We start from the raw sequence: 125,810 nt of genomic DNA, 5'->3' as shown, positions 1-125,810 counted from the left end.
AGCTGTCAATCAGAGAAAATTATCCTGGGCTTGGTCAGGAATAGGCAATCTTGTCTGTCCCTTCCAGTTATCTCACACTACTAGACTCATAAACTACTAGGACTGATGGGAGTAATAGTATACCAGGCTCAAAAGCCTGGACCACAAAGACTGACAATAATATGATACATCCACCCCTGCTTTCACCTGTCTTATGCACTACAAAGGTGTTTCATGTGTGCTTATTTATAATTTACTCATCAAATCCCCTAAGCCTTGGCGGCTGATTGACAATCGTAATAATACCATTAATGAATCCCTGACAAATTTCTAGGAAGCCTGGGATTCCTCAGAAAGTATTGTTATCCTCTGCTCTCCCTGGGGTCAGAGATTAGGCTCTTCACTGAGCTACTACTTCCATTAATAACTGGAGGATCAGAAGTTGTTATTAACCCAATGTCGAAATATATTTCTCCCACTGTAGTAAACCTCCATCAATGTTGAGAAAGTCCCCAACAATTAAGAAGGACAGATGAATTAAGAAAGCTAAGAAACTGTACCATTAAATTTACTTGCATACAGTTTAATGTTTGTTAAAAGTAACAGGTCATATACAGCTATCACAAGCAATTTCATTCAATATTGATCTCCCCCAAAAGAGAGAGAGAGAGAGAGAGAGAGAATATGCAATAAAAGTAGGCACATATTGTTTTTGAGAAATGGTGATCATCCATTTCATAAGCAATACAATGGTAAAAATCAATTGGCAAAATTATCTCAAACTTTATACTGATTGAAAAGTTAAAAATGACAAAACATGTGAAAGTCAGCCTTTGGAAAGATTGCACTACGAAAATGGATGGGATTTTTTTTTTTTTTACTTTTTACCAATGTTAAGAATTTACATTGCACAAGGTTTCCACTTCCTACGTCACCCCCCCTTTTTTTTTCAGCAATCAATTATGAAGTGTTTGCAATAAAAACAGATCATCTAAGGGCTTTTCCACTGGAATGAGCCCAAAGGAACAATATTTGAATAGGCTGCTTAGTCAAGCTATACACTTCTGTTATTTTTCATTTTTAAAATAGATTTTTTTTTTCTCTTCACAGTTCCCATCATGATCAGTTCTGCAAAGCAGCTCGTATTTCATGATCAATGGCCCTGACCTTCCTGTATCATTAAGAAGTGCCAGCAAATAAGCTTCCTCTATAGGACCAGACAAGACCTGGGTTAAAAGGGGGGGAAAGTAATTTCAACATCGATATTTTACTCTAAGTCTAAAAATTGTTACAAAAACATTTGATTCATTTTTTTTTGCTTGAATACATCCAAGATATTCCTCTGCCCAAGTTAACAAAAAATTAAAAAGGGAGCATTGAAATGGCTTTTAAAGAAAAATTACAAAATTCTGTATTTAAGAATAGGCAACTGTACCTTTTTGCTATGTACTTTGGCCCTCATATTCAAAAGAAGTTAAGGCCTGATAATGTGACACCCCCCCTCCAACACTCAATAAAACTTATATACATTAAAAAAAATTAAAAGTTTTATACATGATAACATTTCTTAGTGTAGACACCGAATATAAAATCAAGCTGATGAGGCTAGCAGATATCGTCCATTCATTTCAGCTGGATTTGAGCAGGAAACATACCAAAGCTACAGTTAAATATGCAGACAGATTTAAAAATATGGAACCCTGAAGTCAACACAATTTTACTTCAGGTTGGATTTACTTTTAGATCCACTGAAACAGAGAAACATGTCACTTATGGTTTACACACACTAATTTTTAGGTATTTTTTTTTTCCAAATTTAAGATTGTAGCCTGACAAAAACAATTTTGAGCTATGAAGGAAAAAAAAGATCGTTTATGCCATTTGCCAAGTTCAGTATTAACAATTCCAAATTAAGACAGCATCAATAAAAAAAAATCACAATAATTGTAAAGATGCAGCAGAGCAAGATTTAACAAGTAGTTTTATTTTCTTGTTGTAAATTAAGGACTACTACTTGGTCCCCAAGACAACCATCTCTCTTTATATATCACAGCAACACTATTTAGCTACCGACTCCTTTTACACACACATTTACACACCCCGCCGCCCTTTTCTTCCCACACATTTTATCTCTTTTGGAGTACATATTCGTGACTGCGAGTCAAGTTCAGTTATAAAATCACTGTTTAAATTCTGGGAAGTAATGAAGTATGAAACTATATCATAAGACCACCTTAAGTGTTCGCCTCTAAAAAGGCCAGCACATGGCAAAAGCCCATGGCTCCTGACCATAGCACAAATTTTGAAGTTCAATGTCTACTTAATTAAATTATTGAAACAGTGCAGCTTCTGAATTCATGCATTTATAGACTGAACCAGGCTTCTTCAGTGCATCTTGAGTTGCTGATTCAAATTACACTAGATACACATTATTGTATTCAAATCCAAGCATCTCTTTATAGGCTGTTCTTAAATTCTTTGCTGGGACAATTCAGTTGGGTACCTCACTTAAGTTGGGTACCTCTGCTATACATTCCCATCAAAGTAAAAGACTTGACTTTACAAGAGGAAGCCAAGCTAGTGTCTCCTTGATAATGGTTGGTGTACAGTTTTTATTACCCTGCTTAGCATGGAAATTGGAGGCTGATGATAATTGAAATCATACTGCAAAACATTCCAAAGGCACCACATTAAGAGATCTGTTCCCTGGCATCTGCGCATTTTATAAGAAGGCTCACACACTGCTTTGTCATTGTTTGCTTAACCATGGTTTGTTGAATAAGCCACAATTGGCTGGGCATACATATCATAACCCATGTCTGCTGAATCACAGTCTGTTAATAAGCTACAACTAGCATAGCTTTACAGTGTAACAGCTGGGGGGGAGGGGTCACACAACATGCTAAGCCAAGCAGAAGCTGTTATGCCATAGCATGATATATGAACAAAACCCTAAGTCTCATTAATAATCATATATTAATGGATGTTTTTCTTAATCATATGCATATCAAATCACAGTGAAGGATTTGCCTGTGTTCTGAAATTTTCACTTAGTGCATCTGCATTACCCATGAACTAAAGCGTTGCATCTGTACCAAGCAAAAATCAATTTCAGCCTCTTTTCTGTTTTTAAGATGAAAACTCTGATTGCTGCCTTATCTTAACTGCGGGTTTGTTGGAAAGGAACAATATCTCAAGATTTCTATTTCTTCCACACCATTAGCACAACTGATAACAAAACTAGGACCAATATAACTAGTACAGTAAGTCACATAGACTGATCTCAAGAATTACTAAAAGATCCTCTACAGTGGGTAAATATAAACAGGATTCTTGTCAACAATAAAAATAAGGGGGGAAAAGTAACATCTTAGTTTGTTATAGCAGTTGTGGAAGCCAAGAGGGGCAGAGAGGACACCAAAACAAATTCTTAAACACAAGAATCTGGTTTATCATCTCATTTCAATAGGATTTATACATTTGGAATCTTAATTTATATGCCAAGAATAATCAAATTGTGCAAATCGTGGTTAAGTGTTATGTCTTCACTAAACAAGAATTGCTGAAACATGATACAGTATTTAAACACCATTCTATAATTTTAATCAGTTTAAATTAAGCCTCCTTTAATTCTTTAGTGTAATTTTATCCAATAAAAAAAAACCAAGATTTTTCACAGTAGAGAGGGGGAAGATTTTCTCTAGCAGTTTTTCAATAAGAAAATTTAATTTGTGGCAGCTGACTCATTTCTGACCTAACCAATTAAGTTCTACACATATCAAAACAAAACCAAAGTTACTTCATCTTTTAAAACTTTTAGAAATCTTAATTCGGTATATATAAAAGCAGTATAAAAAAGTGATTATGCAACACAGGCAAAATCCAGATCACTCTTACTAGAAGAGTGATCTGCTAGAGATCTGTATGAAAGCTATATGAAAACAGCAGCCACTGAAATCCCAGAGCAGGGCAGGACGTGATTCCAAGAACTGGATACACCAGTCTGGGCTATCCTATCAGCCATGGAACCATTGTTTTTAGATTCAGGCACAGAATCCATATCCTGTTGTGGCTGCAAAAAACTGCTTCCACACACCCAACATGGGTCAGAAAACCTGCAGAGTTGCAATCTGGGTCAAGCATAGTATCATTCTCACAGATCAGTTGTGCTGTGGTGGGAGGGGGGGAAATACCCCTAACTCATGAATCCTTCCTAAGGTCACCTGCTTAGATCCACGGTCGGAAGTTGTGCATTCGTACTATAAATTCTGATTGCCTTCCAAGGAACAATAAAACACCACTCACCTCACCATTTTACAAAGTGCTTCCGAAACTTGTCACATGTAACAAATATTGGGAGAAAACCCACCCAACGTATTTTCAGACCCTGCCTTTCTCTTCATTGAATTAAACTGAACATTGTTATATTTGGTATTATCATTTTCAGGACAAAGTCCGAATTGGTCAAAGCAGAGTACCATTTTTTATTTTTATTTTTTGTCTTTTTCCACTCAAGTGCACCACTGGCTGTTGAAAACTTAGGGTAAGTGCCAGATGGCTGAAGTGCTGTTTGACAGGGGGACACTTTTGTTGACACAACAGAATACAAGCAAAGACGGTGTCCAAAAGTTGCCTTTTGATCTCATAAATGAGCACATGTACTGTAAAAGGAATAAATTATCAGCATACAAAGGTCAAACTCCATGAAGCCCTAATGATACACGATGTAAAACATACTGTTCTTGTACCTGCACATCATTCCAGTAGACTATTTAATCATAATTTGCTTCAGTACATTAAAGATAGCCTTCCCCGACCTGGAAACCTCCAGATGTGCCCTTCCTAATCTGCAGACAGAATGGCAAACACATCTGGAGGACGTCTGGTTTGGGAAGGATGCAGTATGAGGTGTAGACTGCTTCTAAATGCAAGTTCGATTCCTGTGCAAATTGCAATGTGGCTAGTCTTCTCAGTGCCAAAGTTAACTGTAACTTGATTATAATTGGAAGCATTTGACTATGATTTTTTTTTCCTTTTTCGGCATGCTTATTGCTGTAAAAAAAAAAAAAAAGCCAACCTTATAAATCATTGTGCAAGTATTTTAATAAGATTTGCACACATTTCAAAAAATTCTATCGTGTGGCTCCCTGATCTTGGGGTTAATTCGGTTGTAGAAGAGTCAAGTGAAGAGGTCACTGAAGAGGTAAGAGATGCATCAGATGGTTTTGCTTGAACATCAGGGTCCGAGTCCTTCTGACCAGATCTATAATTAGTCACAGAGCCTGACCTCTGGGGAGTGGTAGTCCCTGATTTTCCTTCAATAATTTCATCTAGGGCAAGCAAAGAGAAAAATTTAAAGGCTGGAACAATTGGAGAAATTAGTAAGGAAGACAAAACGTTAAAAGTCACCGTTCTATGTATCCAGAATGAACATTTTACCATAATTATTGTTTCTAGTTGGTTGCAGAGTGACCCAGGTGTTTTGACTGAATTTGGCTTTTTTATCCACGTAGAGCAGGGGTGTCAAACTGGACTTCTTTGATCAGCATTGTAGTTCTCCTCCGTAGGGTGGGGGTGGGGGGGCAGATGGGACGGAAACCTCCTGCAGCACCCTGCTGGCCAAAACGGGGCGCGTGAAAGCTACCCTGTTTTCAGCCTGAACAGCCTCCTGCAGCACACTGCCCGCCAAAATGGGGCACAGGGGGGCCACGCACGTTCCCCCCGCACCCTGTTTTGGCTGCCAGAGGCACCACGGGCCGGTCCTTTGCTATTTCCAGGCCAGCCCCGCGGACCAGATTTAAGCATCCTTGAGTTTGACACCCCTAAGTGCTTCCCCAGGTTCTGGGATAGGCAGATGTTGTTGTCTGATGGTGTTAAATATATCATCCAAGGATGGGTGTAATTCCAAGTAAAGGTGCCTTTTGCAACTGACTTATGGGGATTTTGCCAATGACAATGGTGTTCAAGTGGTACTCCAGATCTTTTGAGAATGTGCCTATTGCTATTAATTATTATTAAAATTTATTAGAAAAACTCTCCCCAATTCAATAAAACCTTGACTTTTTTCCACAAGTGGCCAATCAATAATTATAAGCCAGGTTGCATTGGTGTTTGCCTTTCCATTGATTCTGAATATCTATCATCAAGAAGTATACATGGTACCGGTAATTAAAACTGGGGAAAAAAAGCCTTTGAGACTCCACAAAAAAAGTTTATTATTTATATGTATCAGGGATGAAATATTTTCCCATTTGATGCCTTATAGCAATTTCTGACGGTCATATCTGCGCTGACCACTAAAGCATATATTGTTATTCGTTTGCAGATACTGGGTGAATGGGAGAAGCAATTGGAGATGCCAGCTACTTTCTAGTTTAGTTTAGTTTAGTTTAGTTTAGTTTAGTTTAGTTTAGTTTAGTTTAGTTTAGTTTAGTTTAGTTTAGTTTAGTTTAGTTTAGTTTAGCTTAGCTTAGCTTAGCTTAGCTTAGCTTAGTTTTATTGCCATTGCACCTTGTACAACAAAATTAAATGCCATCTTCATTTTTATGGATTCCTTTCTATTCTTACGGATTTTAACTTTTGCAATTAATTTTAAATCTGCAATGGCATGATCCAGACTAGCACCACAGAAAGCAAACAGTTAATCTTTCTTTCCCCTCTTATAAATGCCGATATACTCTACATCAGATGCTGCCTGCAAATAACCAGTTTTACATACCATCAATGCTACGGAAGTCCAATAGGTAAGTCCTGCTATCCACCTGGTATAACTGCAGGCTCATTTTGGAATATGTGCCTGTTACTGGATTCTTTCTCCGAACACGCAAGTAGTATGGATTTACAACCTAGGAAAACGAAGTAGAAACTTAACAGAAAACATCGAAAGAATTATTACATTGATTGTCATTATTTGAAAACCATCACTTGCAGGGAGACAATTTAAGCAATCTCACCTTCCATTCATAATCCAACTGCTTGATTGCCCGACACACTTCCGCCATTATATCATTTGGCCGACTCTGACTCCGAATTCCTAAATGCCATTTAGCTCTTCTGACCCCCTGATGTTTGGACTTTTGGGGATTTAGCTCATCGAGGGTATGGCGTGACCTTGGTACTTCAGCAACTAAAAACGGCACTCTTTCAGGGTGAGGTCGGGAAAAATGGTCATCAAGAAAGGAATCTGGTGGGCTTGTAGCCAAGTAGAAGTCTTTCGCTTCATTCATTATTCTTCTATTATCTATAATGAGGTGATAGGCAACCGCTAAAGGATCCTGATGATTGCGATTATATAAGCAGCTGAGCACTTCCTCCTCTGTACATTCAAACTTATCGCAGACTTCTTTTAAGGCTTCATCATCAATCATAGTTGAACTGTAAGAAGGATCTTCAGGAAAGAGGTACTTGGGGAGGTCTTGTTTAAACCATTCATGTTCCCTAGATGCAAAGCAAGAACCATTTTAAAAGCTAGCCGGTTCAACCATTTTGCCATGTTTTACTGACAGAACGTGCAAAATACACAGAAAAAAATATGCTAAAATAGGGGAAAAAAACATTTCCACTTTCAATCCACATATGGATTTCGCTGAACTTGAAATTAGAAGTCCGGTTAGATGCTGTGACTGTAGTAATAATCACCAGATTCAAACATAATCTTTTAAGCAATATTCTTCTCTTCCCTTTTATAAATCTGAAGATCTTAGCTTCAGATTTCTCACTGATACAAAATAAGTCACCTTTATAATTAAAACAGGCAGCTGGAATAGGTTACAGTACTGCACTTAGAAAGAAATTTTAAGTTTTTCTCTACAGTGGGACTATTCCATATGAATATTATTTGTAAAAATATTCAAATCATAATTAAACACAATATAAAAGTTAAGTTTTATATTGTGTTAAAACTCAGCAAAGGAGTTTAAATTTGGGGCCTGGAACTGAGTTTCCTGACTTGCTAGTAGGCTGGAAAAGGCCTTCCAGTAGTGTGGTGTCATCACTGTAAAAAAAAAACAGGATGAGAAATCTTCACTCATTTTTTTGAAATGGGAGGGAGAGTTAAAATTTGGAACAGGACTGCTTTGTCTTACAGAAATCTCAAGTGCCTATTCCCACTTAAACTGCTCCTCCAGAAGCTTCCAAACGGAATGAAAATTAGGTTGCCAAATTTTCAAACATTTGTGGGGGCCTTGAAACAAATGAAACAAAGAAGTTTCATTACCAAACTAAGTAACATCATCAGTGCGCCAAAGACTCTGCAGTTCAACCCTGCGCTCTCTTCTGTAAGTTTCAAATATTTTTACCACACCATTTTGGCCATGTGATTCTATGTTCTTCTAAGGAGCTACAAGTGTGATAACATGTGGTTTGAGCAATGACTACTCCTGAATTTGGGGAAATCCATATCTATCTATCATCTATCTATCCATCCATCCATCCATCCATCCATCCATCCATCCACCCACCCACCCATCCAATTCATTCATTCATTCATTCATTCATTCATTCATTCATTCATTCAGTCAGTCAGTCAGTCAGTCAGTCAGTCAGTCAGTCAGTCAGTCAGTCAGTCATATGCCGCCCATATTCCCTATAAGGTGACTCTTCAGATCTTGGCTTAATTTTCTATATCATAATTTAAATGAAGGCCAATTTGGTTCAATTCATATGCAAAGACATTTTTTTTTTAATTTGATTTATATGCCGCCCTTCTCCGGAGACTCAGGGCGGCTTACAATGTGCTCAGCAATAGCCTTCATCCTTTTATATATTTATACAAAGTCAGCTTATTGCCCCCACAACTGGGTCCTCAATTTACCTACCTTAGAAAGGATGGAAGGCTCAGTCAACCTTGAGCCTTGGCGAGATTCGAACCTGCAGTAATTGCAGGTAGCTGGTCTTAATAACCAGCTTAATAACAGGGTGCTTTAGACCACTGAACTACCAAGGCTCATGCACTTAATTAAAATAAAGAAATAGATGTTTTCTATTCATATGCAGGGCTAATCGTCAGGTAACCTAAAACAAACATGGCATCAGAGTGTATTGGACTCAAGTTTTGATCCAACTCCCTTTTGATTAAACTCGGCCTAATCACAAAATGGCTTACTATGATACAACAACCAAGCCAATGTGAAGCCAACAATTGAATAAAACTTTTAGAAGATAATTGCCTCCCTGATGGAACCAGATGCTGTAAGATACCTTATATCTTTCACTGTTGCTCTCTTCATAGGATCCACCTGTAGCATGTGTTTCAAGAGACTAATTACTGCTGAATTTAAGTACTGAGGCGTATAAAAGATACCATCACATATCTTCTTAAAAAGTGTTGGCACATGATCATCATCAAAGGGAAGAGTTCCACATAATAAAGCATAGAGAATAACACCACTGCTCCAGATATCTACTTCTGGCCCTGCGTATAACCTGTAAAATGGAGATCATAATATTTTTTTCCAAGTAAAAAACACAACATGAGCAACTGTTACACTGGATTATTAGCCTTTTAGCAATGTTTGTGAACTGCTACATAAGCACTAATATTCATGCAATTAACTCCTGATTTGTTATATAAAATAGAACAAAACTGGTAAAGTGACCTAAGTTCTATAGTCAGAAAGATGAAGGCCTTGATCTGGTTTGGGCAAATGTAATGGGCTGATATAAATCCAATACTGTCTCCTGATTGCCACACAGCTTCTCCCCTTCTCTGAGCAACCTCCTTTCTATCTAATTATGCTTAATCTAGGATTAGTCAGCATGTCTAAAGCAACAGAACCCAGCCCTCAAGTTTCAGAGAGTAGTTAAATGCAAGCTTTGATTACTTTAGCCCTCATTAGCATTATGTAGTGACTAATTTAAGGTAAGAGGAATAGGAAATTTAAGGTAAAGGTAAGATGGAATCATCTCTCTCACATGGAGATGATGCCATGTAAAACTCCTTGTTCACTCCTGACTTTATTAGTGGCGGTTAAAGTATAGATCATATTACACTAAGGAACTGTTGTGAGGTTAAAAACAAAATATGCTCATGAGCTCCTTGAATGAAGAGCAATTTATATTCAGCAATATAACATACAATCACAGAACTGCATTGTGTATAGCCGTGATGGCAAATCTATGGCACGCGTGCCACAGGTGGCATGCGGAGCCATATCGGTGGGCACGTGAGCTCCAGCTGATTTTTGGGCTTCTGGGCCCACTGGAAGTAAGGAAACAGGCTGTTTCCAGCCTCCGGAGGGCCTGGGGGGGGGAGGCCCATTTTTCGCTCTCCCCAGGCTCCTAGAAAGGCTCTGGAGCCTGGGGAGAGCAAAAAACGGGCCTTCCGGTCCCACCAGAAGTTGTCAAACAGGCCATTTCTAGCCTCCGGAGGGTCTCCGGGGGTGGGGAAGGCCATTTTCGCCCTCCCCAGGCTCCTAGAAGTCTCTGGCACCTGGGGAGGGTGAAAAATGGGCCCACCGTGCCATCACATGCCAAAAGCGGGGAGAATGCGGGATGTGTGTCGTGAGCGCATGCGGGGGGCGGGGCACATAGAATTATGAGTGTGGACATGCACGTGCGCAACCCCCCCCCGCTCCCCCCACTTTTGGCACGTGATGGCAAAAAGGTTAGCCATCACTGGTGTATAGAGTAATCTGGGCGCCCTGAAAGCATTTTCAAAGTACCAATAGTCTTTTATCAAATTACACCTAAAAATTAAAATGCCAGAAAGAAAACCTAGAAAATGTGTTTCTGACAATATACATCATGCTATAATTATTCTGAGCCAAAAAGAAAACTAGTCTTGGGATCCTGTCAGACCGCAGGTATTTTTGCTACTTCAATCAAAAGACAGGAGTGTTTTGTCTTCTAGGGTCAGGTATTTGTATGTACAAACATTTAAAATTAATATTGGCAAAAACGTATTAGACAAGTTAGAAATTTGTTTGCCAACACAGAAGTACTCTCTTCTGCCTCCTAAGACCCTTTCAAAGATATTGGCGCATTGTGATTTTCCATGACAGAAAGACAATATATATATAATTATATTAATCTTATTAAAACTTATTAACTGCATTCCAACTTTATTATTAAAATTTAAGTATAATTAAATGAAAAGAGCGTCTAAAGCAGATTCCGGCCCACCATTCAAAAGTTGCCCAAAATCCTGGGCATCGGTGACTCAACACAATATGCACATGTCACAGCAACCTTTGACTTCTAGGCTCTTTCCCCTCATTGCCTCCTCGCTGCTTGAATGATGAGTTTGGAAGCTTTTAATTTGCATTTTTTATAGTTTGCCATATTGTCCAGAGTAAAAAAATCATAGTTAAGAATTATAGTTAATAAATGTCTAAACCCAAATTCAAAAAGTATAATCTGGCTTGTTTGAAGCACAAAGTCAAGCTAAAATTAAAACTCCAGAAGTCCTTCCAGTATGCAGCAGGAGAATAAAAATGAGGTACATATGAATTTGTTTTGATAAGTCATGGTTTGATGTGACGTGTGATCACAATCATTGTTTTGTGCACAGACACAGTTAAGATAAAATCAAAAGAAGCCATCAAAGCCAGGAATTTCAAATTTCCAAACCTGGAAGTTTCTCAATCTACCTTGCAGCTTTAACACTGAAGAGCAGGGCTTTGATTTTGAGAATACATATATACATTTATCCAAGAAGAGAAACTACCTTCCTGAAATTACTTCTGGAGCAGCGTAGTTAGGAGAACCACAGCTCGTTCTTAAAAATTCTCCATCTGACATCATATTTGAGAGACCTGAAAATGCACAAGAGTTCAAATGAAGACCCACAAAAAAAGATTAAGAAATATTTAACCTTCTCTCAGGGAGAATGCATCATATCCTATTTAATGACAGCAACACAGGCAGGAATAAAATCAGAATCATATATGTAATATTTTTTTTAAAAAAATGGTTCTCTAAATAAAAATGAACACTGAAAAACCTCTATAAAAACGCGACAAGAAAAAGAATTATGAAAGAGACAAAATGCCCAAAAAGGATCAAGTTCTATTCTAAGTAGCAAATGCCAGGTGAGGAAAAACTGAAGAAAGAAAATTGCATTACTTTTTTTAAAAAATCATATTTGTTTTATCAACTTTACTGACAGCTCAAAAATTTCCTTCAAATCAAGTATGACTCCTGGGGAATTTGTGATTACACTGGTGTAATTTTTTTTGGCAACAATAAGGAAATGGTTCAATTATAACCTTCTAGAATGTTTGTTCAGTTTACAGACCTGTAATTTCCTGGAAGTATGACATCTAAGTATAAACCGCTTCTTAGATTTTCAAGATCAATAAAGATTTGCTAGATGCCGCTATCTAACAGTATTTAAATAAGATAAACTAACAAAGGGTTTAAACCTTACAACATGGAATCGTGCTTAGTGGAACTTTCATAACAGTGGTGAAATCCAAATTTTTTACTACGGTAAAAAAGGGGAAGGATACTGCAAAATCCTCATTACCTCCCCACTCCTGGGGGAAGGATATTGCAAAATCTTTATTCCCACACCACTCTGAGGCCAGCCAGAGGTGGAATTTGCTGGTGCTCCGAACTACTCAAAATTTCCACTACCGTTTCTCCAAACTGCTCAAAATTTCTGCTACCGGTTCTCCAGAACCTGTCAGAACCTGCTGGATTTCACCCGTTTCATAATTCAAGAGTTAAGTATAGCCATCTAGAGTCATGCAGTTGAGATAAGTGTGTGTGTGAGGCAGAGAGAGAGAGAGAGAGAGAAGAGAGAGGGAGAGAGAGACAGAGAAGAGAGAGAGACACACAGAGAGAGACACAGAGAGGAGAGAGAGAGGGAGGGAGAGAGAGAGAAAGTGGAGAAAGAATCCTTGCTCAACCTGATGCTTTTCAAATCTGTTGAGCTTGAAAGTTTACAAAAAAAGATTAGGGTTAGGGTTACTGAATGGTTTACCGGTGGATTTTCTATTGAATACATAGTAATATCAACTCAGAAACAGAAAGTTATATTTTATAACTTTATAAACATATATTTTAATCCAATTAAAAATCAAGAATTCAAAGAATATAGAATTTAGTAACAGTTCTGCTTTTCACATCTAATATTTATTTTAATTAGAACATTTATATAGTTGCATTGTTGAATGCATGTTTTTTAATCCAAAAATCATTTTGTATTTAATTTTAAATAAACCTGGACCCAGTGAAGCTGACCCATTAACAGTAAGAAATATATTAGCTTCCTGCAGTCGGGTCTTTTCATCCACAATCAATCCATTTTACCATCTATCAGCGTCCCTTAGTCCTTCATTCTTTCCCTTGGGGAGTTCAGCTTGTAGGTTTCTTTCTACAAAGGTTCATGGCCACACATTTTCCACATAAAGCATGGAGAAAACTTTTCCCATAAGGCGCATGGAAGTGAGACAAAAGCTGTCTCTGCTCAGGAAGACATAATAGAGCAATGGAGCCAGGGCAATGGAGTATTAGCAACTATAGTGACCAATCAAGGATTCGATATTGTCTGCTCCAGGCCAACAAGTTACAATCCTGGTGGCTGTTTTGAGGGGGCAGCTGTGGTTTGATCTCTAGGCTAAATACTTGATAAATGACTCCTATTTATTGTGGGAAGTAAAAAGAAAATAATGAATATTTTGTGAAAATTTATTGAGATTTGGGTTTGGTTAAATGAAAGAGAGACTATGTTGTTCACTGTGAACAGTCAACTTGCAAGTCAGTTTATCAAGTGTGACAGAAGAAAAAAAAAACAAGGAATTTTTCTGCAAGTCCTTGCTTTTTATTCTGAAGAGTATGAGTGAGAGACAAAGAGGCAGAGGAAGAATAAAACTGATTAAATGTGTTCAATTAAAATCATGCAACACAGAAGGATATAAAAAGTTCTCTAAGATCTTTCCTTGCTAAATGATCATAGCAATAGCAACTTAAGACTTATATACCACTTCACAGTGGTTTACAGCCCTCTCTAAGAGTCAGCATATTGCCCCCAACAATCTGGGTCCTCATTTTACTGACCTCAGAAGGATAGAAGGCTGAGTCAACCTTGAGTCTGGTAAGATTTGATCTGCCAAACTGCAGGCAGCCGGCAGGCAGCAGAAGTAGCCTGCAGTATTGCATTCTAACCACTGCGTCACCGCGGCTCTTATAGCAAATTTTTCTATTTTAAAGGCAGTTCCTTACCCAGATATTTATTTATTTATTTATTTTGCTTTAATTTATATGCCGCCCTTCTCCGGAGATTCAGGGCGGCTTACAATGCGTTAAGCAATAGCCTTCATACTTTTGTATATTTATACAAAGTCAGCTTATTGCCACCACAAACTGGGTCCTCATTTCACCTACCTTTGAAAGGATGGAAGGCTGAGTCAACCTTGAGCTTGGTGAGATTTGAACTTGCAGTAATTGCAAGCAGCAGATGTTAATCTGTTAATATCAGTGCTTTAGTCCACTGTACTACAGGCTCGTATGGTCTGTGGTTTCTGTGGGTGTCAGAGCCTGGTTCTATTTTCTTTATTTCTGGTTAAAAATTATTTTTCCCTGTTGTAGCTCCACTGCTTTTGAAATCACTTTAAATCAATCTGGCTAATCAGATCCTTTAGGTCTTTAGGTCTCTGCTTGGAAAACTTCTGTCCATTAAAATTTGAAAATACCAGGAAAAATCGTAAGCAACATAGCTGGAATAAATGTGCAAGGGCACGTTTCTCATCTTATCACTCCTAAATTCAAATTCATTGGGTCTTCACTTTGGCTAGGTTGAACTCTAATGTAGCTTTCCAGGTTGCTTAATTTTGTGCCACCTGTCCTATCTACAACTGAAGATTAGTACAAATGTTGCTTTTATCAATATTAGTTTTAATACATGCTATGTAATTTTATTCTATTTATATCATTTTAGTTTTATTAATAATTATAGGTTAATGGGTTTTTTTATTATAGTGTTCTCTGACCTAAAGGCTGTAAATAAAGGTGGTAGGTTTTGGGGTTTTGTTTGGCTTTGATCAGAAGCAGTATGCTCTGATCCAGTCATTCTTAACATTGTTAAGACTGAGTCATTCTTAACACTGTTCTGCTGGCCTCCCAAAATCTCATTAAGATTTGGGTACTGATCGCATAGGGAAAGAATGCTCCCCCATTAAGTAAGGATGAGTATCATTGACTCAACGGGGGGGGGGGGGGGAAAATCTCTATAATGTGTGAGTTAACAGACTTAAGAAGAGATCATTCACCAGCTCATAAAATAACTCTAAATCCATCTGTCTTTCTCTGCTTGCTTGTGGCATGAGGATGTGCATGCTCCTTTCTGATCTGAACATATGCCCCAGGTGCTATCCTGTCACTAAGTCTCTTTTGGCCTCCTGAATTAGTAGTCAGAAAATAGGGGACAGGAAATAGTGCTACATTCTGCATCATCATCATCATTAAAAAAAAATCAAATGTGTAGCATGTAACTCTACCAAACCAAAGTAAAATATTATTATTAAAACCAACTAAGAGAGATAGGTATAGCTATCACATATGCGATACAAAATCCAAAAATCCATTAGATGGCAACGAAGAAAAGTAGACAAATCTAACTCCTTGGTGCTACCTATCATCATCCATGTAGCATTAACAATAGCATTTAGACTTGCATACCCCTCTCTATGTGGTTTACAGAGTCTACATATTGCCCTCAACAATCTGGGCCCTCATTTTACCGACCTTGGAAGGACGGAAGGCTGAGTCAACCTTGAGCCGGTCAGAATTGAATTCCTGGCAGTGACCAGTGAGTTAGCCTGCAGTGCTGCATTCTAACCATTACACCACCACAGCTCTGTATCTGCAGGTTAGATATAATAACCTGATTTACAGAAAAAAAATGCAGTGCTGATGAGTCCTTAGTATTACTGCTAGGAAAAAAGTTATGAAAAAACACAAGCATCAGTTTCCTTTGCTACCCTATACAAATATATAGAATACACTGGAGCGTCCAATGACGATTACTAGAATATGTTGGGTGTTTATTTCAAATGCAACTTGACATGGCTTAGGCCCAGGGTATCTACGGAACCATCTTCAACCCATTGCATCAGCCCATCCCAGTCAGGCAAGTAAAGTATGCTGTAGACCCTTTAAAGAATTATTAAAGAATTCTGACCTTCTCTGCTATTGCTCTTGCCCTGTGGAATATTCTCCCCCTGGAAGTGAAGCAGGCTCCTACTCTCCTTCCAAAAAGGAATTAAAACTCTGTACCAGTGGTGGGTTGCTCCCGATTCGGTCCGGTTCTATAGAACCGGTAGTAAAACTGGCGGGAGGCTCCGCCCACCCGCCACGACATCATCATGGGTGATCTGCGCATGTGCACAGCTCCCATTGCGAACCAATAGTAAAGGAAAGTGGAACCCACCCTTGCTCTGAACACTGCCTAGAATCCCTGTCTGAGGGAGATGGGCAGTTCAAAGATGCAAAAGATGATGATAGATAGATAGATAGATAGATAGATAGATAGATAGATAGATAGATAGATAATTTTGTAGATATTAGAGCAATTTGTCACAGTAGTACAAATAAAGTAAGCATCTGTTCAAGGTAAAATCCTGAACTTAAAAGCAAGAGTAGCAGCTACTTTAAACCACACAGTTCCTAATTCGGCAAAAAAATGTTGAATACTAGAAATAAAAGATTTCTCTGTGGAGTTAAGGACTTCAACACAGGTATTTAAATCTTAACAGCCGACAAGCAAGCAAATTATAAAGATAGGCTTTAAACGGAACCTACCAAAATCAGCAATCTTGGCATTCATGTGTGCATCAAGTAGTACATTTTCAGGCTTCAAATCTCTATGGACCACCATGTGCCTATGACAATAATCCACACCAGAAAGGATTTGCTGGAACAGGCGTCTACTCTCCTTTTCATCAAGCTAATCATTGGAGGGGGAGAAGGGATGAAACAAAAAGTACATTTTTAGGGAAAAAAAAACACATACACCACAAACAGTCTCAGCATGAATGTCAAAGGAGAATGTTTTACAGCATAACCAGAATGCCCAATGGGACTTTTAAAAGAAAGTGTATGTGGAAGAAAAGGGTAAGAAAAAAAGAATAAGTAAAATTGGGCAAAAGAAGGAAAGCAGCTTCTGAGTTTAGCAGTTTTCACAAGGTGAGTAAAAATAGTCAAGATGACAGCCACAGCTATGACTGAACACTGCTCCCTCCTGAAGCTCTGCTCGTATGACACATGTAAAAAATGGGCAGGGTTTCTACCACATACCGTATTTTTCAGACTATAAGACGCACCTGACTATAAGACGCACCTAAATTTAGAAGAGGAAAACAAAAAAAAAAAGTTTTTGGCCTCTGCGCGCCCCATTTTTGACCCTTTTTCTGGCCCTTTTCCAGTCTTTTTTCGGCCCTTTTCAGAAAAAATGGACCAAAAAAAGCCTCAAAAACGGGCTGAAGAAAGCCTTGAAAATGGGCCAAAAAGCCTCAAAATGGGCCAAAAAAAGCCTTGAATAGGGCTGAAAAAGACTCGAATAGGGCTGAAAAAAGCTCAGAAAACGGGGTATGTGGAGGCCAAAGAACGGCCAGCGGGTGGTCAGGGCTTCAGCAATATTCGGTCTATATGACACACAGTCATATACTTTAACTCCTTTTGGGAGACAAAAAAGTGCATCTTATAGTCCGAAAAATACGATAGTTGTGACCAGTTTTGATTTTTTTTAATTTTTTTTTACTCATACATAGAGTAAACGATCATCTGTGTTAAAAACTGATACTCCAACAACAACGTATGCAGGACTGGATGGTCCAGGACTGGATGGTGGTGGGATTAATAAATCACAATCAAGAAAACATGGCGACACTCACTTTGTAGAGAAATGGATATGTAAACTGGTTTAAAAATCAACATTAAAAACTTAATTGAGTAAGAGTCTCTAAGGAAGCTATTCATGTTACAGTAATATGGGTACATATTATTTTCTTATTAAAAATTAATGCAATCTTACAATAATAGAAACATTAATCAATCTATTATTAACAGTGAAGACATTCAGTCACTCTTTTTCCATTCTGGAATCTCGCCATGTGAGAATTTGGCCCACTTCCACCCCCAAATCCCAAAAAGTTTTTTTTTTCCTAATTTTGTCTAACCATAGCTAATAATCCTTTAACAACTGTGTTACTAACTTAACAACTGCAGTGATTCACTTAACAACTGCGGCAAGAAATGTCGTAAAATAGGGCAAAAATTGACTTAAATGTCTTAGTTAGCAGCATAAATTTGGGACTCAATTGTGATTGTAAATCGAGGGCTACCTGTATTTTACTGGAAAGCTGGGAGATCTTTCTAAAATCTTGAGAGTACAAGTTGGACTGCAATCTAAACTTAATGCTTCACGATTCAGTTTCTTACTAGGATATAACTTTCCACCCATTTCTACATTATTCTTAATTTGAAGAAAAGCAAAAAGCTGCAGCCTAACCAAATGACTAATCAGCACTAGGAATAAAACATCCACTTTTATATCCGCTTCTAAGGGAATTTAAGGAAATTGAACAACAAATGCCAAGAAATATGTTTACATAAGTTACTGCTGAGATGTAAATGGTTAATGATCAGAACTACTGATTGGAACACTTTCCAGAGACATTAAGATCTAGACCTGGAAGATCCACTGATGTGTGTGTGTGTCCATCTCCATGTGTCTTTAGGTAGTCCTCAGGTTATGTTGCCAATTGGGACAGAAAGTGTCATGCTAAGTTATGCACAATGAGTAGTCCAATCACATACATCACCCCGCTTTATTTATTTTCATTTTATTTATTATTTATTTTATTTATTAAACTTGTTTGCCGCCCAACTTGCTGCTAGTGACCACATCACTTAGCAATGGCAATCCTAGCATTCCCCGTTATTGTCGTTAAGCAAGGACCGGGCAGGTCATTAAGCAAAGATGTCAGCTAATGTGGGACTATGTGGGAAGAGCGCTGAAGCTGCATCTCGGACAAGTGGGCTAGCAGGGAAGAGCTATGAGGGAGTGGGGCGCTACAGAGTATGCATTGGTAGACAGATGCTGTTGGCAGGAGACTACAGGGTGCGGTCAGGTGCTACATAGCATGGGTGAGCAGGTGCCATGGGCAAGCACTATGGAGTGCAGACAGGTGCTACAGAATGCAGGTGGTACGGTGGGCAGGCACTATGGAGTACAAGGATCCCCATGTTAACCCAATGGCTTCTCTGGAGAAAAAGGAATAGAAGCCAGACAACCTGTTACCTCCTGCTGGCTTCCCACTGGCTTTCTTGTGGGAAGCTGGTAGGAAAGGTCAAAATTGCAAGACCACAGGATACTGCAAATCGTAATAATTGTGAGCCACTTGCCAAGAACCCAAATCGCAATCAAATGACTATAAGGATGTGGCAATGGTCACAACATCGAGGACCAGTCGTAAGTCTCCCCCCTTGTTCAGTGCCATTGTAACTCTGAACAGTCACAAAATGAGTGACTGTACCTCAAGGATTAGCTGTATATACATGTGTGTATGTGTGCTTTCCTTTAAATTGTCAACTTTTGATACAAATTTGGAGAAAGTAAACCCAAGTATGCAAAGCTGGTGGGGCTGTGCCATGCATGCCAGTAGGAGCTGGTTTCAGAAGGATAATTTTAAGAAATGACCGTCTTAAACCATAAACATTTTAAAGTTTCAGTTCAGCTTTTGTGGGTGTCCAGATTCAAAATAATAGAAAACAGTACTTGCTAATTTATGGCAAATTCAGAAGAATGTGGCAGTTTATTGGCTAAGTGCTCTGCAAACAAGGAAGCATTTAACTTGTTCACTCCTACAAACTCTGCAATTGGGATTTTGTTCATATTATATATATAGAAAAAACCAACACCCACATGAACAGGTGATATATCATGAGCACAATTTTTTACAAAGACTCTGGGGGCTTAATTGTACTTACTCTGTGTAAGAGAACAATGCAAGGCTTCAAAATGAAAAGCTGATTTCCTTGGAGAAATTGAACTTCCTTACCTTTCCATTTTTGCAGATATAATCAAACAGTTCTCCTCCTGAAACGTATTCCATCACCATAAAAATGTCAGACGGTGTGCTGATAACTTGGTATCTGAGAGAAGCATTTAATTAAATTGCTAATATATATTCAGTATATGAAATTAAACAAGTCTTGAAAAACTACGCACAGATGAGTAGACCAATCACATACATGCTCAGCTAGAAGCAAGACGTGAGTTATAACAGGATTATTCCCTTTGTATCAGCACTACCAAAAGCATCGTGCAAAAGAAAAAGTGTGGTTTTTTTTAATTCCTTCAAAATAGCTCCTATTAATTAACGGTCATACCACATATAGTAACATTTTTACAGCAATTGCCATAGCAGCCTAAGCATTACCAGGACTTAAAGCAATTCAGTAAAAACATCTTAGAAATTCCCATTAGACTCAAACATTCCTCTCCCCATTATTACATTTTAACATAAAGCTGATAACAATAAGACAATTAATTTATGCTGCTTGACATGGAATTTGATCAGTTGACCATATTTAAAAACCCAATTTCACAAGAAAGGGAGAATCTTTACAAGCCCATTTAAGGTCACTGTATAACTGTACTTATTAGGATAACCAGCAAACTGTAACGTGTGGAAGACCATGAGTTCAAGTCCCGCCTTAGCCAAGCTGGGTAACTTTGAGTTAGTCACTCTCTTTCAGTGCAACCCACCTCACAGAGTTGTTATTGTGGAGAAAATTGGAGGAGGATGGTTTGTTGGTCATCACCTTGAGTTATTTGTAAAAAATAATGAAATCGGGATACAAATAAATAAAAAAATACATACAAATAGCTATTAGGTGACCCATCCCAAAATCTGATTCTCTTCTTCCTTGCTTTCTCCATTGATAGTAGATATATGTCTGCTGTCCACTACTAGCTACCCTTCAATTGTTCAACTGCTATTCTAAGGACCAAATAGGTGAGAAAAACAAGATGACTAGGAGAAGCTTCTGCAATAACTCAACCGCTGCATTGCTAAAGACCTTTGTTCTCTAACCACAAAGGATAACCTTTCCTTTACTCAGATAACAATCACTGCATTTTCTCATCAGGCAAAAAACACAGAGCAGCACTGGCTTGAGGCTCCTCAGGCAATTATTGCGTACCATTAAGTCTCTACTGAAAGCAGGGGCAGTTTGTCATCCCACTTTTTGGCAAAAGGAACCCTATCTTTTACTAGGTAAAAATATTTCATGCCTTCCTTGTTGCCACCAAATATATCACTTCTCAGGCACTGAGGAGTCACTATTCATTTTCATTACTGGGTTAGCTACCAATAATCCTTTATTGGACACTGAAGTCATCAGTTTCCCAACTCTAACCAAATTATAAATGGTGGTTGACCATTAGTGATTTATACCACAGTAAGCAAACAGGACTGTACCTGAAAAACAGGCTACATTTGTTTTATCCATTGAACAAGAACACTCAGTTTCTCGAGAAACACCCCAAATAAGAGAGCTTATTCTGAAAGAAACTTACAGTTTAATTATGTGCGGATGCCGAAAAAGTTTCAGGTTCTGAATCTCTCTACGGATTTTCCCCACAACGTCAAGACTCCGAATTTTCTGTCTATTCAAGATCTTCACTGCAACTTTGTGCCCCGTCAGTTCATGTTTGCCAACTGCAAGAAAGATAAACAAATATTAACAAATGCACACTGCATAAAGACATTGTTTGCTGAGCCAGGGGTCAGTGAATAAGAGGGGGGGAAAAAAGATTGGCTGAATTCATACAATACACAAGAGCAGAAACTATTATTTATAGACCCTCCGTGGTTAGATTGGGACAATAAGCTCAAAGAATTTACATTATGATTTTGTAAGAATGTTTTATGGCACAGCTCAAAGTCTTTCCCAGATAGTATTTTGTCAAGAAAAATCCAGAGAACTTTATTTGGCAGAGTAAGTGAGCAGATTTAGGAGTCTGAAAGAATATTGTGATCAAGGGTGTGCAAAATATACCATTTTAGAGTATTTCACATCCACAAACCAAATCCTGTTCTGGAAATCTGCAGGATCATTTTTTTTAATGATCAGACCAGCATAGTTTTGTTTTTGTTTTTTTTGGGGGGGGGAGGATGAAAAATTCTGCCCCCAGAACTGTGTATGTTGCACATTCTGAACTTGTAAGCGGTCTTTAAAAATGGCTACTAGAAGAGAGACATTAGTTCTTTCTAAGCTGAATGTGTAAATGAATTAAAAAAGATGACCTTGATAGAGATACACCATGTCCGTTACCAAAGCGACAAGGGAAAAATACTGTATGGCTTAAGTGCAAAACAAGAAGAAAATATGCGCGAGTGAATTGGGCAGACACCTCCCTAATTCACATTTCACTGGGAGGAGGAGGACACAAGGAACAGAATGGACCAGAGTTAAACTTGCAAGCATGGTGTCCAATCAATCCCACCAAAGGACTCAAATTACTTTTATTAACATTAGCTTGCAAGTCTGATGTGTTTTATTCAGGGGTGAGCTTCAAAAATGTTAGCAAGAGGTTCTCTGGCCGGTTGCTGGGTGGATGTGGCCATGGTGGGCCATGGTGGGCGTGGCCTAGTCAGCCTCCTGCACCACGGCAAGGGGGGGGGATCATTTTTGCCTTCCCCAGGCTCCAGGTTTTTGTGAAGCCTCCGGGAGGGCGAATATGGCCTCCCCAGGCTCCGGAGGCCAGAAATGAGCCTGTTTCTGGCCTTTCCGAACTTCCGATAGGCCCGTTTTTCACCCTCCCCGAGCCTCCGTACGCACCTTGCACTTACCTGCATCCAAAACAGGCCGTGTGGGGACTCCTGGGAGGGATGGGGCGGGGTGGGCAGGACCAGCCAGGAGTGGGATTTGGGGGTTCTCCGAACTGCACAGAATCTTAGCTAGAGGTTCTCCCGAACCCTTGCGAACCCCCAGCAGCCCACCCCTGGTTTTATTCCTTGCCTCAATTCTCAAACTCGATTTTTGTCTCAAGGTAGTGATGCGTTAAGAGACCTGTCATCTGTCCCTTGTCGGGAATAGATCACTCCTGATACCCCTAAGAGTTCTCTGTGGAAATTTTGGGCCTGTCTATTGAGGGAAGGTTCTTGAAAAGATGTGTAGTTTGCAGCTTTTGAAGAAAATAAATTATCAAGGCACTTCCAAGTCAGATTTCAGGCTGGGTTACACCATTGAGATGGCATTGCTTGTGCCTGTAGATAAACTATGGCAGATTTGGAATGGGGTTGGTGTACTAGCCCTCTTTGATCAAAATATCCAACTGAACTGAAAAGTAGATTTTCATGGCTCATGGTATCCCTCTGGAGGGCTGGGAATAAGAGCCACATTTCTACAATGGTTTCCTCTGTAAGGCTGATGGGGGGGGGGGGTTCCCATGGCTTTTATTTTGCAGGAAGCCTCAGGGTTCCCAAATAGTCCCCAAATAACAATTTAACATCTATATGAAACTGCTACGTGAGGTAATTTATTACAAAGTACTAAGTACCTTCACTATGCTGATAATACTCAAATGTGTGTCTCTGTTCTGAACTACCCAAGTGATGGGCCAAAGATTTTGTATTGTAGTTGTGAGTGTCTGAACGGGAATAACAACCCTAATAGGACTTGACAGACTGTGATTTAGGGTTCTCCAGATCTAGAACTCTTTCACTAAACATGGATGAAGTAACACTCACCCAGACAGAGTTGGTGCATAATTTGGAAATCGTTCTAGGTTCACAGCTCCTACTTGAGAAATAGATGGGAGCCACAGGCAGAAAGGCTTTTGCACAAATTCTTCTTATGTACTTAATAATGGACTACCAGGCGCTACTTGTGGTAAGTCATACCTTGGTCATTTCTCCATTGGATTCCTGTGTCCTGTTCTGCACAGGACAGCCCTTAAAAAGCACTGGAAGATGTAGATGTTCAAGAATTCATAGACTGTACACCTTGGTACTTCCATGTAATGCCACTCGTACATAGCTTCATTGGCTCCCAGTAGGTTTCTGGGTTCAATTCAGAATACTATTTGTCACCTTTAAAGCTGGTGGCTTATGGGACTGCATGTTGGCATGCTTATGAGCCACGGTGGCACAGTGATTAAAGTGTGGTACTTCCATCCTCCCGAGGTGGGTAAAATGAGGACCCAAATTGTTGGGAGGCAATAGGCCGACTCTGTAAACCACTTAGAGAGGGCTGTAAAGCACTGTAATATGATATATAAGACTGTGTGCTATTGCTGTGCTCCAAGTCCCTTCTGTGAAACAGTATTATCAATAGGATCCAGGAAGTATGTCTGTCCCTTCCCTGTGGAAGGCTCCTCACCTCCCACTTTTGAGATTCTGATGATCCCAATTCCGTTGGCCTGTTTTGTGTTCGGAGACTGTTTTGCAAGTAATGAAATTATTTTAACAAAAAAAAAAAAAAAAACTACCTTCTGGCAATGTTAGTCCACTGAAATACTTTACTAGGAGAGGAGAGAGAGCAGAATTGGATTCATTAATTGAAGGTTCTGTCCTCAAAATCCAAAGTAATCAGATTATCCTCATTTTCTCCATCAATTGTGTTAGGAAGCAGAATAGGAAAAAAAAAAATGTAGCAGATAAACCTTCCTTTAATCATTATTCACCTCACTGTGTCCAACCAACTATCTTTGGAGTTCTGAGTTATTTTTTTGGGAGGGGTGGGTGGGAGAGGGAGCATCTCACCTATCTGATTAGCTTAAGGACTCTATTTTCTTTTATGGAAAAGATGAGTTAATTTTTTTCTATTTCTCCCTGCCCTTTCTCTTTATAGCCGTGATATAGCATGCGTGCCCGAAATGGCACACAGAGCCATGTTGCCTGGCACGCGTGGCATCGCCCGTTCCTCTTCCGGGTTTCTGGCGCACATGCGCACATAATGATCAGCTGGCCTTTGTGCGTCGGGCAGTGCCAGAAACCGGGAGAGCTGGTCTTCCGTTTTCCAGAGTGAGCATGTGTGCCGGCCAGCTGATTGACGCGTACGCATGCGCGGCAGTAACTGGAAGACTTGCTGGCATGCGCACCGGAAACTGGAAGTACCTTATCTGGCACACACAAAGTGCTCCCTTTTCAGCACTAGTTGCTGCAAGTTGCATGCTCCCTTTTTGGCACTCGGTGCCGCTCCCTTTTCGGCACTCAGTGCCAAAAAGGTTTGCCATCACTGCTTTAAAGTCTATTCCACAGGTGTCAAACTCGATCGCGTCATGTGACGTACCGAGAAAAAAGTAACCTATGAACATTTTTCACACTTTTTTTTTTGCTTTAATTTATATGCCGCCCTTCTCCAGAGACTCAAGGCGGCTTACAATGCGTTAAGCAATAGCCTTCATACTTTTGTATATTTATACAAAGTCAGCTTATCGCCCCCACAATCTGGGTCCTCATTTCACCTACCTTTGAAAGGATGGAAGGCTGGGTCAACCTTGAGCCTGGTGAGGATTGAACTTGCAGTAATTGCAAGCAGCAGATGTTAATAACAGTGCTTTAATCCACTGTACTACAGGCCATGTACACTGATGGCCATTGCAGCATTCCCATGGTCACATGATCAACATTTGGATATGTGGCAATTGGCATGCCTTTATGATGGTTGGGGTATCCTGGGGTCATCTGATCATCTTCTGACAAGCAAAGTCAATGGGGAAGCCAGATTCACTTTACAAGCATGTTGCAGTGATTCAGTTAACAAGTGTGCCAAGAAGTGTTTGTACAATGGGGCAAAACCCACTTAACAACTGTCTTGCTTGGCAAGGGAAATTTTGGTCTCAATTTGTGATCGTAAGTCGAAGACTACTTGTGTATATTTATAGTATCTATGCATGCAATAAATATTTCAAACTTGATTCGTGTACACTTTGTTAACAATATACTATCAATGAATCTACCAATGGGAAGCTGAAACAAGCAATATAGAAGTTAAGAATCTCACATGCCCACATGACTTGTGATATTCAGATTGCATACAGATATTCGGAATTACAATTTTTACGAACATGGAAAGAGGAATCAAAACTTCACTGAATACACCTTTGAACTGCTCAGTTCTCCAGAACTCTAAACTTGCAGTTCCTTGACCTTTAAAAACAAAAAAGAATCCAGTCTCCTATAAGTACAGTAATGCACAAATAGATGTCACTGCCCATGAGCAGTATGTCTCAGGAACTCCTCAAGAATAAAAATGGGGTTGTCTATGAAAAATGGGAGATCTGCCAAAACAATGGAAAACTTGCTGAAACAAAGAAAATAGCAAGCCTGCATAGTTTAGTCTAAGGCTATATATTTCAACCTGGAGACAGATATACCTGTTAGGACAAGAATACCTCAAAGAGAAATCCTGCAAAAAAATCAAACGAAAGCTCAATTTTTACAGTCTTAAAGATAAAGGTAAAGGTTCCTCTGGCACATATGTGCTAGTCATTCCTGACTCTAAGGGGGGGTGCTTATCTCCATTTCAAAGCCGAAGAGCCAGTGCTGTCCGAAGACATCTCCGTGGTCATGTAGCCGGCATGACTAAACATCAAAGGCGCACGGAATGCTGTTACCTTCCCACCAAAGGTGGTCCCTATTTTTCTACTTGCATTTTTTACATGTTTTGAACTGCTAGTTTGGCAGAAGCTGGGACAAGTAATGGGAGCTCACCTCATTATGTGGCACTAGGGATTCGAACCGCCGAACTGCCGACAAGCAGTTCAACGGTTCGAATCGACAAGCTCAGCGTCTTAGCCACTGAGCTACCGCATCCCCGTTTTACAGTCTTACCTTATTCTTATTATTGACCAGACCAAGTCGTATGTACTTAGTTTTTATATCTGATGTCAGAGATGTGATAGAGGTTAAAGCTAAAGACCATTTTAAGTTTTCCTTAAAAGGAAGGCTCTTTTCCCAAATAATTTTCTGTTAACAGCGAAAGGTTACCCTAAAATTTCAGAAAATACAATAAGTTCTTCTGCCTTAATTAAAACAAATATAATATCATTTTCCGCCTCCAAGGCTTGCAGGGCATATGATCAGGACACGACCATATCACTAGACAAGATAGAGCTGAAATTTCCATCTGTTTTTCTTCCCCTTTTAAGGCAACAGATACATCAGGTTTAATATGCCTATTTTCTTTGTGGGTGGTGCATTCTTTTTATTTTTTATTTGGAGAAAAATAACAGATTGCCCAATTTCCACATTTTTCAACCAAACTTTCAAACAGCATGATCAGGTAGGATTCTAGGGCCTGCAAAGACAGAGTTGAGAACTGCGTGTTCTGCAACCAATGGTGCAAATTATTTCCATTTTAAAATAATACCAAAGGACTGTATACAGCAAGTAGCATAATGGGGCATGATACACATCAATAATGAATAGATAGGTATTGGTGACATTAGTGATTAAAGCTGCAACTTAAATACAAGGAACTTCACAATGGGTGTACGGTAATGGATTTGAAGTGAATATTTTTCTTTCCCAATAAAGAAAGAAAAAAACAAAAATTACCTTTCTCTACTCAGGTTGCTTTTGGTCATTTGCAATGAAATCCTCCTCTTTTTGCCATTGGCAATTGCTTCACAGTTTTTCAAAGACAAAGTCATTAAGCTTTATTGCACCATTTTTCAAAGATTACAAAAAAACAAACAAAACCCAATCAAGTCTATCAGCAGGCTTTAATAACAACAGTTTTTTAAAAAAACTTTTTCTCTTCTCTTCTCTTCATTTAACAGCAGCAGTGATTTGCTTAACAACCATGGCAAAAAAGGTCATAAAATCATGCATGACTCACTTAATAACTGCAATGCTTAGCAATGGAAATTCTAATCCCAGCTGTGGTTGTACATCAAGGACTCCCTATGCAAGTGTTGGCTAACCTTTTCCGGACCAAGTGCCCAAAGCACCCGAACTCCCAAAATGCAATGCGCACACAGCCCCCCACATGCACCCCATTCCCCGCACATGTACTTTCGCCGCGAACTGAAGACGTGGCTCTTCCGTCAAATAACTTGATCTGCTAGGGGTTGCACAAACTGTAATAATTTTAAATATGGTTTTTAAGGGGTTTTTAACTTATTTTGTGATTTTGTGATTTGTATTATTGATTGTTGTTGTAAGCCGCCGAGTCCTTCAGAAGAATGGTGGAATATAAATCGCAAATAAATAAATAAATAAATGTACGCGTGCCTCCCACACGTGCCCCACCCCCTGCGCGTGACCTTCTGCATGCGCCCCGCCCCCCGCGCATGCACAGCAGACTCAAAGACCAGCCAGCAAGAGGCGCACATGCATGCGCAGCAGAGCTGAATTGGGGCAACGGTTCACGTGCCATCAGAGAGGTTGCTGCGTGCCACCTCTGGCACGTGTGCCATAGATTCGCCATCACGGCTCTATGCTGTTCTTGAAGGATCATCTTGCCCCAATGAATGAGATTAGAAAATGCTACTGTCAAGTTTCCGAAAGATGCCCTAATTAATTCATGAGCCATGATCCAAACTTCAAAGGAAATATAGTCATTTATTAGGAGCAACATCCCGGCAATACTCGGATGCAGTTAGGACTGATCCTACGTAGATTTACGTTCCCCTATGACCCTGTCTCTCCCCTCCTCTCTGGCCATGTCATAAATCACATTCTCCAATTACCCACTTTGGCTGGCTGCGAAACCTAACACCCTCCTTCTGATTGAGGTCAGAAAGAATGTATGGAATTCACTTCAGTTCTCCCTCCCTCCTGCTCATGGCAACTTGAAAGCTTTGCAAGTTGACAGCTACTTGTCCATAGTTAATGTATCATTCTTTTTCACTTAATAATGTTCATCAATACCCCCTGATAACATATCCCCTGATAATAAGCTCAATCGGACTTTTGAGCACATGGCAATAAGGCCAAGCGCTTATTTCAGGGTTCAAAAAAATATAACACAGGCTCTTATTTTCAGGCAAACACGGTATTTACTGTACTAATAATTCTCCCTCTAGAGCCACCTGAGTAGCATATGTACACTTTAAATAATAATAAATAATCCAACTACATTCTTAAGTTTAGGTAGGTTGCCTTGATCTCAAGTTCATCCAAAGGCCATTAGGAATACAATGATAATTTTAAAAAAGGAGCTATCTTTCCGTTCACCAAAAGTTTCCTCTCTGCTGGGTATATCTCTTATCACAGCTGACCAATTGTTTATAAGCATGAATTAGTCCCGTGTTTACAAATGAGCAAACATTACAAGTACAAATGAAGTGGTTCTGAACAAGGTAAATCTCCATTAAGATGTGCTGAGCCCAAATAGATTTTAGATTTTGTAGACAGAATGACCACTGCCTGTCTTCGGCACATATTAATTAATTTTAAATAAGGAAGGAATGTTATATTATCGCACTGGATTCCCATTATCCTTAACTTGTCACGCCCCATAAAACACAACAACGAAGCTGAGAATATGTTTAGCCTGGCATATGTCCTGCATTACAAAGGAATGTTTCAACAAAAGTTTAAAAGCTTGGCAGAAGAGACAAAAGAGAAAACAGCAATGCTAGAGAACAAATACTGTTTTTTACAACGAAGTCTAGGTGGAATCCAAGTTAAGATACACAAAACACGAATTCCAGTCAAGAGTCTTGCTAAAAATAGATCTTGCACTCTTATGAACAGAAAATATAGAGTCAACCTATTTAAAAAATGACACCAAAGGAGCTCTAGCAATCAATCAAATTAGATATTAAAATTAGATATTTTATGAAGAATCTGTGAACTTCCAGAGTTTGCTGAATTTTCCACGTCTTGCATCTTTGGCCATGTTGGTTAGTCAGGGGTGGATTCTACTTACCTTTACTACCGGTTTGCATCGGGAGCGCGTGCATGCGCGCAGATCACCTATGATGATGTCCGGGTCGATGGGCGGAGCCTCCCACTGGTTTTACTACCGGTTCTTGCGAATCAGTCCGAACCCAGGGCAACCCACCATTGGTTAGAGTTCCCGGAAGCTGCTGTCCAGCAAAATTTAGAGAGCATCAAGCCACATTCTTTCAATTAAAATTATTATTGTCTTTCTAAAGGTGTTTAGTCTATTTAATGTAATTCCTTAAGCAGAAATCTGCAAAATGTGCCATAAGAGCTCCCTGTATGTGGAAGAGAGGCTGCTTAGCAAAATTGCAGGCCCCTGTGCTGCCTTTTTGACTTCCCATTTGAGCCTTCTCTCCAGGGTCAGCATGGCAGAGGTGCCAATACAAAGCTGCAACCTTGACACAAGTGTATGGGAAGAGACATGCAATTTGGAGCTCTGCAGCCACTAGCAGACAGAGTACAGTAGCCAAGTGAAAGAAGTTGTTTTTCCTTCAGAAGTGGGTGGTCCAAAAGAGAGGAAAAATAATGGGAGAAAAAAAGGTTCAAGAGATCGACATGCTGTCCATCAACACAAAAAGAAGAAATCTCAGAAACGGGATTTAAGATAGAGCAAGCTTAAGAAAGAAACGATGCATGCTTGTAATAGTATAGAGCAGGGGTGTCCAACTCAAGACCCGGGGACTGGATCCGGCCTGTAGGGTGCTTAGATCTGGCCCCCGGGGCTGCCCTGGAAACAGTGAAGGACTGGCTCGCAGTGTCTCTGCCAGCGAAAACAGAGCTTGGGAGGACTGCGTGTGGCCCTCCCGAGCTCCATTTTCGCTGGCAGAGGGTTGCAGGAGGGCATTGCAGCCAAAACAGAGCCTGTTTTCGCTGGCAGCCCCTTTTTTGCTGGCAGAGCGCTCTGGTCACCACAGAAGCCCCTGACACGAGTGATGTCAAGATGGCCACACCCACCCTGGCCATGCCCACCCGGCCCTCCAAGATCAAACACAACCCTGATGCAGCCCTCAATGAAATTGAGTTTGACACTCCTGGTATACAGGATAATATATAGATCATTATAATAGAGCAATAAAATAATAGTAATTGAATAGTAATAGTATGCTATAATAATCATAGTATATAGCAATATAGAGGTAGCAATGTAAAAGAATATAGGAAGCATTCACATATCATGTTTATGTTCCTTTTTACAAAATAAAGCATCTTCCCAACCCCTTATAGGGAGATATTAAAAAAAAAAATCTGTCCGAGGTCCAGTGCTTTTGTCTCTCTCGAGTCTCGATCAATCTAAAAAAGGACCTGTGACACTATAAATCTAGCAGCATAATTGCCACAGACTAGACAGTATAAAAAGTAATTATCAACTCTCTCAATCTTACTATATATAGTGCAACACAACATTTTCCAAAGCAATTGCATGACACAAACAATGCACTGCCCTGCTTTTTCCTTATATAAATTTCCTTGCCACTTAGAACACAAAATAAAATTTTTAGCGACAAATAAAGGCAATAAAAATAATTAATTTTTCCATCCCAGTAATTTCTAAGCTTATTTCATCATTTCAAATCTTTTAAGACAGGAAAAAAAAGACCTCTAAGGGACTGTAGGCTCCGGTTTCCATGTATAACTATAATGGGACTTAGATGCATGGAAATACACATTAAATCAGTGTTTTTCAAATTTGGTTTTATGATGTGTGGACTTTTAACTTCCTTAGCATGGTTGGGGAATTCTGGGAATTGAAGTCCACACATCCTAAATTTGCCAAGCTTAAAAAGCACTGTACTCTACTATGCTACATGTGAACATCTCAGAATACATTGGACACATAATCCACTCCCCAGCAAATTACTGCTACACCAGATATACGACAGAAGTAGATGTCCTTCCATCTAGGAGTCAAGCAATCCAATTTACAGGTATGAAGAATCTTGAAATTTTTTCAAGATTATAGCACATACACTCCCATATGAACTTGTCAATAAGTTCATGAAAGAAAAGATTTATTTCAATAGGCATAAGAGCTGTGAATTCCCTTGTGTATTGATTATTTTTGTCAGAAGTGAAATTGGGGAAGGGGATGGGATGTTCACCATAGCTGGATTATGCAAGGATAAAGATGGGACAAGTGAATTCCCTTCAGGTCCTGGATTATCCAGAGGCTTCAAATTAACCGTTTTTGATTGAGGTAATTCACCTGGAAATAAGAGGGGAAATTTCATTTTTAAGCACAAAGATTACATTTCTGTTTTCAGAAATGCTGAACCACAAGCTGAGATGAGAGCAAGATTCCATTTGCTTATAAACAGAAATAAAGTCAGTTCAACACAATATTGAGGCATGGCGTTATATTAGTCAAAAACTATCAGGTACATGCTTGCCCTATGTTTCTTAAGATCTAGGACAGTAATCATGCGGCAATGAGTACCAAAAAGGGAGCATTGTGCATGTGCTGGATAAGGTACTTCCGGTTTCCGGCACGCATGTGTGCATGCACATGCGCTGATCAGCTGGTAGGCGCACATGCTCACACTGGAAAACTGAAGACCAGCTCTTCCGGTTTCCGGTACTGCCGCACGCACAAAGGCTAGCTGATCGCCGCGTGCGCATCAGAAACCTGGAAGAGGAACAGGCAACGCCGCACGTGCCAGGCGACTTGGCTCCACGTGCCACTTTGGGCATGTGTGCCATAGGTTCGCCATCACAGATCTAGGACCATTTCCAAAGCATTTAAGTATTTATGGAGCTATCTTTAACAAAATCAGGGCTCAACGTGAAATATAAAGGCAACTGAAACTATTTTCATGACAAGCACTGTGGGTAGGAGCTTATATTACAATATATTTCAGTCAATGGCAATTCAGTTGTAATTCCCTGAAAAAGATGTGCACGTATGTGTGTGTGTGTGTGTGTGTGTGTATATATATATATATATATATAGAGAGAGAGAGAGAGAGAGAGAGAGAGAGGGGGGGGGGAGGGAGGGAGGGAGGGAGAGAGAGAGAGAGGGGGGAAGGATATAATCAAATGTCTTTTGTCCAAATCCCTATACTATCATTCAAACTTCAAAGCTGCTAAATCCAAAAATCAAAGTATTCCAGCATGCTGTTAAAAGAGACAAAGTATAAATGTTTTATACTGATTTAAAGGCATTGCACACAGTGACTCCTACATATGAAGCTAAGGAGAACTTGTCCTGACTTAGTTATCAGTTTTCCCCTTTATGCCAATTCGGCTTTGTTATCATTAGTCATAGATGCTGGAAAAGCATTAGAAGCTGGCACTTTGATCCTGCATCTAGTGATTCATCCAATTCAAAAATCCTGTCTACAACAGCAGTTAAGAATAATAACATATGCCTACAGTATTTCAGAACACTGCCCAGACAGCAACTGGTGGAACAGAGTCAATTTCTCAACTGAGATTTTGGTTAATCTGGTAGCATATTCTACTTAAAAAAAAAAATATTAGACAGCTATGTTGCAGATGCTGTTCTTATCTTGCTTTTGAGCAGGTCTTCCAATTAACTGTCTTATTAATAGTACCACAAAGCAATCCGATCAAGCAAATCTCATACGCGTATACTGGGAACACAAATGGATACCTCTGTTTTAGTTCTGGGAGACTTTCAAGTAAAGGAGCACAGAAGAATCAAGCTATAAGGCTTGACCTTGTTGGCTAAGCTAACTAAAGTGTACTATAGCAACTAGCAACCTGACATGCATATAAATCATGTTGAATAAGAAAGAAAAGGAGAAAATGGAGATGAACTCAGATGCTGTACCCATCTTTAGTCTGGTAAACTTAAAAATTACTTTAGAAGGTACGCCAGAATACAATCCTTACTTTTCACTACTGGCTGTCATAAACGCTCTAGCATTTATGTATTATGTATTAGCATTACAATTTATTAGAGAACCCTTCAGTCTTAGCATTTGGACCCAAATTAAGCAAAGGCAAGAACTGGCCAATTATTTTGTCTGGTGCGTTCTAATGAGCAGGTGAGTATCTGATGAATTAGAAAACCAGCCGATCCTCAGTCAAAACCCAATTAAAGAATATGGCCATATGCATGAATTAAGCTGATTAAAGATTGAATATATAATTACCTTTTGAGAAATTCAATGCAATTTAGCAATAGCAAAGAATTTCTGTAGGATTGTGTAAAAATTGGTATTGAACTGAAAGCCCAAGAGTAATTTCAAAAGATCTGTCTTATCACTTTATCTCTTTTTGAAAGAATGACAGCATTTTAATAGGCTGTTATACTGTTTCTGCAAAATCAGACTCTTTTCAAAAAGATTTTTCCCATTAATCTTACCTCTGATAGTGCCTAGATAATCTGCTGTGAAAGAGCAAATATTGTTAAATATTAGCCATCAAATAATTATGGCAATTTTGCAGACAAAGTTTAAAGGAGTATACAATTTAACCAGTTGCATTTAATAATGCTTTCTCATACTATCCCTGAGGACAGGAATTTTCCAGAATTATTGATGTTCCAGTAATTCCAAGATTGCTCCTATAATGTAAACAGCCTTGAGGATCTAATGGTACGGTACTTCGCTTTACATTACAGCCGGACTCCCTGGGGTCAGGCACAAAATGTGTATTATTTTTGTTATGGCTCACCTATACTGCAGCTGAGCAATTCCAGACAGAGCTTATACTTTTAAAGCAACATATTCTCCAATGATGTTTTGGACAAGCACTATACCACACATCACACTTACAACACACAGTGAATTAATTCAACCCAGAGAAAAATACAGCCATTTGAAAATCAAAAGCCGAGTTTCCAAAATATGAAAGGAAGAACATAAATGCTTACAGAATGAAAAGAGAATGAAATTATTACAGTATTCTCCTTCAAAATGTTCCTCTGTCCTTGATTCACAGGTGGAAACATTGCAATTAGACACCTTTGTATGCATACGCTAACATAGGAAGATCTAAGTCATTGATGACTGCTTGGAATCTACCTTGATGCAACAAGTGAGGAATATGCTCCCAAAGAAGACATAACAACCAATTTCAGAATTTAGAAGACGAGTAAATTCTTATTTAGTTCATCACATTTCAAGGATAACATTAAACACCTGCTATTCTTTCAATGAGTCCCAACTATATTGTGAAGTTGGATTATTTACTGTATTATCAATACACATAATTGTAGAAAGGCAAGATTTTTTTGTAAATAAAACATGCCTCATCAAGCATACGAAACCAACGTTCCTTGCTGATCCACAGAAATGCCTTTGGATTTGATTACAAGATTTAAAATCTTTGCATCTTTCAGTGAAGACCTATGACTAACACTTGAGCAAAGTTCCTTTAAGTTTCTGTATCAAGCAATCTGTCCTTTTAGCATGCTTTCAACAGTGATTTCAGATTTATTATTTTGGAAGAAATACCGTCTCTTCCTTCAGCACTTAATGCCATTTACAAATAAAAACCTTGACGAGAATGAAGTAGAAATGGCACGCACACATCTTAATTTCCAGGGAAACCATTCATTTTTTTTTTTTGAAGCGAATTTGAACAACTCCTTGAAAGTGTTCCAAAGAGACGCAACTGATTTCTATCTCAGACACCTTTATTGTTGTTTCTACCTCCTCATTTTGACTCATTATTTACAACAGAGATCTCAGTAGACCGAGTTATGGGGTAGACGAGAGAACAGCAAGAGGATGCAGCACTGAACTGGCTGAAACTAGATGGGGCAATAATACGGAACTCAGCCCAGCAGGAAGAACAAAATTGGGAGGAGGGTATAACTGGGAGAGTCTAAAAGCGGACTTGGATCCCGACAGCTACTTTTGCTCCCTCTTTCCTCCTCTAGCCCCGTCCCAAGACGGCCATCTCCCCCCACCCACCCACCCAAGGCTGCAATTGCCTTGCACGACAATCCAGCGCATAAGGGAGCAAACTCTGTGCGGCTCCTTTGCAATAAAAATAAAATATTTTTAAAAAGCAGGCAGGCAGGTCATAGAACATAGAAAACACGTTTGCAATGCAGTCCCAAGGCAGTAAAGAAGCCCTTTGAAAGGTCGTGGTTTCCGGTCAGATTGTAGGGGCTGGGCTTTTTTGGGGGGGGGGAGCAAAGCAAAGCAAAAAACGGGGGGCTGAAGCCGATGAGGCTCCCCTCGGGCTGCTTCTTCGGCAGCCCATCGGGGGCTCACTTAACGGAGCAGAGTTAAAAGTACCCCAGCCAAAAGTATGGGGGTGGGGGAGGAGGAAGGGGTGTTCCTGGGCTGATGGATGTGAAACCCCACCAAGATGATAGACAGACAGACATTGATTAAATAGATAAGATTAAATAGATGGAACTAATCTGGATTGAAGGATGCTCCAGTGCGCTGGAGCCATCAGATCACCCCCTTCCTTTCCACCCTAAGAAAAAGGAGGGGAAGGTTTTTTGCAAAACGGGGGGGAAGGGGGTGCAACCCCATGGATAGCCTTCTTTAATGCTAAACGACTCTTCCCCCAGGAGGGAAAAAAAATGAGGGGGCGGGGGAGCTCCCCTCCTCGGGACCCCTCGCGGGTGAGAAAGGACGCAGCAGCCCTCTGCTTCACCTTCACCACCGTCGCCCCTTGAACGGGGCGGGGGGAAGCCGGCCGGCAGTCCGGTCTCCTCGCCACTCCCGCTTCTTCTGCTGCTGCCGCCGCCGTCGCCGCCGCCCTCCCCGCTTCTCGGCTCTCCCTTTCCAGCCGCTCACCCTTGACTTTGCCGAAGGTGCCCACGCCCAGCGTGTCCCCCAGGATGTAATGCCCGATCTTCACCCGCCCGTGCTCATGTTTCTGTTTATCCGCCGCCGCCATCTTGCGCCGAAAACCGAGCCTGCGCACCAGAGCAGGGCCTGGACTGTGTCCCCCCCCTCTCCCCTCCCCTCCCGCTCGTGTACTGTGAAAGAGGCGGGTGGGCGGGGGAGCTCGAGGAGAAGAGGAAAAGAGACGCGGTCCCTCAAGCGCCCGCCCGACTCGGAATCGCGGAAGCCCACGCCTAGTCCTAATTATGGGATCGTTTTTTTGTTTTTTTTTTAATTTTATTCTGCCTTTGTTGCTGAGCCGGCCGCGTTTGGTTGGCGCTGCCTAGGTTCAGAAAGAAGCGAAAGCGGAGGTGACCGCTTTGAAGAGGGGGAAGCTGTGAGGAAATCCCAGGACTGTAAGGATAAAGTGGAAAATCAAAAAATGGACTTATTGGCCAAGGATCTAGGAAAAAGATTGCAACAGGTTAGGGAGCAAATCAAAGGCTCTTTAACGGTTCTTCCAGTGGAAAAAAACCCAAGCCTTTTATTTGCTCCCTTAACTTGTTGCATCTTTTTCCCCAGATCCATGGTCACAGGTCCATTTTTTGATTTTTCCACTTTATCCTATAGTCCTGGGATTTCCTGACAGCTTCCCTCTCTTCAAGTGTTCACCAAATTCATCTCTGCTTTAGCTTCTGAACCTAGGCCAAATGCGACTGGCTCAACATAAGAGTGGCACACAGTGTACACAGTATGTCATTTAGGAATAAGTCTTAAGGGAAGGGAAAAAATAGAATGCACCCTCCAGCACCAAAATACAGTCAGGAATGTAGTATAAACACTTCTTTGCATGGAACTGAGTAAAGGCAGTTGTGTTTGTCTTAATTGCAGAGCAGCCATTTGATGCCAGCCACACCACAGAGCTGGCATATCCATGATCCCTGTATGTGTTGATACTCATTTCCATCATAACTGAAATATTTGCTTCCCTTATTAAAGTGGGAAAGAGAAAGTATCAGACTAAGAACACTAAAAACAGGAAGCTGCTGCATCTCCTATTAAACCATTACCTTATATAGCTTAGTGCAACTTCTCAGCCTAGGAAACAACTTTCAGAGTCCAGGGATAAACTATCTGTAGCCCCAACCCAAGTTTCAGCTTTTAGAAGCCTTGAAAGTTATTCTGTTGGACTTCAGGAATAAACTAGAAACTGTAGGACGTGATTTTTCTGCCAGTGTTCCAAGGGAATGCAAAGAAAAGTGGGAAGATGTAAAATTTAAATGGGAAGGCTTTAAATCTCAAATGCACAGATCTGCACAGATCTCCTGGCCAGGTCCGCTGCCTTCCTTTGCTCTTTATTATTTTCAAATGCATCTCCAAAAAGATGTTAGATCCTATCTCTTATGATAAGCCAGTGATAGGATTTGCAGCATTCTCTAAAATCTCTATTTGGTACATAGGCAGGCAGCTTGCCCATCTAAGATTAAATGAAGATTTGCTTGAATCACATCAAATTAAAATGAGGACGTGAACTGAACACAGCAAATCAGAGGGCTGAATCTAGTTCTATGTTTCTAAGACTCTAGGAAGATTCTATTATTTTTTTAGTACTTTGGAGATTCTAACAAAATACAATCACCATTATTAATGTTAGGCCGCATGGTTTAACTTGGTCTCCCTCACACAATATTGCAACTTAAATATATTATTTGGGAAAGATAGTTGATATATTCTAGGAATAAAGCCACTGGAGATTAGTTTGGAGCCTAGCCATTTAACATTTTCCTTGGTGGAGATTGTGAACAGAGGCTCAATAGGCTTTGGAAAAGTTAAAAATAGAAGAAGAAAAAAGATCCTCTTTTGGTATGCCTGGGATAAGTAGGGCATTTTCAACACAGAAACCCTTGTTGCAAACTGACCCCAAGTGGTTTGTTTCCTTTTAAGCAGTGGCAAGCATGCCAGTGGTGGGCTTCAATTTTTTTTACTACCGGTTCTGTGGGTGTGGCTTGGTGGGTGTGGCATGGCTTGGTGGGCGTGGCTTGGTGGGCCTGGCAGGGGAAGGTTACCGCAAAATCACCATTTCCTCCGGATCAGCTGGGACTCGGGAAGCAGAAAATAGATGGGGACGGGGCCAGTCAAAATTTTTACTACCAGTTCTCCGAACTACTCAAAGTTTCCGCTACCGGTTCTCCAGAACTGGTCAGAACCTGCTGAAACCCACCTCTGAAGCATGCTAGTCTTCAGATCTGCTAATATTAGAGCAGGTGAGTTTTGCTTTCAAAATGTGTAAGTGTACTGCCCTGAACTGAAAGAATAAAATGAAAAGTTTGCTCTATTCCTCCTAAGAATTAAGGGGACTAGTTGTGTGATGACATTATTAGGAATCTACTGTAAAATCTTCCATAAGAGCAATTCTTTAAATTAATAAGATTTTAGAATAATAGCACCAAGCCATAACCTTTAAGTTATTAAAGTTGTTTGCAATTACAGTAGGACCATTTTTTCAGGCTCCTTCTGATAAGAAACCCCAGTTGCCAAGCTGAAAGAAAGCATGGCTAGTGTGGCAGGCAAGAAAGTAATTTGCATGGCAGGAGATAGAATAGTGGGTTTGTGAGTTGTTTTATTGTATGGGTGTGTTTTAGCATTATAAATGGTAAGCAGTCTAGTGTCATATGAGTAGGATGCAGACAAATGTATGCAAGTGGGAAAGGGAAAGGGAAGAGGAAGAGGAGAGGCGAGGAGAGGAAAGGGTGGAGAAGGGAGGGAAAGTGGGGGAAAGAGGGGAAAGGAAAGTTAGATATTTTAGAAGTTGCATCTTCCTAAAGTGCCATGCAAAAGCTGGCTGAATGTTTGCCTATCTAAGTAGTTCACTAATCTTATTTGATTGCAATGTTTATTATGGCCAAAATATCCAAATGCCATTGATCTTAAGAGAACCCAGTACATCCATAATTGCTCTGAGGAAGCTTTAAATCTCAAAGTAAACGAGAAAAGCATACAAACTTAGTAAGACAATTCTTTTTTTCTGAAAAATTTATTAGGGTTAGAGATGTGAATGGATAAATTGAGATCTCATAATGTGAGAACTGATAATAGCAATTGGTTGCTGCTAATACTGGATATTTGCTAATTGATCATTTAAGTGCCCAGTCTTTGTTCTCTTTCCAAACATGTATTGCAGCTAGTAAGGCTAATGTTGTTTTGGCCATCATTCAAGTTTCTCAGCTCTCAACTTTACTGTAGCTGACCAGCCAGCCAGAAAAAAATTTTAAATGCTGCTCTCTTGCTCTCTTGTGCTAATGGAACATTACACATCTTTCCTGATGGTCTTGTCAGCATAAATGGGAGTTCAGTTCATCTCTGAGAGATCTGAATATGAACTCAAGGCTGACCATGCACACTCTGGGTCCAACATTATTATTTTTAGATGCTGCATGATTAAGGCTACTTTTGAGTCTCTCCATATAATAATGAGTTCATCTGTGAAGATGCTGGTCTGAAGCATTTCCTGCTTTTAAGAACTAGATGAAAGCAAGGCAGTGAATTCATTTTCTTGGTGCCAGCCTCTCTCTGTGGCACTGTATCTCACTCTGTCAGCCTGTTTCTGCATTATATTGTCTGCAGCTCTGATACCATCAAACCTTGGAAGAGGTCCTTCCTGAGAAGAGCTGAGCTTTCCAGACACCTGTGCTATGCTTCCTCCTTCCTTCCAACACCTAGAGATCAGTGATGGGGTTGCACTAGCTCACAGCACTCCAAAAAAGCAAGAGAAGAAGTAAGTGCTTACTATTAAAAGAGATTTGAATATTTATAAACTATATTATTATTATATTATATTAGATGCCAAGTTGGATTTTTTCTAGTCCTTACTCTGTCTGCCCTAAAAAGACATTATGGAGAAATACATTTTTAATTGCAATAAAACCCTTGAGCCCATCTAGCTGAACCTCAGCGGGTTTACTGCCCTCTAAAAGATCTACAGTACCATCTCTGTTCTTTTCATCTTGTTCTCCAAAAAATAAAACGGCTTCAGGTGTCTGGAAGCCTCCCAATTGTTGCCTGTGGGCAAATATCCAGTGGTGGGATTCGAGTAATTTAACAACCAGTTCTCTGCCCTAATGATTTCTTCCAACAACCAGTTCGCCAAACTGCTCAGAAAGTTAACAACCGGTTCTCCCGAAGTGGTGCGAACCGGCTGAATCCCACCACTGATTATATCATATCGAACAGTATTCAAGTCAAGCCTACTTTGAATCTCAAACCTCCCATGTGAATTGAATCAGAACTAATTTGCACAGATCTATTGTCCACATTATTTTTGGGAACCTCTCTATTTAGTGAGTGTCTTTCCCATCACCCAATTGCCATTTTAATAGTATTGAAAGGAAATCAATCTGGGATTTTTCTACTTTACTGCAAAGTGGTATTTTATTGTATGTTTGGCTGGTAAAGTAGAGCAAACAGTGTGCTGCACAGAACAACTGTGTCAGCTTTGGAAGCCATATTAGGCCGGAAGTTTCCATGCTGCCACCTTCTCATGTGTGGGAAAATAGGAGGGGGGATTTAGTAGAGGGGTTGTCTGTAGACATAATAGCATTCTTCCTGTCAGTCAAGATCAGGCCGATCCTGCATCTGGAGGGAGTGGTCGGAGTGATGTCTCGAGATGGGACGGATGGTGATTGGAGCATGTGATCGACTGAGGACTGAGGGGATGGTTTTGGAGGTTCTGCTTTACTGAGGGAAAACTCAGATTCGGGATTTCCCAGATGTGCCAGTTTACCTATTCCAGTAAATAGAACTTTGAAAAATGCTTGCTTCAGAGTTTTACTTGGAGTTGGGGGGTTTTCTGGAACGCTGACAAACTGTCTTAACTATTAAACTATAGGAGCTAATCATATATAGCAGTGATGGCGGACCTATGGCACGCCAGAAGTGGCATGCAGAGCCATCTCTCCAGGCACGCCAGCCATCACCCATTGCTCTTCCGGGTTCCGGCGTGCACATGTGTGCCAGCCAGCTGGTCTTTGCACATGCGAAACTGCCAGAAACCGTAAGAGCAGCTCCCTGGCGCGCATCTGGTCTTTGTGCATGCATGCGCGCCAGAAACTGGAAGACCAGGTGACCGGCACACATGCACACACCGGAAACCAGAAGCTCAGCTTCCCGGCACGTGCATGCACACCAGGGAACTGCTCTTCTGGTTTCTGGCGTTCCCACGCGTGTGCACTGGGGAGCTGCTCTTACGGTTTCTGGTGCTCCTCCCCGCATGTGTGCTCCCATTTTGGCACTTGGTCCCGAAAATGTTTGCCAACACTGATATATAGTCTCTACCATCCTACCGATTTGTCTTTATTAACATTCTCATAGCATCCACAATGCAGCTATATCTAGAATGGGGTCAGCAACCCGCGGCTCTGGAGCTACATGTGGCTCTTTCATCCCTTTGCTACAGCTCCGTCGCTGGTCGGCTCCACAATTGATAGAGCTTTAAGTTAGGACAGGTAGAGGAAAAAGGACTCCGCGCTAGGAGACTCTATGGTGGGGGAACTGGACTTCCGGTCGGCTCCAGAATTGAATGGGGGGCTTCCGGTTAGGACCTTAGTGGCTCTTTTGAGTGTTTAAGGTTGCCAACCCCTGATCTAGAAGCAGGTTACTGATGTTGAACACTATTCAGATAAAGGTGAATTCTGTGGAGTTCCTGTATTATATATAGGGATTTTTTTTCACTTCAGTTCATATTTGAAATCTCATACACCATTTTTTTACTTTAATGTCAAAACACCATCCAGAGCCATTGCACCACATGCATTCCCTGTGAGTATATTTATTTATTGGTTCGATTTATATGTTGCCCTTTTCCGGAGACTCAGGGCGGCTTACGACGTATTAAACAATAGCCTTCATACTTTTGTATATATACCTGCTTAGTAGGGCTTTGCCCCTCTCCCAAGCGGTGTTTTTTATACAAAGTCAGCTTATTGCCCCCACAATCCAGGTCCTCATTTTACCTACCTCAGAAGGATGAAAGGCCAAGTCAACCTTGAGCCTGGTGAGATTTGAACTCGCAGTAATTGCAGGCAGCTGGTAGCTAAGTGCTATTTAACAGCGCTTTAGTCCGCTGCTCCACCAAGGCTCTTATAATTAACCTCTGATACTGCTGAACATGTTAAGTCCCAGTTATAATCTGAATAGGTAAATATATGAACCTTTATTAAGGATTATCTGGTGATGAGAATGGCAAAAGACTGTTTTGTGGCTAGCAGTCTTATTCTGAAACTAGATTACTTTTGGCAAGGAGAGGCCAGAGGAAGAATGTAATCAATAATCATTATAAATTTATATTATGCTCGTGCTGGAATTAAGACATCTATATTGTTTAATATACTGTAATGTTTAGAATCCTTTAGGTCTCCAAAGCAATTTTTTCAGTACTTGTTACATATCATGTTATATGCTATGAATATATTACAAATACACGACACACAATGTATAACATATATTACATGAGTATAGTGGGCCTATAGTACAACCATATCTAGCCTTTTCATGACCCCAGTGGGAAACTCATGTTGCTGGAATGTATTCCTGATAGCACAAGATCTTGGATGTCTGTATGAGTGAATTATTGCTAATACCAGGTGGAGCATTAGTAGGTGCAAGGAATGCAGTGGATTGCATATTTCGATGGAATCGTGGAACAGGGAATAAGAACGTGAAATTCCTGATGTCGTCGGAGCAAAATGTACCCTAAACATGAGCTCAGAATAAACAAGCTGGATATAAAGAGAAGATTGGAATGAACCTAGAAGCAAGATGACTCTTCTTGGAGCAGGGCCAGCCCACTCTAATGCAGCCTGATCACCTGTGTTGAGAGCGTATGAGTGTTGCGTCAGTGTGTAGCCTAGCTGGGCAACAATACTTACAGCAACTTGAATAGCCTTCTTAGGCAGTTTCTTGATAGCCTAGTTGGCATAGCCAATTGTACTAAGCTAACTTTGAAATTAGCCAAGTAACATAACTAATTAAGCTTAATTGCACACTTGCCTTGCTTTTTGTCTGAATAACACAATAAAAGAACTTCCATTTTCCCCAAAATAAGACATCCCCTGATAATAAGCCCAATCAGGCTTTTGAGCTCATGCCAATAAGGCCAAGCGCTTATCTCAGGGTTCAAAAAAATATAAGACAGGGTCTTATTTTCGGGGAAAACACGGTATTGGAAAACTCGAGTGACTTCAACTCAATTTTATGACATACTTATACCAACCACTGTTACCAACTGTCTTAACCTTTGGGATTGTTCAGCGATTTTGAGAACATGGTACAAGTGCAGTTTAAATATTAGTTGGAGATCTTTCCAACTCACAAAAAAGTTGTGAACTTAACTGGCTAAAAGCACAAGTCCTCAACTTATGACCATAATTGAATCCAAAATTTCCATTGCTAAGTGAAGAGTGAGTTTTGCCCCATTTTATGACCTTTCTTGCCACAGTTAAGTGAATCACTACAGTTAATAACATAGTTGTTAAGTGAACCTGACTTCCCCATGACTTTATCAGGTCACAAAAAGTGATCACATGACCCTGGGACACTGCAACCGTCATAAACACATGCCAGATGTCAGGAATCCAAATTATAATCGTTAAATGTGAAAAACAGTCATAAGCCATTTTAACTTTAGTCACTAAATTAATGGTTGTTAAGTCAAGGACTACCTGTATTTATAAGAAAGCGATTTCCTATTCATCTCCCCTTCCCCTCTTAAGATGTTACTGTCCTTTAGTCCCACATACAGAATGCTGCAAAATCTTGCTCTGCATTTCCGCAGGCCAGCTTCCCACTTTGCATACCACATAAGAACAGGGTTTGAGGAATTGGGTGTTTCTCAACCTTGGCAACCTGAAGATGTGTGGACATGCTAGCTGGAGAATTCTGGGAACTGAAGTCCAGACATCTTCAAATTGCCACGACTGAGAAACACTGCTCTATTTTAAGATTATACTTACAGAAATTGTAGTTCAATTGCAGATACCGAAACACAGAAATCACAGCACAATGACCAACAGACCTGAGTCTTCCATTGGGAGCAGGTTGACCAGTTCAAGATTCCAATTGTAGCTCAAATGACCTTATTATGTATATGAATATAGAGACCTAATTATGAACATTCCACTGAATGTTAAAACAAATCTGAATTTTCTATTAGATTTAAGAAATGTGCTTTGTATTATGTGAGGGGAAAAAACTCCATATTTTATAGTCAAATTTCAGATTAATAAGGAACAAAATAAATCACCAAATTTGAATAAACTGCATGAAGATGACATTTTGTAGAGTAGCCATTTATTTTAAATCAACATCTGAGTCCTTAAGATGAGCTGGAAGCCACAACAGCAGCTCTCTTGGGCTTTGGCGCTGTTCCTTCACGGAATCCATTCCTGTATAAGGCAAAGAAGAAACAGGACTTTTTGCATTTAAGCATTTCTTATTTATTTGATTTTTTTTTCTTTTTTTAAAAAAAACAGCTTATCTCAGTTACAAAGCGAAATCACTTAGGAAATCAGATGTTCAGACTTTGGTTTTAAGAACATCACAGATAAGCTGCTAAAATCCATATAAGCATCCTCATTCGCACATCAAAGTAAGCTGAAGTTGTGACTCCCAAGTCATTTAAATGAATATTACATTTAAGCACAAGGTTAGCATGCTTTAAAGTGTCTTAAAGAAATCAATTGTTAACCATGACTTGGGAAAACATTCTAAATCAGGGGTCACCAATCATTCGGACCCCCGGGATTTAAAATTCATAATTTTAAATCCCGGGGACTGCTAATATGATGGTCTAATATGCCTAATGACTGGCTGGGTGGGCATGGCTAGGTGGGCATGTGACTGAGTGGGCATGGCCAACTCGATGTCACTCGCGTCAAGGGGCACCTTGCCAACCTCTACTCACTCCTCCCTCCCCGCCTGGGCTTCTTAGGGCCCCAACAGATAGCAATTGTTGGAGCTAAGCAGCCACCTTGAGAAAGAATTGGCAAAACAGCTGGCTCAGTTCAAAATGGATCTGGCTGAAAAGGAGGCTCAGCAGAACCACCTCACTGAGGATTACGAGCATAGGCTTTCCAAGCAGAGGGAAGACCTGCAGGAGTGCAAGGCCTGCAGGCTGAGATGGTCAGCCAGTTCCAGGCCATGAGGCAGTCCCACTGGAACAAGGCCATCCGGCTCTTCACCATCAACGGCACTTCCCTCCAGCCTTCGCCCAAAGCCCCAAACCAGGAGGCTGAAGCAGACCTCAAGTTGGAATTTCTGCCCAACCTCCGACCCACACAAAAAGACTCTGAAGGGGGACACTCTCTGCAGCAACACAAATGTTCATTGCACGTATCCGACCCAGGCGCCATAGTTTGAGGACCCCTGATTTAGTGCAATATAAAAAATGCAACTAATTTTTCTGCGAACCACCATTTTCTCACGGACCACCAGTGGCCCATGGACCACCAGTTGGTGACCACTGTTCTAAATTTACTCCAAAGGAATTTGCCTTAACCTTATGTGGAAGGGCAATCTAATCAAAATGGAGCCTTATTAGTACTGTCCTGATAGGAGACCGTCAGGAAAGATAAAACAACAGCCTAAAAGAAGGCAATACAAAACTACCTCAAATTTTGCTGCCCCCCAAAATTACATATATGTGTCTGTGAAACCCTCAGAAATCAAGCTCCTCTCAACAGAAACTTGATTTTATTAAGCTTTTGCAAGGAATAATGACAAAATTTAGATGGTACTTATGGTAATTGTGTTTGCTGTTAAAAAAAGCTCTCAGTGTCATTTGTTTATTCATATTTATATGGATACCCACTTCACGGAAAAATGAACCCTGGGTGGCATTTAGCATTTGTAGGAATATGCATGGAACAAATATATTGTGATTCAGAAATCTGGCTGCACTGCTCTGGCCAAACAACTTGATAGTTCTGAATTTCAGCCAAAATAAATTTTGAGGGATCTTACCTGAATCTTCTGTAGACTTTTTTTAGATGCCTCATACGGCCAGTCCCAGTAGTATTGCGCCTTTTGGCCTTAGCACTCCAGTTATCTAAAGCAAAAAAAATGGTGGCACACAATTTATACTCCATTTTGCTCCTCAGTTCGTTATACTGCCCCATTTTAGTCCCACAGAAATCCGAGCCTGGGTGTTTCCATCCCTGTACAAGCTTCTATTTCCCACATTCATGTTAACACTTTTTGGGAAGTCTAAGGAGAAAAATAATGACCATATTTTTATGGATATAATTTTAGACTAGTAATAACTATAGTTGAAAAATTAAACACAGTAAAAAATGAAAACCAATTTGGTCTAGTGGTTAAGTTTTAGATTAGGAGCAGGGAAGTCTTCAGTTCCACTCATTCTTAAATATTAGCAGTATGAAGCATTTTGTCGATACGCTATATTTGGATTAACTTCAATAAATAAAAGCCTGACACAAAAGCATCTTACAGAAATAGCTTCTTGCTAAGAAGCTAGTTGCTATTGCAGTATTGTTTACCGGAGAAGGTGTATTATATAAAATGGGAAGTATGTAACCAACCTTGGCTGGTACACAAATATGTAACTGGTCATGATCCACTAATCATGGATCTGATTAGTACTATGAGGGACAGGCATCAGAAAATCATAGGGAGATAAGCTAGCTTTCTGAAAAAACTAACAGCAGCCCACTTGTCCATCCTTGCCAATACAAATGTACATTTAGTTCCATGCTCTAAATACTAGTTATTCCTCTACTTTGAAAAATGACAATCTTACACTTTCTCTTGCGTTTAGCAGGATATCCACATTTTCCACAGGTGGACTTCTGGAGATGGTAGGCCTTGGATCCACATCGCCGACACAAAGTATGTGTCTTATTGCGGCGCTTGCCAAAAGATGATGTTCCTTTTGTCTGAAACAGACATGGAAATTACTTTACACAAATGATAACACTACCATAACTCTTACCTGTTGGATTATTACATCTGGGTGATTCTTAAAGACACTTTGATGCAGCAACAATAGTTAACACGAGAGAAAATGTTTTGCATCAAGTGGGTCCAGCTCAATAGCTAAAAGAACGGTGCCTACAAAATGTTCACACTTTTGTAAGTTCTGTGGAAGATCTAAGTTTCTAGGTGGCAAAACCAAAGCAATTACTCTATCAAAGTTTATTGAGTTATTTTCTCTCTACATAAAAACCTTTTTGTATGTTTATTTGAAAGGTACAACACAACTCCTTAGAAATCCATGTGTCAACTTTACATCATGGATTAAGGCTTCATCCCTAGGCATTAGGACAGGGAAGTTACAAGAAGTGCCTATTTTACCAGTCTGTTATATGGCCTTGGTTTTCTTTTGTGCTGGATTATTTTTAACTTTTAATTTTTTAAAAAATGTTTTTCTCATAAACTGGCTGTTAGCCACACAGCTATGCATTTTAAAATGGGCAGTCATAAATTTTATAAAATATGTGGTCTTCAAAAGTCTGTAAACAAATTAATGGAGAATTAGTTGTCAATTTGCCACCAATAATTATGGCTATTTATTGTCTTCTATCTCAGGAGCAGAACATTTTGGAATCTCTTTACCTGGCTAAGCTGATAACTACTACTTCCTAAAATACAACTGCAAAAGTAAAGTGAAGATTCCCCACCAACCCAAACAGGTTTTGTGCTTTTGTTAAGTCATATTTTAGCTGTTATGGCTGTGTTGATATAAAAGTAACCCATTATTCAGTTAACTGAATTTAACAGTAGAGAGATAATCTTATATAGGCTGATTTAGAAATCACAACATGCACCTTACCTGACATATAAAAACATGGTTTACTAACAGCAATACATTATTTCAGCCATCATATAAAGTTATAAACAAATTAAATTTGATTTAATCACAAAGGTGAAGCAAACCACGGAAATTAAGTTATTCTGGAATCAAGTATAAATCACTTTTACACTCAAAATATTAAGATACTATATGCTTTTAACTATTACTTAACTCAATGGTATGTCCTAGTAAATTAGTGTATGTGTGTATTAGATGGATGGATGGATTAGATGATGGACAGATGATGGATGGATGGATGGAGTAGATGATGGATAGATAATGGATGGATGGATGGATTAGAGGATGGACAGATGATGGATGAATGGATTAGAGGATGGATGGATAGATAGGAGGATTCCCACTTGATAAAAAGACCTAAACCAAGATGGACCAACCATATCAGCAAGCATTGTGGGCCCAAATCGCAAAGTAAAGCTCAGGACCATATTGCTTGGAAACATGCAAAAGGGGCCTTCATCCTGCTGTGGATTAGACAATGGCTAAACTGATGATAGGATCTAGTAGCAGGCTGTTCCCTATTTAGAATTAGAACACTTTGCCATATCCCATGCTGATCACGTTTTTTTTTTAAATTTGATTTATATGCCGCCCTTCTCCGGAGACTCAGGGCGGCTTACAATGCGTTAGTTTGAAAGTTTGATGGGTAATGTATCCCAAAACATTCAGATCACACATTGGGAGAACTAGCATTTTAAACAGAACTCTGCAGGCTGGAAGAAACTTGCACGTGTGAACAGCCAAGCAGCAGTAGAAATAAAGAAGCCATCTAGGATGAGGAAAAGCTGCAAATCTTTTTACCTGCCCTTCGCTTATTACTCCTTTCCTTTGGAACTAAAGGATTCCTGAATTACCCAACTGCAACGTATCTGGACCCCAGAGCTCAAGCAAACGCCTCTGAATAAGAGATGGGTTTAAAGCCTGCATTAACCCACCCGCTGTACTCCGCCTTTTAAACTCTGCCCTGCTTTTAATGGATTGCAGAACCACGTTTCGTTGTGGGGCATCTAAAGGAAGTTCCAATGTAACTAAGTAGAGAGGAAAAACTTGAACCAACCGCGCAGAAAACCTCGTATATTGTTTCCCTCCTCTTAAAAGTGAGGACTGCCTGGCCCTCCACCCCATCTCAGCGATGCCCCAGAAGCCTCCGAAAAGGCACCAGTCTCATGGCTGGAAAAAAATAGTTAGGCCTGGACTTGGGGCAGAAATCTTCCCTTGTCAACCATTGTTGTGAAACCACGGGAAAAATTAGAATTGTTGAAAAAATACTCTTTTCTCCAGGTCCAATAAACTCTAGGCAATTTTCCCCTCCCGTATCCCGGGACCAAAAGTCTCCAAAAGCGCTGGATGGAAACCGATCTTCCATAAGCACAAGCACCGACTCACCATTTTCTTTCAGCCGCCAGAACGAGAAAGAACTAATCCCGCCCCCACTTCCGCAAAGGTCTTCCACACGCTTCCGGTAAAGAGAGAGACAGAGAGAGAGAGGCCACAACTGAATAAGTCCGCCGAGGCTAAGACGGAACTAAGCGAGGAACGTAAGATGCCAGGCTTTGGGCTGTCTAGGAAATGACGTCCTTCTGCGCAGGGCGGGACTCAGAGGAGTGTCACGTGGTTCGTTTGAACTTCGCTAGCTCTACCCACTTACCTAGTTTCTTGCAGGCAAATGAATTATAAATACTGTTTGGGCTGCTTTGTGCAACTGGCTGAAATGTACACTGCTCAAAAAAATAAAGGGAACACAAGCAGAAGACATCCGAGATCTGAATGAATGAAATAGCCTTATTAAATACTTTGTTCTTTACATACAGTAGTTTATACACTGCTCAAACAACTAAAGGGAACACAAAACTACTGTATGTAACGAACAAAGTATTTAATAAGGCTATTTCATTCATTCAGATCTCGGATGTATTCTTGTGTTCCCTTTATTTTTTTGAGCAGTATAGTTGCATGCTTTGTATTTCGGAGCATCGTACAAATACAGCCACACAGCCTCTTGTGATCAGAAGCAACTCCAGGAATTAATGCAACCCGGGATGATATTGTCTCTCCAAACCATAACGCTAATTTAATTTAATTAACTTAAATTTTAATTTATTTATTAATTAAAATTGATTATCAATTGATTATGTTGCCTGACTCCTAATGGGCGGTTTACAAACCGTTAAAAATATTTGGGGGGAAAACAAGAACAGAGAAAAGGAAAAGGGACTGCCTATTTACAGGTGGAAATTTTAAAATAATAGTTTATTCCCCTAAATTAGCTTCCTGGTATTGAACACTGAGGGGTGGGTGTTCAAATTACTTTCAAGCATAGGTTGTATCGAAGATCATATAAAAATAATTCAGAAAATCTTTAAATGGTTATGAGAAGATGAAATAACTCAAGGAATTACAGTATGGTATTCAATTTCGACAACATGGTACATTGTTCCTGTTTCATATTTTAGTCACTAGGTTTAATTATTTACCACAATCATTTGTCACTGTCAACTAAAACACAATCTACCAGCCTTTACGTAGTTAACACAGTATTAAATATTTGTGTTTTGATATGAGTTTGGGACAATGAAAACAGGCTGGAATAAGTGACGTATATTTGTTTTATGAATTAGGAACTATTGTTAATGCTTAACAATAACTACTTATAGTTTTATGAATAATTTAATGCCACAAACACTAATGCCACTGGAAGTCAAAAATTCACAAGGAATCTGATAGTACCTTTTCCAACTAATAAATGTATTTTAAAGGCATAGATTTTTGTGAACTGGAGCTCACTTTTATCAGTCACACAAAGTGCCTTGACTTATGCAGATTTCAGCTTGAATTGGGGAGAGAAGGGAAGAGAAGACAGGATTATTATGCATTAGACATAAATTGCATGGAGATGCATTACAGGTACCTTATCAAACCAGTTCTGAGTAGACTAACAACATTCTCCTACAATGACCACCAGAGGTCAGTATATTTACATTTTTGTAAATTCACTGGCTCTTTAAATCAGCACCAGCATTTCTGTGATAGCAGAAATCAATGATTTAATTATTGTGATATAAATAAAGGGATAAGGAAAATGGGGAAAATATGGAATCTTTCTTTCATAAATTGATTTATGTACAGTCTCCTTTGAGTTGAGCTTGATTCCTAGCAATGGGTCATCATTGCTGTTTTGTTGGATTTTTTCCCCCAAACTTCTAACTCTAGTTCAGAGCCTGATATTTTCTTGGTGGTCTTCCTTCCAGAAACTCAAAACAAAACTAAACCGAAAAATAGGGCTGATGTTGTTTAGTTAGGATGACCATAAGTAAATGTTTCTAAGAAAAAGGTTATGTGTTCGTGGATTTTAAATCTTAAAAAAATCTGCTTTACTTATTTGTTGATCAATTAAATACATTTAAACAATGTATTACAGTATTAAACTTTTTACTAAATTGCTTGTAGGAAGTTAGCAGCCACCCCTCTCCTAGAAGAATGAAATATTCTAGGAAATATTAAAAAGGCAGAATATTATATTTCCCTGGAGAAACATGTTTTTAAAGACAAAGCAGCTCCCTGCAGCTCCCTGCCCCCCCCCCCACTTCAGCTCCAGGGTGATGGGATTAAGACATGGCCCTCAGGACATGATCTTTATCTTTTTTTATCTTTATCTTTATTTAATTTGTATACCGCCCTACTCCCGAAGGACTCAGGGCGGTGAACAGCCAAACAGTAAAATACATAAATACAAAATTTAAAATCGAATTAAATCTAGCAACAGAACTCATCACATGGCACCTGAGGAGATTACATCACCCAGCAAGATTCAACCAGGCCTGGGACTCAAGACAATCTACAAAATTACCCCCGCATGGCCCCATGGGAGTCTGGCAACCAGTTAGAGTACAAGCTCAAATTCAAAGCCCAACAGAGTATATAAATCTCTCTCTCACACACACCCATCTGCTTTTTTTTTCCCCAGGACCAAAAAAATCCATGTGGTCCTGTCCACCATTAAACCATCTTTCCAAGCAGCCTCCATGTTTCCAGTGTCTTTCTTCCCACTTGGAACTGAACCCAGATGGACATTTCTTCCAACATGCTAAAGGAACATCCACACAGTATTGACGGAAATGTTGGCCGACAGACCTGGAAGATACCAGACTGGGAAAGGTTGCATTTGAAAATTCTAGCAAAATACATTTCCTTTTATTTCTTTGTATAAATATAATGGTTCCTATTTGTAAACCTTTTCTTAAAAAAGAAATAGGTTAGGCAAATGGGAGGCCCCCAATCCACTCCTAGATTGTTCCCCAATTCTTTTTATAGTGGAGAAACAACTATAGGCTTTTCTTTTTGTCACAGAGAAAAGGCATTCTGTACAGGCATTCTGCCCACAGAATTTTCTTTAGTAAGGGGAAGAAATTTATTATCTCTGCAGTTTATTGTAGCTATCAACATACATTTTTAATAAAATGTACTGTAAAATGTACATGTTTGTTTAATATACACTAATATACACCAATGTGGAACACATTCACTCTCTGAAGATTTTCTAACTAGTTTTCATTCCCCAGAATAAAATATTATTTATTCTTAATATTAAAAAGAGGCAGAAGAGAATATTTTCCCTGAAGGAGAAGAGGAGAGACATCTTAAAGGCAGAAAGCATCCCCAGTCTTTCTGCAATAGGAAAACAACTTCAAGCAGAAACCTGAAGAGGCTCCAGTCCTTAGGAATGTAGATTTTGTATCCAGAAAGAGTGGGCCATTCTATTTATAAGCAAAGAGACTCCAAATAAACAACACAATAGGCAAGGAGTCAAAGCTGACAAGATTAGCTCAAACAAAACACCTAGGATTTGCATTTCCCCTCTTGTCTGTACTGTAGAACCAGACATGACCCCTACATGGCCCCATAGGAATCTGGCAATAACCATTAAAACATTAAAGGACATATTCTTACACAGGAACAGGCATCTCAATCACAAAGTCCCAAAGAATGTATAAAAACCCACCTACTCTCAATTCCATTTTGTCAGCCACCTCAAAAATATGCTGCTGTCACTAGTTTCTGGCTACCGAATAAACGGATACTTCCTTTCCTGCAGCCTGCCTTCATTTTATTTCTGGTGGCTTTCTTCCAGCTTGGAACTGGACCGGATTTTTCTTCCAATTCTTTTCACCCGCTTTCAGAAACCTCCTACTTCATAATTCAGAAAGCAGATTCAAGTTTGAGCTTTATTTAGAACAGGGGTGTCAAACTCGATTTCATTGAGGGCTGTATCAGGGTTATGTTTGACCTCGGGGGCCCGGGGTGGACATGGCCAGCTCGACATCACTCATGTCGGGATGCCTATGGTGGCACACCGCTCTGCCAGTGAAAACGGACTCCTGAGCTCCATTTTTGGCTGCTATGGCCTCCTGCAACCCTTTGCCAGCGAAAATGGAGCTCGGGGTGGGTGGGTGGGTGGGTGCAGGCTCTCCCACCCACCCACCCAAGCGCTGTTTTGGCTGGCAAAGGTACCGCAGGCCAGTCCTTTGCTGTTTCCAGGGTTACCCAGTGGCCCAGATCTAAGCACCCCACGGGCTTGATCCGGCCCCCGGGCTTTGAGTTTGACACCCCTGATTTAGAACATAGAATCATAGGGATGGAAGTACTTCAGAGATCTTCTAGTCCAAGGCCTGTTTTGATAATCAAAACAGAAGGCTTCCAGTCCAATGATTGTCCTATCTATTTTTTAAAAACGTCCAGTGATCGAATATCCACAATTCTAGGCAACAAGCTATCCCATTAATTGTTCTCACTGTCAGAAAATTATTTCTTACTTCTAAGTTCGATCTCTCTCACACCCATTCTTGTCCTGCCCTCTGGTACTTTGGAGAATAAGTCAATCCCCTCTTCTCTCTGAAGCTCCTCAAGCAATGGAACACAGTTATCATGTTCCTCCCGAATCCTTCTCTTCAATAGGCTATGCCAGGGGTCTCCAACCTTGGCAACTTTAAGCCTGGTGGACTTCAACTTCAACGCACAGCTGGCTGGGGAATTTTGGGAGTTGAAGTCCACCAGGCTTAAAGTTGCCAAGGTTGGAGACCCCTGCGCTAGACATCCCTAGCTCCCTCAATTGTCCATCATATGATTTAGTGTCCAGATGCTTTATCATCTTTGTTGTTCTTCTTTGCACACTTTCCAGGGTCTCTCAACATCTTGTTTTTTTTTTTCCACCACCCTTATCCTCTTTCCAGCTTCAATTTCATTTTAAGATACTTTTATTTTACGCATTTGGAAAAACAGTGTTAAAAAACAACATCAAACAAAATACAGCATTTAACCTCCTACACAAAGGTCTCTATGAATTCCTTGTTTTCCTTGGGTGCCATAAAAAGTTTTTTTTTCTTGATAAAAAATTGATTCCCTTAGGGGAAGAGAAAGAGAAATCTGGACTACAGAAATAGCAAAAAAAAACCCTCAAAAAGCCAGTGTCATTTGACATGTTTGTACAAGGCACATTCCCCCAGGTGTGTCCTATTAGTCCCCCAAATGTGATAAATACCCGAAGAGCTTTGAAACTAATTACAGCTAATTAGAAAAAGGCAGATGACATTTGCTTAGAAGAAGCGAGCCCAGAAGCTCTTGCTGAAAACCAATTTAAGAAGCTTAAAATGTAACAAGTCAGCATTTTATCTCTTTCCAGACATAATTTGATCCTTGCCATCTGCAGAAGTAATAAAGGGAAAAGAGTTGGCATTTGGAAACAAAAAGATAATGAAATGAGAGAGAGATTAGAGTATGGTACAGTCAAAGGCCACCAAGGGATTGGATAGTTCAGCAGCAGCAATCTTCAGATCATAAATAGGAAACATTATAAAATGCATAAGTTAAAATTTATTTTGATGGGTTGCTGTTTTTAGAGCCCAGGAAAAAAAAATTGAAATTTAAGAGAAAAGACATATCAAAACAGGTGAAAATTTATAAGGAAACAACAGATTTACGGAGATTCTCAGTCATGGTTGTCCCAAAGATGCTTTTTCAAGAGGCAACTGGTTTTTCTTTGAAGACATTTCACTTCTCATCCAAGAAGCTTCTTCAGCTCTGACTGGATGGTGAGGAATGGAAAGATTTATATTTCTTGCAAACAACTGGTCATTTGCATTCTTTTAGCGAGTTGTTAAGGTCAACTGAGGGAGTTTGCACCACTCAGGTGACCCTGATGACACAGATAAACCTCCAGATGATCTTAATGACCCGCTAAAAGAATGCAAATGATCAGCTGTCCGCAGGGAGTATAAATCCTTCCATTCCCCACCATCCAGTCTGAGCTGAAGAAGATTCTTGGATGAAAAGCGAAACGTTTTCAAAGAAAAACCAGAAAGTCCAGTTGCCTCTTGAAAAAGCACCTTTGGGAAACAACAGGTTATTAACAGGAATACACCATTCAGAAGTAAGAAGTTATTGTCAACTTTTAAACAGTGCCTTCTGTTTTATGCCAGTGCTAGATGTCTTACATAAGCAGCAAGAAAACATCTAATTATTAATATACAACTCTTTCTGAAGTATTTTCTTAATGGTATTGTATATTAGTGAACCACATCTGAACCATGTTATTTCACTGGGCAGATAAATGAAGAATGAAGTGGTCAAGCCATCCTTTTGCCTCCCTTTGGTCACTCAATTTTATTTTGCTCAATTCTACATGTATCATGGTGGCTCAGGAGCAGGATGGCTTGAGTGGTTGGAACCCTGGGCAGGATTTTAGGAAGCCCACGTTCGAGAGCTGCTGTGGGGAGGGGTTGAGCTCCAGTCCTTCAAACCAGCTCTTGCCAGGGACATGAAAGGAGCCCCCAACTAGATGTCCCCAGGGCAATAGTGATATCACCAGCTAATCCTTTCAACCTTGCAAGTGCCTCGGTGCTTCTAACATGAGTGCAAATAATAATAATAATAATAATAATAATAATAATAATAATAATAATAATAATAATAATAATTTGCAAATTGAAGTTGAGCGACTGTGGAAAAAGAAATCGTGTGTTGTCCCGATTGTAATTGGAGCCCTCGGAGCAATACCCAAAGGGCTACCCCGCTATTTAGAAATTCTAAATTTGCCAGACTTGAACATTTTGACTCTACAAAAAACCACCTTACTCGGAACAGCTTACATCCTCCGATGATACCTTAACAGTTCCTAGGTCCTTGGTTAGGACTCGAGCTGCTGAACTATTAACCAGCCTCAAAGGCTGTGAATCTCACTAAAGATTAACCAATAATAATAATAATAATAATAATCTATATTTCCCAGGGCAGAGATCTGGAAATATCATTGCACAAATTCACTTGTGGTCCTGATAGATAATTTGTTCTCCATATCATTGCCTCTGGCATACTTGTGGATTTAGAAATAAGAGCATTACCTTTCCCCTAATACTTCCCTCCTGATGGGAGCTACTTCCCCTCTGTACAAAATTCAAGGAGCTGTGACTTATTTTAAAGTATGTATCACACTCCAGGTGTTTACCTCTTCTAGCTTTTTTGCTTTATGCCTGGTTTGTAGCCATGGAAAACTGTCTAGACAGGCTTCTTTGAGAAAGGGGGTGATTTCTTTGACTTTGAAGAATGACTTCTCAAGAAGTCATCATTGGCCTCAGCAACAATGTCTGTTCAGTTGCCAAGCTTTTCTTTTGGGGGAAGATTGTTAAGAAGATAATTGGGCATCAACGCCAGAGGTTCCTAGAGGAAAGTGATTATTTAGATCCATTGCATTCCAGTTTCAAGCCAGGATACGGTACCAAGATAGCATTGGTTGTGTTTTTTTATTATCTTTGGTTAGAATTAGGATGGGGTGATACAGCCTTGTTTTCTCAATGGCTTTAAATGTGGTTGATCATAGTATAATTATGCTATGGGGGTTGGGAGTGAAGAGCACAATAGTACAGTATCGGGTGAAATCTAGCAGGTTCTAACAGGTTCTGGAGAACTGGTAGCAGAAATTTTGAGCAGTTCGGTGAATTGGTAACAGAAATTTTGAGTAGTTTGGAGAGTGGCCCCAGAGTGGGGTGGGAATGGGGATTTTGCAATATCCTTCCCCTGGAGTGGGGTGAGAATGGAGATTTTGCAGTATCCTTCCCCTGCCATGCCCACCAAGCCACACCACGCCCAAGCCACGCCCACAGAACCGGTAGTAAAAAAATTTGGATTTCACCACTGTACAGTATGTGGTTTTTTTTTCCATATGTAATTTTTGCACAGTACTATATCCTCTGTTCTTATAAGCCGATCATTTTTTTTTTACTTCTAGAGAAATAGGATATACATTAAATGTGTCACTCCAATGCATGCAATGTAATTACAAAAAAGTCGAACGACTGAAAAATAGAGGCTGCCCCAAAATTTAACTCAGCGAATTGAGGTTAATTAACATATCTGAATGAGTGTATTTATTACACTACAATGCAAAGACAGGAACAGATGAAAATCAGACAGCACAAGGTAACAATACTATCTTAAATAGTTGAATGAATCCATATATAAAACTTTTATGAACTTTGAGAAGTATGTGAATCTCAGTCCCAAGGGATATTCCAAACCAATCTTGGCATGCGTCTCTTTTGCTGAAATATTTTTACTTAAGCCATAAATATGTTTAGTTTATCAAGCAGTTGGCTGCTTTAAATATGTGAGTTAGAAATAAATCATAGAGAAATAGATCCAAAATAATCACACAGCCATGTAGTAATAAGGAATATGTTTAAATACTAAGGGACTATCTTAACTTTCTACTTCTTTCATATTGATGCTTGCTGTGTGTTTACAGTGCAATTCTAGCCGTGCGTACTTGGAAGCAAATCTCATACAGGGGATTTTTCTATCAGGTAACTGGACAGAGCAATCCCTAGTGAGGTCATGTGAGAACATGAGACTGATATATCATTTTGTCCACAGGGCAAAATATGAATTGCACATTTCCTCAGTAGAATAGAATTGTGTACGTTTCTCTTGTAATTGATACAACAGGAGAAAAGAGGCCTTAACCAGTCCAGGTTCATCAAGTGGAAGGACCGTTTTGCGCAGCTCCATAGCAGTTCCAAAGGCAATTCTGATCTTACCTGATGTTAGTAAAACCTAAAATCTAAACTAGTCTTAGCTTTCTGCTTCTTGCCTCTGTTGAGTTGTAGGAATCAATGAAGAGGCAGAATGACAGGAAGTAACTTTAGCTCTTTATTTCAAGTCAGTAACTTCTGCAAAGGCTTAGCTGCCAGCGCTTCCTTTTAAAGGGAGCTGTCCACCGATCCAGCCACTGACAACGCTTTACTTTTCCCACCATTTGAATCCACCAATCAGCAGTGGGCACCGTTTGAATCCACCAATCAGTGGCGGGCATGCAAATGTCCGGCTAAACCTGGACCTGAGTGAAGTCTACATCCCTGGCTTCACTCGCTATTTACATATGTAACAGCCTCTGTATTTAATGTATTTAATATTTTTTTACATTTGTGATTTAATTGTAAGCCTCCCAGAGTGAGATGGGCAGCATTTTTTTTTGTCTTTAAATGACCCAGTAATCCCTTTTATCGGGATGGAATCAGGGCAACTGAATGGAGCTGAGTATTTACTGGCTGGCTGCCCTTCCTGTCACCAATGCAGAGTTCACAGTTGATATTTACTCATTGTGCCCATAGAAAGAAATACCTGCCACTACCTAGGATCGAACTCACAGCCTCCTGATTGTGAGGCGAGAGCTCCACCTCTAGGCCACTGCACCACTCCAATGAGATGGGCAGCATATAAATTTGATAAATAAATTTTGTCCAGTACCCTCAACCTCACTGAGGCTCCTCCTAATGTTTCTTCTCAGGCAGGTGCAGTAGACACCTCAGTAGGAAGGACCACTAGGGAGGAATTAGCTGGAGCTCTTAACTATATATACTTTCCTGTTCTGTTTTAAAGAGAGGTAAAGGTTTCCTTTGTTCAGTCATGTTCAATTCTAGAGGACGGTGCTCATCTCTGTTGCAGCTTCCCAAATCCTTGGATCTCAAAATTGGATAGTAAAATAGTGATTTTCAGATGTACTTTGGCCCTCCCTCCCTCCCTTTTTCATCTTAGACTGAAAACAAAGATTAAAATGCTTGCATTACAAAAATCCACTCACTCCCAGCACACACACACACCACAAATCAGTGGTGAAATTCAATTTTTGTACTACTGGTTCTGTGGGCGTGGCTTGGTGGGTGTGGTGTGGCTTGGTGGGCATGGCAAGGGAAGGATACTGCAAAATCCCCATTCCCACCCCATTCTGTGATGTCTAAGTGCCTGGAGGCGGTACGGGTCTGGATGGGTAGGAACAGACTCAGACTCAACCCCTCCAAGATAGAGTGGCTGTGGATTCCAACGTTCCATGATCTAGCTGCCCCATCACTGTTGATGGGAGGAGAGTGTCTTGCTCCCTCGGATAGGGTCCGTAATCTTGGCGTCCTCCTTGATTCACGTCTGTCTTTAATGGAGCATCTAACGGCTGTGACAAGGGGGGCATTTGCACAGATTTGCCTGGTGCGCCAGTTACGCCCTTTTCTAGACAGGGACGCCCTCCATACGGTCACTCAGGCTCTCATTATCTCTTGGTTGGAATACTGCAATTCCCTCTGCATGGGGCTGCCCTTGGGGTGTACCCGGAGGCTCCAACTGGTCCAGAATGCGGCCGCGCAAGTAGTTACGGGTGCATCCCGCTACTCCCATATTACACCACTATTGCGCGAGCTGCACTGGCTGCCGGTGGTCCTCCGGATTCGCTTCAAGGTGCTGTTACTCACCTGTAGAGCCCTCCATGGCACGGGCACGGGGTATTTGCAGGATCACCTCCTACCGGCCTCCCACCGTCCAGTGCGCTCACACAGGGCTGCCCTCCTCCGGGTCCCCTCAGCTAGACAGTGTCGGCTGGCGGTCCCCAGGATGAGGGCGTTCTCTGTGGCCACACCGACCCTCTGGAATGGGTTGCCTATCAAGCTCCGGACAGCCCCCGACCTCCGCACCTTCCACACCTTCCGCACTGACCTAAAGACATGGCTCTTCCACCAACTTCCCTGATCTGCCGCGGATTTTAATTTGGGTATTTGGGGATTTTTAATTTGGTTTTAATACTATTTAATTTTTACTTATTGTCAGGTTTTTCTATTGTTGTGAGTCGCCCTGAGTCCTACGGGAGAAGGGCGGCATATAAATCTGACAAAATAAAATAAATAAATAAATAAATTCTGGGACCAGCCAAAGGTGGTATTTGCCAGTTCTCCAAACTAATCAAAATTTCCGCTACCAGTTCTCCAAACTACTCAAAATTTCTGTTACCGGTTCTCCAGAACCTGTCAGAACCTGCTGGATTTCACCCCTGACACAAATATTGCCAGCTCTTTCCATTTTACATCCAATGTGGCCTTTGAAGTTTTTGCCATTATTTTAAAACTGCCATGACTGTAAAGAAAAACTGACGAAGACCATTTTTTATAAGGACAATGGGAAGTTGGAGTCAAGGTCATTCTTTGAAATGGAAAGTAAGCTTGCCTTGTTTTCAGGTTATATGCAATTTTCCTCCTGTTAATTTCCCCTGTGAGTGGGCGACATGTTAACACCAGTGGTGGGTTTCAATTTTTTTTACTATCGGTTCTGTGGGTGTGGCTTGGTGGACGGGGCTTGGTGGGCGGGGCAGGGGAAGTATACTGCAAAATCTCCATTCCCACCCCACTCCAGGGGAAAGATACTGTAAAGACTCCATTCCCTTCCCAATCCAGGGGAAGGTTACTGCAAAATCCCCATTTCCTCCCGATCAGCTGGGACTTGGGAGGCAGAGAATAGATGTGAGCGGGGCCAGTCAGAATTTTTATTACCGGTTCTCCGAACTACTCAAATTTCCGCTATTGGTTCTCCAGAACTTGTCAGAACCTGCTGAAACCCAATTCTGGTTAACACGTAATTCAAGTGTTTTTCAGCCTCAACAACTTTTAAGCTGTGCAGACTTCAAATCCCAGAATACCCTAGCCAGTATGAATGTATTAATAATATTAATAATTAATAATGGAATGAAGGAATGTAGACCTGGCCTTAAGGAAGCGGGAAGGAACGAACGAACCATTATGGAGAAAATATTGCCTGCTTTTGAAAAAGAAGGAAGCATGAAAAACTCTAGATGATTCTCATCAACCCCCACCTAGATATTGTTTGGTATGAAATGGGGAAGCAACATTTCTGGCAGGCCTTCAAGTTTCTGTTATTGTACGCTATAATAATAAAGAAACTTGCCATGACTGTTGACCTGGCCAAACACAGCGGGCTGACACTGATATATTGTGGAGCTCTGTTGCCCCACTATTTGGTTTATTACTGGCAAAGGACCAACAATTCCTTTGCTGCTGGGGAACTGATTAGCTGACTGCGGAAGAAACTTCTCAGCCAGTGACCGTTGCAGACGGTCACTTGTGGGCCAAAGACCTCAATGGCCTCTGATTTTGCAGTAAGCATCATTGTTGCAGTTTATATTTTTAGCAATATCTTGTAACCTCTTCATCTTAGTATATCCTCAGTGTCATATAACATTTCAGAGTGGATTGATTCCTCACTGTAATAGGCTATGAGAATTGCCTTAAGTTGGAGCACCAACTATTTCAACTCATTTTAATAAGCTATTTTTGGTAATCTTAGCATTTGAAAAGGGGCATGTAGCAAAATGTCCTTTAGGTAATCTGAGATTAAATCAGTAAGAAATACCACTCTATAAAGCCTTAGTAAGACCACACCAGAGGTGGGTTTCAGCAGGTTCTGACCAGTTCTGGAGAATTTTAGTGGAAATTTTGAGTAGTTCAGAGAATCGGTAAATACCGCCTCTGACTGGCCCCATCCCCATCTATTCTCTGCCTCCCAAGTCCCAACTGATTGGGAGGAAATGGGGATTTTGCAGTAACCTTCCCCTGGAGTGGGGAGGGAATGGAGATTTTACAGTATCCTTCCCCTGCCACGCGCACCAAGCCACACCACGCCCACCAAGCCACGCCCACAGAACCAGTAGTAAAAAAATTTGAAACCCACCACTGGCCCACACCTAGAGTATTGCATCCAGTTTTGGTCACCAGACTATAAAAAAGATATTGAGACTCTAGAAAAAGTTCAGAGAAGAGCAACCAGGATAATTAGGGGACTGGAGACTAAAACATATGAAGAACGGTTACAGGAACTGTAACCGTTCTAGTGAAGAGAAGGACCAGGAGATACAGCAGTGTTCCAATATTTGAAGGGCTGTCTCAGAGAGGAAGGGGTCAAGCTATTTTCCAAGGCACCCAAAGGCCAGATAAGGAATGATGGATGGAAACTGAGTGGCGCAGCAGACTAATGCTACTGTTAAAAGTAATATTTAGCTTCCAGCTGCCTGCAATTACTGCGAGTTCAATTCTCACCAGGCTCAAGGTTGACTCAGCCTTCCATCCTTTCTAAGGTAGGTAAAATGAGGACCCGGTTTGTGGGGGCAATAAACTGACTTTGTATAAAATATACAAAAGTATGAAGGCTATTGCTTAATGTCTTGTAGGCCACCCTGAGTCTCCGGAGAAGGGCGGCATATAAATCAAAAAATTTTTAAAAAAAACCTGATCAAGGAGAGATTCAACCTAGAAATAAGGAGAAGTTTTCTGACAGCGAGAACAATCAACCAACGGAACAGCTTGCCTCTGGAAGTTGTGGGAGCTTCATCATTGGAGGCTTTCAAAAAGAGACTGGACTGCCATTTGTCAGAAATGGTGTAGGGTCTCCTGCTTGGGCGGGGGGTTGGACTAGATGACCTACAAGATCCCTTCCAACTCTGTTAATCTGTAAAAGATGACAGGAACTAGTGGCAAAATTAACTTGTTTGCTTAAAGACAAATCAACAACCAGATTTATTAGTTACTGGAAAACCCTTATGGACTTTCTGTGGGGAAAAAATAAATCGATGATTTATAGATTTGATGATTAGAAAAGGTAGATTATGGAAAGAAGGAAATTACTAAATAACCTTAGAGAGGGCAAAATATAAATATAACTTCCTTATTACTTTTTTCTTTATTTTATTTAACATATTTGTATACTATAGATGCCCTTCTCACATAAAAGTGACTCTTATTTCTTTTTCACTTTCTTATTATATTTCCCTATACTCCTTCTTAAATTCAAAACATGTATTGTTTATATATATATATATTTAGCATATATATATTAGTGTGTGTATATATGCATGTATGTACACACACACACACACACACTTCAGCAGTAACCTAAGGATTGCATTTCTTCCTGCCTCTTTCTAGATACAGGTTATAATCAGAATGATGGTAGATCATTTTTGATCCAAGCACCATTTTGTCCAGTTCTTTCTACAACATTATTATGATCTGTTCAAGAGCTTTTCTACAAAAAGGCTATTGGTCACAAACTCTGTTTTAAGATATATCGGCCTGTTTTATGTATTACTATATATCCTAGAAAAGTTTATTTAAAAGTGGCTGGATGACCATGTCTTTTAGATGAGTAGATCAACTCCTACTTTTAATTAATCCTCCCTAATTGATTTTATTAAAACCACCCAGAAGGATTATTTACATATCAAGAAACAATTACAAAAAATGTTTTTGGCTAGCATTAGAACATAATTTCTAATATTGGCTAGCATTAGAAACCCTGAAAATTTTCCTCTCCATTTTTCTTATTCAGTACAATAAATTCTGCTGTGACTAAGCTATAGCTAAAATTTGAAAAATGGCTATTGTTTCAGAAAAGTGGAAAATGGTTTTCCCTTGGATGGATTTCCTTCTGAAGGACGGATTCTGAATTTTCTTTTTCTCAAAAACGAATATAGCCTTTTGAAAAATTAAAATAATAAATTACTTTCCTTTTTATCAAGAATCTAAAACTTTAGTGTTTCTTGAGACTGGAGGGAAGAAGTCATAACACCATGCCACAAAAAAGACCAATCCTGCCTATATTTCATAAATAGTAAAGAGACCTGGGGATTTAAAGCAGAAATTACAATTTTACCCATTGGGAAATAAAGATGACAATTGTTTAAATAGGTGGCATTGAATTGTACTTTCAAATTTCAACTGGCCAATAATTGAATAAAAATAATTGCTTTTTTTTTTTTTTTTTTTTTGAGAGCTCAGTTTTCATGCAGTGGTTCCTGAATTGAAATCCTGGCACTTTGAATAGCTTTGGCACTACTGGTTAAAAGGAAGTGGAGCAGGGGTGGATTCCACTTACCTTTACTGCAACCGGTAGGTTTGCAGCGGTTCGAACCTTCTGCACATGCACAGAAGCGTTTTGATGACATCGGGGTCGGTGGGCGGAGCCTCCCACCAGTTTTACTACCGGTTCTATAGAACCAGTGCGAACCGGGGCAACCCACCACTGAAGTGGAGGCAGAAATATTGCCAGCCAAGCCTTTTAGTGGCTCGTGACCATTCAAAATAAATGGTATAAACTTTGATGAGAGCTAGTTGACTTGGACTTCGAAACTCTGGATCACCACTAGATGGCAGTGATCATCTGGATTTTTGCAGACCAGATCTGTTTGCCTGGCTTTGATAGATTTCACAACAGCTTCCTAAATTGTGGTTTTTGTCTAAAAATATTCTAAATATTTCTCCAGAACTCCGGCATTCCAAGCCGTTGCAGGGTATGGTACAAATTTATAAACTAGATTTGAATGCTTTCAGAAATTTGAGAACAATTTCTCCCAGGAGATTATGAGTTAGTGTTAGCATTCCATAGTGTTGCTTAGAGTTTATTTTATGAAAGAAAAAGCAAAGCAGTTGGGCACAGAATCAGTTTCCAGATAACTGGACTGACAAGTGACCCGCCTAGTTCTGAAGTGCAGCCTCCTCTCAAAGGAAGGTTTATCCTCTAAAGGAAGGTTTTTGCTGGGTGGAAAGGCAGACTTCCTCTAATTATGAAGGTAAGAATGGCATTGAGTCAATTTCTATAAATCTATAAAAAGCAGACTTTGTTTTGTAAGCAGAAAGGGATAACATGGGCTCACAACTCCAGAAACACAGGATGAGTTGGGGTGGGAGAGAATGGATAGCAGTAACTGGAATATATACATATATATTCTTTTTTGTTTGTTTGTTTGTTTGTTTGTTTGTTTGTTTGTTTATTAAGCTACTATGGCAGTATTGTTACCAAAGCATCTTTCAGCAGAGCTTTCCTTCATTAATGTATTGGGAAATTAGGTTAAAAAGTAGTTAAAAACTACATGCCTTTAGTAATGTCTTCTTCCTCTTCTCTCTTTAGGTTCTAACCATTTTGATTCTGTTAGAAATTACAGGCTGCTTTCCTGTTTTTTCAAGGTAAGTAGAACATGTCTTAAAAATAAATCTGAATGTGTCTTAAATAAGCAAAAATGGGATGTGCAATGAACTTCATCATCATATTCTCAAAAATGAGAGATGCTTAGGTTGAAGCTAACCATAGCCTTTTCTAAAAAACATTTCATTTCTCCTGTTTTTTTGTTCTTTCTCCACCTCCCTTGCCCCACCCCAGCGTGTATATAAATTTTCTCATTTTATCTTCAGAACAAAAGTGTGAGCTGGGTTCAGATGAAAGGTGAACCAAAGTTTTCCAGTAAACTTCATAAGGAATTTGGACCCGGAAAATCACAGCCTTACATCGCTGTGGGAACTGCTAAGTCCTGATCGTTGTCTCTTTTTCCATCAGCACCACTTACTGCCTTAATTCCCAGTTAAAAAAGAGAGATTTCCCTACTACCCAAGAACAAGAGAAGCTAGTTTGTTCAGTTTACAGACTGAGGATTTATGAAAACCATTTTTTTCCTCGATTGCCAGTTTATTTTATTTTAACTGAGTGGTGGAGGAAACAACTTTCATGATAAAAGCGTGGGACTTTTTCCAAAGTAGTTACTCTGTCTGTAATTCCTCTGTTAAGATGTTGAATACTGGGAGTGGTTTGTGTGTGTATGTGTGTGTGTAATCTAAAGCATACAAAATGCTTTCACAGCCCTTTCGTAGTTATTTGCGCAATGTTATGAAATTATTAAGATTGCCGTTTCCCATGTGATTTCTGGTGCTAAACAATCCGTTTCAATTTTTAGCACTTTTGAGAAGCCTCTCCACAAATAAATAAGCATTCAGGTGAATTTGGGTTGCAATCTCAGAATTCCCTGTTACAATAGTTTCAGGCATGGTGGTGAGAATTTTGAGTGGCAGTTCCAACATCAGAAGGACACCAAGATGGGGATGACAGCTTCAAGGACCAAGGACCAAATTAGATAAACATGAGCGAGCTGTATTCGGAGAACTGAATGCTTCCACACATTACTTATTCACTCTCATTCACAAAATTTTATAGAGGTGCAATCATTATCGTATTCTGTTTGTAAGTTTCCTATGTTTTCAGGAATGCAAGATTAGCTTCTGGCTGCAACTCTTTAAAGCAGCTACATTCTTCCTGGGGGGAAATGTGTATGTTTTAAAGAGCTGCAGAAAGGGGTGCCTGCTTCAAGCTATTCCTTTGGAATTGAATTACTTTTGGTTTCAGTAGTCTTTTAATAACCAAATAACTTGACAGATTGTTTCCACAAAATACAAAATAATATGTGTAAAAACTATAACAAGAGAAGGAAACTAAAAAGAAATAAATAAACACATGCATAAGTAAATGTCTACATATATTAAATAGCTGTACAATGCATCTCCATTTTGAAAAAGTATGATCCAATTTTGTTTATTTCAAGTAATTTTAAAAATAATCCCCTGGATCTAAAAAGTGAGTCCCCAGCAATACTAACATAATCTACATTTTAAAATATGATCTTTTCTGGTATTTTACTGTCTTTTTTTTTAAAGCATTGGGAATCTCTGGCATATTCAATTGTATGTGGTCCTTGGTGCTCTCTGTTTCTGATTGTTTTCTTGCAGATGTTTCATTACCACCCTAGATTACAACATCAGTGCTAAAAGGAAGTGGCCTGTCCCATCAATGTTGGGTGGATATGGTCAAGGTTGGGGGTGTCAAACTCGATTTCATTGAGGACTGCATCAGTTTTGTGTTTGACCTTGGGAGGGCGGAGGGGGCAGCTCAATGTCACTCGTGTCAGGGCGGGGGTTAGCCCGAGTGCTCTACCAGCAAAAATGGGCTCCAAACCTCTGCTTTTGGCAGTGACGGCCTCCTGCAACCCTCTGTCAGCAAAAATAGAGCTCCATTGTTGCTTGCAGAGGCACTGTGGGCCAGTCCTTCACTTTTCCAAATCTAAGCACCCCACGGGCCAGATCTGGACCCCGAGTCTTGAGTTTGACACCTCTGGTCTAGGTGATTCCCTGATTAACTTATAGTTTATTGTTAACTTCTTTGTTTGAGTTGGTAGACTTTGTTTTGTTCTTGATTCTTGATTGTTGGTTGAGTTAATCTCTGCTTATCTGGGTGTTGACTGATGTTTTGATCTTTTATTTCTTTTTTGACTATTTGATTGTCTCTTTTGAATGTCATTGATATGTATGGTAGGTATGTATAGTTAGAAGTCAAATCCAAAAACATAGAGAAATTCCTGGAAGTCTGCCACTCAGACAAATTGGCCATCAACAGGCACATAGACATGAGCAACATCTACATATCATTCAAAAGAGACATATAAAATATATAAATATAATAAAAATATTATTTTTAAAACTTAACAAATATATATGATTATGTGTTCTTGGTTGTGTATTTATTATGCACATGCAACATTCTTGACTAAGAAATGTTTTCATGTTTGATAGAAACAGAGAAAAGTAAAGGTTTCCCTTGTCCAGTTGTATCCAAATCTAGGGCCGGTGCTCATATCTGTTTCTTAGCCAGCGTTGTCCAAAGAATTTCCGTGGTCATATGGCCAGCATAACTATACACCAAGGCACTCTTATCTTCCCACCAAAGTGGTACCTATTTATCTACTCGTATTTGCATGCTTTTGATACTGCTAGATGGGCAGTTCAAAATAATATCCAATAATACCCAATCACTCTAAAAGTCACCCTAAAAAAGTTTAATCACCCTAGTTTAATCATTATACCATTTATATGGCTAAACAGACTGAAGGAGTATCTTTTGGTGTTTCCAATTCAAAGATTCAAACTGGAGAGCCATAACAATAAGGTTCTCCTCACACATATGTGCTAGTCATTCCCGACTCTAGGGGGCGGTGCTCATCTCTGTTTCAAAGTCGAAGAGCCAGCGCTGTCTGAAGATGTCTCCATGGTCATGTGGCCGGCATGACTAAATGCCAAAGGCGCACGGAACGCTGTTACTTTTCCACCAAATGTGGTCCCTATTTTTCTACTTGCATTTTTTATGTGCTTTCGAACTGCTAGGTTGGCTGAAGCTGGGACAAGTAACGGGAGCTCACCTCATTACGCAGCACTAGGGATTCGAACTGCTGAACTGCCGACCTTTTGATCGACAAGCTCAGGGTCTTAGCCACTGAGCCATATTCTGTGTAGAATACAGCAAAAGTTTCTTTTTCCTCTTCCTTTGTCTATGTTACTTTATTTTCAACTTCTTTATTTGCAATGTAGCAGGATAGGATTTAAAAAAAAAAAAAAAACACTTCCCAAATCAACTTTTGTGCTTTAGGGACTGAAAGAAATGACATTTTCAAACATTAAATTAGTTCCTGGTGTAGAGTCATAGCAAGATGTTAACATAACTAATGATTTTACAGAGCTGAACTAGTACCAGACTAAGTCTCTGCAGTAAGTGGGAGAAAGCCTAAGTGATACACATCTTCTATCTCCAAATTGCATTCTGTCTGTAGTGAGAAAAAAAATCATCTTGGTTTTTTCCATTCATTGTCTCAAACACAGATTCAGCACTGCATTATGGTGAATTTTTAGAAAATGAAGATTGTTCCTATATAAATAACCTTGTAAATAGGACGATCCATCTTAAGGTTTTATTGTTTTTTATGGTTTTATCCCAAATTCTTAGGAATAATTCTATAGCATGGTCACCATCAGAGGTGGGTTTCAGCAGGTTCTGACCAGTTCTGGAGAACCGGTAGCAGAAATTTTGAGTAGTTCGGAGAACCGGTAGTAAAACTTCTGACTGGCCGTCTATTCTCAGTCTCCCAAGTTCCAGCTGATCGGGAGGAAATGGGGATTTTGCAGTAAACCTTCCCCTGGATTGGGGACAGAATGGAGATTTTGCAGTATTCTTCCCCTGCCATGCCCACCAAGCCACACCCACAGAACCAGTAGTAAAAAAATTTGGATTTCACCACTGGTCATCATATTTATTTGACTGGCCTTTTCAGACTTCCAGATCTTATATAGATAAATTGGAAATATCTAGAAAATTATAGTCAAACCTCAAGTTAAAGCTAGAAATAGCTAGTACTAAGACTACTGGCAGCAACTTTGTAGTTTTTCAGTCTGGAGGTTTTTCCCAAATCAGAACTGATTCTAAAACTTTTTCAATGAAAAACCTATACTCTTGTTATTGTGATAGATCTCTTCCCTCAATGCTGCAATAACTGACAATATTTTTCTTTTTCCATACATAACGTCCAATAGAGTTGATCCAGTTCACTGCAGATGGAATCCATATGGTCCTTGGTCAGAGTGTGATGGCTGTACTAAAACTCAGGTATAGTATCATAAATATTTCCTGCATATCTAATTGCTTGGTCCTTTCTCCAAAACCATGAACTGATTTATCTTTCTGGACTCTTAAAAGATTTCATACAGGTAGTCTTCGACTTACAACCACAATTGAGCCCAGAATTTCTGTTGCTAAGCGAGAACTTTGTTGCATTTTGCCCCATTTTACGACCTTTCTTGCCACAGTTGTTAAGTGAATCACTGCAGTTGTTCAGTTAGTCACATTGTTGTTAAGTGAATCTGGCTTCCCCATTGACTTTGCTTGTCGGAAGGTAGCATAAGGGGATTATGTCACCCCAGGACTCAGCAACCATCATAAATATGAGTCAATTGCCAAGCATCTGAATTTTGATCATGTGATCGTGGGGATGCTGCAATGGCCATAAGTCACTTTTTTGAATCGTCACTAAACAAATTGTTGTAAGTCAAGGACTACCTGTTGTGCCCATCAGCGGCCTGTGCAGATTGTAGCTGATTCCGACAACGAGGCTGGTGTGGTGCTGCGCCAGCAGCCTGTGCAGCTGGCGCTCGAGTCGGACAGTGAGGAGGCTGGAGAAGATGTGGTGCCAGCGGCAGGGATTCAGCCAGGGCCTCCAGAAGCTCCAGAAGCTCCTTTAAATGAAGATGACGAAGAGGAGGAGCCTCTTCTCAATGCACGGGCGCGCAGAGCTGCCAAAAGGCAGGAGTGGCTCCTCAGGAGGACGTCTCCACGAGAGTAAGGCTTGGGGCTAATTGGCCACTCCCTTAGCCTATTTAAGGAGGAACGTCGCTTGCAGCAAGCTGTAGGGAACAACTTTAGTTCAATCTCCTTCGCGTCTGGATTCTCTGCAAAATTGTTTCTGGGTTTTCTGCCAACTCTAGTAAGACTGTGATTACCTTATCTTAGAATTCTGGTAGGCTGTTAAGACAGTATTAACAGCCTTTGGTTGATAAAGACTAAGTTATTTGAGAAAAATAAGCTTTGTATAGAGTTTGTGTGTGCTGCGTTCTTTGGGGTCCGTAGCTGGGGCAGAACACTATCTGTACTGGAGATGCTAAACCAGGCCTTAATAGTAGGGTATGAAAGATTATTTAGCATTTGCCAGTTAAAGCTAGTATTAAAGTTATCATATCAGTGTACTATCCAAAAAGTAAAAAAATCGGTAACTAAGATTGAAATGCTATGCTTTATGATAATACGCAATGTTAAAAACTTTATCTGCTGCCCTCCATGAGCTTACATTTCTTTTTTAGTATTCCCTTTTCACAAACAATAAGTGCTGGTCATAAATTGTCTTTGTTAATTGCAACAATATAAATATAGTACTTCTCCTGAGTATAACCAGAGGTCATATTTTAGAGAGTTGTCCAAGTAGCATCTTTGTGTTGCTCTAAGTCCAACATTATATTCATTATACCATATGAGTAAACCAGGGGTGAAATGCTCCCGGTTCGGACTGGATCACCTGATCCGGTAGTGATGGAGGTGGGTGGTTCGGAGAACCGGTAGCAAAAATCCCTGCCCCCCGCCCCATGCCCAGCTGAGCCACACAATCATCAGAGGCTTTTTTTTTACTTTTAAAAGCATTTTTTCTACAACCTCTTCGGCTGAAAAAATGCTTTTAAAAGTAAAAAAAAAAAGCCTCTGATGATCGTGCGACTCAGCTGGGATCCTCAAAGGCTTTTAAAAGAAAAAAACCTCTTTTTTTCTTTTAAATGCCTCTGACGATCCAAGCTGAATTGCCTGATCATCAGAGGCATTTAAAAGAAAAAAAGTCTCTGCCGATCAGGCAACTCAGCTGGGATCATCAGAGCCTTTGGAAAGCATTTTTTTACAACCTCTTCGCCGAAGAGGTTGTAGAAAAAATGGTTTTAAAAGTAAAAAAAAAAAAAAAAAAATTGGCCACACCCACCCAGTCACATTACCGCCCCCCTCCCCACCAAGCCACGCTCACAGAACCGGTAGTAACAAATTTTAGATTTCACCACTGGAGTAAACCATTTTACTCATATCTGTGGGTGCCACAAAGTAGAAGGGGTTAACTTATTTTCCAAAGCCTCAGAAGGCAAGGCAAAAAACAATGGATGGAAACTAATTAAGGAGAGAAGCAACCTGGAATTAAGGAGAAACTTCCTAACTGTGAGAACAATTAACCAGTGGAACCGCTTACCTTCAGAAGTTTGCAGGTGCTTCATCACTGGAGGATTTTAAGAAAAGAGTGGACAGCCACCTGTCTGAAATGGTATAGGGTCTCCTGCTTGAGTAGGGAGTTGGACTTAGAAGACCTCCAAGGTTCCTTCCAGCTCTCTTCCAATTGATTTATCTTTTCAACTGATTATTGAAACACTACCTATACAGTAGACATTTTCCCTGAATTTTCTGGTATGTTGTATTCTTTCAACTTATTTCATTATCCTCTTTTTTTCTTTTTTTCTCTCTTCTCCCCAGTGTCAGGCTTTTAACTAAGGCTCTCTGGATTTGTACTTACAGGAGCAAGCTGGCAGTGCAAAAATTATGGTATCCCTCTGCTTGCTGCTCTGAGCATTAATTTATAGACAGAGCTATCATGCAAAATCAGATTCTTTGTCTAAGGGTATTTTTTTTTCCAACCGGGAAGCATGTTGGTTGGGAATTCCATAATTTCAAATCCAATCCATCAGACTGTCAAACTGTGGAAGGCTAGTTTAGTTGTCATTATTGTGACATGAATTCTCAATAAGAGACAGGTCCCTAATTTTGATGGGTATGTAATTTTACACAGACATATACCACATACAAAACAGAGGCAAGCAAGGTGTTTTCTCTGGATTTGTTGTCTACATTTTTCTTTTTTTTCTCACAACAGGATTTATACAAAATTGAGGGAGGGAAGGAAGGAAGGAAAGAAGGAGGGAGAAAGGAAAGGAAGGAAGGAAGGAAAAAAATCCAAAATTCTAAAAAGAAAGGGTGGAAGAAAGAAGTAAGGGATAAGCAAACTGCTTATGCCCAGAATGTCTATGTAGATTCTCAGTCATCTAGGTCCTGGTTGTCCCAAAGGTGCTTTTTCAAGAAGCAACTGGTTTTTTCTTTGAAGACATTTCGCTTCTCATCCAAGAAGCTTCTTCAGCTCTGACTGGATGATGGGGAGTGGAAGGATTTATATTCCTTGCAGACAGCTGGTCATTTGCATTCTTTTAGTGAGTTGTTGAGGCCACCTGGAGGTTTATCTGTGTCCTCAGGTATAAATCCTTCCATTCCTCACCATCCAGTTAGAACTGAAGAAGCTTCTTGGATGAGAAGCAAAACGTCTTTAAAGAAAAACCAGAAAGTCCAGTTGCCTCTTGAAAAATCACCTTCGGGACTTATGTCCAAAACTCACCAACCGTAAGCATGCATCCTGATGAATTATGCCCAAGAGAATGTTCTCACTGAAAACACTCCTTTTCAATGCTAAATTAATGTGTTTTGGTTTAGATTCGCAGGCGGACTGTAGCAGTTTATGCACAGTTTGAGGGAAATCCATGCTCAGGAAATTCATTTGAAACTCGTGCCTGTGTTCCCACAAGAGGTTGCCCAACAGAAGAAGGATGTGGTGACCGTTTCAGATGTTCTTCAGGTATACAGCTTCAAAAGTCTAAGTGACTGGCTGATTGTGTCAAGCACCGGGGAAATCAGGAGATTTGGGCAGTTCAAATGAATATAAAGATTTATTGCAAGCTTAAGCTCTTTACAAAAATCTGAGCTACTAACTGCCAAAGCAAATTGGCCATAGGAATAAGTGTCACGGGAATTCAAGGTGGGCTGGACTTAGCTCTCTTGCAGGCATGCAGGGACTCATCACTTATGATGCATTTGACCTCGGGCTCAGCCTGGTCATCTCTTACAGATTGCTCTGTAGTGACAGCAAATGGAAATAAGTGGGAGACAGTAGAAAGAATTATCTAACAGTGTTACTTTTCAGGTTTGTTCGTTAGATTATGGTGAAGGAACCATTGGATAAGAGCCAGTGCCAAAATACCAGAGCGAGATATCAAACAACACTGTTTTTATGAGTCAGTTATCTACAGCTATACCATGGTGAAATGTACTAATTTATTTTGGGCTTTCTTTCTCAGTGCTGGCTGTGGATTTGGGAAATTGTAGTCTAAACAGAATTAAATGCTACCATATTAGGAAGAGTTATTTACACTTTGACAAAGAGGTCAATTTGTTCATCGTTCTTGGTTTCCCCTATCAATTACCCTATCAAGGTGTCTTCCCTATCAATATTGTCTATCTTTATGGTAATAGGACAATGCATTCGCAAATCACTGGTGTGCAATGGAGATCAAGATTGCCTGGAAGATGGCTCTGATGAAGATAGATGTGAAGAAGTCAAGAAAATATGTGATCAGAAGCCCCCACTTAGAGCACCTCCTAATGTAGAGCTTACAGGAAAAGGGTAATTTGCTCTTATAGTTCTTATGAATGAAAAAAGTTATAATTTTTATTTATCAATCCCTTGTTAAGAAATTCTGTGCAGCAGGTTTAATAATGTCAGAGTTCGTTGCAGCACACAAGCAGACTATTAATCAGGATTCAAATGTCTTTATATACATAACAACACATAAGCCCGTCAGCGGCCTGTGCAGATTGTAGCTGATTCTGACAGCAAGGTGGCTGGTGTGAGTCAGAAAATGAGGAGGCTGGAGAAAATGTGGTGCCAGAGGCAGGGATTCAGCCAGGGCCTTCAGAAACTCCAGAAGCTCCTTTAAGTCAAGAGGATGAAGAGGAGGAGCCTCTTCTTGATGCACGGGTGCACAGAGCTGCCAAAAGGCAGGAGTGGCTCCTCAGGAGGAGGTCTCTTTGAGAGTAAGGCTTGGGGCTAATTGGTCACTCCCTTAGCGTATTTAAGGAGGAATCCCGACTGAAGCAAGTTGTAGGGAACAACTTTAGTTCACTCTACTTTGCGTCTGGATTCTCTGCAAATTGCTTCTGGGCTTTCCGCCAACCTTAGTAAGACTGTGATTACTTTATCTTTGATTTCTTGTAGGCTGTTAAGAAAGTTTATTAACAGCCTTTGTTTTGAAAAAGACTGAGTTACTTTAGTAAATTAAGTTTTGTACAAACTTTGTGTGTGCTGTGTTCTTTGGGATCTGTAGCTGGGGCAGAACACATACAATACCCTTGTAGGTTTTTCCACGTTGTAGAGAAGAGAAACAGCAAGTACAAACACAGCACAAAATGGAAGCACAAAATGGAGAAGGCAAAATGGAGGAGGGAGAAGCTAGTGCCTTCAAGCTTATGTACAGAACAGTTAAGCCACACCCAGGCTCCAAACTGTCTCTTATGGTCCCATAAAACAAATACTATGTTTCAGTTACCAAACAGCCCTCATTGGCTGGCTTATTGCTATGCTACTCCAGTTCATGAATAAACTCTGAGAAATAATTACTGTGTTAATTATTACAATTAATCGTGACCACCTTAATTCTTCCACCCAATACTTATTTGGCCTCTCCCTGTGCCTATGTTCCTTGATTTAGCAAAGAGTTCTTGGAGATGAAGTACTAGAAGAGACATCTGGAGCATCATTGGAGGAAGACTCAGATTAAATTTGATTGGAATGGTTGGAGCCCCTTTTGGTTTTTGACATGTGTTGTTGACCAAATTTGACTTTTGTCCCTGTTATTTGCTTTTGGGGTGGTAAAATGTTGTGTGTGTTTTTTTAATGTTGTAAGCAATTAGAGTTGCATAAATTGAATAAAATAAATAATATGTATTTTCCTGTGTTGAGAATGAGCAGCATGCTAAAGGCTGAAGTCAATGCATATCATTTTGCCTAAACCTGAAGAATCTTTTTGAAATGCAAGTCAAGCCAATTTCCATACTCAAAGCATCAGTTCTTTTTATGCACATCTGCACATCTCCAACCAATACTTACCATTTAGGATTATTTGTAATAATCCACATTATAGCTTCTTTTTTGCCAGGTAGCTAAAGAGAAATTCCATTCCATATTTTTTCTTAAGGACAATTACTCTTTTTCCCAAGTTGGAATTTCTGGACAATTGGATCATAATAGCCTCTCAATCACGTAGTTGAGGGACTGAAATCAGGTTTTCATGTTATGTCAGGCTGTCATGTTAAGGATCATTTAACATGTCATGGTGTTTTGATAAAGCATTTTTAGCTGGTTATTCTGATACTTTATTTACAGAAGGAAAGGAGAACATTTTTGTCTGAACTGAGCCACAGTTGCCGATCTGATGACAGGAAAGCTCTAGGCAGGAAAATGAATGCTCAGATATGTAACAGCAGTATGGAAACAGCTCAGTAATTGTTCAACTCACTTACTGAATTGCATTAACTGAACAGCCAGACCTGCTCATATTTTTGGCATTTTTGGACAGTGATTTTTTTTTTTTAAGGCCAATCTTGTTCAACCTGGATGCCTACCATTTGCATGATTTTAATTCTCAGAATTCTGTCTAATAGATTTCAGGGAATTAATTGAGAATATTTGGAAGGCATCTAGATTGGGGAAGGCTATTATAGGTCCTATAAGAAGGAAGAGAACCAGTAAAAATGCCATTTGAAATGCTTGGGCCTTTTATTCTGGATTGCTCCTTTGCTGGATTGACACATCATACAGGGTAATAATGGGGTCACTTGGCTTTGGTTGTTTGGCATGTGGTGTGCATTCAGCTACCGTGATTTGTAAGACGTGATATACAGCATGTTGTATGACCTCAATTATTTATTTATTTGTTTGTTTGTTTGTTTGTTTGTTTTATTGAATTTGTATACCACCCTACTCCTGAAGGACTCAGGGTGGTGAACAGCCATAGAATAAAACATATAGATACAAAATTTAAAATAAACTAAAATGAATTAAATAATTTGGCTGAACAAATTTAAAACCCCAATAATTTAAAACCAAATTTAAAATTTCCATTTAAAAAAGGGGAAAGACTTAGGTCAGGCCAGCTTGATGGAATAAAAAAGTCTTGAGAGCGCAACGGAAGGTGCGCAGATCCGGGATCCTCCGTATCTCTGGGGGGAGCTCATTCCAGATAGTAGGTGCCCCCACAGAGAAGGCTCTCCCCCTGGGGGCTGCCAGTCGACATTGTTGGAGCCCCTCTCTATGGGAGCGTACTGGTCAGTGGGAGGCTATTGGTGGTAGCAGGCGATCCCATTAATAACCAGGTCCTAAACCATGGAGCGCTCTAAAGGTGATAACTGGTGATAACAGTTAACTGGGGATTATTCAACAAACCATAGTTAAACATATTCATAAATACCTACTGCTTTTCTCCAGTCTCTTGGCTCATTGATCTTGATGGAGTGATTGATACTTTGGCACAAAGACTAGGATATTATTTCAAAGCCTATAAATTATATGCTTTATGCATTGCTGTGGCCTTGTGGATGGCTTCACTTGAATAAAAAGATGAGAGGAGATTGGCCATTGTTATGTTAATTTGGGATTAAAATGTAATTTATCGGACAGTTGCCATAGAGATTAAAATATTTTAGTATTATAAGATACAGACAGCAATCCTGTTCCTCTTTATGTAGCATGCTTACAAAACTTCATCATGGCTTTCTTGTTCTGTCCATAATTTAAGTGTAGATGTACCAACGATTGGTTCCAGAGCTCACTTTTTAGATCCTGCACTTGTAATTATGTTATGACTTTATTTGCTTGCAGCTTTGATGCCCTTACTGGTGAAATGAGAAATGTGGTCATTGACACTAAGAGCTATGGTGGCCAATGTCGGAAGGTCTTCAGTGGTGACCGGAGAGAATTTTATCGGCTGAGTGAAAATGTCCTTGCTTATACATTTGAGGTGTGATTAGTTTATTTTCTTTATTGGCATTGTGGGAAGAAATATCCATCTGGTTCAGTTCCAATCCGAGAGAAGGGCACCAAAATGGAGGCTGGAAGCTGATTGAAAAGAGGGTCCATTTATTGATGAAGCAGAACACATGGATGGTTCTGGGCAGCTGACTACATGGAGTGAAGGGGGGTGTTATACCTTCTCTTGGGCTTTGCCCTTGAGTTTCCTGTTCCTGTGCAAGAACATGTATTCTATTGGCTGTTGTCAGACTCCCATGCGGCAATATAGAGGTTATGTAGGGGTCATAGCTGGCTCTATAGGTAGTCTGAGCTCCCAGGTTTGGTTGAAGTTTGGGCTGCTGAGATGATGCAACGAAGAGCCTTGTGTTCTGAAAGGGTGTTGGGCAATTCCTATTATGACTTAATTGCTTTGTCTTGGTTTGGATCTTGAGTGAGGGCTAATCCTATCACTCTGCCTTTGTTCAGACTTTGCTGCAGGGAGCAATGGATTACCAAATCTGTATTTCTAAAAGCTGCCCCAGCTAGTATCTGCTTGGGGGCAGAGAGCTGGGGCTCTGAGTTTCTGTCTCCCTTATGATTTTTTATTTCTCTTTTAGGGGAAATATTTTATCCTACCTTTTTTAATAGTCCTGAAAATATTTTATTCTTCAAAGGGGGGTGGGCTGGCTTCCTACAGCATATTTCTAATCTATCCTTGATCAGACATTAAAAAATATCACAGCTGACATTAGAAATGTTGTGTTAGGACTACATAGTGCTGCTACATACAGAATGATAAACAGCTAATCTAATCTCTTTCTACCAAGAGTTACTAACACCATTAGTAAGAATAGGAATTTCCCCCCCTCCCCATAGCTGTTTCTTGTTTTCATTGGTTACTTTCTTTAACCCAACATCTCACCACTTGTATTATTACTTTTAGACACCGTCTGGGTTGCCCATCTGGCAGCTGTCATAAAAATATATAGGAGGAAATGTGCATTTATGGACTTAATTTGGTGGAGTTAATTTGGTGTTACTCCAATCCAGTAACTTCCAGATGTATTGAATTAATAGCTCCCAATATTTCCAGCAGGATGCTTCTTCGTTATTTGACAACCTTGCTGGGAATTCTAGGAGCACCTGTAGTAGCATTTATATCAATAGTATTTCATCTTGACGAAAGCTGCATCATGGAGGCAATCTATATTCATTTCAAGAATCAGAATGTAACTGTATTGTTTTTAATAAGTCATCAAATGTCATTTTTTGTCTTTGTACAGGTGAAAATTGAGAATGAATTCAATACTGAATTTTACGACAGTACTTGGTCCTATATGAAAGAGACAGGGGGTCGTGACACTGGAAATGATTATCATCGATACACAGTAGATAAATATGCAAAAGGCCATTCAGAGGTACGTAATGCTTTGCTTTCTTCCTTCTCCAAGTGACAGAAAGGTGAAGCAGACATATCTTTTAGAACAGGGGCATCAAACTCAAGGCCCGGGGCCCAGATCCGGCCCACAGGGTGCTTAGATCTGGTCCGTGGGACTGCCCTAGAAACAGCAAAGAACTGGCCCGTGGTGCCTTTGCCAGCAAAAATGGAATTTGAGGGCTGCAGGCAGCTCTCCCGAGCTCCATTTTCACTGGCAGAGGATTGCAGGACACCATCGCAGCAAAAAATGGAGTTCGGGAGCCCGTTTTCACTAGCAGAGCGCTCGGGCCACAACAGGCACACCCGACATGAGTGACGTCGAGCTGACCATGCCCACCTTGGCCATACCCACCCTAGTCTCTCAAGGTTAAACAATCCTGATGCGGCCCTCAATGAAATCAAGTTTGACACCCCTGTTTTAGAGCTTTACAGTATCTTCAAAATTACCCATAACAATCCGAATGTAATATCTGTTGGCTTTTCTAACAAAATACAAGTTCAGCTAATATCTTTAGGCCGAGAACTATTTCCATTTTGCTGGGAGCATGACCCACTGCACACTCAAGAGAGGCTTTAGAAAAGAAATAATCAACTTCCCTACGAATCAAGTATAGTACCGGGGTGAAATGCTCCCGGTTTGGACCGGATCGCCCAATCAGGTAGCGATGGAGGCGGGTGGTTTGGAGAACCGGTAGCAAAAATCCCTGCCCCCCCACCCCATACCCAGCTGAGCCGCACAATCATCAGAGGCTTTTTTTTAACTTTTAAAAGCACTTTTTCTACAATTTCTTTGGCTGAAAAAATGCTTTTAATTAAAAAAAAAAGCCTCTGATGATCGCGCGGCTCAGCTGGGATCCTCAAAGGCTTTTAAAAACATTTTTTCTACAACCTCTGAAGAGGTTGTAGAAAAAATGCTTTTAAAAGCCTCTGAGGATCCCAGCTGAGTTGCCTGATCGGCAGAGGCTTTTTTTCTTTTAAAAGCCTCTGAGGATCCAAGCTGAGTTGCCTGATCGTCAGAGGCATTTAAAAGAAAAAAAGCCTCTGCCGATCCAGGCAACTCAGCTGGGATTGTCAGAGCCTTTTGAAAGCATTTTTTTACAACCTCTTCGCTGAAGAGGTTGTAGAAAAAATGGTTTTAAAAGTAAAAAAAAAAATTGGCCACACCCACCCAGTCACATTACCCACCACCACCACCAAGCCACGCCCACAGAACCGGTAGTAACAAATTTTAGATTTCACCACTGTATAGTACCTAATGTGAAATTGACTAAACTGCCAGTGAATGCAGTGGGGCATTTTTCTATTTTCTTCATCTTCTAACAAATATCAAAAATATGTTCTGGAAATGGAATGATCTGCAACAGATTTTGAGGCTGCTGGACTGTTGTTGGGGAGCTATGGAAAGGAGTGTATCCTCTCCTATTCTATTAACAGAAGCTGCTTCTCCAATGTTTCTAGTAAAATCAGTCATTCTGTAATAGTATGTGAAAGATGGGGTGAAGATATGCTGTAAAGAGAATAAGAGATGGCATAGCCTGAAGCTGGTAGTAGGCAGAGCAAGAGACTCAGAAGGGACCTACCTAACTTCTCGGACTGTAAAAGAAATGGTGGAGGATTTGTATTTTCAGACTCTCAAGATTCTATTTAGGGAGCCTTAAATAAAGTAGAATTAGTGTGATCTATTTGGAGGGCTGACATCATGATCTATCATCATCATCATGTTGGCTATTCACATTATATGAATCTAAGAGAACTGTGTAAATGTAAAACTGGAAACAATACCTTAAATACATAGCAATTACATGTTCATTGGATCAAATAATCAACATGGACTTGAATCAAGAAAACTCGTAGTAAGCTGTACAGCTTGTATAGCTTACGACATGGATAATAATTACCCATTTGTCCATGAAACACCAGAAGTTCTCTATTATGCCAAACACTTACTCTACTATATACTCTATCATAAACAATGTTCAGATCAGCAGGAAGACAAGCAATGTTTTCCTTTCACTGTCTCACAAAACTGTAATAGCAGGTCATTAATGACTCTTACATTAAGTACAAGATATGTGTCAAAAAATAAGAACAATATCAGTTGCTGAGGGCATTTTGACCTGGTCTTTGGGTCTTGCTTCTAGAGCAGGGGTGCCCAACTTCCTGTTTGAAACCGGGCTGCAGGGGAAATGGGCAAGCACATACAAGTGAAGCTCCACTTGTATGAGTGGCAGGCAAGCATGTGAGTGGAACGGCCTCCCCTCAAGCACCCTCCGCTCAAACAAGTGGAGCTTCACACGCGAGCGCAAGTGTCTGCCATTCACGTGAGTGGAGCTTCATACATGAGCGCAAGCACCCTCCATTTTCCCACGAAGCTCCATTCGTGCAAGTGGAGGGTGTGCACACACACTGCTCGCAAAAATGGAGCTGTGCACAGGTGCCTGCCAACCACACACCCCTCCCATTCTGGGCCAGGTCGACAAGTTACAAAGATTGGGGACCACTGTTCTAGAGTCCCTTATATTCAATTTCTTCCTTGGTCATCATAGATACCTAGAAGTTTCATAGAAAGCTGAGAAGGATAGCTTCTTATTTATTTATTTATTTATTTATTTATTAAATTTATATACCGCCCTATTCCTAAGGGACTCAGGGCGGTGAACAGCGAACGATAAAAATACATGTAATACAAACGTTAATAATAAAAAACCAATTAAAATATACTAAACATTCTGGTCCTAGATAATTCAAGACATCCCAGTTTAAAATAAAATCAAAAAGCAATATAAAGGGAAAGTTAGGCCAGGCCGGCCTGCTGAAACAGGAATGTTTTGAGGGCACGGCGGAAAGTGCGCAGATCCGGAATCTTCTGTATCTCTGGGGGGAGCTCGTTCCAGATGGTGGGTGCCCTCACAGAAAAGGCTCTCCCCCTGGGGGCCGCCAGTCGACATTGTTTGGCTGACGGCACCCTGAGAAGCCCCCCTCTATGGGAGCGTACTGGGCGGTGAGAGGCTATTGGTGGCAGAAGGCGGTCTCGTAAGTACCCCGGTCCTAAGCCATGGAGCGCTCTAAAGGTGGTAACTAAGACCTTGAAGCGCACCCGGAAGACCACAGGGAGCCAGTGCAGCTCGCGCAGGAGGGGAGCCACATGGGAGCGCCATGCTGCTCCCATAACTACCCGCGCGGCCGCATTCTGGACCAGCTGGAGCCTCCGGGTGCTCCTCAAGGGGAGCCCCATGTAGAGAGCATTACAGTAGTCCAGGCGTGAAGTGACGAGGGCATGAGTGACCGTTTTTAACGAGTCCCGATCCAGAAAGGGACGCAACTGGCGAATCAGGCGAACCTGATAAAAAGACCTCCCGGCCACAGCCGTCAAGTGTTCTTCTAAAGACAGCCGTGAGTCCAAGAGGACGCCTAAGTTGCGAACCCTCTCCGTGGGGGGCAATGACTCATCCCCAATAGTCAGTGATGGCACCAATTGACTATATCGGGACGTCGGAAACCACAGCCACTCGGTCTTGGATGGGTTGAGCCTGAGTCTGTTCCTCCCCATCCAGATCCGTACAGCCTCCAGGCACTGGGACATCACTTTAAGGGCATCATTGGGGTGGTCCGGGGTGGAGATGTATAGCTGAGTATCATCAGCATACTGATGATACTTCACCCCAAAACCATGGATGATCTCACCCAGCGGCTTCACATAAATGTTGAACAGAAGGGGTGAGAGAACCGACCCCTGCGGCACCCCACATACAAGGGGCCTCGGGGTCGACCTCTGCCCCCCTGTCAACACAGACTGCGACCGATCAGAGAGAAAGGAGGAGAACCACCGCAACACGGTGCCCCCCACCCTTAACTCTTCCAACCGGTGCAGATATTATATTATATTGATCAGAGGCAGTTAATTCTCTCTTAGTAGGCTAGACAAGGGTCGCAGTGGCTCAGTGGCTAAGATGCTGAGCTTGATGATCGAAAGTTCGGCAGTTCAGCGGTTCGAATCCCTAGTGCCGCGTAATGGGGTTGTCCCAGCTTCTGCCAACCTAGCAGTTTGAAAGTACGTAAAAAATGCAAGTAGAAAAAATAGGGAACACCTTTGGTGGGAAGGTAACAGTGTTCCGTGAGCCTTTGGCATTTAGTCATGCCGGCCACATGACCATGGAGACATCTTTGGACAGTGCTGGCTCTTTGGCTTTGAAACGGAGATGAGCACCACCTCCTAGAGTCAAAGGGCCAGGTTATCTTCAAGACCGCCTTCTACCACATAGCTCCCAGCGACCGGTAAGATCCCACAGAGTTGGTCTCCTCTGGGTCCCGGCTGGCGGGCCCGAGGGGAAGGCCTTCTCTGTGGCTGCCCCAGCTCTCTGGAACCAGTTACCTCCTGAGGTCCGGACCATCCCCATCTTATTGGCCTTCCGAAAAGCGGTGAAGACCTGGCTTTTCCGGCAGGCCTGGGGCCATTGATCTTGCTTTGCGATCTGACGACATCCGGCCATGAATGGTGTGAATGGGTTTTAATGTCTTTAATGTTTTTAATTTTTAAGTGTTTTTATAGTGATTTTTTGAATGTATTGTGAGCCGCCCTGGGTCTTCGGAGAGGGGCGGCATATAAATTGAATTAATTAATTAATTAATTAATTAATTAATTAATTAAAAAACAACTAGCACATATGTGCGAGTGGAACCTTTACCTTTACCTTTAGGCTAGACAATTATTAATTTTCAAGTACCGATTTTTCTCATTTAGCTACTGTCTTGTTTAACACGTGTTTGCAATTATAATGGTGATTAAGGAGTAATTTTATGACCAATGCTCACATTTACGACTTTCACAGATCTGTAAAGCAAAAGAAAGCTGAAGTAAGATTGTAGGCAGGGTCATGGTTTCACTTAGCAACTGCTTGGTTTAATGACTGAGTTGCCGATCCCAATTGTAATTGCTAAATGAGAGCTACCTGCAATATTTGTGGTGTTTGTTTATTGCTGTTTATTGCTGAGAAAGGCAACTCATAAAAAGTTGTAGGGGCACATAAGAACTTCACACCTCAAAATCAGAGATGTCCATAGGAAAATCAAGGCGACTGGTGTGAGCATGAAACCACGCTCCACCTTTTACTCTGCAGTGCACATATTACAAAAAAGTGTAATGTCTAAAGTATAAAAGTGTAATCTTCAACTAAGGAATCATAGCCATCATACTGACTTTTTAAGATCTTCCCTACAGGTGCCCTTGCCTGAAAACCTACAATTTTGAGCTTACTAAACATTAGATTGCTTGAAAAAGAAACATACCAATTACGTATGTTTAATAAAACCTCAACAGAATTTCCCAAGCTGTACTCTTATCATTTCAACAATAAAATATAATATACCAACAACTGACATCAAACCAAGAGTGTGAACTTTTGGTATTAATCACTGAAAGATCAAGTAGAAGGAAAGGAAACCAGATGCCAGGAATGAGAAGGGAAGGAGAGGGGAGGGGAGAGGAGTGGTCCAGGGGTGGGTTCTAAATTTTTTTATTACCGGTTCTGTGGGTGTGGCTTATTTTGTGGGCGTGGCTTGATGGTCATGTGACAATTCTTTAGGATTTAGCAGAGGTACTCGTCTACCAGGCTTTTAACTGCTTGCAGAGCTGTACCGGTCTACTCATTCATTTTTGGAGGCACTGGTCTACTCATTTATTTTTGGAGGCACTGGTCTACCCATTTATTTTTGCAGGCACCGGTCTACTCATTTGTTTTTGGAGGCACCGGTCTACCACCACGCTGCCTTTTAACACTGATCAGCTGTAGGGCGGCCCTTTGAAGCCCCGCGGCAAGAGTTTAAACAGTTCTAGCTGATCAGCTGGGTCTAAGGAGACAGCAATAGATTGGGGGTGGGGCCAAATAAAAGGTAAGAATAATGCGGGGGGCAGGGGGCAGAACCGGTTTGGTGATGTCATATCATCACCGCTACCAGCTCGGTGGAACCGGGAGGAACCCACCACTGGAGTGGTCCATTTTGGGACACTGATAGGCTGAGGTGAGTATTATATGACTAATCTGAGACAAATGCAGATATTTGCCTGTAAACTTCAAAGTTCTATGTGCAAGATCCTGTTTGTATATTTCTGAATACCACTTGCTGGGTAGGCGATTCCGATAATTGAATTTTGAAGAGTGAAGTTGTAATAACGACCTGAGTATGGTACATGCAATGCAGAGGTGGGATTCACTTACCTTCCCTACCAGTTCGCAGATATGTGCGCACGCGCCACCTCTGCGCATGTGCACGTCCTTCGGTGCATGTGCAGTAGTCGTGCATTATATCTGGGTGGGTGGGCGGAGCCTCCTGCAGTTCCCACTACTGGTTTGCGCAATTCGAAGAGAACCGGCTGAATCCCACCACTGAATTGCAATGGATACCAACTCACATATCCAGCCTCTTTTTATGCTTGTGAAAGGAGCTGTCTGATTTATCTCTTATCTTTCCAGAGTAACTATCTTATGGTGATTGAAAATTCAGTGGAAGTTGCACAGTTCCTCAATAATCAACCCACATTTTTAAACCTTGCGGAGCCCTTTTGGCAAGAGCTTTCTAGACTGCCCTCCTTCTATGAATATAATGCATATCATCGACTCATTGAACTTTATGGAACACATTTCCTGCATTCTGGATCTTTGGGAGGATATTACAAAGCCATTTTTCATGTCTCTAAAAATAGAGCTAACTCAAGAGGTAATGTTTAATGTACTCATTTGCCAACACCAAGAATGTGATGAATATGAGTGAAATGTCTTCTGTTTTTGAATGTGGTTCTGGATTCTTACTTTGTTTGGTTCAGGCTTCTTTTACAAGTCAATCAGATGAAAAACATGATCATTCTAGATCCTGGAATTCACTATTTTATTGGGGTGGGAAGAGCTTTCATAGGTTGTTACCAGGGGTGGGCTTCAAAAATTTTAGCAAGGGGTTATCTGCCCGGTTGCTGGCTGGGCGTGACCATGGTGGGCGTGGCCTAGTTGGCCTCCTGCACCACAGTGGGGGGGGAGCGTTTTCGCCCTACCCAGGCTCCAGAGGGTTTCCTCGAGCCTCTGGGAGGGTGAAAACGGCCTTCCCAGGCTCCGGAGGCCAGAAACTGGCCTATTTCTGGCCTTCCTGAACTTCCGGTAGGCCCATTTTTTTGCCCTTCCCAAGCCTCCATGCACGCCCTGCCCTTACCTGCATCCAAAACGGGTCGTGTGGGGACTCCTGGGAGGGACGGGGTGGAGTGAGCGGGGCCAGCCAGGGGTAGAAATTGGGAGTTCTCCAAACTGTACAGAATCTTAGATAGAGGTTCTCCTGAATTCCTCCGAACCCCCAGCAGCCCACTCCTGGTTCTTACACGTATTAGTATAATTTTAAAACTCTCTTTATGTTCTACTGCACAGCTCTGTGCCACTATCAATATTCCATGTTTTAACAGCAGCTAATGTGTTAGAGCAAAATAGGCAGAGAGAAATGATCAATTATGACGACAACTAAAAGCCACAGCTTGAATGTTTGTTTTTGGTACAATATAGCAAAGTGCAGTTTCTTGGAAGTAAGCAAGTGCCTTGTTACAGAAAAAAAGTTACGAAAAGACATAAGAGGGGCAACAATAATGTCAGATGTAAATGCCTTATTCTCTAATGTGTAAATAGTATATGAACGGGGTATCAGGGGTTAACTTATTCTTCACTTCTTAATGTATTCATAATTCACCACTCCCATATCTAGCTCCACCCATTGTATATATAAGGAGCTGTATGCACCCACTTCTTGCTTCTATCTGTGAATATTCAGTGAATATAGAATGCCTAATGTAAATAAAAGAAGATATATTTAAATCTTTAACTCTTGCTAAATTTATTGAGTCTGATCCTGAAAATATTGCAACAAGCTGGTAGCAGAGGATGGTTAATTGACTCAATAAATACTTAAAAATGTCTAAGAAAGATAGGCCCAACACCAGGGCATATAGCAAAGAAATGGAAACAGAACAAGAAATAATCAACGAATCCACAAACGCGATTTCGAGAGAATCCGAAGAATACACCACTGAAGACGAAGAAATAATAGATGAAAATGATGATCAGGAGGAAATCGAAATAGAGAATAACGAACTCAGGTCAGAGATATTAAAACTATTGAAGAGTCAGAAGAATGATGAAAGCCTCATCGCGAAACTCCAAGACATGCTGAAGAACAGCGGAGCAGCGAGAGAGAAGCACATCACTAATGAAAAATCAAAAGACCCAAAAAAAGTGAGTGATATGACTGCAGAAAAAATTATTGTGAAGAAGAAAAACGGTGATCCCGCGCGAAATTTTGAATGGCAGCCATCTTGGTTTCAACAGACCTCCAGGGTGAGCGAAGCAGAGCCAATCAGAAGACTCAATTCAAAATTTCTGGCGCGAAAAACATTATCAGACAACGAAAACGAAAAAGAAGATTCAAACACCTCAGAAGAATCAGAATCAGAAAATGAAGGTGATTCAACAAACAATCAAATAAAATCAGCAATGAAAACGCTTTTTGCTGCATTTGGGCCAAAACTAAGAATTACTAAAAAACTAACGAAGAAGCGAACGAGCAAGCCAATGACTCAAGACCTGCCCGCTCCCATTCTGACTACGAGAGCGCCGACGCCCGAACCCAGAGGGCCCTGCCAATACCATCCCACGCCACAGACCGAAGCAAGCACCAACGCACTCAAAAGAAGAGGAAGAGCAGCCGCCATCGCCAGGACTCCCAAGATCGAGCCAGAGACCGATTCGTCTGAGGAGGAGCAGAGCGAGCGAGCCGCAACGAGGAGAACCTCTCACGACGATTCCAGGGAAGAAATGGACAACGCGCATGCGCAAGACTATGCAGACGCTCCGGGAAGACATGAACTGACGAGAAGACCATGCAGGCTCGTTGCGAGCATCCCCACGCCGTTTTGTGACTTTCTACATTTACGAGACCACGGACTGCCTCAGGTCGTAAGTAATGGACCTAATAATGTCGGAAATTTACCCAGTGACTTCCCAAAGCTAAGGATAGATGGCATTAATTTACAAGAATGGTATCAGCAGCTCCAGGTTGTCTTTATGAAGGAAAACTTACTGTTTTTTATCACTAGTCCCCCAAAAAGACCTTGGACTCTAAAAATAGACTGTTTACATCATAGAGCATTTTTCTTATTAATATCTAGTGTATCTCCTGCAATGTATCACAGCATTAAGCAAAATTTGACTGTTTCAGAAATTATTCAATGCATGTTCAATTTATTTCACAGTGACAGTGTAGCTACCACCACAAGGATGTCTAAAGATTTCTTTTCATCTAGGATAAAACCAGGGGTTTCCATAAGTGAGCACTTAATATCTTTAAACAAAATAAGAGCTGAACTGCATTTAAGAGGGGAGGTGATTTCAGACCAAACAATGAAAAGTGTTATTATCAACTCACTTGATCCATCATGGGACAATTATATGTCACATTTAGACACAATCAATCTAGGATACTTATCCATAGAAAGTCTATCCAATAAATTAATAGCAGAAGACAATTCAAGAAGGGATCGTTCTAACAAACACATAGAACACAAACCATATAGGAAAGTAGCTTTCCAAGAAAAATATAATGAAACATTTAAATGTCATAACTGTGGATCCAGGGAACACAATAGAAGAGATTGCCCCAAAACTTCAAAAGAAAGACATAGGTCTGAATATAGAAACAAATACAATTATAGACAGTCTTCCATGGATAGACATAGATATAGAAGCACACCAAATTACAAAGAGAATAGAGGGGGCAGAGATAATTCAAAGGATAGAAAATCTGGTTCACTGAATGGACTAAATAAACAAGACAACATTAACATACAGCAGAACGAGAACAATAATTGGCTCATTGATTCTGGAGCAACTAATCACACCACTAATAACAAAAATATATTGTCTTCATTTGTAGAAGATAAATTTGTAATAAAGGTAGCTAACCAAGAAAAGGTTCAAGTATTAGGTAGAGGGAATGTAACCTTACCTGGTCTAGGAAAAATAGAGGGGGTATTGCTAATACCTGAAATACCTCATAACATACTAAGTGCCATAAAACTAAGTAGAGATTCTGATATTAACATTGTTTTTTCTAAAGGAAAGGCGACTCTGGAGAAAAATAAAATAGATATAGGCACTGTGATGATTAAAGGAGGCCTACCTTATCTGATAACAAAAGAAAAATGGTTGCATAACATTGACTCAAATATGGAAGATTGTATTGAAGTAGATGATGGAAACATTAGCAACAGTGACAATGATGAATGTAAAATATCTCATGATCACAAAGATGCACACAATGAAAAAAAACCAAAAATAGGTAAGCCAATTCATGATGAGTGTGCTCACATCTTACATAGGAAGTTAGGACATGCCAGTTTTCCTGTAGTACAAAAAATGACTGAACACGCAGAAGGTGTTAAAATAAAAAATTGTGAAAACTATTTGGAATGCTCAGTATGTAAATCCACAAAACTAAAAACTAGCCCCAGGCCAAGAAAATCTACTAGATCAACCAACAAAATTTTTGATTTGGTACACATGGACTTAGTTGGTCCACTAACTCCATCAATCACTTATAGAAAACGTTACTTCTTGACCATAGTAGACGATTATAGCCGCTATGGATTTGTTTATACATTAAAACACAAAGATGAAACCTTTCAAAAATTTAAAGAATTTTATAAACGCATAGAAACACAACACAATATCAAAATAAAACAAATCATGACAGATAGGGGATGTGAATTCATGTCCAAGGAATTCTCCCAATGGTTAAAGGACAGAGGAATGTTACATTACACGTCTAGCCCTTTTTCTGCGTTCCAGAACGGGATTGCAGAGAGAAAGAACTCAACATTACAAACCATGATTAGATGCACATTGGAAGATGCTGGCTTAAGCAAACAATTCTGGTCAGAAGCCCTACATTATTCCAATTACACACAGAATAGAACCTGGTCCAGCATTGTAAATAAGACACCATATGAAGTGATGTATAATAGGAAACCAAAATTGGCACACATGCACATATTCGGAGTCACTGCAGACGTACACATACCTAGGCAATTAAGAAGAAAGGGAGAGAACGTGTCCAGGAGACTCAGATTTATGGGATATGAGACAGGCACTAAAGGGTACAGATTCATTGATAATAATAACAAATTTATAGTCTCCAGAACAGCTGTATTCCATGAACAGGCCAACTGGTCTAAAATACATCTTAATGAAATATTCCCAAGTAAAGACAAAGATACAAAATCTCAAGAGAAAGGGACTATAGAAAAGCAAGATATCAACAAATATAAAAACAAAACCAAAACATGGATAAATAGCCAACACAAAATAAAGACAGACACACTAACAAAAAAGGAAGCAAGATATTTGCATGATAACAATAGTAAAACTGAAAAAATAATTAGAAACACCAGAAATCAGATGCCTAGCAAATACAAGGATTATATAATGCATATGGATGGTGAGCCAACGACACCTAACACATATGAGGAAGTGTTAAAGCTCCCTCATAAAGAAAAGGAAAAATGGGAATTAGCAATGAAAAAAGAGATGGAAAGCTTACAAGGATTAAATGTATTTACACCTGCAGTTGCACCAAAAGATAAAACAATTATTGGTACCAGGTGGATATATAAAATTAAGAACTTAGAGGGAGGCAATACCCTATACAAAGCTAGACTAGTTGCACAAGGTTATGCACAGAAATATCCGGAAGACTATACTGACACGTATTCCCCCACAGTAAGAACTGAAAGTGTCAAAACAGCTCTAGTGGTAGCATCAGCACTTAATCTAGATGTATTCCAATATGACATACAGACTGCGTATCTACATGCAAAATTAGATAAGGAAATATATGTAAGAGCACCTCACAGTCAATACACAAACAAGAATGAGACTTGGTTGTTAAACAAGAGTTTATACGGGTTAAAACAATCTGGTAAACGATGGTATGATTGTTTAGTAAAAGTACTCAAAACCATGGACTTTAATGCCACCACTGCTGATAACTGTTTCTTTGTTAAAAAGGATGATGATTACATAGAATTTGTATTGATCTATGTGGATGACATTTTATACATAGGAAAACATAAAGAGAGAAGAGAAGCTTTTGTGACTAAGCTAAGTGAACATTTCTCATTGAAATCTTTAGGCAAAGTAAACAAATATCTTGGTGTTCAAATTAATAAGACTAAAAGAGGATTCAAACTTACTCAGAGAGATAAGATCATAGACCTCTTGAACAAATGCAATCTGAGTGATGCCAAACCTTGTGATACTCCTATGCAAACTGATTTTCTAAGAAATGCTGATGAATCATCCCCTGAATTCAAAGATAATACATTTTATAGATCAGTCATAGGTTCACTTCTTTATATATCTAACTGGACAAGACCAGATATCGCTTTACCTCTCAATTTATTATCCAGACATGTCAGCAAGCCAACAATGTACCACTGGGAAGCTGTTAAAAGAATATTAAGATATCTGAAAAATACATTAGACTTTTGTTTAATGTTGGAACCCAAAGATAGTAAAGAACCAAAGCTCACATGTTACGCAGATGCGGACTGGGCTGGAGACACCTCATGTAGAAAGAGTACATCTGGTTATATATTTCTCTTAAATGACTGTCCAGTTTACTGGTACACTGGTAAACAAGAATTAGTGGCCACTTCAACGACAGAAGCGGAATATGTTTGTTTATCTAAAGCTGCAAATAACCTTGTATGGTTTAATGATTTGATTTCAGATGTCTGGAAAAAACCTGCTTTGCCTTTTGTTATGCATGAAGACAATAAGGCAGCTATTGAAATATCTAGATCTGACGCCATTGGACAAAGGTCCAGACACATAGATATAAAATTTAAACATGTGAGACAATTATCTCAGGATGGATTTATAAAAGCAGTACATTGTGAAACTTCAGAACAATTAGCTGACATATTGACAAAACCTTTACCTTCTAAACAGCATAAATATTTAACTTCCAAGTTATATGTTTTGTACTGTCCTGAATCTGAATGTAATTGGTGTTGCATAACGAATCGGCATTTAGAGGGGGATTTGTCAGATGTAAATGCCTTATTCTCTAATGTGTAAATAGTATATGAACGGGGTATCAGGGGTTAACTTATTCTTCACTTCTTAATGTATTCATAATTCACCACTCCCATATCTAGCTCCACCCATTGTATATATAAGGAGCTGTATGCACCCACTTCTTGCTTCTATCTGTGAATATTCAGTGAATATAGAATGCCTAATGTAAATAAAAGAAGATATATTTAAATCTTTAACTCTTGCTAAATTTATTGAGTCTGATCCTGAAAATATTGCAACAAATAATAATCTGACCAGCGCATTAGAGCTGTACCGCATTTCAGTTTTTATTTTAAAAGTTGCTTTGGAGCATAGGGGGCTGTGAATGTGGCTTCTGCCTGCAAGTCTTTAAAAAGGTTGGGTCTTTTCTTAAGTTTCTACAACTGCTTCCTGCAGCTTCCTGGAAAAGTTATGGTTGCTTTAAAGATTTGTCACGAGGTTGCTACATTCATGCCCCATTGTGCTTTAAAACACTTCTGAGAATCAAATCCAAAAAAATGCACAATTGTGTTTTAACACTGTGCCTAAATTCTGCCAAATATTAGATCCATTGTTTCTGCTATTTGCAAAAAGAGAAAAATAATCATTTTTAAAGTATATCTCTGTGAACGGATTACAGAAATTAACAATTTATTATCCAGTTTGGCCCTGAATCATGTGTCTTAACCAGGGGTGAAATCTAAAATTCGTTACTACCGGTTCTATGGGTGTGGCTTGGTGGTGGTGGTGGTAATGTGACTGGGTGGGTGTGGCCAACTTTTTTTTTTTTACTTTTAAAAGCAATTTTTTCTACAACCTCTTCCGCCAAAGAGGTTGCAGAAAAAAATGCTTTTAAAAGCCTCTGACAATCAGGCAACTCAGCTGGGATCGCCAGAGGCTTTTAAAGGCATTTTTTTTCCTACAACTTCTTCGGCCGAAGAGGTTGCAGAAAAAAATGCTTTTAAAAGTTTTTTTTAAAAAAGCCTCTGATGATCGTGCAGCTCAGCTGGGCATGGGGGGGGGCAGGGATTTTTGCTACTGGTTCTCCGAACCACCTGCCACCATTGCTACCGGATCAGGCGATCTGGTCCGAACCGGGAGCATTTCACCCCTGGTCTTAACTTGTTTAAAATTGAAATTCCAAATTGTTAAACCTTGTCTTCATAAGACCATCTGTTTCAGCTATAAATAATATAATATGAATCTCCAGTACGTTATATGGTTGTGAAGGCAGGGCTATTTCTGGAGTGATCTCCAGTATTATGCATTATGAATATTAAGGTAGTTCTTAAAACCATTTTAGTCCTTACTAAAAATCATAGCACTATTTGGTTTATTAGATTTCCTTTTCCATCCATGGATTGCTTTATGAATTGATGAATTACATAAATTCTATTTGTTATCAAGATAAATATTTAAAATGGGTGCTTGTGATAAAAGTAGAACCAATAAATATATTTGCTCTGTTTAAATAGCAGGGTTATCTTGGGGCCTATAACTGCAAGAGCTATGGATCAACCTGAAAGACGAATGCACTAATCCACTTTCATGCAATGAAACCTTTCTGATGCTTGTCTGTTTCATTAGGGTACAGTCTAACGGATATGCATAAATGCACTACTTCTGGGTACAATATAATCATTGCAAAGAAGAAGAAAGTGGAATGTGAAGCTCTCAATGAACTGGTGAAGCAATCTTCAGGTAAGGCACTGCAGGTATATTCCCAGGAAGATATGAGAATGTTCACTGTCAGCATTCCATGTTGATGGACTGAATATTTTGTTAAGGGACTTTGAATAATAGGATGATTCTAGAAATACTAAACTCATATATTATTGGAAAAGGACATTTCGGCTCACTTGTGCATTTCTTTTGAGATAGAAATGCTGTGTTTAAAATAAGGATGCAATTCTTTTAAACTCCGCATTTTTATTAAATATAAACTTCTTAAGAGCACTTATGATTTACCATGTTTATTGACCAGGCTCATAAATCTTTTGATTGGGTTTATTGTTGGACAATATAAGTTCTTCAATTTTAAAATGTTCTGTCTGTCCTTCCAGGAGTCCGCAACGATCAGATTAGAGCTGACCCATATGTAGAAGGAGGGGATCCTAGAACTGTGGCTGGTTTAAGTTTCATAGACGTTAACAATCCAGTTGCAAATACCCAACGATATTCCAGCTGGGCTCATACAGTGTCTCTTTATCCCAGTGTTATTAAAAAAAAGGTAAGACTTTGATTGCTTTTAGATTAGGCACAATCTTTTGCAATAATCCAAAGCCGAGCATTTTCGAACATAAAGATGATTTATGAGATCTTGTTTCTGGTTATTCCATATCGGCATATATTGTAGGCAGAGGTGGGTTTCAGCAGGTTCTGACCAGTTCTGGAGAACCAGTAGCGGAAATTTTGAGTAGTTCGGAGAACCAGTAGTAAAAATTCTGACTGGCCCTGCCCCCATCTATACTCTGCCTCCCAAGTCCCAGCTGATCGGGAGGAAATGGGGATTTTGCAGTAACCTTCCCCTGGATTGGGGAGGGAATGGAGTCTTTACAGTATCCTTCCCCTAGAGTGGGGTGGGAATGGAGATTTTACAGTATCCTTCCCCTGCCATGCCCACCAAGCCACACCCACCAAGCCATGTCATGCCCACCAAGCCACACCCACAGAACCAGTAGTAAAAAATTTTGAAATCCACCACTGATTGTAGGCCAATTCCAAATAAGCCACATTAAGACTTATCCCAATGTGTGATCCCACTATATATATCTATATGCATATTTTTGTTCACATGATTGCTAAATATATAAGGGACCATGGAACTTGCTTAATGTTTTCATTCCTTCCATTAGGCCTACCATATTGGCCTATCATATTGACTCAACTTTCAGTGACCATCCTGATCACTGCAAGATGGCAGCAGAAAACTAGAAGATTTTGTATCTATCTGCTACAATCTAATGGTGATTTAGGTTTTGCAGCCACAATATGTTACCTCTATATTTCACAATATTTCTGAACCTCAGCAACTTTAAGAGGTATGGACTTTAACTCCTGAGGTTGAGTAATGCTCATAAACCTACACCAGGTGTATTGGGAGTTGGTATGAAGTGCCATCTTGAAGGGCAGGCATCCTTCTCTCAAGAGTTTTATAAAAGACTAGCTGTACCCGGCCACGTGTTGATGTGGCTCAGTCTTGTGGGTATACAATATTTTTTGACCAAGTGCCAATAATTTCCCTCTGTAGCTCAGGTCACGCCTACTTTGCCTCCGTCCCACCAGTCTTTTCACTCGGTCGATTGGATTCAGATCTGAGTTGCCTTTCTCTACGTTTCTTTTTGGATTTTAATGTCGCTTAATCAATTGCTTTCTTGGACTTTTACCTATTTGGTGCTTGTACTGGGAGAGCTGCGCGTTGTGGGAGTGGCGGAGGGCTCCGGCCAGGCTTCGCAGCGGTTGACATTTCCCGCTATTTTGTTTTGGGTTTGGTGGCGGCGGCGCTGAGGGGAAAAGACCTGGCTCGCGCCTGCCATTGTGGTGCTACGACATTAAACACACGCTCTGCATATAGCGTGTGTTGCTTTTACGTCCAACAGATGGTGCTGTTTTTCAAAAAAGCATGTTTTTACCTGTCACAGGTGTGACATCTATATAATATAGGTATATAAAAACACGCGCGTATTTGAATGCAATGTTGTGTCAAAATTTCAAAGCAATCGATGAAGAACTTTCGGAGATTTAAAATTTTGAACAAACGAACATTTACATTTTTATTTATATAGAAGATTATTTGAATCTTGCAAGATTATCAGCTATTGTTAGATTTCAGGATCTCAGGCCTTAGTTGCATACAATCTTACACAAGATTTTAACATTTAAAAAAAAGAAAAGAAATAATCATATGGGGGTATGTGATTGCTTTCTATGGGAATTGCTGATGTTCTAAAGCAGTGTTTGTCAACCTTGGCAACTTTATACTGCTGGGACTTCTGGGAGTTGAAGTCTATGCACCTTAAAGTTGCCAAGGCTGGAACACACTACTCTGAAGCCTCAGGTTGTAAATTCCTGACCCACATCATCTTTTTACATATGGTAGCTATGACCACCTCTTATATATCGCCCAGGATTCTGTTTTGGAGCTATCCACTGCTCTAAGTTAATTTCATCTTTTCCTATTTCAAACAAAGATAAAATGTTTGCCTTGCTTTCCTGTATTTGTTTTGGTTCCTTAAAATTGCTGTTAACAATAAAAGCAGCTTGCCATTAACTCTGCTAAATAGAAGAATAACCAAATGAAAGCAAGACGCTTGTGACCATTTTGCATTCGTCAGCAAATTAGTTCAAATGTTTTAATTAGTCTAAATGTTGTTTTTAGCTACTGGGCCAGGAGAAATTATACAACGTCAGATATTCACTATGCAAAAACGTACATAGATTTGTATGGAGCATAGCTAGGAGGCCTGTTTTAAATGCAGGTCAGTTACAGCAAGCAGTTTCATGGATTACTGATTAATTATAAATCTCTAAATAACTGTAACCCTTCCCTCCTCTTCCCTCCATCCCCTTCTTACAGATTATATTTTTGATGTCAAAATGCTGCTGTTTTTTCCCCCCCTGAAGCATTTGTCTGAATGTTGTTTTACTTTATTTTATGTTATATTATGCAAAGCAGTTCTGCTTTTCATTATTCAGAAATGTTAAACAGATGGTATTTTGGAAGGCAAATGTAATTTCAATTCTTAAAAGGTTTGATTTGCATCAGAATTACTTTAACTGTGGCTTTTATTTTTCTACTCTCTCTTTTTCACATTTGATATTATTGGTGTGAGTTTTTGTTTTTTGAAATGTACCCTTAAGCCCTGCACTGAAAAAATGGGTACATTTATATAATAGAAATCTAATTTTAAATTTTACTATGTATTTAAAGTACTTCTAAAGGAACCATAGAAGGGACTTGGGTAAGGTGACCAGATTTTAACATTGGTAAAGAGGGACATTGTGGGCGTGGCTTATTTTGTGGGCATGGCTAGCTGGTCATGTGACCGGGTGGGCGTGGCTAGCTGGTCATGTGACTGGGTGGGCGTGGCTAGCTGGTCATGTGACCGGGTGGCCATGGCTATGCGTATAGGGTAAGGTGAACAGATTTTAACATTGGTAAGAAGGACACCATTGTGGGCGTGACTTGTTGTGTGGGTGTGGCTTGGAGGCCATGTGACTGGGTGGGCGTGGCTAGCTGGTCATGTGACCGGGTGGCCATGGCTATGTGTATAGGGACTACTCAGAGGGCTGAAAAGTCATTTCTGACAGGTCCTCACACTTTTGACTGGTCCTCACACTTATGACCATCCTCACATTTATGCCCGTGCAGTATTCTTAACAACCATGTCACTCATTTCACAACTGCTTCTCTTCACCATGGTGACAAGATAGGGCAAAAACGTAAAATGTGAGGACAGTCGTAAGTTCGAGGACTGGTCAAAAGTGTGAGGACCAGTCAAAAATAACTTTTTCAGCCCTCTGAGTAGTCCATATGCACAAAAGGACTAACCAGAGGGCTGAAAAAAGTCATTTCTGACAGGTCCTCGCACTTTTGACTGGTCCTCACACTTATGACCATCCTCATATTTATGCCCATGCAGCATTCTTAACAACCATGTCACTCATTTCACAACTGCTTCTCTTCACCATGATGATAAAATAGGGCAAAAATGTAAAATGTGAGGACAGTCGTAAGTTCGAGGACTGGTCAAAAGTGTGAGGGCCAGTCAAAAATAACTTTTTCAGCCCTCTGAGTAGTCCATATGCACAAAAGGACTAACCAGAGGGCTGAAAAAAGTCATTTCTGACAGGTCCTCGCACTTTTGACTGGTCCTCACACTTATGACCATCCTCATATTTATGCCCATGCAGCATTCTTAACAACCATGTCACTCATTTCACAACTGCTTCTCTTCACCATGATGATAAGATAGGGCAAAAATGTAAAATGTGAGGACAGTCGTAAGTTCGAGGACTGGTCAAAAGTGTGAGGACCAGTCAAAAATAACTTTTTCAGCCCTCTGAGTAGTCCATATGCACAAAAGGACTAACCAGAGGGCTGAAAAAAGTCATTTCTGACAGGTCCTCGCACTTTTGACTGGTCCTCACACTTATGACCATCCTCACATTTATGCCCGTGCAGCATTCTTAACAACCATGTCACTCATTTCACAACTGCTTCTCCTCACCATGATGACAAGATAGGGCAAAAATGTAAAATGTGAGGACAGTCATAAGTTCGAGGACTGGTCAAAAGTGTGAGGACCAGTCAAAAATAACTTTTTCAGCCCTCTGAGTAGTCCATATGCATTAAAGGATACAGCAATAGAGAGGGATGAAGGAATGGAAATTAGAGTAGGAGTGAGGGTAAGAGAGGGAGGAAGAGAGGAGGAGAAGGAGAAAGGAAGAGGAAGTAGGGAGGAGAAAAAGAGGGTGGGGGGAAGAGAAAGTAAGAAGGAAAGAAAAGAGAGTGGTGGTAGGTTTGAGGAGAAAGATTGCTGTACAATAAAAAAGATGAAAGGGAAGAAAGCCAACCCCAAGCAAATATAAAGATATTAAGATTAAGAATGAATTGTTAAACTTTAAAGAATAAAAGAGAACAAATATGAATAAATAGCAATAATTAGAATTTAGAAACACACATACAAACATGCAATGTATTTTCTTTGAACAGAATATTTGGCTGGTTCACAAATTTAAACAGTGTTTAGTCATTTCAATTAAATTTACAATTTACAATTTACAATTTCTATATTTCCTTTTTGCCATATTTATTCCTCATCTATTTTTTTAAAAAAACAATATTACCCTTCATCCTCATCTCTAATCTTAATCAAATTCAATTTTTCCCTTCTATTCTTCTATTCTATTCCCCTTCCCATTGTCATCTATTTTTATATCCATCCTCACATTGGTTAATTATGTAATTATGTAATACAGTTGTTTAATACAAATTCAACATTTTAATATAAATCAATTAGTTATATAACTATATTTTTTTGTATATTAATCAATATGAACATGAATATTCCAATTATTTCCATGCAATCCAATTTCTTACAAATCAATTAATTATATTTACCAATAATAATAAACCAAATAATTTCCCCCATATATTCCTCCAAACCACAACTTAACCATTTCTGCTTTCAACACAATATACAATTATTAATAGTATCTCAATTATTACAATTCCCTAGTTAAATAGAGCTTTTTTTCTTTTGTGTTTTAAAATCCAAAATTTCCCATTGTTTGCAGTTTTGTACCTACCTTTTTTGGTGAGGAAAAAGAAAAAGAAAGAAATCTGTCTCTGCCTCATTTTGTCACGTTGCAGGTTTAGTTTCCTTTCGGTTTTGTTTTCAGTATAGCTAGGGGGGGGGGAAATCTGCTCCAGGAACTTTTTGCAGCTTTTCGCAGCTAATTAACCTAGCGGAAGCTGTTAACAGGGGCTGTTTTTCTATTTTTGCAGGCATGGGTCTATTCATTTTTTTTTTTAACACTGATCAGCTGTAGGTCGGCCCTTTGAAGCCCCGCGGCAAGAGTTTAAAGAGTTTTTTTCCCCTCTAGCCATCAGCGGGGATTCAGGAGGCAGAATGAAAAATCGGGACTTTTTTAAAACGCCGCGGGACGCGGGACAAATTGCTCAAAAGCGGGACTGTCCCGCCAAAAGCGGGACGTCTGGTCACCTTAGACTTGGGCTGCTGTTAAAGTCACAGTTACTGTTTAAAGTTTTGGGGTAGGAAATCAATTTACAATGAGGTAACTGCATAAATTAAGTGTGTATATGGCAATATCTGTCTGTCTGTCTGTCTGTCTGTCTGCCTGTCTGTCTGTGACTCTGTCCATTTAACAATTTTTCAAGATAGGCTCAAGATACAGAAGAATCTTGACAGACTTGAACATTGGGCGCTATCTAACAAAATGAAATTCAACAGTGAAAAAAGCAAGGTTCTACATTTAGGGAAGAAAAACAAAATGCATAGATACCATATATGTGGTACCTTGCTCAATAGTAGTAACTGTGAGAGGGATCTTGGAGTCCTAGTGGACAATCATTTAAATATGAGCCAGTAGTGTGCAGCAGCTGCCAAAAAAGCCAACACAGTTCTGGGCTGCATAAACAGTGGGATAGACTCTAGAAAGAGTGCAGAAAAGAGCAACAAAGGTTATTAGGGGACTGGAGGCTAAAACATATGAAGAATGGTTGCAGGAACTGGGTATGTCTAGTTTGATGAAGAGAAGGACTAGAGGAGACATGATAGCAGTGTTCCAATATCTCAGGGGTTGCCACAAAAAAGAGGGAGTCAAATTATTCTTCAAAGCACCTAAGGGTAGAACAAGAAGCAATGGGTGAAAACTAATCGAGGAGAGAAGCAACTTAGAACTAAGGAGAAATTTTCTGGCAGTTAGAACAATGAATCAGTGGAACAACTTGCCTCCAGAAGTTGTGAATGCTCCAACACTGGAAGTTTTTAAGAAGATGTTGGATAACCATTTGTCTGAAGTGGTGTAGGTTTTCCTGCCTGAGCAGGGGGTTGGACTAGAAGACCTCCAAGGTCCCTTCCAACTCTGTTATTCTATTCTATTCTAAGATACCAAAATTATACAATAGAAACAAAAAAAAGAAAAAAGAAAGAGACAGGAAATTGATGGGAGTCTGGCAGCATATTAATTTCATGAATTTAATAATAAAATTATTATTATTGATAATCACACAGGCAGCCAGTTGTTCAGACTGGGTTTAGCATTTTTGTCTACCTATTGAATCCTTACCGAAGACCTGGGATAAGCAGATCTGGATGTTTGATGGTGTTAGAAATATCGTCGCAGGTTGGAAGCTGTTCACAGTAAATCCACCTCCTGCAATTGACTGATGGCGAATTTGTCAATGCCAAGGGTGTTCAAGTGGTAGTCCAGTTGTTTTGGGATTGCACCCAAGGCACCTATTAGTATTGGTACCACCGTTGCTTGCCTTTGCCACAGTTGTTCTATTTCTATTTGTAGGTTTTTGTCTTTTGTTGTCTTCTCCAGTTCTTTCTCTTCTCTTCTGCTGTCTCCAGGCACTGCCACTATCCAAACTTTTTTGTCTTTCTTATTGACAATTGTTTATTATTATTATTATTATTATTATTATTATTATTATTATTATTATTATTATTTAATCTTTAGTGAGATTCACAGCCTATGAGGCTGGTTAATAGCTCAACAGCTCGAGTCCTAACCAAGGACCTAGGAACTGTTAAGGTATCATCGGAGGATGTAAGTTGTTCCGAGTAAGGTGGCTTCTTGTAGGATTCTTCTTATTATTATTATTATTATTCTTATTATTATTATTATTATTATTATTATTATTATTATTAAATTTTTAAAAGAGAGGAAACACACAATTATGCCTTTCATCCTTCTTTCTATCAAGCAATTGTCATGTTAATCTGTTCCCCATCCCTGTCATGTCTCCATCATCCCCAAATTCCCAAGATCAAGTCAGTCTTGGCAAAAGGAGAAGGGGTTTGGCAGAGGATGAGAAGTTAGATAGGGTCATTGTAGGCATGAGTTTGGGCAAACTCTGGGAGACAGTGGATGACGGGTGGGGCTTCGCATACTGTAGTCCATGGGATTGTGTAGTATTGGACACAACTTAATGACTGAACAACAAAATATTAATATAATATAGCACTCAGAACTCCTACACTGCCCAGAGCCCCTCTCTAAGGGAGATGGCAGTTAAGAAGTAGGAAAAATAAATGAATGAATAAATAAATAAATAATAAATAACTTTTAAGTCCTTTGAATGTTAATGCAAATATGAATTGTTACAGACAGTGCTCATTATTCTATGTATACTTAGTTTAGAATTCAAGTTAATGTATATCAGACATATCCAGGCAGAAGAGTGGAATTCTTAACAGTCTGCCTTCTATTTAGCTGGCACCGCTGTATGAGTTGGTGAAGGAAGTACCATGTGCTTCGGTCAAAAAACTGTATCTGAAAAAGGCAATTGAAGAATATTTGACTGAGAATGATCCCTGCAAGTGCAAGCCATGTCAGAACGGTGGTGAGCCAATTGTGGAAGGAACTCAGTGCATGTGTTTTTGCAAACCGTATACCTTTGGAGCAGCTTGTGAACTGGGAACTCTTGTACAAGATCAGCCGGGTAAGTAGTCCTTCCTTCACAGAAGTCAGGGATTTAATATAGACCGGACAATGCGTAACACTCAAATCTTCTCCGCTCTTCCTTTTTGTAATTTGGAATATTTCTACAGAACTGCTACAGAAATTAATGTAAAGTGCTTTAAAGTTGATTGTAAGATTTTTTTTTTTTAAATGTAAAAGCTGATTATAAAAAAAAAATTCAATTTTTGTAACGGAGTTGTCAAAAGTCTCGAATATCTTGCCTGATTCAGTGGTCTCAGGTACTAATTTTCACAGTTTTAATTCCAATGTAACCTCTGTGGGCCTCATCCCATATTTAAGAGGTTCCTAAGGGGGTGTGCATAAGTGCGCTATTGTCCCTGTCGCCAGTGGTGGGTTTCAAAATTTTTTACTACTGGTTCTGTGGGTGTGGCTTGGTGGGAGTGGCATGGCTTGGTGGGCGTGGCTTGGTGGGCGTGGCAGGGGAAGGATACTGTAAAATCTCCATTCCTACCCCACTCCAGGGGAAGGATACTGTAAAATCACCATTCCCTCCACAATCCAGGGGAAGGTTTACTGCAAAATCCCCATTTCCTCCCGATCAGCTGGGACCTGGGAGGCAGAGAATAGATGGGGGCAGGGCCAGTCAGAATTTTTACTACTGGTTCTCCGAACTACTCAAAATTTCCGCTACTGGTTCTCCAGAACTGGTCAGAATCTGCTGAAACCCACCTCTGTCTGTCGCATTTCCCCCCCCATTTTGTTCTTTCAAATTTGCAATTTTTGTTTGACAAACACATAAATAGAAATTGTATGATTACATTAAACATAGGAAAAGAGCTATTCTCTGACTGTAACTAATATCAAGCAAAGTAGTGATTATGGGAACATACTTACAGCAACTCATGAGGTTTTAGATAAATTGCATTTATAAGAATGAATCTATATACAGGCAGTCCTCATGTAGTAACTACCTCATACAATGACTATTTGCAATGATGGTGATGTAAAAGTAACACCCCCCCCTCCGTTGCTGCATACTTGGGACTCCCACCATTTCCTGCTTAACTACTTGAGCATCATGGGGTTACAACGACAACCCCATGGACTGATGTGGTCATCTGACATTGCACTTTACAATTGCATCCCTTAGTGACAGCAACTCCAGTTCCAATTGCTGCTGCTGCTGTAATCTGAGGACTACCGGTAAAGCAAAAGAAGCTGAAGTAAATCATAAACCCAGTTGCAGTTCCACTTAGCAACCACTTTGCTTAAATGACCGAATTGCTGGTCCCAATTTTGGTTGCTAAATGAGGACTGCAAGGTCTGATAGTTAAAGATCAAGATTCCTAATATTAGACAGCAAAGGAACCAATTCATATTTAGGAGCATTTAAGGAGAAATAAATTGAGAGTGAAACCTCTGGTATAAGTCCAGTCTTCTCTTTTTTCCCCCTCAGTTCCTTCTGAGCATCAGAAATCCTTGCACAATGTAGGGTAAATCACAAAGAGAGCAATGAGTACGTCCTGTCTCCTAACTTTGTGGTACACACTGGCTGTTCTGTTATACAACATGTTTATTAAATGAACATCCAAAATATTTAATTGATCTGGTTAAGCATGATGGTGTGAACTCTGTTGCTATGTGTAACCTGATGCAAGACTTTTGATTCTGATGGGAAGAAATCTAAAACAGAAACAAGCAAATAAATACTGGAACACTTTCAATGTTGTTTCCAAGATACCAATAGCCAAGCAATAAATGTTCTATGGTTAATTAGCTTCCAGGCTCTTCCCTTCAGTAAGAAAGAGCTAAGGAAGGATTTGGTGTGGAGCAGTGTTTCTCAACTTCAGTCACTTTAAAATGAATGGACTTCAACTCCCAGAATTCCCAGTCAGCAGAGCTAGAGTATTCTGGGAGTTGAAGTCCACTCATCTTAAAGGGGCTAAGGTTGAGAAACACTAGAGTGTGTAACATCCAATCCACCGATCACCAACTGAACATGAGGCAGTTATAGCATCACAAGCACAGCTGTTAAAAAGTGTAACACAACCTTTGGTCTGCATTTGTAGAATCATAACATCTAGTATATGGGAAGTAATAACATCACACTGTTCTGCTCTATTATATGGTGCCAAGTTCTGCTATTGTATTTATGAAAAGCAAAATGAGCAATCTTGAAACCACATTCTACAAGGAAAAGTTGAAACAAATGTGTATTTACCCAGAAGAAGTTGAAACAAAAGTGTTTCCTGATTGCTACAGAGGATGGATTTAATACCAGTTGATGGACATTTCATTGAGGTTGATTTTGGCTATGTATCGGTTACAGTAAGAATTGTTTGACAGTGATGCTTTGGGACCTGAGGTGTGTGTGTGTGTGTGTGTGTGTGTGTGTGTGTGTGTGTGTACATACATACAAATGGTGGGTTGCCCCTGGTTCGCACCGGTTCTATAGAACCGGTAGTAAAACTGGCGGGAGGCTCCGCCCACTGTCATCAAAATGCTTCTGCGCACACTCGGCCCCATTGCGAACCGGTAGTAAAGGTAAGTAGAAACCATCCCTCATACATACATACATACATACATACATACATACATACATACATACACAAACATACACATATATAAGCATTGGATACAATATTGTTTGTAAACAAGGAAGAACAGACTTTTTCTCTTCTCCCTTAAAGTAGCACAAGATCAAAAAGTAATTTCTTAAGTATTTAGAGGTAATTGAATCCCAATTGCAAAAGGAGGAAGCTTAGCAAAAAACGAAATGAGTGAGTCACCAGTACATTTTCAAAGGAAAACAAGAGGCCCTTCACAGGATTAATGTGCTTCCTCCTTCATTATTAGTTGGAGATGCTACAAAGTACTGACAGATGTTCCAGGTCAAGAAAAGTCCAAGTTCAATAAAAGATGAAAACATTTCAGAAGAAGAAGGGGAAAATAGGAGCATTCATTATAAAAAAATATCCCTACAATGAAGACTTGAGTTCTGGAGGTATTTAAATGGAAAACTAATGGACTTCCATCAGGGATGCTCTGTCTTATATCTGAATATTGCGGTTCCAGCCCTGATCATGGGGTTAAATTACAACTTTCCTTTCATGTTACAGGAGTCATTAATGGAGGCTGGAGCTGCTGGTCTTCTTGGAGCCCATGTACTAGCGGAAGGAAGTCCAGAAGTCGGAGTTGTAATAATCCTTTCCCACAGGGTGGTGGAAGATCTTGCGTTGGTGAAAGCTTTCAAAACCCTCAGTGTGAGGATGAAGAGTTGCAACATTTTCGGTAGGAATACTATTGATGGTCAATTTAAGATCAACATATAAAAGTATTTTTGACAATGGTGCACACTCACATACACAAGGCTATTCAGCATCAAACATATTCAAATTATTATCAATTGCAGAGGATATATGTGTGCGTGTGTGTATACGCATCTAAACATATACACACATACATGCAATATATATAATGCCATACAATTTATACTCTGTAGAAGATAATAATGTGAATATGCTCAATGTTGAATAATCTTATGAAATAGTGTCTTCAGTGAGAGTCTACTCTGCCAATGCCCCTACACGCTGGAACATTTTACCTCCAGAGGTAAGGTGGGCCCCCACTTTTCTGGCCATCAGAAAGAGAGTTAAGACCTGGTTCTCAGAGGTAGGTTTCAGCAGGTTCTGACCAGTTCTGGAGAACCGGTAGCAGAAATTTTGAGGAGTTCGGAGAACCGGTAGTAAAAATTCTGACTGGCCCCATCCCCATCTATTCTCTGCCTCCCGAGTCCCAGCTGATCGGGAGGAAATGGGATTTTGCAGTATCCTTCCCCTGACATACACACACACCAAGCCATGCCACCCCCATGAAGCCACGCTCACAGAACCGGTAGTAAAAATATTTGAAACCCACCACTGCTGGTTCTGTCAATAGATATGGGGGATCTAAGAGGGATATGCAACCCTGGCGGTGGTTGGTGTGACATGAGTGTGTTCCCTCTGCCTCTGTAACTTTGTAATAGCTACATTTTTAATATTGTTTTTAAGTTTGCTTGAACTCTTTTTGTTTATACTTTTATATTATAGTATGTTTTTTTCATTGTAAACCAATTCAGAGTCACTTAAGTGAGCTGGGCAGTGTAGAAATGTGATGGAGGATAGATAGATAGATAGATAGATAGATAGATAGATAGATAGATAGATAGATAGATAGATAGACAGACAGACAGACAGACAGACAGACAGACAGACAGACAGACAGTCAGTCAGTCAGTCAGTCAGTCAGTCAGTCAGTCAGTGTTGGAAGAAATGTCCATCTGGTTCAGTTCCGAGTGGGGAGAAAGACACTGGAAACATGGAGCCTCCTTGGAAAAATGGTTTAATGGTGAACCGGACCACATCAGTTTGAAGTCTTGGGTAGCTGACCAGATGGAGTGGAGAGTGAGTGTTATTTATACCCTCTTTTGGGCTTTGAACTTGAGCTTCCTGTTCCTGTGCCAAGGGCATGTATCCTATAGGTTGCAGTCAGACTCCCATGTGGAGTCACGTTTCTCTGAATCAAGTTTGATTGAACCTTGCTGGGCGATCTAATGAAGGGGCTTGGTTGTGCCATGTGGTGAGCTCTGCTGATATATAATCTATTATGTCCTGGAGGGTCATGTCTTAATCCCATTACCCTGGAGCTGAGATCTTTTGTTTTGTAGATAGGCTGGCCCAGTCTTTTGTCTTGCAGATAAGCTGGCACCAAAATATCTGCTGGGGGCAGGGAGCTGGGGCTGAGTTTCTGTCTCTGAGAGCATGTTTCTCAATTTCTCATCCCAGGGAAATATAATATTCTGCCTTTTTAATATTTCCTAAAACTTTTCATTCTTCTAGGAGAGGGGTGGGTGCTAACTTTCTTCAATAGATAGATAGATAGATAGATAGATAGATAGATAGATAGATAGATAGATAGATAGATAGATAGATAGATGATAGACAGACAGACAGATGATTGATGAAGCTTTTTGAAATGAAAGGTGACAAATTTTTTGAAGGGTATATGGTAAAATGTAGTCTATCATGTTTTGCTTTATAGAACAATTGAGCCACACTGCTTTGATACTTCTGGAACTGTCAGAGACTCCTGCCCATCTCCACCTCCCTTGGAAAATGGATATGTTCAAGTAAGTAAGTCATAGAAGAATATTCCTTGGATTCCGAATTTGTGTGCAGATACAGAGATGTAACTTAAGAGTATTATCTTATATTAACTTATTTTAAAAAAAAAAACATGTGGTGTTCTTTGATGCATTGGCATTGCAACACTCTGATTTTCCTGGTAGCATGACTGTAGCAGTTCAACCCCTTTGGAAGGACACTTTGATAAGACAGCTAGAACAGAAGGACCACAATCCTTTGACATACTTCATTACACCCACTGAAGTATTTTCTGTCTTTTTCTCCTCCTCTCCCTCCTTTTGGAAGATAGGCAAGATGTTTTTGACTTCTTAACTATTTTCACCAAAGTTCCAGAGCAGTGGTGGGTTTCAAAAAATTTTACTACCGGTTCTGTGGGTGTGGCTTGGTGGGTGTGGCATGGCTTGGTGGGCATGGCTTGTGGGCGTGGCAGGGGAAGGATACTGCAAAATCTCCATTTCCAGCCCACTCCAGGGGAAGGTTACTGCAAAATCCACATTTCCTCCTGATCAGCTGGGACTTGGGAGGCAGAGAATAGATGGAGGGCAGGGCCAGTCAGAATTTTTACTACCGGTTCTCCGAACTACTCAAAATTTCCACTACCGGTTCTCCAGAACTGGTCAGAACCTGCTGAAACCCACCTCTGCTCCAGAGACTGTTCTACTGCTAGAAGGTTTTTTGTGGTCTTATTATTGCTCTGCAGAAAAAAGTACCCAATTCCAACAGTTACTGATATTTCAAAAATGCATAAGCCAAAGAAAAACCACTGTTGCATCGTTTGATATATTCCCTAAGAATATTCTGCATATAAAGATTTGTTTATTGTTCTGTTCATTGATTCTCAAGGTTGTTGGTTTTTCCTAGGATGCTGATTCATTCTACCCTGTGGGGAAAAGCATCCATTATGCTTGCAACACTGGATACGTAATTGTAGGAAACCCAGTTGTTACCTGTGCTGAAGGCTTGAAATGGACTATTGGAGCAATCAGCTGCCAGAGTATGTATCAGAATAACAGAGAATTGCTGCTAAAACAGAAAAAGTCTGTTTAGTCCTATATCTATTCCCATAATGGCCAAAGAGATAACTTTAGAACGACTGTAAGTGATACAATATCACTACTTTGGTAGTATTCCCTAAAGATTGGTATTGGGAGGAATAAGCCCTATCAGCTGGAAGAAACAATATTTGTTGACATCCATTAGAACAGTGTTTCTCAACATCCACAGCTTCAATTCCCAGAATTTCCCAGACAGAGTTGAAATTCACACAACTTACAAACTATTGCAAGTGAGAAACACTGCATTGGGGTATTGTTTCTTCACTGGATTTTCTCACCAACTAGTCAGTTGTTGATAGGAAAGGAAATTGCCTAGATCAGGGGTGTCAAACTCGATTTCATTGAGGGCCGCATCAGGGTTGTGTTTGACCTCAGGGGGCTGGGATAAGCGTGGCCAGGGTGGGTGTGGCCAGCTCGACATTACTCCTGTCGGGGGCGCCTGTGGTGGCCCGAATGCTCTGCCAGAGAAAACGGGCTCCCAAGCTTTTTTTTTGGCTGCCACGGCCTCCTGCAACCCTCTGCCAATGAAAACGGAGCTCGGGAGGGCCACATAAATGATGATCTGTTCATGCGCAGAAGCGCACTCATGGCCCCATTGCGAACCAGTAGTAAAGGTAAGTAGAACCCACCCCTGTCCTGTTTCCTCCAAAATAAGACATCCCCTGATAATAAGCCCAATCGGGCTTTTGAGTGCATGGCAATAAGGCCAAGTGCTTATTTCAGGGTTCAAAAAAATCTTTTCGGGAAAACACGGTAGTTGTCTAAACATTGACATTCCCAACAATTGACATTCATAATAATTCTCTCCTTTCTGTTTTCAGTCTTTTTCTTCCCCTTCCTGCCAAAATCATATTAGCATTCTTCTGTTTTCTCTCTGTGGTTGTCCTCAGTAATTCTTTTTTCTTCTTCTCTGTGACAAGTTTCTTCCTACCTCTGTTCTAAAGAAGGGGAAAAGGTGGGTAATACATATTGTTCCCCACGCTTATCATTTTATTTCACTCCACATAAATAATTACATATAATCATAACAATTCTGAAAACAACTGTCACTGTTTTCTTTACGCTTCACCATTTTAAAGATTTCTTATTATAAAACTAAATGTTCCACATACTAAAATATCTATACAAATATATACCATTGTGCATTATTTTATCAAAGGATGTAGCCATAATATTTATCCTTCTGTGTTTTTCTTCTGTGCAGATGTAGATGATTTCCCTTTAAATTGCACATTACACAAAAGCTTTGTTTTGTGTTCATCATGCATCATGATCATGCACTAGGATTTTTTTTCTCCCAATAAATCTTTGTTTATCTCTTTTTAAAAATCTGGTTACTCAAATATTATATAATTCAAACAAAAGAAGAATATTCTGTCCTTATTCTGCCCAATATCCTTTCCCCAATGTGGTCACCTTTCAGACACGAGGACTTTATCCTCCAGAATTCTTAGCAATCGATGTGTTGGGTGGGGAATTTTGGAAGCTGAAGTCAGCATATCTGGATGGCGCTAGAATGAAGAAGGAGCACCTAACCTGGGAATCTCTAAATCAGGGGTGGGGAACCATGGTCCTTTTTTGACGTGTGGACTTCAACTCCCAGAATTCCTGAGCCAGCCATGGACCATAAAAGGACCATAGATCCCCACTCCTGCTCCAAATCTATTGGAAAACTTTTATTTTATTATTCACTATTATTGGAAAACTGTTATTTTATTATTCATTATTCAGAGAATAATGGAAATTGTAGTCCAATGTGCATGAAAGACCATTTGAATCTCTTCACATGTATCTGCATATGCTTGGATAGGATATAGCCATTTTTTAGTTCTGTAGTATTAGTCCTCAGTTTATAGGTCAGGATCTAACTTGGGTCCTGACATTTTTCATCACCCAAATTATAAAAGAATAAAAGTCACATGGAGCAGCAGAAAATAGGGGGATAAATTAAAGGGGGAAAAAAGCAGGAAAAAGAGATGTTCAGTGCATACAATTTAGACAACACACACATATCACTTCGGTTATTTTCTGATTCAGATGCAGCTGAAAAAGGTAAAGGCTATTGTCTTCAAAGGGAAAATAGAAAAAAGCAATTGAAAATATTTGTGTCTTTACTTCTTTCTTTTTTCTTAGAAACGGCTTGTCTTTTACCAAGGTTTGACGGGGGGCTGAATGGAAATCCACTGAAGCCTTCCTATCAGATTGGAGAGAAAATTCACTTGTCATGCCCAAATGACATGCAGCTAGTAGGATCATCTCTTCTTCTATGTGAACCTAGTCTGAAATGGTCTCCTGACCTTGCTGAAATCCATTGCAGAAAACAAGGTATGTTTCAGTCCTAAATACTTAAAAAATAGCATCAGTTTGGTAGATGCTATCATCATCATCATCTCTGCCTCCTAAGCTAGTTTGCTATCTTCAGAGGTGATAGAGACACAAAAGTTATTCTTAATTCAGTTGCTGGTCCAACAAACTGTTATACATGAAATGAAGGGAGCTCCCTCATTTTGTCTCTGGTTACAAAATGTCTTAAGCCAGCCCTGATCCAAGCATTGCCTGTCATAAGATAAATTCAGTTTTAACATTTACACTTTATATTCCTGATAATTATGCTTTGAGATCAATGAAGTTTAGATCAATGACTTTTTCTTTAAGGTCACATCAGGGGTGAAATGCTACCAGTTTGGACCGGTTCGCCTGAACCGGTAGTAAAAAAATGCTACCAGTTCGGGCGAACCGATGTTTTCAATGATCAGCTGTGCCGCGTGATTTATATTCTCTAGAAATCAGGAAATCTTGCTTTCTAGAGACTCTAAATTGCACGGCACCTCTGTTCCTCCTCCCTCGCTGTTCTACTTACCTTGGATAAGGCTTCTTAACCTTCCTTTTTCAGCACTGCGGAGTAGTGCCTGAGGTGCGCATGCACGCAAAGTGCACATTTGGCATGCACTGTGCATGTGCCCGCACTGTGTGTGTTTGGCATACACTGCGCATGCGTGCACAGCAAACCAGTAGCAGACTTTGGAGCATTTCACCACTAGGTCACATGCATCCACTATTTTTTTGATTGAGTGTAATAATTGTATTCCATTAAATGATTGCTTCTAATGAGCCAATTTGCAGCCTAACATTTTGTTTTAATCCCCATTTTCATCCAGTGATAGGAAGCTGGGTTTCAGAAGACTGAATTGGGGGGGCTATTTTATATGTTATATGTATAAAATGACAGCATAGCCTAAAATGCAAACATTAAAATTGGATAGGCATTATGGAAATCGAATTGCAGTGGAAAGTGGAGCATGATTTTTGTTTTAATCATGATTAAAGAGAAATAGTTTAAAGCAGGGGTACCCAACCATGGCAACTTTGAGACATATGGACTTTAACTCCCAAAATTCCCCAGCCAGCCTTGGGGAATTCTGGCAGTTTAAGTCCACACATCTTAAAGTTACCCCTGGTTTAAACCTTCCTATTACTGCAGTAGCTATTAAACAATTGCATATAGAGAACATTTAATGAAGCGATCATAAGCACAGTCATTATTTAGTTGAACTGTCAATAGCCATAAACCTGCACCAGTTCTAAAAGGTAAACCCTAATTTTGTCATTAAAGTATCATATCCCTTATTCAAAATTGGTCCATGAATCCCCTCCCAGAGAAACTCCTGAGGCTGTGCTGGGGGAGTTTTCTTTGGCTTCCCATGTTCTTCAAGTGTTGCTAAGCTTCTTCTTTCATTTCAGTTGCCCCTCCAGTTACACATCCAACAGTGATTCAGTGCCAACCCTGGGAGAGAGTTTTCGAGACTCGGTGTGTGTGTAAATTGCCAAACGAATGCGGGTGAGTGGATTTAACAGATTTGCCATTTCTGTTAAATTAAATTTCTAAATTTCTGTGTGAATCCTGGATGAATTAAAAAGCTTTGGAGCCTTGCTTCGTTTACAAAAAAAGGAAGATCTATCTATCTATTTATTTGTCAAACATGTATAAGATAACAGGTATAAATATAAATATGATTAAGAATTCAGGAAATGGATATGAATAAATGAGGACAGTAGGAAAGAGATGGTAGGCAAGTTGGTGCGCTTATGCACGCCCCTTACAGACCTCTTAGGAATGGGGTGAGGTCAACAGTAGACAGTCTAAAATTAAAGTTATGGGGGTTTGCGGTTTACCTGAAGTTTGTATCTATTGTGTGCTTGTGTATTATTGTGATTGAAGCTGAAGTAGTCATTGACAGGTAGGACGTTGTAGCGGATAATTTTATGTACTATGCTTAGGTTAGACTGAAGGCGGCATAGTTCTAAGTCAAAGCTCAAAATTTCAAGCCTGGTGGCATAAGGGATTCTGTTGTGAGGAGAGGAGTGGAGGACTCTTCTTGTGAAATACCTCATATTATAATAATATTATATCATCGTTTATTATAAACTATAATAATATTATAATATTATTATAATATTATATAATATATAATATAATTATACTATATATAATATATTATATAATATTATAATAGTTTATTATAATATTATAATAATATCATAGTTGAATAGAACCGCTTGAGTTGCCTAGAGGTTCAGAGGAGGAGTGGATGGTTTGGAGATGTTTAAAGAGACTACGCAGTGGTTTGGCTAGAATTAAAGACAAGGATATTTACTGTGAATGTGGCACTATTCAAACAACTATCCATCGTTTACAGTGCCTGCAGAGACCAATATGCACACAGAATGACTTGCTGGCATATCCCTGCCATTAACATAACCTGGCATTGTGCTAGATTAGAACTATATAAAGTTACGGGTTTTTTAAAAAGTTTTTAATATTTTTGAATTTAAATTAATAAATTTCCCCTTCTAGTTCCTGCATTTTTGACACAAGATGAGACAAGCTTGATTTAAGGAAATTATTGCTATTACCCTTCCTCTCCTATCAAAACAATGAATGTGAAGAGCTTAAGGAGAAATGGGGGTTTGGGAAAAGTAGAGCTTCACCCACTGTCATCATCTGGATCCAGTATGTATCCTGGAAGGCAATCCTGTCCTTAGACTGTTGACAGTTTCAGCCCCAGGCTACACTAAGACTTGCCCTTGAATTCCACCACAAGGTTGGAAAATATATGGAGATTGAAGATATCATACTAGTTAATGAATGTATGCAGCTTATTGATATTAGAATAGAATTCTTTATTGGCCAAGAGTGATTGGACACACAAGGAATTTGTCTTTGGTGTATATGCTCTCAGAGTACATAAGGAGAATAAAATACATTCATCAAGAAGAAAACGATACTTAGTGATAGTCAAGGTATCAAATCGTACTAGGAAACAAATAAAAACAATATAAATTGAAAGATACAAGCAACATGGTTATAGTAATAAGTGGGAAGAGATAGATACTAGTAAGGAAGAGAATAATAATAATAATAATACAGTCTTAGTAAATTATTTGACAGTATTGTGGGAATTAGTTGTTTAGCAGAATGATGGCATTCGGCAAAAAGCTGTCCTTGTGTCTAGTTGTCCTGGTGTTTAGTGCTCTATAGCGTCATTTTGAGGGTAGAAGTTGAAACAATTTATGTCCAGGATGGGAGGGGTCTGTAGATATTTTCACAGCCCTCTTTTTGACTCATGCAGTATACAGGTCCTCAATGGAAGGCAGGTTGGTAGCAATTGCTTTTTCTGCAGTTCTAATTATCTGTTGAAGTCTGTGTCTGTCTTGTTTGGTTGCAGAGCCAAATCAGACAGTTATGGAGGTGCAGATGACAGACTCCATAATTCCTCTGTAGAACTGAATCAGCAGCTCTTTGGGCAGTTTGAGCTATTAAACTCGATTTGTATAATACTCTCCTCTTCCGACATATTAAGAATTACAATTTGGCAGCAGAGCTTAGAGATTGCATCCCAAGTTTTCAAGGATGTCATGCAGCCCTGGAAGATTCAGACAGTGTGTTCCTGCTGTTAAAAGTCAGAAGAGGATTGTGGGTGAATTTTCTGGAGTTAATTTTTTTTTTCCTTTCCAGCTCTTCCCTGGATGTGTGTGCTACTGACCCCAAAACTCAGAGGAGCATGTGGCTAACCATTTGCAAGTTGCATGCCCTCGAATGTAGGGGTAGGCAATACCATTTAGCGAGTGAAGAAAACTGCAGAGCACGTACCCTATCTGAGAGAAGTTGTGAATCCTGTCAGTTGTGGGAGAATTGTGATGGTAAGAGATTTTTCCTTACTTCCAAAATTTAAGAGACTATAAATATGGATCTGTCTCTGATAAAGAGTCCAGGGGTTATTCACACACACACACACACACACACACACACACACACACACACACACACACAGAGATCCTAGAGTGATTTTTTTGTCCCTTTGGATTTTCTCAAAAAAGTTTTCACAGTTCCCATTAAGCCCTCAGAGGGAAAATTAAGGGTTATTATGATGAAACTCAAATACTTTGGCCACCTAATGAGAAGGAAGGACTCGCTGGAGAAGAGCCTAATGCTGGGAAAGATTGAGGGCAAAAGAAGAACGGGATGGCAGAGAACGAGGTGGCTGGATGGAGTCACTGTAGCAGGAGGTGTGAGCTTAAATGGACTCCAGAGGATGGTAGAGGACAGGAAGGCCTGGAGGAATGTTGTCCATTGGGTCGTGACAGGTCGGACACGACTTCGCAACTAACAGCAACAACACAAATCAATGTAAAGAGCAGAGGAAGGAATTAGAGTGAAGCAATAGCTTATAAAACCCAGTTTGATCTAGTGATTGAAATACTGGGCTAGAAACCAGGAGTTTTGCCTTAGACACAAAGCCAGTTGGTGATGTTAAGCCGGTCACACACTCTCTCAGTCCTAAAAAACAGACAATGGCAAACCACTGCTAAAATCTCGCCAAGAAAACTGCAGGAATTTGTCCAGGCAGTCACCAAGATTCAACCACAGATATGTACACACAGAGTTTACTGACCTGTTACATCTATTGCTGCTTCTTTTCTATCATAGAAGCCAGGTATCTGCAGGGTGTCATCAGTATAAACAAACAGATAGCTACAAACAGATCAAACATCTGTTTTTATGTGTGTTGCAGATATATAAATACATAACACCAAAAAAAATAAAATTGTTGGAGCTTTAAACACATCATCCTGGCCACCAGCTCAACTTTTTCTGACCATACTCTGTGGTTACCCTTGCACAGGAGAATACTGTAGACCAGGGGTCACCAACCTTTCGGACCTCAGGGACCACTAAATTCATAATTTTAAATCCCGCGGACCACTAATACAATCTGCCTAATGACCGGCTGGGTGGATGTGGCTAGGTAGTCATGTGACTGAGTGGGCATGGTTAACTCAATGTCACTCACATCAAGGGGCGCCTCAACAGCCTCTATTTGCCCCTCCCCTCTCAGCCACTCCTCGCCTGCCCGTCTGGGTTCCGTAGGGCTCCAACAGGAAGCAGTTGTTGGAGCTAAGCAGCCACCACGAGAAAGATTTGGCAAAACAGCTGGCTCAGTTCAAATTGGATCTGACCGAGGAGGCTCAGCAGAAGCACCTCACTGAGGACTACAAGCATAGGCTTTCCAAGCAGAGGGAAGACCTGCGGGAGTGCAAGGGCAGGTACCGGTGCTTGGAGGCTCAGCGGGCTGAGATGGTCAGTTCCAGGCCATGATGCAGTCCCACTGGAACAAGGCCCTCCAGCTCTTCACCACCAGTGGCACTTCCCTCCAGCCTTCGCCCAAAGCCCTGCACCAGGAGCTGAAGCAGACCCCAAGTCAGAATTTCTGCCCCCCTCTGCCCCACACAAAAAGACCCTGAAGGGGGAGACTGTTCTGTTCCCATCGCACGCACACACACACACACACAAACAGACAGCCAGGAGTTCATGAATCAAACAGTCAGGAATTCCTTTAAGATAACAGTCTTGGCAGCGAACCATGAACTGCCTGCCAAGAGATTTTATTCACTAAGGGAGTTTTTTTCTCCTCAGTCCAATATACCAAATTAATTCCACAAAGCAAAGAATTGTCAAAGTCCAGTCCGAAGAAATCCAAAAAGAGATTCTAACAGGGTTCTAGAAACACGATATGACTTCCGAGCTTTTCAATTTGTCCGTCACAAGGCCTGAATAGCTGACACACCCCCTTTTATCCCTTGTGGGGTGTGGTCCAGTGACTCAGCTCAATCTCTGGCCCGCCCACGCCTCTTTCTCTGCTGCACATGCTTATCCTTCCGACGCTGTCTGCGATCCAGCCAAAACTCATCCCCCTCGCTCTCTATCTGCGGCTGTTCTGAAGTGCCTTGCTCCTGGCATATCTCTTGGCCTTCAGAGGAAACCTGAGGCATTGCCAGAGAGGAGGGTCCTGGAGAGGGAGGCCTTGCCAAATCCTCTCCTTTACCTTCTGAGTCCTCTCCCTCTGTTAGAACAGGCTCGGGGGTCGGAGTCACAACAGAGACTCTCTGCAGCAACACAAATGTTCATTGCACGTATCCGGTCCAGGGGCTGTAGTTTCAGGACCCCTGATTTAGTGCAATATAAAAAATGCAAATAGTTTTTCTGTGGACCACCAAAATTTTCTCGCAGACCACCAGTGGTCCATGGACCACCAGTTGGTGACCACTGCTCTAGACCATTGGTGAAAACTCCCAATACATCTTTCAAACCATAAACATATTAATTTGGCCCTTTTTAAATAACTCTCACTCTCACTTAATCATTTGTTTAGGTTGGTTTATGTATTTCAGATCTGATTTTCTGTTTTCATTGCGTTAACCTCCTACTTTGCAATTGTTCATTATTTAGAGTCCACCAATACGTGCACATGCAGAGATGATGGACAATGCAGCGAACTTGGAACAAGCATTTGTGTCAATGTGAATGGAAGTCCTGAGACACAGACTATGACTGAATGCGAGGCTGGCATCCTCAGATGCAATGGAGATAATGTCAGAGTAATTAGCATAACACCTTGTTCTACACAACAAATTTCCCAATAATTAATGCCATTGGTAATAGAATTGAGTGGACAATGCAATTAACAACAGAGGCAGAAAAATAGAGACAAGAGTGCTATTGAAATTAGCAAAATACCTCTTTCTGTTAAATAATACATGGAAAAAACAGTTTGCAAACATTATATTGTTTAGAGCAGCCCAGTAGGAAAAAAATACTCAACGTCTTCTAACCAAGAATCTCTTTTGGCCTATCAATGGTAGGCTAACCACACTCCAAAAAATAATAGCTGACAAAAAGACCTCAAAACCAATTTTTATTTTGTTTGCAGATGAAATGCTGTTAATAAAATTACTTTTAGTTATACAGTATATTTGATAATTTCCACTTCTGCAGGCCACGTGCAATGCAGTCCCGGGAATTTAAGTTGAGTACTTCTGCACTAAGGGATGAAGGAAATTTTGACTAGCTAACAACAACTGTAATGATGTTAGTATTTGGCAGGCTAACAGTTCTGTTTAGTGATCTACATTCTGCCTGGCAGATGATTAGTTCTGGACACCTGCCATAATCCACCTCTCTTTCACCTTGTCTTACTAAAATAAAGAGACAGATGTTGGGTTGATAGATTTTTTTTGTAACAATCCTGAACTATTATGCTTCTGGACTTTTTGCTTGAAATTAAAATCACTGAAACTTTGATTTTAGGTTTTAATGATTAGGATGATTTTGTGTTATAGAAATGGCTTGACATGTTGAGAAATGTGAGGCAAAAGGTTAAGAGTTGTAATTCTTTATTTTTTGTACTCTACTGCACTGAACAAAGTTAGAAGTTGCTACTATTTTTTTCTTACTTTCTCTTTGCACTTTTCTTTCTCTTAACTTTCTAGCTTTTGTTTCTTTTTGTGGCTTTATCTTACAATAAACTTTAATAAAAAAAAGTTTTTGAACAAGCAAGCAGTCCTGAAATATTCAAAGAAGTTGACTTTTCATACCAATAAATTTCGTTTTAAAAATTGTGGCAGTGTGATTTCTTCAGTGTGATTCACAGACCTTACTTTTATTGATCTTTGAACAAGCTCAAAAGAATTTCAGCAAGTTTGAAGTTCAGCAAACATGAAACTCAACAGTGATAGATAAACAACAATTAGTGTACAGCTTATAAGCATGAAATCATCGGTCCATGTGCTGAAAGGAGCATCCAGCCTTTAAAGGAAGCCTCCATCCTGCAACACTTAGAGCTAAATGAACCTAATAATGGAAACAGGGGTGGGCTCCTGGGGGTTTCGCAGGATTCGGGTGATCCTCTAGCCAAGGATCACCGAGGTTCAGCAAACCCCCAAATGCCACCCCGGCTGGCCACGCCCAACCTGCCCCTCCCGCCCCTCCCAGGAGTCTCCACTTCATTATTCCAGGTACATGCAGGGGCTGTGCGAATGGTCTGGGAGGGCAAAAAATGGGTCTACTGGAGGTTCCGGAAGTATGGAAATGGGCCTGTTTCTGACCTCCAGAGGGCCTCCAGACCCTGGGGGAAGCGGTTTTTGCCCTCCCAGAGGCTCAAGGAAAGTCTCTGGAGCCTGGGGAGGGCAAAAAAGCCTGCCCCACCGCCGCAGGTAGCCAACTAGGCCATGGCCATGCCCGCCCAGCAAGAGGGCAGCGAACACATTGCTAAAGGATCTGAAGCCCACCCCTGGATGGAAGCCAATAGACAGGGCTGTCAAACTCCCGGCCCGCAGGCCAGATGCATCACATGCTGGCCATGCCCACACCCGGTTTAGCGAAGGAGGAAAAAGTCCTGATGCATCACGTGATGCCACCTTGACGATGTGAGTTTGACACCCCTGCAATAGAGGATAGTAATGGCAGACAATGTTCCACCTATGTGCCATATGCTCGCTCTCCCCCCTGGTCCTCTCAAAATCAAGATAAAAAGACCTCTCATGACTTGAATGCAAGAGATTAAATTTTAAGAGTTGAGAGATGAACCTTATCATCTTGAACCTGAACAGCGGTGGGATTCAGCCAGTTCACACCACTTCGGGAGAACCGGTTGTTAACTTTCTGAGCAGTTTGGCAAACTGGTTGTTGGAAGAAATCATTAGGGCAGAGAACCGGTTGTTAAATTACTTGAATCCCACCACTGAACCTGAGGGCCATGAGAGACTTCCAGTGACCCAATGATGTACCAGATGAGATATGGCCACTCTATCCAACCTGTTTCTTTTCCTCTGAAAGATAGGGTTAGGGTTCAGAATGGGAGACCTCTTTCTGAGAGGCAAATAATTCCAATTTCTGCTCTTAAATCACTCTCTCCCCCATAACACAAACAGCTTTAAATCATTTTGGTGGAAAAAAAAATAACAAACCTTCAACACATCTCTGAAGCAGAGAATATTCTGGAAGCTCTATTTTTGTTATAAAAACTGTACTCTCTGTACTTCATCTGTACTCTCAGACAACAGAAACACCTTCCCCTGAAACATGAAAGTTTTGACACTACATAAAGGGTAGGGCTATCTGTGATGTTTCCTCTTCCTCTCCCATTTATTCCATGATTTCCTTGATTTTTCTGAAAAAGAAGTGGGTAGAACACACCGGCACAAATTAGTTAAGTATGCATTGTCTTGCCCTTTGTGCACTTTCAAAGCTCTCAGGAATTCAGACAAATAATTGAACAAAGGCAAGTCTAGCTTAAACTTTGGAAGTACTGTATATATAATACACCCACTTCTTTAATGGCTCAGGGCTCAAAATGTCTGAATACTGTAGAGTGATCCTATGAAGGTAATCTATTATAGTGTTGCTTCCATGTATTCGATGTATTTTGCTCCTGTTATGTCTGTCCACATTGTCTGTTGGATTATATAAGACACGCTTGCCAGACCTTCTTCTCTGAACCTAGTTTGATCTGCAGCCACCTTCTGTAACTTTCCATCATGAGTTCTTTTTATTAATATCTCAGCAGGAGACAGAATGCCTAGCTTTATGGCTACACTTCTAAGCATATTCATGTGAAAATCAATCCCATTGCTATTGCTGAGATAACTTGTCAATAAAAAGTAAATCTGTATTATTGAGCTTTCAGGTTAATCCATAACTCAGAGCTTGGTCATTAATCAAGAGGTTTGGCACTTTTCCTTCACTTGGCTCATTTATCAGCTCAGCCTCCGGGAAAGTTACTGGGCTTGTGAAATAGGCACAATGATAAATCCAGGGTGCTCACTTTGCACTTTTACCAAGGGAACAAAATTCAAATAATGCCAACAAATGCTACAAAAAAACATAATGGGATCCAGAATATTTAAAATCTTAAAAATAGAATAGAATAACAGAGTTGGAAGAGACCTTGGAGGTCTTCTAGTCCAACTCCCTGCCCAGGCAGGAAACCCTACACCACTTCAGATAAATGGTTATCCAACATCTTCTTAAAAACTTCCAGTGTTGGAGCATTTGCAACTTTTGGAGGCAAGTTGTTCCACTGATTCATTATTCTAACTGCCAGGAAATTTCTCCTTAGTTCTAAGTTGCTTCTCTCCTTGATTAGTTTCCACCCATTGTTTCTTGTCCTGCCCTCAAGTGCTTTGGAGAATAGCTTGACACCCTCTTCTTTGTGGCAGCCCCTAAGATATTGGAAGACTGCTATCATGTCTCCCCTAGTCCTTCTTTTCATTAAACTAGACATACCCAGTTCCTGCAACCATTCTTCATATGTTTTAGCCTCCAGTCCCCTAATCATCTTTGTTGCTTTTCTCTGCACTCTTTCTAGAGTCTCCAATCTTTTTTTACATCGTGGCGCCCAAAACTGAATGCAGTATTCCAAGTGTGGCCTTACCAAGGCATTATAAAGTGGTATTAACACTTCACATGATCATGATTCTATCCCTCTGTTTATGCAGCCTAAAACTGTGTTAGCTTTTTTAGCAGCTGCTGTACACTGCTGGCTCAGATTTAAATGGTTGTCCACTAGGACTCCAAGATCCCTTTCACAATTACATTCCATTGAGCAAGGTACCACATATACTGTACCTGTGGATTTTGTTTTTCTTGCCTAAATGTAGAACTTTACTTTTTTCACCATTGAATTTCATTCAAATTAGTATGAAGATTCCAGGGTGAATAATGCATCCACCTATTCAATTATTTATTTGTTAGAATTATAGCCTACCTTTCCTCTAGATGCTCAAACCATTGTTTATAAGGTAATGGTATGTGGGAATGACCTTGGGAGACAGGAAGGAGAACCATGGCCTAGACAACCATCATGCAAAAGGTTTCTCAGCTCACAGGGGAAAAAAGGGGATATGGGAAGCATCTCAGAAGGGGTTCTCCCTAATTTTCTGGAAAGACAAAATAAAGAAGAGAAATACATTCAGACTTGCAGGATTCTGTTAATGTAACCTTGCAATAAAGACAGGGTTATTACTTATGGTTTATGTTTTTGGTCTGGACTACCTCAAAGGGCTGACAATTGCACCCTCATATGCATTTTCCCAACAGGATGAAACAGATTGGATTTAGAGAGAGTAATTGGACCAAAGTCACTCAATATACTTCCATGACTGTAGGGTGAACTTGAATTTGGGTCTCCAGAAGCTTAGACGAACACTTTAAACATTAGCATATTAACTCTCTTTACTTAAGGAGAAAAGGCTACTGACTTTCTTTCTGAGGATGCATTCAACTACAGCCAAAAGGGTTGAACTCAATTCCTGAACCAAGTTCAATCTAATTTTAGCTTCTTTTCTCACATCAAGTCTGTTATGGAATGTAAGAAATTTTCAAGGGTATCTATTATTTCCTTGGAACTAGATGATAAGGAACAGTACAGATAAGTTCCATCCACACTGATATATCACTTCAAAACTCTGAATGGTCTTCCCCGGCAGCTATTCATCTAGAGGTTGAATAGCTCGAGAGAGAAGATGAAACCCTATAGGAAAATAAGAACAGTAGTCATCTCCTTATGGATGTAAAAGGTATAATTCCTGAAAAGTTGTACAAGAAAGTGCTAAATAATGTCATGGTCAGTGGAATCCAAAGCGTGAGCCATTTGAGGGAAGCAAGGCCAAGAAATAAACACAACAGAGATTCCAATAAGAAGAAAAGAATGTAACAATGCTCTACTGGATATGATCCTTGGCTCATCTAGAACATCAGTTCTCATAGTAGCCAACCAATTGTACAAAGAAGACCAACATTCTTCTAGCGCAGGTGTCAGCAACCTGCAGCTCTGGAGCCGTATGCGGCTCTTTGGGCCCTCTGCTGTGGCTCCATGTCAAGTGATCTCACCACTGGCTGGCCCCGCTCTGCCCCTCTACCTCCCCTCCCTGTCACTCCTTGCCTGGCCTGAGAAGGTAAATGCGATGGCAGGGGATGGAGAAGCGGCCAGGGCAGAGATAGAGAGATACAGAGAGAGGTGGGGGTGAGAGAGGGAGGGAGGGGGCAGGGAGGGAGGGAAAGAGACAGAGAGAGATGTCAAAAGGGTTTTGTGATTCCCGGTGTTTTTTAACAACCGGTTCTCTGTCCTAATGACTGGCTGGGTAGGAGTGGCTAGAGGGTCCTGTGACTGGTGGAAGTGAGTGATGTTGAGTTGGCCACACCCACCCAGCTTTTGTGGCTCCCGGTGTTTTCTTTTCTTTGGGAAATGGATCCAAATGAGTTTTTAAGGTTGCTGACCCCTGTTCTAGCATATGGTTTCGGAGATAGTGTCAGTGACATCAAGGCTAATAGCTTTTGATCCCAAAGACTTCCATTAATTGGCCCAATCCTTTTGCTACCTAAACTGGTAGCGGACACCATATATGCTCTTTATTTTTATAGGGCAGAATAGCAGGATCTTAAAAGCCTGCCAGAATTTCTTTCTGCTCTATGTTATATCCAATAGATTCAAGGCAGGGTTATTTTGAGTTTATTTCTCATGCTTTTCTCTTTCTCAGGACTGAGTAATCTTAGCTGAAAGTCTTAACCTTTCACTTATTCCTTGACCAAGACTAGGTCTACATTCCTTTAGTGGTGGGCTGCTGCATGGTTACGCGAGTTCAGGTGAACCCTTAGCTGTAATCGCTGACTGGGCCTGTCCACCTGCCTTGTGCTATGCTTTCCATATATAACTAACATTCTGGCTCATTCCCCCCGCCCACACTGCCCAGCTGAGTTCCGCGGCGCTCTTGCTGTATTCACTGGAACTGCCTGAGTTGATTAGTGGCATGTTTGAAGCTCTGTTTCAGTCCCAAAGGGGCATGCTGGAGTGAAACAAGCGTGAGTGTGCACCCACACTCACAACCAGCGAACCTGTTGTGAATGTAAGTGCAGCCCACCTCTGCATTCCTTCACACTAGGTCAGTCATGGCTAACCTTTTTGCTGTCACATGCCAAAAGCAGGGGGAACATGGGGGGGTCGTGTGTGCATGTGCCCATACCCATAATTCAATGTGCCCCACCCCCCCGCGCATGCAGGTGCGACCCCCCTGCCTTTGGTATGCGATGGCACGATGGGTCAGGTAGGTCTGCTTTTTGCCTCCCCAGGTTCCAGAGGCTTTCTAGAAGCCTGGGGAGGGCAAAAATGGGCCTTCCCCACCTCCTGGAGGCCCTCCAGAGGGCTGGAAACAGCCCGTTTGCTGACTTCTGGTGGGCCCGGAAGGCCCGAAAATCAGATGCAGGCACCAGAGTTGAGCTAGGGCAACGCTCACATGCCCACCGATATGGCTCCGCATGCCACCTGTGGCACACATGCCATAGGTTCGCCATCATGGCACTAAGTGATCAAGGTCTGTACTGTCCTACTTCCATTTTCTAGTGCAAGTTGTTCACCAACATGACCTAAGCAATCTCATCTGTGTTCCAACCAAAATGGCTTCTAATATCACCCAGATGATTTGCAGCTGCAAGGCCACCACCTCTTATCTTGCCCAGAAATGAAAGCATTTGAGTCTGGCCTATAGTTACATGGATCTTTTAGCATTTTTTAGAATCTTTTAGACTGCCCATCTGTACATGGCAATTAAGGAAGTGCACAAAATGCAAAACGTATCCTCAAAATTCCATTACTTGTTTTGAATTGAATTGGCCACAGTTTGATGAAACAAAATTCAATCTGTGGTTTTCCATGTTTTTTATCAGAATAGAATTCAAAACAAATTTCAATTGTTTGGCCAAGTGAGTCCATGGGGAACTTCAAAATTGTCACGCCCCACTATGTAGACCACAAAAGAAAATCAACCACGCAGAAAGGCCAAAATTGTTTCTACTGAAATTGTTATAATAACGGAATCTTGCAAGTCGGATTGTTCTGTACTTTCTCCTTGTTCCTATACTCCAGTGAATCAAGGCAACATCTGCCTGAGTCACTTATTTTGTCTCTCTAGATTTAAAAAATGCTTCAGCCTCTTTTGCCTAGGTAATGGTTGTTGTTTGCAATTGTTGTGTATTTCTGTCAGAGTTGTCTTCCCTATTCTCTACAACAGGGGTGTCAAACTCAAGATCCGCAGTCTGGATCCTGCCCATGGGGTGCTTAGATCTGGCCTGTGGGGCCACCCTGGAAACAGTGAATGACCGGCCCGTGGTGCCTCTGCCAGTGAAAATGGAGCTCACGAGGGCTGTGCGCAGCCCTTCCGAGCTCCATTTTCACTGGCAGAGGGTTGCAGGAGGCCACTGCAACCAAAAACAGAGCCCGGGAGCCCATTTTCACTGGCAGAGAGCTCAGACCGCCACAGGCACCCCTGACACAAGTAACATCGAGCTGGACATGCCCACCCTGGCCATGCCCCCACCCCCACCCTTCCTGAGGTCAAACATAACCCTGATGCGATCGCCAATGAAATCGCGTTTGACACCCTTGCTCTATAAAAACAAAAACTTTGCGAACTGCAAAAGTCCAGGCAACCAGTAAGTAGCAGCAAAGAGATAAGGGAAAAATAATTCATTGCTGTCATCTATTGGGCATTTGGAGTTTTGCAGTTCACCTTAGCCAAGAAAAAATTCTTTCCCAGC

The 125,810-nt window shown here is 40.3% G+C and overlaps 3 protein-coding genes and 1 non-coding gene across 6 annotated transcripts; 1 reads left to right on the top strand and 3 right to left on the bottom strand.

Moving 5' to 3' along the window:
- Positions 1 to 5,064: 5,064 nt before the first annotated feature.
- PRKAA1 (protein kinase AMP-activated catalytic subunit alpha 1) lies at positions 5,065 to 36,659 on the bottom strand. Of its 3 annotated transcripts, none has more exons than XM_070935920.1 (9): positions 36,557 to 36,659; positions 21,506 to 21,647; positions 19,983 to 20,076; positions 16,723 to 16,867; positions 11,645 to 11,732; positions 9,178 to 9,402; positions 6,933 to 7,416; positions 6,698 to 6,824; positions 5,065 to 5,309 (listed from the first exon to the last, which is right to left on the bottom strand). In XM_070935920.1, the coding sequence occupies exons 1-9, from the start codon at positions 36,657 to 36,659 to the stop codon at positions 5,065 to 5,067; spliced, it is 1,653 nt and encodes a 550-aa protein (XP_070792021.1). The 3 variants fall into 3 exon arrangements, with proteins under 3 accessions (XP_070792021.1, XP_070792023.1, XP_070792022.1); XM_070935922.1 differs by lacking the exon at positions 36,557 to 36,659 and adding an exon at positions 36,414 to 36,527; XM_070935921.1 differs by lacking the exon at positions 36,557 to 36,659 and adding an exon at positions 29,815 to 29,895.
- Positions 36,660 to 44,912: 8,253 nt separating this feature from the next.
- On the bottom strand, positions 44,913 to 49,946 carry RPL37 (ribosomal protein L37). Its single transcript, XM_070935919.1, has 4 exons — positions 49,854 to 49,946; positions 47,397 to 47,532; positions 46,601 to 46,685; positions 44,913 to 45,024 (listed from the first exon to the last, which is right to left on the bottom strand). The coding sequence occupies exons 1-4, from the start codon at positions 49,854 to 49,856 to the stop codon at positions 44,955 to 44,957; spliced, it is 294 nt and encodes a 97-aa protein (XP_070792020.1). The 5' UTR covers positions 49,857 to 49,946; the 3' UTR covers positions 44,913 to 44,954.
- Positions 45,110 to 45,189, bottom strand: LOC139313500 (small nucleolar RNA SNORD72). The gene has a single exon (XR_011600108.1). It is a non-coding gene; the product is annotated as a small nucleolar RNA SNORD72 (small nucleolar RNA).
- A 9,798-nt stretch (positions 49,947 to 59,744) lies between the features above and the next one.
- Positions 59,745 to 118,811, top strand: C7 (complement C7). The gene is made up of 18 exons (XM_070934562.1): positions 59,745 to 60,239; positions 65,748 to 65,803; positions 70,019 to 70,091; positions 73,539 to 73,680; positions 74,355 to 74,505; positions 77,758 to 77,896; positions 79,170 to 79,304; positions 85,795 to 86,038; positions 94,054 to 94,167; positions 94,530 to 94,696; positions 102,433 to 102,661; positions 105,762 to 105,933; positions 107,725 to 107,812; positions 108,690 to 108,822; positions 111,017 to 111,208; positions 112,625 to 112,721; positions 114,900 to 115,084; positions 117,672 to 118,811. Exons 1-18 carry the CDS (start codon positions 59,745 to 59,747, stop codon positions 117,863 to 117,865), a joined length of 3,006 nt encoding a protein of 1,001 aa, XP_070790663.1. The 3' UTR covers positions 117,866 to 118,811.
- The last annotated feature ends 6,999 nt before the right edge of the window (positions 118,812 to 125,810 follow it).

This window comes from Pituophis catenifer, unplaced genomic scaffold, assembly GCF_029215685.1.
Source record: "Pituophis catenifer annectens isolate HBS135680 unplaced genomic scaffold, rPitCat1.0.hap2 SCAF_2, whole genome shotgun sequence".
In the NCBI taxonomy this organism is placed as follows: domain Eukaryota; kingdom Metazoa; phylum Chordata; class Lepidosauria; order Squamata; family Colubridae; genus Pituophis; species Pituophis catenifer.
Note: the sequence above shows the minus strand (reverse complement) of the source record. Positions and strands in the feature narration are given on the sequence as shown.

Coding starts and splice junctions, on each gene's coding strand:
- PRKAA1 (XM_070935920.1), bottom strand. CDS start 36,659: ATGGCGGCGGCGGATAAACAGAAACATGAGCACGGGCGGGTGAAGATC. Junction 21,648..36,556: donor CACCTTCGGCAAAGTCAAGG/GTGAGCGGCTGG, acceptor TCTTTCTTGCAG/TTGGCAAACATGAACTGACG. Junction 16,868..19,982: donor ATATCTGCAAAAATGGAAAG/GTAAGGAAGTTC, acceptor TCCAATGATTAG/CTTGATGAAAAGGAGAGTAG.
- RPL37 (XM_070935919.1), bottom strand. Junction 46,686..47,396: donor TGCTAAACGCAAGAGAAAGT/GTAAGATTGTCA, acceptor TTTTTGCTTTAG/ATAACTGGAGTGCTAAGGCC. Junction 45,025..46,600: donor AAAGTCTACAGAAGATTCAG/GTAAGATCCCTC, acceptor TGCCTTATACAG/GAATGGATTCCGTGAAGGAA.
- C7 (XM_070934562.1), top strand. CDS start 59,745: ATGTCTAAGTGCCTGGAGGCGGTACGGGTCTGGATGGGTAGGAACAGA. Junction 107,813..108,689: donor TGGAAAATGGATATGTTCAA/GTAAGTAAGTCA, acceptor GGTTTTTCCTAG/GATGCTGATTCATTCTACCC. Junction 115,085..117,671: donor GTTGTGGGAGAATTGTGATG/GTAAGAGATTTT, acceptor TTCATTATTTAG/AGTCCACCAATACGTGCACA.